The sequence below is a fragment of the Budorcas taxicolor genome, chromosome 24 (genome assembly GCF_023091745.1).
Source record: "Budorcas taxicolor isolate Tak-1 chromosome 24, Takin1.1, whole genome shotgun sequence".
NCBI lineage: Eukaryota > Metazoa > Chordata > Mammalia > Artiodactyla > Bovidae > Budorcas > Budorcas taxicolor.
In genome coordinates, this window is record NC_068933.1 from 19,834,965 (window position 1) to 19,979,143 (window position 144,179).

Here is a 144,179-nt window from a genome sequence, read left to right on the forward strand (position 1 = left end):
ACCAAGGGAACATTTCATGCAAAGATGGGCTCAATAAAGGACAGAAATGGTATGGACCTAACAGAAGCAGAAGATATTAAGAAGAGGTGGCAGGATACACAGAAGAGCTATACAAAAAGATCTTCATGACCCAGATAACCACGATAGTGTGATCATTCACCCAAGAGTCAGACATCCTAGAATGCAAAGTCAAGTGGGCCTTAGGAAGCATCACTATGAACGACTCTAGTGGAGGTGATGGAATACCAGCTGAGCTATTTCAAATCCTAAAAGATGATGCTGTGAAAGTGCTGCTCTCAATATGCCAGCAAATTTGGAAAACTCAGCAGTGGCCACAAGACTGGAAAAGGTCAGTTTTCATTCCAATCCCAAAGAAAGGGAATGTCAAAGAATGTTCACCATACATTTGCACTCATCTCACATGCAAGCAAAGTGATGCTCAAAATTCTCAATGTGAGGCTTCAACAGTATGTGAAATATCAACTTCCAGATATTCAAGCTGGATTTAGAGAAAGCAGAGGAACCAGAGATCAAATTGCCAGCATCCGTTGGATCATCGAAAAAGCAAGAGTTCCAGAAAAACATCTACTTCTGCTTTATTGACTACACCAAAGCCTTTGACCGTGTGGATCCAAACAAACTGTGGAAAATTCTGAAAGAGATGGGAATACCAGACCTCCTGAGAAATCTGTATGCATGTCAAGAAGCAGCAGTTAGAACTGGACATGGAACAATAGACTGGTTCCAAATTGGGAAAGGAGTATGTCAAGGCTGTATGTTGTCACTCTGCTTATTTAACTTCTGTGCAGAGTACATCATGCAAAATGCCAGTCTAGATAAAGCACAAGCTGGAATCCAGGTTGCCGGGAGAAATATCAATAACTTCAGATATGCAGATGACACCACCCTTGTGGCAGAAAACGAAGAACTAAAGAGCCTCTTAATGAAAGTGAAAGAGCAGAGTGCAAAAGTTGATTTAAAACTCAACATTCAAAAAATGAAGATCATGGTATCTTGTCCCATCACTTCATGGCAAATAGATGGAGAAACGGTAGAAACAGTGACTAAAATGAGAAAACGTTATTTTGGAGGGCTCCAAAATCACTGCAGATGGTGACTGCATCCATGAAATTAAAAGACGCTTGCTCCTTGGAAGAAAAGCTATGACCAACCTAGACAGCATATTAAAAAGCAGAGACATTACTTTGCTGACAAAGTTCTGTCTAGTCAAAGCTATGGCTTTCCAGTAGTCATATATGGATGTGAGAGTTGGACTATAAAGAAATCTGAGCACTGAAGGATTGGTGGTTTTGAACTGTGGTTTTGGAGAAGACTCTTGAGAGTCCCTTGGACTGCAAGATCAAAGCAGTCAATCCCAAAGGAAATCAGTCCTGAGTATTCTTTGGAAGGACTGATACTGAAGCTGAAACTCCAATACTTTGTCCACCTGTTGTGAAGAACTGACTCATTGGAAAAGACCCTGAGGCTGGGAAAGACTGAAGGCAGGAGAAGGGGACGGCAGATGATGAGATGTTTGGATGGCATCACCGACTTGATGGGCATGAGTTTGAGTAAGCTCCGGGAGCTGATGATGGACAGGGAAGCATGTTGTGCTGCAGTTCATGGGCTGCAAAGAGTTGAACATGACTGAGTGACTGAAGTGAACTGATCTTTCTTTTTTAATGATTTAAAACTTTATTCACAGTTAAAGTAAAAATGCCTATATGTCACCCAACTAAATTTTTTGGGCAAATGTGATAAACTTTGCAAGTCCCTGCCCTCAGGTCAAGTTTTGAAGGAGAGATAGTAGAGAGTGGAATAGTGGAAATCATCACTCTTAGGTTCTTCCATTGAAACTTTCTCCTCAGCTATACAAGCAGTATTCCCACCTGATTTACTCCCTTCCCATACCTCCTCTCCCATCCCTTCATCTTTTTTTGCTTTTTTTGAGTATATTCTTCTTGGACTGATTTTTAATTTATAAAGTCCAAGAAAATTTCCAGTATATGTCTCAGTTTTGATGCCTCTTTTTATTTTTTTTAAATTTCCCAAGTGTTATGCCCAAGTCACGAAATCTCCCAATGACCACTGGGAGCCGATATCCGATGCCAAAGCAAGAGAGTTTTTATTACCAAGCTCAAGCTGGGGCTCCCACCGTTACCGACGCAGCGGCTATAGGGAGGAGCCCCTGGTTTTGGATTACATTGCTTATATAGGGAGTGTTCATGAAAAAAAGAATTTCTAGGTAGGGGGACATCTGATTGGTCACTTTCTTTCGAAGGGTTGTGTGTTGATTTTTGATTGGTCCCTATTACCTAGGTAGACCACAAGTCCCTAAACGTTAAGTCAGGAGATTCTGGTCTGGGTTCCGACTGGCTCATGGGTGGTGGGGTGAGGTCAGGGGATTTCCAAAGGCTCTTTTCCCGGAACCTTACAAAATGGAGTTTTTCTGTAAACAAAATGGAGTAGCTTAGATTTTTCATTCCCCCCTTCTCTAGGATCCAGGACAGACCCAATCATGGGTCTGGGGTCAGCTCTATATTGTCTCCCGCTAAGGGGACCGTTTGCAGCACCGTATATTGGGATCTGAGTACTATGAGCTGCACCGTGTTGATGCGGCTTTTAATGAAGGCCACCAATTTGTTTAGTAAGCATGGCCCGAAGGTGAGTAGCAGTAACAAGATAATCAGGGGCCCCACCAAGGAAGATATGAGAGTTGCGAACCAGGGGGATGAGTTAAACCAGGATTCAAACCAATTTTGAATTGGTTTCTCTTTTTCTCTGACTCAGCCCTTCTCTTATCTTGGCCAGGGACTCCCTGACTACCCCCGAGTGATCCACATAAAAACAACATTCTTCCCCTAACGCAGCTCATAGGCCCCCCTGTTGGAGAAAAACCAAATCCAATCCCCTTTTATTCTGCAGTACCACTTCTGCCAGAGAACTCAGTGACTCTTGGAGGTGGCTAATTGAGCTTTCTAGTCTTTCAATATCAAGATCAATGGCTGCTCTTAGGCTAGAATAGTGTTGATTCTGCACTATTAAAGAGGATATCCCAGTTCCTGCCCCAGCTGCCCCCAACCCCAACAAAACTGTAAGGGTTAAGGCTGAGACTGGCTCTCTCTTGGACCAGGGCAAGGCTTTTTCTGGTTTTAGGAGGAGCTTATCATTGGAGTGATAGAACAGTCGGGGGACCGATAGCACCAATACACAAAAATCTTTGGAGTCATTTAGTACCTGCCCGTGAATACAAGGTACTAAGCCCGTGGAGCATGCCCACCAGTTTTCTTGGGGAGGCACCAGGTACTCGGTTGTTTTTATAGAGTCCGTGGAATTGCAGAGGTGCTGATAGGTTTGGGAAACATTTCCTATGCAAAGGCCCTGTCCGGTTACTCGCTGAAGAGTTAATCTGGCGTCTCTTTTTGCTGCCATTGGCAGGCTCTGTGGTCTCTTGTTTGAATGTAATTTCCTGGGACAGCTATGCCCTCATAATAGGGGGGTTTGATGTCATAACATAACCAGCAACTGCTAGTCAGGTCCGGGCGAGTGGAATTTAGGACCCGATAGGTGTTGATCATCATATCAAATAATGGGTCTTGATCATCTTTAATATTAGGTCTCTTAAGGCTAACCCAAGGGGAGTTGTTTGTATTAGTGATGTAGGGCCCGGGAGGCGTTTGGGTAAGCTCTTGAGCGGGGGTGTGGACAGGCTGAATGGGGGCGTGGGTAGGCTCTCGTGGCACTAAGACTGAATTGGGCCCTATGCCCTGATTTTGGCTGATCTGTATGGGTCCTAATTTCAACCTGACGGTAAACAGCAACCCATTATCATATCCTGACTAATATAGCCAGAGGCCCCAGGATTGTCCAGCTTCCCAACCAGGGAACTTTTTTCCGTCAGTTGAGAATTTAAGCCTCACCGGATTACAAAGAAAGTTCATACAAGGCCCAGTTATGAGGAACTCCCTTCCATGTCCCCCAGTTGACACAGTGGGCCCCGGAACGTGACCCAAGGTAATCAAGTCACCACAAATAGGGGGCTCCCAATTGACTGTCCCCATTGACTCGCATCCCCAAGCAGCGCAGTAAAACTTGTCAGCCCCCCTGCAGTTACTGATGGTCGCCTGGTTCCGTCTCCCTCAGGGCACACATAGAAGGGTATTTCCCATAAGCTTGCCCGTTGAATGTAGTGGCTGCATCCAGGTCCTGAGTTAGTGGGGGGCTGAGTATTGCACCTATTAGTGCCAGCCCCACATTCAGGTTTGCTGGGCATCTTTACCTCCCATTAGCCGATGTCCCAAGATCTGGCGGCCAGAAGACAGAGGTCGAATTCCAAGTCTGGCCACCAGGTGTTTTTGGGATGAATGGCCGAGGTGGAGTTAATTACTTCTCCCGTAGTTGCACTTAGAATCATCCAAGTCAGGTTCATTGGTTGATGAGGGTTAGCGGCAGCACTAAGCCGTAGGGATAACAGCATTAACAGTCTTTTATCGTCTTTGTAGCTTGAGTTTGAGTGGATTTGTTTTGTCCAGCTTGGTCTTCCATTGGGGAAGGAATTCTTCCCTTAGGGCGAACAGGTCTGCAGGCCATACGTGGGTGTAGTGAACCCAAGTGGATATGTCGTCAACTTTGAGAGCAGTGGGTGTCGTCAAGACAACTAGGAAGGGCCCTTTCCACCTGGGCTCTAGGGTCTCTTGACGATGGCGGCGCACGTACACCCAGTCTCCTGGTTGGTAGTGGTGGGGTTCAGGTGGTGGGGCTGATTCCTATAATGCCTTGAGCCTCTTCCACGTGTCCCTGTGGGAGTATTGTAAGGACTGGAGACAAAAGAGTAATCTTTGATCATCTATTTCTTTTAGCACCTCTGTTTTTAGGTTAGGAATTATTGGGGGAGGTATCCCATACATAATTTTGAAGGGGGTAAATCCCAGTTGGTAGGGGGAGTTTTGCACCCAGTATAGGGCAAAGGGGAGGAGAGCCACCCTGTCCCCGCCAGTCTCAGCAACTAGTTTTGTTAATGTTTCTTTGAGTGTCCTATTCATCCTTTCTACTTGTCCTGAGCTCTGGGGCCTATAAGCACAATGTAACTTCCACCTAGCCCCCAAAGCCCGGGCTACCCCTGGCTTTCCTGAGATACGAAGGCTGGCCCATTGTCCGACCCCACCTGTGCAGGAAACCCGAACCGTGGCAAGATGTCTTCAGTCAGCCTTTTGGCCACCACCTGTGCTGTTTCTCTCTTGGTGGGGAAAGCTTCTACCCACCCTGAGAAGGTATCTATGAATACCAGTAGATATTTGTATCCATATTTATCCGGTTTTACCTCAGTGAAGTCCACCTCCCAGTATGCTCCTGGCCGACTCCCGCGTTCTCTAGGCCTGTGGTTGGCTGGGTGATGGGCAGTGTTAGTGAGTTGGCAGGCCTTGAAGGTTGATAACGATATTTTCTATCATCGATCTGACGTCTCTCATGGTAATCTTGGCATGTCTAATCAGGTCCTGCATCTTGCGGGTTCCCAGGTGAGTGGCGTGATGCATCCTCAGTAACACCTGCTTTCCTAGTTCCTCCGGGAGGATCAGGGAGCTGTCCGCTGCCTTCCACCACCTAGCCAGTTGTTGGGTCATAGGCAAACTTTTTATCCAGTGTAAGTCTCTTGGTGAGTAGTTGGGTAAATCTGGCAGAACAGGGCTCCTGGGGTCGGGCAGTTGAAGGGTGGCTTCTATCACGGTGCCCTGGGCTGCATCTCGGGCTGCCCTGTCTGCCAAATTGTTTCACCTTTGAGGTCAGGGTGTCTGACTTTTGGTGTCCCGGGCAATGTATTATGGCTAGTTTTTTAGGAAGCCATAATGCTGAGAGGAGGGCTTTTGTTAGGGTGATTAGTTCAGCCCTTTGAGCCGAAGTGCCCGGAGGTAGTGCTTCTGCCCACACGATTTGGGTTTCCGTGATTACAGCTGCCCCTGCATACCTGAGCCCATCTCGGAGGAAACTGCTTCCATCCGTATACCAGGTAACTTCACCATCCGCTAGAGGGCGATCTTGCAAGTCCTCTCGCGTCCCATGTACCTGGGCTAGTATGTCGCTGCAGTCATGGATTGGGGCTTCCAAATCCAGGTTAGGAAGCAGTGTAGCCGGATTGAGAGCAGTAGGCTGCAGAAAGATGATTCTGGAGGGGTTTAGCAGTAATCCCTGGTAGTGGGTCAGCCGAGCGTTGCTGATCCACCTATCTGGGGGTTGTTTTAGTATGCCCTCAGTGGCATGGGGGGCGGTGATATGCAACTCTTGCCCCAGTGACAGTTTATCTGCATCCTTGACCATTAGGGCCACTGCTGCAATCATGTGGAGGCATGGGGGCCAGCCTGACACCACGGGGTCTAGGTGTTTAGACAAGTTAGCCACCGGCCACTTCCAAGGTCCCAGATGCTGCATCAGTACCCCTTTTGCCACTCCTTGTTTTTCATCTACGTACAGGAGAAAGGGTTTTGTAACGTCAGGCAACCCTAGGGTGGGGGCTGACAGCAGGGCCATTTTAATAGTCTTGAAGGCGGTCTCCATCTGCTCTGTCCAGCTGAAAGGGGTAGTACTTTTTGTGGCTTCATATAAGGGTTTAGCCAGTTCCACATAATTTGGGATCCAAAGACGGCAGAAACCAGCAGACCCCAAAAATTCTCTCACTCTTCGAGGTGAATCTGGGGTAGGGATTTTGAGTACCGTCTCCTTTCGTGCCTCTGACAGCCATCTCTGTCCTTCCTTTAATACATACCCTAAGTAGGTGACCTCTGGTTGGCATAGCTGAGCCTTTTTGGCTGAGGCTTGGTACCCTAATTTTCCAAGGGTCTGCAATAGTTCTTGGGTGCCCATAAGGCAAGTCTGTTGGTCCTTTGCTGAAATTAAGAGGTCATCTACATATTGTAACAAGGTTAGTTGGGGGTGTTGTTGTCGGCCCCTGGCTTGAGATCTATATATATAGGAGGGCAGTGTCCGGCCAAACCAGTTCCCCCTGTCTCAGCCCACACATCAGGGAATTTGTCTAGCCATTTCTGAATGTCCGCTTGGGGGAATGTCGGTTTTTGGTGCAACTGATATTCATCTTCTAATTGCATTGTCTTTACTTGAATCGGTCTGCCCAACTGGTCAAGTATTTTAGTTTCCCCCGGGAGGAAGTGAATCTGGGCCCCCATTTTGGTCAACAGGTCTCTTCCCAACAGTGGGAAGGGGCATTCCGGAATGACCATGAAAGAGTGGGATACCCGGCCCGCACCCAACTCCACTGATCTTCGGGTAGTCAATTGGTATTGTTTCATTCCAGTAGCCCCCTGCACTCAAGAGGTCTTTCCGGCCAGTTTTCCCTGGGGCTCTAGCAAAACCGAATATTGAACCCCCATATCGACAAGGAAGTCAATTGGGGTCCCCTCCACTCTTAGGGTTACCCTGGGTTTGGGGAGGGGCGCCAAACCAATCCTCCCTAATCGCTCAGTTCTTTGACGGCCAGGATGGGGGTCTTTCGTGGTCGCTTCTTTTTCTTAGGGCTCCTTGGCCCAATGTCCTTCCTATTTACAATAGGCACATTGGTTCTTTCCTAATGCTGGCCGTGTACGGGGACGGCTCTTACCTTCAGCAGCCAGTCAGCTCAATTGGCGCTCCCTCTCTCCCGAGTCAGGAACTGTTGCAGCCAGCAGGATGCGTGCCATGTTACGGGTTTGGCGATCTGCCGCTTTGGCTTGTTTTTTCTCTGGGGTTTCTCGGGTGTTGTAGACTCTTTCTGCTACTGTTATTAAATCCTGGATACTCTTTTCACCCAGGCGTTCTAGTTTTTGTAACTTCTTCCTAATGTTGGGGGCCGCCTGGTTGACAAAATGCATTATCAAAGCAGCCTGAGTGCCTTCTGCTTCTGGATCCTTGGGGGTGTATTGTCTAAAGGCCTCCATCAGCCTTTCCAGGAAGGCAGCTGGACTCTCGGTGGGGCCCTGCTGAACATCTCCCACTCTAGCTAGGTTAGTAGGTTTCCGTACAGCTGCCTTAATCCCCCCGAAAAGAGTCTGGCAGTAGACCTGGAGCCTCTCCTTACCTTGTGCCATATTGTAATCCCAGTCAGGTCGCGATAGAGGAAAAGAGGTGTTAATTTCATCTGTATTAGTGGTAGGTTCTCCATTTGCCACTGGGACCCTTTTATGGGCCTCATTCTGTATTCTCTCTCTCTCTCCTGTGGTGAAGAGAATCTGGAGCAGCTGCTGGCAGTCGTCCCAGGTGGGCTGGTGAGTAAAAAGCACAGTCTCTAGAAGGTTAGTTAGATCTCTAGGCTTGTCTGAGAACTTAGCATTCTGGGATCTCCAGTTATATAGGTCACTAGTAGAGAAGGGCCAGTGTTGATGAGGTTGGTTTCCTTTCTCATCGGGGGTAGGGCCAGCCACTTGTAAGGGAAGGGCAACGGTTGAGTCTGCCGGCCCCTCCGGGGACATGGCTTGCCTATGGTGAGTATTTTGTGTGGGCCCCACTTCCTGTGTTTCGGCCCTGGGTGGAGGGATGGTGGGGGCCTGCGGTGGTTTGGGGGGTTGGTAAGGATAAGGGAAGAGGAGTTCTTCCTCTGTTCCCCCCTGCAAGATGGGGTATAGCAGCGCCGTTGGTTCAGGCTCCTTGGGATTCTTCAGGTTCTTTCCTACATGTGTCACTAACACCTGAGCGATAGAAAATCCCTGTTGAGGCAAAAAAGATTTTACCCAAGGAGGGGGCCACAATATGATATTTTCCCATACTATGATATAGAGAACTTGGTCAGGGTGTCTGATTCGCGGTCGGAAGATGATATCCTGGACTCGGTGTGCAGTTCGCAAGTCAAAGGTGCCTTCTGAGGGCCAGCCTACATGGAAGGTCAGCCATTCTGTGCTGCAAAAAGTGATTAATTTATTCCTTTTAATTTCTACACTGAGGTCATGAGCGCGCATCTTGACCTCCTTAAAATGGTCAGTGATCAGAGATAGAGGAGTAGGGCTAGATTGACGTTGCCCCATCGTTCCTGGATCAGTCAGATGTTGGTAAATTAACACAGACAATACAACAATACGGACAGCCACACAGAGAGACAGGAGAAATAGACCTCCGGGAGTCCGGAGGCAAGACTGAAAGTAAGACAACGGCTTCCGGCTGTTCAGCGGGAGCAACACGCTATCATCTACAGAGAACAGGGGCACTCTGTCCCCTCCGAGGGGGTCAGGGACATCTCCCAACGACCCACACCAGTGACCCGTCGGCGCATCCGCCTGAGTCATATACTGGTCTCAGAAAATAGGCCCTGTCAGAAACGAAAAGAAAGAAAGAAAAAAAGCTAATTGGCTGTAGATGACTCTCCGGATCGGTCTTCCCATGGAGCTGGTGGGAGATCCCAGTCGAGCCCCCAAATGTTATGCCCAAGTCGCGAAATCTCCCAATACCACCAGGGAGCTGATATCTGATGCAAAAGCAAGAGAGTTTTTATTACCAAGCTCGAGCTGGGGCTCCCACCTTTACCGATGCAGCGGCTATAGGGAGGAGCCCCAGGTTTTGGGTTACATTGCTTACATAGGGAGTGTTCATGAAAAAAAGAATTTCTAGGTAGGGGGACATCTGATTGGTCACTTTCTTTCAAAGGGTTGTGTGTTGGTTTTTGATTGGTCCCTATTACCTAGGTAGACCACGAGTTCCTGAACGTTAAAGTCAGGAGATTCTGGTCTGGGTTCCGACTGGCTCATGGGTGGTGGGGTGAGGTCAGGGGATTTCCAAAGGCTCTTTTCCCGGAACCTTACAAAATGGAGTTTTTCTGTAAACAAAATGGAGGAGCTTAGATTCTTCACCAAGCACTGTATACTTCTTTAATCTACAAATTCATTTTTTTTCCTCTTGCATCTCATGGACATTTTCTTCAATATATAAATGAACCTTTTCTCTTTCTTCCATTTGTAGGACAGAATACAAGATTTCCATGAAATAAAGTACAGTTTATTTTCCTTTCCTGGATCAGTATTATTTGTCTGATATATCTATTAACTCTCTTCTAAGAGATTTGCAATCCCTTTGTCTTTGTTCTCTCTGCTCATTTTGCCTTTATTTCAGTATTTGGCCACATATATTCTGTTTGTGATGTTTCACATGTATTTATTATTTTTCTGATAGTGATGTTTTGATCCCCACTTTGTCTTTTTTGCTTTTCAGTTTCATCCTTCACTTTATTCTGTTGTTTTATCCTTTTGAAAGGTTGTTGTTGAACCACACAAAGACGCCAGGGTTCTTGGCCTCCAGAGGAGAAGAATTCAATCCCGGGCCAGAGATGAGGCTTGAATGCTCAGAGCTTTTGTGTAATAAAGTTTTATTAAAGTATAAAGGAGATAGAGAAAGCTTCTGACATAGACATCAGAAGGGGGTAGAAAGAGTACTCCCTTGCTAGTGTTGGCAGTGGAGTTACATACTCTCCAATGAATCCAAAGAATGTTTGGAGGTTTTAAAGACCTCACCAGACCTACTCCCATAATTTACATTTTAAAATAACAGGATTAGCCAGAGGTTTAATCCAGAGACTGTCCTCAGGCAGGATACATTATTGTTATATAATCCTAAGGAATGTAGAGAGAAAAAGTTTGTCCTTTCTTCCTCCTTGAGAATTCCAGACCCCTCTCTCCTTGGGGACCCCTAGACTTATCAACCTGCCTAGGAAATGACTCTCTGACTTTCATCTTGGATGTCTTGTTTTATTGATTTCATGTTGTCCGTGATTTCTTCTAAAGAGCAAATGATTCATTGTGGAGATTTCCCCCCCTGTTTTTGTGGTACTGTTTAAGTCCATAATTGATTCTTTTTTGTTCTTTGTTTCTGTGTTTTTTTTTTTTAATTTCATTGAACCTGTCGTCGTCCTTATTTTGTTTGAAGTTTAAATTAAGAAAATATTTACATGTTTCTTGTAATCAGAAAAAACTATAGAGGTATATAAAGACTTTTGCTACACTCCTCCCAACCCCACCCCCTTAGGTTATTATTGCTAATGATCTTGTGTGTATACGTTCCTATTTTTTCTGTTACTTATATATATGTACACACATATATGCCTCTACATTTGATTTTCTTTTTCTTTAAAAATAAGGTCTAATTTCACATATGTTTTTGAAATTTGTTTTTTAAAAATTTGCTTTTTCAAAATTTGATATCACTATTGAGGATTTTTTTTGGTTACTGTAAACAATACTGCAGTAGATACTTATATTAATGCTTTTATATTGAATTGATTTCATTCAATAAAATGCTTTTATTGAATTGAGTTCAAAAGGGGAATTACAGGTCAGAGGACATGTGCATTTCGTTATTGATAAGATACTGTTGGATTACTTTGCTGAATGCTCATAACAGTTCAGGCTTGGATCAGCATTGCATTGAATGAATATTTACCCATTTGCTAATAGGAAAATGATACTTCATTTGCACTTCTTAGGCTATAAATGAAAAGGAGCAACTTTTCAACTGTTTTTTGGCATTTCCTTTTCCATGAATTGCTTACTATATTTTGCTTTTTTTTTTGTATTGAATTACTTGTAATTTACATGTAAAATCATGTTTTGTGTATAAATTATTTGTCCCAATTGTTGCACATATTTTTTCCCTGGTCTCTTATATGTTTGGACTTTAAGTAGTGCTTCATCTTAATAAATTTTAAAAGCATAATAATTAGAAATTCTAGAGGAAAATTAACAAAATAAATTGCCGTATAGGAGACAACATACATTCATGGCACAGTATTTCGTTCTGCAGAGAACAAGACCCATGAAGTTATAATATTGCAAACAAATATGAAGTTAAATGACTCCCCTTCTAGAGTTTCCTCTTTTGTGTTTATCTTGGACTAATTTTCTTGAGTTGATTTATTTCACCCTGTGGAACCCTTGTCTTTTTATTTCTGATCCTACTGTTCCTGATGCTGTTTGGTTTTTGCTCCTCATTTTGCTGGACGTTATCTTTTCTTAACTTCATCAGAAAGGTATGTGGAATGTAAAGTTTAAATGTCCTTGTATGCTTGAAAGTGAAACTGCATTTTACCTACATTGTTAATAATTTAAGCTGGTGAGAGAATATTAGGTTGAAACTGATTTTGCATCTCCATTGTCTGATAACACCTAGTGATGCTTATTAAAAGTTTAGTGCAAGTATAATTCTGGTTTCTTTGTAGACACCTTTTCCCCCTCTGTTTAATGCCTTATGGATGCACATATACTGTTTACCCTGTTCTTAAATTTACCATGATGTGTGAAACTTAAAAAAATTTAACTTTCTAATATTCACTAAATTCTTAAAGTTTTAAGATTTATATCATCTTTTAGCTTTTGCAGTATTTCTTGCATGGATTAAACAATTATTTACTGCCTGTTATGGACTGAACTGTGTCTCCTACTTTCCCCTCACATTCATGTGTTGAAGCCCTAATCCCCGGTATGAGGATAGAGCCTTTAAGGAGATAATTTAGGTTAAGTGAGGTCATGAAGGTGGGATCCTAATCTGATAAGTCTGGTATTGTGATAAGAAGAGAGAGAAATACCAGAGATCTCTCTATTTGCCATTTGAGGGTTCAGCAAGAAGGCAGCTGTCTGTAAGCTAGGAAGAGACATATTGAGAGGAAGAAATTGAGGGCCTTCCTCAGATACTATGCTGTTTGTCAATAAAAATACAGCATTTGGATTTTGTGTTTATATAATTCTTTTTCAGCATATAATGTGTGTTTTGGGGGTTTGAAAATATCATAAAACTGATATTGCAATATATTAATAGGTTTGAGAGGTCTCAGCCTATCAGTGATGCTTGAAACAACAGGGTTAATTTTTGTCCACATCAAGGGATGACTTAATAGAAAGCCTAACATAGTTCTGGGTACATGAACAGGGCTCGTGTGATATAAGGCTTTTTTCTAAGGAGAGCAGAAGGGGAGCTCGTTTTAATTCTAGAACCCAAAAGCCAGAATGCTAAGGGCCTTACTCTGAGCTCAACACTTTTATTAGCTGGGCTAGTTCTTCGGCAGGTAGTTCATTCTAGTATAGTATTATTACTAGCAAAAACCTTTTACATTTTCTCTGGAGTGTACATGTTTGGCTGTTGGCACCCTGTGTGCAATAGCTAGAAGGGTGTATGGGTTAAAAATTTCATCTCCTCCTGCTCAGTTTCTTACTGTCAGGCTCTGTGAGACCATGCAATGGGCCGATCACTCTAAAATCCTGATGAGCAGGTGGCCGCTCTCCACAGCTGGGGGACACTTCTGCCTCCTTTACTATGTACTGTCATTATTTTGGAATGTTTTAGATAGACCCCGTTCACTGTTGGCTTCCACCATTTCTCTTTGTTGTTGATGGACTGTAACTTTGTTATGCTCTTATTGTTATTTTCACAAGACCTCAAAAGGAGAAATGCAGGTATGTCTGCCATTCTGAAATGGAAGATTCTAATTTTTATGTAGATAAATATGTTTGTCCTCTACAGAGCTGACCCTTCATCTTTTTTAAACACACTGTATTTATCTATCGTTATTACTCTTGAGAGTCCCTTGGACTGCAAGGAGATCCAACCAGTCCATTCTGAAGGAGATCAGCCCTGGGGATTTCTTTGGAAGGAATGATGCTAAGCTGAAGCTCCAGTACTTTGGCTACCTCATGCAAAGAGTTGACTCATTGGAAAAGACTCTGTCTGATACTGGGAGGGATTGGGGGCAGGAGGAGAAGGGGACGACAGGGGATGACAGGGGATGAGATGACTGGATGGCATCACTGACTCGATGGACTCGAGTCTGAGGGAACTCTGGGAGTTAGTGATGGACAGGGAGGCCTGGTGTGCTGTGATTCATGGGGTCGCAAAGAGTCGGACACGACTGAGCAACTGAACTGAACTGATTACTGGTAGTATTTTTGCATATTTTCCATTTCACTTTATATAACTGTATTAGCATTTAATTGGTATTTATAGGACTTCTATGTAATATGTTTCAATTCTTAGACTCTTTCCCCATCTTCCCTGAGACATGCTAGTCTTACTTTCTTAAATGATGGCTTTTGTTTTTTGTTCCTCTGTTTGTTTGTTTGTTTTTTGCAAAATAAAAATTTTGTGTCCCTGCAAAGTTTTACTTCATTTAGAGGTTAGGATCACCAAGTATAAAGTTCTGAAAGTAGAGTTCATTTTTTATCCATCCCTGCATTTCTGAAGGATCTGTGTAGAGATTCAAGAAGCCTTGATGAAATGAGTAGCTGCAAGGAAACATTTCTCTCACTCACTTCTATTAACTTGTTTACTCATTCATTCAGCAAACATTTATTGATGAGCCACTGTGTTCCAACCATTGAGCACTACTACACACTGGGGATCCAGAGCCAAACAAGGCTGCTGTGCCTTCTAGAAATTCAGAAATGTAGCATTTATCATTTATCTTGCTCTGTGCTCTGTGAAATCTGTGAAAGTCTTTTGTCTCTAATAGAAAGGTGGTTGAGGGTGAAAGCTATTTCATATATTTCTTTGGAGCTCATTTCCTTTCCACTCCAGAAGAATACCTGGGTGGGTCCACGGTCCCCTCGGGTCTGTGTTCTGGTGTCATCAAGAACTTTGAGATGCTCTCTGTGAGTGGGCATGTTCTTCCCATGGCTCTTTCTTAAAACCACATTTATTGCTCTTATTTATATGCTTCTTCAACACTTTAAATATAGTAAGTGTACAAAAACTTTAACCATGTAAATATCATGGTAGGGATGGTAGAAGTTGTATTAGGTACTGTCTGGAACAGGAAATTTGTTTTCACTTGAGCAGTGTCAAGACAGAGTAAGACTAGTACACATTTCAAGGAGATGGTATCCAGGGATGGCAGGAATGAAGATTTGGGTTTGGGGAGTGATGAGTCGGAATTTTTTAGTAGCTCTTTCCGTTTCCTTAAGTCAAAGCACAGAAGACTAAGACAAGAACACACAGAGGAGGTGGCAAAAAGTACCTAGCTTTATTACCAGTTGAGTTGTCTTTGTTGGAGTTTTGCTGCATGCTAGATTTTTTTTTTTCTTAGTAGGATTCATAGAAAATCTATTTATTAGCTCACTATTTTTTAATCTTTTTCTCCTGAGCATTTGAGTATGTCATTATATTTTTAATTTTTATATATATTTTTCTTAATTAAAAAAATACGTAGTAAGTGTGGGAACAGGACTTGAAATAATTGTTGTATGGATTACTTCACTGTAGTATATATGCCAGTTATATATAAATATATACAATAAGTTACAACATAGTATAGCATAGCACAGCAAAATGTACAAAATCCTTTCTACCTATTAGTTTAAGTGGAGCTCAAATTTAATTCTGCTACAAAGTCTTTCTTGAACAAGTATCTAGACGTCATCTTGCCCACTTATCTAGAATATGTATTTAGCACTTAGCTAGCATTACAAGGAAGTTTATTATATATGTTTAAATATTAGGAGTAATATAAGTAATATTAGGTAGCTTGTAGTATGTATTCATTATATGCTAGGCACAGTGGTAGCCAAACCCAGGAAAAAACTCCCAATAAGTAAGAATAATGTATGTGAGGTCATCATACCTCCATATCACGATGTCTACATAAAAATAACATTGAATAAAATAATCTAATTATTAATTGATTTTGTAGATAATTTTGTTTCCCGTCTTTAAATCAAGAACTTTAGAAATATTATCACATCATTGGTTTTCTATAGTATTTGAAATTGCCTATAACATTGGATTTCATTTATTAGATATTCAGAACTTAAGTATGATCAGGATTTATATACCTTTGTAATAGAATAATAGTGATAACATCTATTGATTGCTTATTATGTTTCAGACTCTATTGTAATCATTTTAAAAGACTAGGTCTATTGAGTCTTTGCAATAACTACCCTTATTATCCCCAATTACAGAGGAAGAAATTGAAGGCTTTCCCCAAATGCTATGCTGCCTGTCAATAAAAATATAGCATTTGGGTTTTGTGTTTATGTAATTGAATTCTTTTTCAGTATTTATTGTTTTTTTCAATCATATGACTTGAAGATGATTATATTATAAGAAACTATAGCACAAAATGGAGAAAGAGATGGCAACCCACTCCTGTATTCTTGCCTGGGAAATCCCATGGACAGAGAAGCCTGGTGGGCTACAGTCCTGTGGGGATCACAAAGAGTCGGACATGACTTAATGACTAAACAACAACAACTTAGGACAAATATGGTCAGTTCAGTTCAGTCGCTCAGTCGTGTCCCACTCTTTGCGACCCCATGAATCGCAGCACGCCAGGCCTCTCTGTCCATCACCAACTCCCAGAGTTCACTCAGACTCACGTCCATCGAGTCCGTGATGCCATCCAGCCATCTCATCCTCTGTCGTCCCCTTCTCCTCCTGCCCCCAATCCCTCCCAGCATCAGGGTCTTTTCCAATGACTCAACTCTTCGCATGAGGTGGCCAAAGTACTGGAGGTTCAGCTTTAACATCATTCCCTCCAAAGAAATCCCAGGGCTGATCTCCTTCAGAATGGACTGGTTGGATCTCCTTGCAGTCCAAGGGACTCTCAAGAATCTTCTCCAGCACCACAGTTCAAAAGCATCAATTCTTCGGCGCTCAGCCTTCTTCACAGTCCAACTCTCACATCCATACATGACTACTGGAAAAACCAAAGCCTTGACTAGACGGACCTTAGTCGGCAAAGTAATGTCTCTGCTTTTGAAGATGCTATCTGGGTTGATCATAACTTTTCTTCCAAGGAGTAAGCGTCTTTTAATTTCATGGCTGCAGTCACCATCTGCAGTGATTTTGGAGCCCCCCAAAATAAAGTCTAACACTGTTTCCATTGTTTCCCCATCTATTTCCCATGAAGTGATGGGACCAGATGCCATGATCTTCATTTTCTGAATGTTGAACTTTAAGCCAACTTTTTCACTCTCCTCTTTCACTTTCATCAAGAGGCTCTTTACTTCCTCCTCACTTTCTGGCATAAGAGTGGTGTCAGCTGCATATCTGAGGTTATTGATATTTCTCCTGGCAATATTGATTCCGGCTTGTGTTTCTTGCAGTCCAGCGTTTCTCATGATGCACTGTGCATAGAAGTTAAATAAGCAGGGTGACAATATACAGCCTTGACATACTCCTTTTCCTATTTGGAACCAGTCTGTTGTTCCATGTCCAGTTCTAACTGTTGCTTCCTGACCTGCATACAGATTTCTCAAGAGGCAGGTCAGGTGGTCTGGTATTCCCATCTCTTTCAGAATTTCCCACAGTTTATTGTGATCCACACAGTCAAAGGCTTTGGCATAGTCAATAAAGCAGAAATAGATGTTTTTTCTGGAACTCTCTTGCTTTTCCATGATCCAGTGGATGTTGGCAATTTGATCTCTGGTTCCTCTGCCTTTTCTAAAACCAGCTTGAACATCAGGGAGTTCACGGTTCACGTTTTGCTGAAGCCTGGCTTGGAGAATTTTGAGCATTACTAGCGTGTGAGATGAGTGCAATTGTGCGGTAGTTTGAGCATTCTTTGGCATTGCCTTTCTTTGGGATTGGAATGAAAACTGACCTTTTCCAGTCTTGTGGCCACTGCTGAGTTTTCTAAATTTGCTGGCATATTGAGTGGAGCACTTTCACAGCATCATCTTTCAGGATTTGAAATAGCTCAACTGGAATGCCATCACCTCCACTAGCTTTGTTCATAGTGATGCTTTCTAAGGCCCACTTGAAGGCACATTCCAGGATGTCTGGCTCTAGATGAGTGATCACACCATCATGATTATCCGGGTCGTGAAGATATTTTTTTGTACAGTTCTTCTGTGTATTCTTGCCACCTCTTCTTAATATCTTCTGCTTCTGTTGGGTCCATACCATTTCTGTCCTTTATCGAGCCCATCTTTGCATGAAATGTTCCCTTGGTATCTCTAATTTTCTTGAAGAGATCTCTAGTCTTTCCCATTCTGTTGTTTTCCTCTATTTCTTTGCACTGATCGCTGAAGAAGGCTTTCTTATCTCTCCTTGCTATTCTTTGGAACTCTGCATTCAGATGCTTATATCTTTCCTTTTATCCTTTGCTTTTCACTTGTCTTCTTTTCACAGCTATCTGTAAGGCCTCCCCAGACAGCCATTTTGCTTTTTTTGCATTTCTTTTCCATGGGAATGGTCTTGATCCCTGTCTTCTCTACAATGTCATGAACCTCATTCCATAGTTCATCAGACACTCTATCTATGAGATCTAGGCCCTTGAATCTAGTTCTCACTTCCACTGTATAATAATAAGGGATTTGATATAGGTCATACCTGAATGGTCTAGTGGTTTTCCCTACTTTCTTCAATTTAAGTCTGAATTTGGTAATAAGGAGTTCATGATCTGAGCCACAGTCAGCTCCTGGTCTTGTTCTTGTTGACTGTATAGAGCTTCTCCATCTTTGGCTGCAAAGAATATAATCAGTCTGATTTTGGTGTTGACCATCTGGTGATGTCCATGTGTAGAGTCTTCTCTTGTGTTGTTGGAAGAGGGTGTTTGTTATGACCAGTGCATTTTCCTGGCAAAACTCTATTAGTCTTTGCCTTGCCTCCTTCTGCATTCCAAGGCCAAATTTGCGTGTTACTCCAGGTGTTTCTTGACTTCCTACTTTTGCATTTCAGTCCCCTATAATGAAAAGGACATCTTTTTTAGGTGTTAGTTCTAAAAGGTCTTGTAGTTCTTCATAGAACCGTTCAACTTCAGCTTCTTCAGCGTTACTGGTTGGGGCATAGACTTGGATTACTGTGATATTGAATGGTTTGCCTTGGAGACAAACAGAGATCATTCTGTCGTTTTTGAGATTGCATCCAAGTACTGCATTTCGGACTCTTGTTGACCATGATGGCTACTCCATTTCTTCTGAGGGATTCCTGCCTGCAGTAGTAGATATAATTAAATTCACCCATTCCAGTCCATTTTAGTTTGCTGATTCCTAGAATGTTGACATTCACTGTTGCCATCTCTTGTTTGACCACTTCCAATTTGCCTTGATTCATGGACCTGACATTCCAGGATCCTATGCGATATTCTTTATAGCATTGGACCTTGCTTCTATTACCAGTCACATCCACATCTGGGTATTGTTTTTGCTTTGGCTCCATCCCTTCATTCTTTCTAGAGTTATTTCTCAGAAGATATATTCTCCATAGTATCTGACCTTTTTTTAGGTACCACCATTGGTTAAAAATCTGTATCAGTTATAACCACTAATGGGGTGGCTACTTTGGAAGAAAAGAAGGCTGTTGAGATAAGGTTACAGAGATAAATGCAGTTGATTTGCTGCTTCGTTCAAACTTAAGTGACAACAGCAAAAACAAGGAAACAAACAAAACTGATGATGGAAGAACCACAAAATAATGTAAATGTTAGTGTGGTAAATTTTATAAAAATAAAATAACCGTTAAATCTGTTAAAGCTTATTCACAGATGATATAATCTTTTCTGTGTTAAGTGCCAGTAAGGATTTGTTGATCTAGAAAATTAACATGTGGTTCTACTTATTGGAGCCCTCTTCCTCCTTAAATTATTTCCTCCTCAGTTTTGCAGGATAATTGGGCATAGGGATGTCATGATAGCTAGGAATTTAAAGAGTTCATTTGAATAAACTGAGATCTCTAAGCATAGCTATGTTTCTTCTCAGCTTCAAGATAATTTATTAGTTAACCATCACAGCATCCTAGAGAGTTGGTATCAAAATATGCTTTTCACTTTACAGGTTGCTTTAGGCAAAGACCAGATAAGTGCCTTATCTGAGCTTGCTGGCAAGCCAGGGGCAAAGCAGGAATTAGAATGTCACACTCTGGATGCTTTATCTTGGGTTTAGTTGAGGCATTCTCACTACTTCCCGTGCAGACACCATGGCAAGTTGGGAAGCGAAGGTGAGGTGGGGAAGCAGTGCTACCTGGGTCTGCCTGAGGCTGTCATTGTGCATTTCTGTGTTTCTACTGGGAGTTAAGAACTCAGGAGTCACTAAACTAACCTCCAGATAATAACATCAACAATCCATTTTTTCAAGTTCATATATTTCTTTGAACTGACAGCCTCATCTCCCTAGTTTACTGCCAAAGGCTAATACTATGCTGAGCTTTACCATGAAAATCTTTTTCACTCTAGAAAACAGCTGAGAGGAAATAACATGACATTTTTCTCTTCAATTAAACCTATAGCTCTGTTTACTCTAGAAAAGTGCAATGCTTACTAAATAAAGATTTGGGATGCTACATATGTTCTTTAAAAACCAACCTGTATTAAGTATATAAAAGTATCATCAGCTAAGTGAAATTTAGCAAAATTGAAAAGGCAGAGTGATAGGATAAATGGAAAAGCTGGAGACAAACTTATGGTTCCAAAATATTTATGGCTTCATACTGAAAACAAAAAGTACCCCAGAATAGGTCTGCATATTGAAAACATGCTTAGATTTTGGAGTTTCACAGTTTTTAAACAAAGTTATTAAAACATAACTTGCCCAGTATTTTCTTGTCCTAGGCAAAATCACAGATTTGATTTATGAAGATAGTTGTGATAAAACAGATCAGACCATAGTCATTTTACTTAATAAGTGATATGATTTTAATTCTTATCTAAACTCCAAACATTACTGACAGTGATAGAAAGAAGCCTCCAAAGCCACAAGGAAGACACTAGAACTAAACTGCTCCAAATTTACCCAAAAGTAAGATGGGGAGAGGTGATTAAAAATAGGATTTATTTTTCATTTATTAGAGAAAATGTAGAAAAAAATTGAAGAAAAAATCTGCAAATCTTAAACCAGAGTAACAATTTCATTCTGTTTTCAATATTTTTCTAACCAATTGCACATATTATTGAAATAATTACTATCATTCTGTACATGCACTTTGTAATTGTTACTTCATTTCTCAATATATTTCAGTGGTTGCTCAAATTTTTCACTGTTTTTGAATACGTGGTTTAAAAGTAAAATATATTTGTCATTTGTGGTACAAAAATTCTTTTAACCAGTTTTGCAAATCTAGTCGTTTGGATGTTTCTAATTTTAATGTATTATAAATAATAGCTACAAGCTTTCAAAGCCTTGCAGACTTAAGCCTTTCTTTTAAAGGAAGATATTGCACTATTATGTTAAATTATATAATTATGCTGTAATATATAGTCCTATTATAACTCAGCTTTATAAAGTTTTTCTTCAGATGATTTCTTCTTTAAGAACAGAAGTGATTGTAGCTGACACATCATTTTTCCATTAACTGCATCTGCCTTTTCTTCTCTCATGATTTTAATCTCTGATAGTTTCTTACATATTGGAGACAGCTGCTTTGTTCCACACACTAGTGTCCAGTTTTCACCAGGGTTGTCTTTGTTCTTCAGTGAATCCCATCTTGAGTGATCCTAATCTCATGAATATATTACTTTGGCCATTTTACTTTTAATTTATATCCTTTTTATTTTAACTCACCTCCTAGCCAAATTCCTTTTTCTTATCAGTACGTTATCTTACTCTCTCATCTCTCAGCTCTTATTTCAAAGGTCTATGCTTTGAATTCTACTATGAACAGAAGACAGTTTTCTAAAGTCACATTTTCTGAAGTATCCTTTAAAGGATTCCATTCTTAAAGCTATGATTTTTAAGTTCAAGAAAAATTTTCTGGTTCTGACACCTTTGCAATTATTATTCTTTCTTTGAAGAGGAAGTTAATTCAGCCTACTCATCACCTCTAAACTGGGATATTACTTTAGTTAAAATTGCTTTAGGCTAAGGTAAGAGAAAGCACCACAGTGTCTTAACCAGAGCAGTTCAGTTCAGTTCAGTCGCTCAGTCGTGTCCGACTCTTTGCGACCCCATGAATTGCAGCACGCCAGGCTTCCCTGTCCATCACCATCTCCTGGAGTTCACCCAGACTCATGTCCATCGAGTCCGTGATGCCATCCAGCCATCCCATCCTCGGTCGTCCCCTTCTCCTCCTGCCCCAATCCCTCTCAGCATCAGGGTCTTTTTTAATGAGTCAACTCTTTGCATGAGGTGGCCAAAGTGCTGGAGTTTCAGCTTCAGCATCATTCCCTCCAAAGAAATCCCAGGGCTGATCTCCTTCAGAATGGACTGGTTGGATCTCCTTGCAGTCCAAGGGGCTCTCAAGAGTCTTCTCCAACACCACAGTTCAAAAGCATCAATTCTTCGGCGCTCAGCCTTCTTCACAGTCCAACTCACATCCATACACGACCACAGGAAAAACCATAGCCTTGACTAGATGGACCTTAGTCGGCAAAGTAATGTCCCTGCTTTTGAATATGCTATCTAGGTTGGTCATAACTTTTCTTCCAAGGAGTAAGTGTCTTTTAATTTCATGGCTGCAGTCACCATCTGCGGTGATTTTGGAGCCCCCCAAAATTAAGTCTGACACTGTTTCCACTGTTTCCCCATCTATTTCCCATGAAGTGATGGGACTGGATGCCGTGATCTTCATTTTCTGAATGTTAAGCTTTAAGCCAACTTTTTCACTCTCCTCTTTCACTTTCATCAAGAGGCTTTTTAGCTCCTCTTCACTTTCTGCCATAAGGGTGGTGTCATCTGCATAGCTGAGGTTATTGATATTTCTCTTGGCAATCTTGATTCCAGCTTGTGTTTCTTCCAGTCCAGCATTTCTCATGATGTACTCTGTATATAAGTTAAATAAGCAGAGTGACAATATACAGCCTTGATGTACACCTTTTCCTATTTGAAACCAGTCTGTTGTTCCATGTCCAGTTCTAACTGTTGCTTCCTGATCTGCATACAGATTTCTCAAGAGGCAGGTCAGGTGGTCTGGTATTCCCATCTCTTGAAGAATTTTCCACAGTTTATTGTGATCCACACAGTCAAAGGCTTTGGCATAGTCAATAAAGCAGAAATAGATGTTTTTCTGGAACTCTCTTGCTTTTTCCATGTTCCAGCAGATGTTGGCAATTTGATCTCTGGTTCCTCTGCCTTTTCTAAAACCAGCTTGAACATCAGGAAGTTCACAGTTCACGTATTAACCAGATAGAGCCTTTTATTCTCAGGTGATCAGAAGTCTAGAGGTAAGCAGTCTAGAGCCAACAAAGCTGGTCAAAGAAGTAACTGACGACCTAGGCTGGTTCTGGTTTCTCAGCCTTCAACCTTAGGGTGACTTTTATTGTTATCACAAAGTGGCTATACCAATTCTAGACATGGTTTTTCTCTCTCTCTAATAGATAGATGTCTGTATGTACATGTATATAAATGTATGTATCTATATAATTCAGTTCAGTTCAGCCACTAAGTCATGTCTGACTCTTTGTGACCCTGTGGACTGCATCACCCTAGGCTTCCCTGTCCATCACCAACTCTTGGAGCTTGCTCAAACTCATGTCCATCAAGTTGGGGATGCCATCCAATCATCTCATCCTCTGTCATCCCCTTCTCCTCCTGCCTTCAGTCTTTCCCAGCATCAGGGTCTATACAAATGAGTCAGTTCTTCTCATCAGGTGGCCAAAGTACTGGAATTTCAGCTTCAGCATCAGTCCTTCCAATGAATATTCAGGATTGATTTCCTTTAGGATTTACTGGTTTGATCTCCTTACAGTCCAAGGGACTCTCAAGAGTCTTCTCCAACTCCACAATTCAAAAGCACCAATTCTTCGGGGCTCAGCTTTCTTTATGGTCTACCTCTCACATGACTTAGCAGCAGCAGCAGCGGTAGCACATCCATACATGACTACTGGAAAACCATAGCTTTGACTAGACGGACCTTTGTTGGCAACATAATTTCTCTGCTCTTTAATATTCTGTCTATGTTATTTATAGCTTTTCTTCCAAGGAGCAAGTGTCTTTTAATTTCATGGCTGCAGTCACCATCTGCTTTGATTTTGGAGCCCCGCAAATTAAAGTCTGTCACTGTTTCCATTGTTTCCCCAGCTATTTGCCATGAAGTGATGGGACTGGATGCCATGATCTTTGTTTTCTGAATGCTGAGTTTTAAGCCAACTTTTTCACTCTCCTCTTTCACTTTCATCAAGAGGCTCTGTAGTTCTTCTTCACTTTCTGCTGTGAGTGTAGTGTCATCTGTGTATCTGAGGTTATTGATATTTCTCCTAGCAATCTTGAATCCAGTCCTGTGCTTGATCTCAGTCATGTCCAACTCTTTATAGTCCATGGAAATCTCCAGGCCAGAATACTGGAGTGGGTAGCCTTTCCCTTCTCCAGGGGATCTTCTCAACCCAGGGATCAAACCCAGGTCTCCCACATTGCCGGCGGATTCTTTACCAGCTGAGCCACATGGAAAGCCCATTTATATAATAGATATGTATTTTTCTTTGTTCTTTAAATTTTTATTGAAGTATAATTGATTTACTGTAGATGTGTATCTTGAAGAGGGGAAGGACATAAGAAGGTATAAGTGTCCATTTTTTTTTAATGTCATTATTAGGAAAATAGTCTACTTGGGAAAGCTCTTCTCAGGACATTTCTATTTCTTTGCTAACAACCATGTCACATGATCACCTATAGCTGCAGTGGAGTTTGAGGACATGAGTATATTTAGCTGGTGCTGCCTTTTTTTTTTTCTTTTAAACGAAAAACTAGGGATGAAGACCAATATTACAAGTGCAAAACCCTTTTAATATTTGAATTTCTGTCATTACATGTAAAAAGAGAGCTACAAATGCAGGAATGTGTCTGGCTAGCTGGGAAAGCAGCTCTGAATGAAGAGGAGCACCTCTGCTCTTCTTCTCTGAAACAGGACAAGCATTGCCTAGTGTGGTGAGACATTCCTAAGTGCTAGGAAACAGTCAGAGGTGAGATCTATTGATACTGCCTCTTTTATTATGAGAAAGTGAAAGTCGCTTGATCGTGTCCAACTCTTTGGGACCCCACTGACTATACAGTCCATGGATTTCTCCAGGCCAGATTACTGGAGTGGGTAGCTGTTCCCTTCCCCAGGGTATCTTCCCAACCCAGGAATCGAACCCAGGTCTCCTGCATTGCAGGCAGATTCTTTACCATCTGAGCCACTGGGCATATAATTCTAGATTATAAATCCTTTGAGGATGTTGCATATGCTATGTTTATCTTTTCTCCAAACTTGTGTATTGCCTCAATAATAGAGGTAAATAGTCAACAACAATTTGCTAAGTTAGCATTATGTAATTAAATAGTGTAGATAAATTCAGGTATAGAGATACATATACTGTGCTCTGGGGCACAGAGTGTAGACAGATGTCAGACTGGATAATTTGTGGATGTGGTGGCCGTTGTGCCAGGCCTTATTATGGTAAGTAGGGCTTAGGAAGAAGGAGATGCTGAATGACAGGGAAGCATCCAAGACCAGGGACTAGCATGAACAGGAGGGAGTCAGTGAAGGAAGCAATGAGAGATGGAGAAGGAAAACCCTGTCTGCATCATAGGAGCTTTTGTGTGTGTGTTAGTCACTTAGTTGTGTCCGACCCTTTGCCACCCCATGGACTGTAGCCCGCAAGGCTCCTCTGTCCATGGAATTCTCTAGGCATGAATACTGGAGTGGGTTGCCACACTCTCCTCCAGAGGATCTTCCCAACCCAGGGATCAAACCCAGGTCTCCTGCATTGCAGGCAGATTCTTTACCATCTCAGCCACCTGGGAAGTGCTCAGAATTGGGAATATTGTAATCTTTATTGCATGACACAGTCATTTCATTTTCGAGGTGTGGCTTGATTTCACTCATTCCATATATTCATTTATTTTTGTGTAAAATAACTTAAGCACTATGACTTATAAAGTGACACTAAACAAATGGTACCCACAGCCATCTGGTACCGTTACTTCTTTCCTACTTCTTTGGTAGCCATTTCTTTCTTTCCTTTTTTATATGATTATGTTGCATTTATATTTATCCCTTCAAAAGTGTGTTTTTCTTTCCTTTTTTTTTTTAGTTGTATTTAAATTTCTGGAAAGGTATGCTACATGTAATATTTTGGGAGAATGTCCCGTAATGTAATATTATTTTCTAGGATCTATGCTATATTTCTTTTCTCACTTATAATTATTTTTTCTTCTAGTTGTGATGAATTTAATTAAATCAATTTATTTTCCTCATTTAATTTGTTGTCACTGGGACAAATTTATGAAGAGCCTAGGCCTAACCCTAGTTTTATTTGTCATGGCCATGAAATAGTGAAATTCAATCTTAAATTCGACTTTAACTTAATTGAAATATCTTTGCTACCATCAAGTAAATATCAATAGTAAAATATAATTGTAGTCTTTTTGGCTTTGCACTATAGGACCTTTTCTCAGATGGATCTTAGCGAGATGATTTTAGCCAAACAGCATAGATGCCACAATTTGTAGTTTACATCCTCCAGTCAGAATGTATGTGAAATATGTGTTAAAGTGGTAGATACTGGATATGTCAGTTACAGCTGCATGTGAAGATAACTGAGTGATGCTGTATCTCTCAGATCAAGCAAAGTTAAGTATAGGAAGTTTGTCATATTTGACCACTCAAACTTTTTTTAAGTTATTCTCAAGTTACAGGAAAAATTTGGCACCTGATTAAATGAATAATATTTGTTCCCAGTTTCACAGTTCCAGCATTTTTCTAGTCTTAAATCAAAGGCTTTCTCGAGCACCTAGAATTGTATATAGTTAGGACACATCATGTATCAATAATGTATGCTCTTCTGGTGATGAATTTGAGGTATATTAGATTCTCATTTACATTTTAAAATGACATTTGTACTATTTAAAATTTATATTTTATAGTATATATGAAAAAGCTAAAGTATGAATATTTTATATCCATGTTTTTATCGAATCTGAATTATATAATATTTATAAAGTCATTGTTTGTTTTAAGTATATATAGTAATTTGAATAGAAAGGCGATCTCATTATGCTTTAATGAAGAAATGAGAATGATTTGTGATTAATATTTCAGTTGTTTGTATGCCATGCATGAAAACAATTTATTCTAGCAATACTTAGATTTAAAGAGCTTCCTCTGTTAATTTTATTTCTCTAAAAGAGGGTTTAGCAAAACTTACTCTCTCGTAGAGAGGGAATAGAGTGTAGTAGTTTGAAGCATGTCTTTTGGAATCAAAACTCATGGATACAAAACAAAGCGTGCCTCCTTCATATACTAACTGTGTGATCTTGGGCAAGTTGCTTAACCACATGAAGACAGTTTCTTGGTCTATAAAATGGTATAAAAATTAGTTCCTTCCTAATAGGTAGTTATCGGAGAAGGCAATGGCACCCCACTCCAGTACTCTTGCCTGGAAAATCCCATGGACGGAGGAGCCTGGTAGGCTGCAGTCCATGGGGTCGTGAAGAGTCGGACACAACTGAGTGACTTCACTTTCACTTTTCACTTTCATGCATTGGAGAAGGAAATGGCAACCCACTCCAGTGTTCTTTCCTTGAGAATCCCAGGGACGGGGGAGCTTGGTGGGCTGCTGTCTATGGGGTCGCACAGAGTCGGACACGACTGAAGCGACTTAGCAGCAGCAGCAGCAGCAATAGGTGGTTATGGCTTCCCTCGTGGCTCAGCAGTAGAGAATCCACCTGCCAGTGCAGGAGCCCTGGGTTCCATCTGTGGATTGGGAAGATCCCCTGGTGAAGGAAGTGGCAACCACTTCAGTATTCTTGTCTGGAAAATCCCATGGGCAGCAAAGCCTGGCAGACTACACTGCACGGATTCAGAAAGAGTCGGTCATGACTTAGCGACTAGACAATAACTCTCAACCCAGGGATCAAACCCAGATCTCCTGCATTTCAGGCAGATTCTTTACCATCTGAGCCACCAGGAGAGCCCAGACAGTAATAACAATAGGTAATTATAAAGAGTCAATGAAATAATACAAGATAGTCAATGTGTTATGGTACCTAATATATAGGAGGTTTTCAATATTTGGGCTTCAGGTAGCTACAAGGTAGGCCAAACGCAGACTCATGCCAGAGCAGCATCAGCTTTACTTATTTTCTATAGTGGGAATCATGATTTAAAATTAGCCCGTGTGTGTGCGTTTGATATCTTTTTCGCTGGGGAATTCCAGTATGTATTTGAGAAAGGAATTCTAACGTCTCTGGCCAATTTCATGAGACCTCAGGTGGAAACAGACAACTAAACTGAGGTAAATTATTTCTTCTATTAATACATTGTATGATGTCAAATTTTCCTCAGGAGGTAGGGCCATAGATTGACTACATTTGCTCATTTCCCTCTTATTGTAGATATGTTTTAATTAGTTTCAGAATGATTTAATCAGACTGTTTATGTTCTAGTCATAAAAAACTGTGATAGGTTTGCCATCTGTTGGAGATAAAAATGAAATCTTGAAGAAGTGGGCAGCTGATAGAAAGATTTTAATGAATGTTTAATGTTTTTCATATTTATGTGAGGGGCTTACCCTGACAGTAACATGCATGGTGTAAAAGCCTAAGGCCTCAGTCTCAGTTTTTTAGTTCTTATTAAGTCTCTATGTAGGATGGTGTTTTGTATTCCTGAAGTTGTATACTGACATTACAAAGGGTGGCTTTAGTCCTACCTGGACATGTTTGCTCCAGTTGAATTCTGTTTTGAGTCTCTGCTCGGTCCCACTTGGTTCCTGCCATCCAGCACAATGAGTCTGTTGATTGCAAAGTGCTTTTCTTCTTCAGGAGCCAATCTTCCTTTCGATATTGTTTCTCTGAATTACACTTTATGGATTTTAGGCACCACTTTCATCTATTTGGAATCTGAAGTGTGTTATCCCAGTACTTTAATATACAGTAGTTTATTCACCGAAATATATTCTGACAATATGTATTTCATGTTTGAATAACCTTGCCTCTCCTTCCTGATGTTTGTTTCCAAAACGTGGAGACTTTATTGTAGCCTGCACGTCTTCTGTGACCATTGTTGTCTCTTCAAATTGAAGTACACAGTCCTAGCAAACTCAGTAAGAGGTCCAGCCAGGGAACAATTTTCTAATTTTAGACTGTCACTGCATATCGTTTAGTTTTCCCCTCAGATTTCTGATTGAGATTGTTACAAGGGTATTGTAAAATGAAAAGGAAGAGGGAAGCTTTTCTCTGAATATGATATCATGAAGTATATAAACTTGACTTACAGTGGGAAAATTTTGTATATTTTCTCCAATATGAAATGCTATTTGGCACAGTATATGTTTCCCAGTGTCATGTTGCTATAGAATAGTTGCCTATTTGTCAGAAGCTATTTGTCAGTTTTCTCAGTATCTGCAGGTGGTAAGTATGCTTCAGAATTCAGAGAAGGAAAATCGTGTGCTCCCAGGGATTCAAGCAAGTGCTTGACAAAAATATGACCTTATTTCTGAATATTTGCACAAATGAATGTGTGTAGTCAGAATATTGGCAAGTTTTTTTTTTTTGCTGACAGTTCAGTTCAGTTCAGTTGCTCAGTCGTGTCCGACTGTCTGTGACCGCATGAATCGGAGCACGCCAGTCCTCCCTGTCCATCACCAATTCCCGGAGTTCACTCAGACTCATGTCCATCGAGTCCGTGATGCCATCCAGCCATCTCATCCTCTGTCGTCCCCTTCTCCTCCTGCCCCCAATCCCTCCCAGCATCAGGGTCTTTTCCAATGACTCAACTCTTCGCATGAGGTGGCCAAAGTACTGGAGCTTCAGCTTTAGCATCATTCCTTCCAAAGAAATCCCAGGGCTGATCTCCTTCAGAATGGACTGGTTGGATCTCCTTGCAGTCCAAGGGACTCTCAAGAGTCTTCTCCAACACCACAGTTCAAAAGCATCAATTCTTCGGTGCTCAGCCTTCTTCACAATCCAACTCTCACATCCATACATGACTACTGGAAAAACCATAGCCTTGACTAGACAGACCTTAGTCGGCAAAGTAATGTCTCTGCTTTTGAAGATGCTATCTGGGTTGATCATAACTTTTCTTCCAAGGAGTAAGCGTCTTTTAATTTCATGGCTGCAATCACTATCTGCAGTGATTTTGGAGCACCCAAAAATAAAGTCTGACACTATTTCTACTGTTTCCCCATTTATTTCCCATGAAGTGATGGGACCGGATGCCATGATCTTCGTTTTCTGAGTGTTGAGCTTTAAGCCAACCTTTTCACTTTCCTCTTTCACTTTCATCAAGAGGCTTTTTAGTTCCTCTTCACTTTCTGCCATAAGGGTGGTGTCATCTTCATATCTGAGGTTATTGATATTTCTCCCAGCAATCTTGATTCCAGCTTGTACTTCTTCCAGCTCACCGTTTCTCATGATGTACTCTGCATAGGAGTTAAATAAGCAGGGTGATAATATACAGCCTTGGTGTACTCCTTTTCCTATTTGGAACTAGTCTGTTGTTCCATGTCCAGTTCTAACTGTTGCTTCCTGACCTGCATACAGATTTCTCAAGAGGCAGGTCAGGTGGTCTGATATTCCCATCTCTTTCAGAATTTTCCACAGTTTATTGTGATCCACACAGTCAAAGGCTTTGGCATAGTCAATAAAGCAGAATTAGATGTTTTTCTGGAACTCTCTTGCTTTTTCCATGATCCAGTGGATGTGGCAATTTGATCTCTGGTTCCTCTGCCTTTTCTAAAACCAGCTTGAACATCAGGAAGTTCACGGTTCATGTATTGTTGAAGCCTGGCTTGGAGAATTTTGAGCATTACTTTACTGGCATGTGAGATGAGTGCAATTGTGCGGTAGTTTGAGCATTCTTTGGCATTGCCTTTCTTTGGGATTGGAATGAAAACTGACCTTTTCCAGTCCTGTGGCCACTGCTGAGTTCTCCAAATTTGTTGGCACATTGAGTGCAGCACTTTCACAGCATTATCTTTCAGGATTTGAAATAGCTCAACTGGAATGCCATCGCCTCCACTAGCTTTGTTCGTAGTGATGCTTTCTAAGGCCCACTTGATGGCACATTCCAGGATGTCTGACTCTAGATGAGTGATCACACCATTGTGATTATCCAGGTCTTGAAGATCTTTTTTGTACAGTTCTTCTGTGTATTCTTGCCACCTCTTCTTAATATCTTCTGCTTCTGTTGGGTGCATACCATTTCTGTCCTTTATCGAGACCATCTTTGCATGAAATGTTCCCTTGGTATCTCTAATTTTCTTGAAGATATCTCTAGTCTTTCCCATTCTGTTGTTTTCCTGTTTCTTTGCATTGATCGCTGAAGAAGGCTTTCTTATCTCTTCTTGCTTTTCTTTGGAATTCTGCATTCAGATGCTTATATCTTTCCTTCTCTCCTTTGCTTTTCGCCTCCCTTCTTTTCACAGCTATTTGTAAGGCCTCCCCAAACAGCCATTTAGATATTTTGCATTTCTTTCCCATGGGGATGGTCTTGATCCCTGACTCCTGTACAGTGTCACGAACCTCATTCCATAGTTCATCAGACACTCTATCTATCAGATCTAGGCCCTTAAATCTATTTCTCACTTCTACTGTATAATCATAAGGGATTTGATATAGGTCATACCTCAGTGGTCTAGCAGTTTTCCCTACTTTCTTCAATTTAAGTCTGAATTTGGTAATAAGGAGTTCATGATCTGAGCCACAGTCAGCTCCTGGTCTTGTTTTTGTTGACTGTATAGAGCTTCTCCATCTTTGGCTGCAAAGAATATAATCAGTCTGATTTTGGTGTTGACCATCTGGTGGTGTCCATGTGTAGAGTCTTCTCTTGTGTTGTTGGAAGAGAGTGTTTGTTATGACCAGTGCATTTTCCTGGCAAAACTCTATTAGTCTTTGCCTTGCTTCCTTCTGCATTCCAAGGCCAAATTTGCGTGTTACTCCAGGTGTTTCTTGACTTCCTACTTTTGCATTTCAGTCCCCTATAATGAAAAGGACATCTTTTTTAGGTGTTAGTTCTAAGAGGTCTTGTAGGTCTTCATAGAACTGTTCAGCTTCTTCAGCATTACTGGTTGGGGCATAGACTTGGATTACTGTGATATTGAATGGTTTGCCCTGGAGACGAACAGAGATCATTCTGTCATTTTTGAGATTGCATCCAAGTACTGCATTTCGGACTCTTTTTTTGACCATGATAGCTACTCCATTTCTTCTGAGGGATTCCTGCCCTCAGTAGTAGATATAATGGTCATCTGAGTTAAATTCACCCATTCCAGTCCATTTTAGTTTGCTGATTCCTAGAATGTCGATGTTCACTCTTGCCATCTCTTGTTTGACCACTTCCAATTTGCCTTGATTCATGGACCTGACATTCCAGGTTCCGATGCAATATTGCTCTTTATAGCATCGGACCCTGCTTCTATCACCAGTTACATCCACTGCTGAGTATTGTTTTTGCTTTGGCTCCATCCCTTCATTCTTTCTAGAGTTATTTCTCCACTGATCTCCAGTAGCATATTGGGCCCCTACTGACCTGGGGAGTCCCCCTTTCAGTATCCTATCATTTTGCCTTTTCATACTGTTCATGGGGTTCTCAAGGCAAGAATACTGAAGTGGTTTGCCATTCCCTTCTCCAGTGGAGCACATTCTGTCAGACCTCTCCACCATGACTCACCCGTCTTAGGTTGCCCTGTGGGCATGGCTTAGCTTCATTGAGTTAGACAAGGCTGTGGTCCTAGTGTGATTGGATTGACTAATTTTCTGTGAGTATGGTTTCAGTGTGTCTGCCCTCTGGTACCCTCTTGCAACACCTACCATCTTACTTGGGTTTCTCTTACCTGCTGACAGGGACAGTTTAATCCATCTTAATGAGTTGTGGCAGTCATCATAACAATTTAGACATCAAAAATTTTCCAAATATATTTTATTTGTTAATTATTTTCATCAATATAATTTAGATAAGAAAGAAAGTGAAAAGACCCAAGTACCTGTGAGGAGAAGTTCTGTTAATGTATATATCCTTTTCTGGAGGTTTCCATGGACAGAGGAGCCTCGTGGGTTACATTCCATAGGATCGCAAAGAGTTGGACATAACTGAGTGACTAACACTTTTACTTTCTCAGGTACAGTAGCATGTACATACTTAGAACGATGGCCTTGAAGAATGGGGAGCAAATCAGCTAAGGGGTATAAATTAAGGTACTTTGGGCTGCAAGTGATAGTGTAGCATATTAAATGGCATTTTGGTAACAGAGCCTTGTAATGTCACATAAAAAGAAGTTCAGAGACAGGAAGTTCCAGGGCTGATTTACTGCTCAGTGGTGTCAGAGCTCTGTATCTTTCTTTTTTTCTATGGGAGAATATTTAAGTCAGAAGCTCCTAGCAGACTTCACCTCCCTGCTCAGAAGTGAATAACATGCCTATGTGCAAACCACTTTCTAACAGGGGTTTGGGGAGGGAAGGGTAGAACTGTGAGGGGCTGGGAAAAATCATGATTCATTTCCTGGGACTGCACCCTGCCCTGAGAATGTTGCCGTCTCAACAACATTGGAGTTGAGTTGACAAGGAAGAATGGGATGGGATGGCAAGGCCGCTGAGCATAACAAATACTTTTGCTGCATAAGCCGGTCCAGAGCATGGATGGGAACAATGTGGATGGGAACTCTGACCATGAACTAGATCTAGTTAATCACAAAGCATGGAGAAAAACAGCAAAATGGTCATCTCTGAGTATTTTGCATTTTTCTTTGCAAATCCAAAGTCACAATTAATAAACATCATACTAGTAAATTAGATAGAAGTGGCTTTAAATAATTATTTTCTGCTGTATTTGTGATGAAAGTATGGAGACTTTCCTAGTTTGAAGCACTAACGTCTCTTAGGGCATCTTTATCTGGTAACATCAGGTGAAGTGTATCTTCTTGGGTAAAATTGTTTTGTAGCTGCTTGGTATACATACCAGTTGTATGATATGAATACAAATAAGGCTCAGAGGAATTTTTGGTAGCACTTGTGTAATCATGTAAGCTGAAATTGGCTTATCTTTGATGCATTAATTATCTCATGTTATAGGAAATGAAGAGAATTCTTCAACTCTTTAAGAGGACCAGGCTGCCGAATAAGCTCTCAAAACGCTTTTCACTCATAGAACACTCCATAAAATTTTCTATTTGAGTCCTAAGACTTTCAAAAACTCATGGCATGTATAGTCAGAAACTTGCATTACTTATATTTTGCAATTGGGAGGCATTGCATATTTTATTTTAAAAATAAAATCTCAGAGTGGTAACATTGAATAGTCACTAAGAGCACAGACTTTGAAGTCAGACTATCTGGGTTTGAATCCTTGCTCAGCCACTTACCAGTTATGAGGCTTTGAGGACTTTGTGCCTCTGCTGTCTCATCCATAAAATGGACATGAAGTTATTATGAGGATTATGTCGTTATTTTTATGTTCTTCAAATAGCATCTGGTCAACACACAGTACTGTGTGCTTCCCTGGTGGCTCAGATGGTAAAGAATCTGCTTGCAGTGCAGGAGTCTTGAGTTTCATCCCTGGGTCAGGAAGATCCCTGGAGTAGGAAATAGCAAACCACTCCAATATTCTTGTCTGGAGAATTCCATGACCAGGGGAGCTGGAGAACTACAGTCCATGGGGTCACAAAGAGTTGAACATGACTGAGCAACTAACACTTTCACTTTCCACAGTGCCTAATGTTTAAGTGTCAAAAATGCACATAGACATTGTGTCACAGGTACTTGCTTTATAAAAATTAAATATTTAAATTAAATATAAATTAAAAGAATTTTTCAGTAAAAAGTCATTCATTCTCAAAACATAGTATTCCTGTGACCTGTAACATATTTTTTTGTTTTTTCTCACTCATGCAAGCATCCACAGGAGCAATTATTCAACACATTTTTAATAAGCATCTATATTGTAGTGTTCTTTCTGGATGTAAGCTTATTGAGAGCAACAGTAATTTAACAGTCTGGCAGATAATGTACCACTGTGTGAAGCTTTTGGTAGGCCATCAATAATGTGTTATCTGAATGGAGCAGTCTATATTGTCACATATATTGTCAACATCAACACGTGTTGACAAATGAAAACCAACTGTAGCTGGCAAATTTAGTGACTAAAGAAATAAACTTTCTAACATATATATATATATATATATATATATATTTCTATTGAAGTATGATTTATATACCCTGCATTGCAAGGAATTAAAAATGAGCTGCTTTTGATGATCATTCTTGTGTGGACCTGAAATAACACCAAGGAGAGGGGGAGAGACATATGAAAGTGAGAGCGATGTGTTATACGCACTGGCCCTAAATTGGGAGGCAGGACACACTATAAAAAAAACCATATGAGAGAATCGCCAAGGGGTAGGCTCAACCAAAAGCAAGTGGGGAGCTGAGGGAGAGGGAGGACCCATGGGAGGGTGCCTTTGTTGGGTGTCAGAGTGCAGTGTTATGAGTGTATTTGAATATCACTAGCTCACTGTGTAGGGGTTGGGGAGGGGAAGAAGAGGAACTTGTGTTAAGTGCCAACCTTATCACACTGAGGCACCCAGGCCCCAGAGAGGGGTGCTCACAGCCAGTTTGCAGGGGTGTTGAGGCATCAGGAAAAAAGTTTTAAGAATTATAATACATGCTCTAATACATGCACTAACTGCCCACTAGCACTTTGCTATAATAGACTAGCTTTTAAGAATTAGGGATGGTAGGCTTTGTCTTCCAAGGCCATAGGTCTTATGACAAAAGTAAACAAGTAAAAATGATCATAAAATAAATAAAACCTAAGGAAGTAAAAGTGAAAACTATGAAAACACCTATGTGACTGGTGAAGAATTGGGATCTGGAGGGTGAGAGAATTTTCCATGGAGTTGAGTCAAGTCCTAAAGGCCAGATTTGGCTGAGTGGAATGCAGTGGGTGCCAGGTGAGGAGGACATCCCCTGGAATGAGGGGAGCCTAGCCACAGTGCCGCAGAGGGCTTGTCATTGTCCTGATGATTGCTGACATGGGCACTGTTACTAAAGGAACAGGCCTGATTAAAGTTGGATTTTCCTGTCAATGCTCATGGTCCAGTGAGAAGTAAATTTGAATATGTTTGTTGAGGGTAAATCCTTGGAGGCTCTGAAAGTCAGGGAGAATGTTTTAGTAATCATAGGTGTTTCCAGGTAAAATGATGCCTGAGGAGGCTGTCTGAAAATTAATTAAAGAGGAGGGAACCCTGAAGTCTGCAAGGAGAGAGAGAGGAAGCTTTGTAGCAAGACTGTTTTATAAGGTGGTGGGAAATGCATGGAGCAGTGGCAGCCAAACAGAATGAAAAGAATGGTATGAAAGATACTGCAAAGGATGTCTTAAGACTGATCAGTGTGTGTCTGAATGGATTTATGTGCATGTGTTATTCACTGTCTCACATTTTAGTGTCCCCCTGCATTAACACAGACAATGAAAGCTTCTTGATTTGGGTCCTAGTTCGTGTTTCAATCTTGAGATGTTTAACTGCGTTAATCATATTTATTCATGATGGGAGACCTAGGTTTGATCCTTGGGTTGGAAAGATCCACTGGAGAAGGGCTACCCACTCAAGTATTCTGGCCTGGAGAATTCCATGGACTGTATAGTCCATGGGGTCACAAAGAGTCGGACACGACTGAGCAACTTTCACTTAAAACAGTAACTCAAAATTATGGCTTTTATTTTATGGAGAAAGTGAACTATTGGTGGAACACAGGGCACTTTCCCTTCCAATTTTAGAGACTGAGCATATAGTTCAACTTTTTACCCCATTATATATAATCACACTTTAATATAAGAAGAGTTTTCGGAGAGTTCCATAAACTAGCCTATGTCCTTTTGTTCTTGTTCCTTGAAGTAGTATGCTTAAAAACAAAAACAGTAGAAATTTGCCTGGGTTTGGATGGTCATGACATTCTTCTCAAAGTTGTAAATTGTGTGGGGTTAGATTGTTCTGTCTTCATTGCCTTTCACAGTGAGCTAATGGTGACAATTAGGTTTACTTATATGTTACTCATAAGGCAAAGTATATTCCACTGTTGATTAAAGATTAAAACAAAGAGTTATGTAGAACTAGCCCCTCACTTTCTGTAACATTCTCTTGGAAGATATTTTATGTGTTTGTTGCTTGATGAACTTTGTGTATAAAACTGCAAGGCATTCCATTGAAAGTAGGAATTGGAGAAGCTTCTATCTTTTAAAGAATTAAAATGAATTCCTTTAAAATATAAGAATCCCAATGTACTATTTATTTCTGTTGCACTTTGTTCCATACTTTTTTTAAAGAGAGAATTTGGGTCTACTTTCAGACATATGTGAGGCATGAGGAAAGAAGTAATAAGATAATGATGTAAAACTAAATGGACAATTAGGGGATGAAAGCATACAGAAAGTCATTTTTATGTATGAGAGGGGGTTAAAACTTTGGCTGGAACTTTCCAGTAACTAGAACAAACAGAGAAACATAAGGGTTGGAAGGATCACTGTGTCTGTAAAGTAAAAGTAAAACTTTGCTCTGGTACTGAAATCATAGAGGAATTTTTCTCATGGGTACTCATAGAGGGGCTCTGTATGTTTTCATGGATGATGTAATCAGTAACATGCTGATAATGTTTGTCGTATCATATTCTCATATTCATTGCCCCATTTCTCATTATTCTCCTTTTGAGATCATAATATTATAGAGAAATGTGTTCAAATCGTTTTGTAAGAGGAAAAAAATCAGTCTAGATTGACCCAAGAATAACAAACTAATCTCTGAATTATAGCCTCAGTCTCTCCTATTTCTTCCCCATTGATTCAACTTATGTGTCTAAAACTTGCATACATTTAGTTGCATATTTATAGTAATTGGGGATGATGTGAATTTAATAAAGATAGCGCTTTGGATTTTGATTTATCTTTCCTTTGAGGGGAAAACAAGAGATGGCAATGTCAAAGCAAAACATTCCTGGGAAGGGAAATGATGGTTTTATGTGCTTGTAATACATCTATTTCTGTCCCAAAGCCTTTGACTGTGTGGATCACAACAAACTGTGGAAAATTCTGAGAGAGATGGGAATACCAGACCACCTGAACTGCCTCGTGAGAAATCTGTATGCAAGTCAGGAAGCAACAGTTAGAACTGGACATGGAACAACAGACTGATTCCAAATACGAAAAGGAGTATGTCAAGGCTGTATATTGTCATCCTGCTTATTTAACTTATATGCAGAGTACATCATGAGAAAGGCTGGACTGGAAGAAGCACAAGCTGGAATCAAGATTGCCGGGAGAAATATCAATAACCTCAGATATGCAGATGACACCACCCTTATGGCAGAAAGTGAAGAGGAACTAAAAAGCTTCTTGATGAAAGTGAAAGAGGAGAGTGAAGAAGTTTGCTTAAAGCTCAACATTCAGAAAACTAAGATCATGGCATCTGGTCCCATAACTTCATGGCAAATAGATGGGAGACAGTGGAAAGTGTTAGACTTTATTTTTTGGGGGGCTCCAAAATCACTGCAGATAGTGATTGGAGCCATGAAATTAAAAGATGCTTACTCCTTGGAAGAAAAGTTATGACCAACCTAGATAGTATATTCAAAAGCAGAGACATTACTTTGCCGACTAAGGTCCGTCTAGTCAAGGCTATGGTTTTTCCAGTAGTCATGGATGGATGTGCAAGTTGGACTGTGAAGAAAGCTGAGTGCTGAAGAATTGATGCTTTTGAACTGTGGTGTTGGAGAAGACTCTTGAGAGTTCCTTGGACTGCAAAGAGATCCAACTAGTCCATTCTAAAGGAGATCAGTCCTGGGTGTTCATTGGAAGGACTGATGCTAAAGCTGAAACTCCAGTACTTTGGCCACCTCATGTAAAGAGTTGGAAAAGACTCTGATGCTGGGAGGGATTGGGGGCAGAAGGAGAAGGGGACGACAGAGGATGACATGGCTGGATGGCATCACCAACTCAATGGACATGAGTTTGAATGAACTCCGGGAGTTGGTGATGGACAGGGAAGCCTGGCGTGCTACAATTCATGGGATCGCAAAGAGTTGGACATGACTGAGCGACTGAACTGAACTGAATATATTTAAAACAGCTGCTTCCTTCTAGACTTGGTGAAACCTGGTATACTCCTCAAGCTACATTTTTCCTCCAACTGCTGGACCTGATGCTGGGAGTAGCAGCAATTCTTGTGCCATGTGGAAGGAAGGAAATAAAATTATTTTAGCCATTCAGGCATCAAGTTATAGCCTAATGTTCAGTAATGTTTTAAGAGTGAGCCTTATTATTATAGTATTAGTGCATTTGAATTTGATATTGTACCATGTTTCTGAACTTCTCCTACTACTAGAATAAAGAAAGTAAGAGTCTTTGAAGATTTTTTTTCTTTTTTAGAAAGATGATGTTATTGAGTGTTCACAAGCAACTTGCCAAAATACCTGCTACTTTATTTGTCTCTCCTTAATTAGAGAGTTGCTTGACCTGAGACGTCTTGGAGAAGCAGCAGGAGTATAAGAAGAGAATTGAAACATGTATACTATCATGTAAGAAACGAAGTGCCAGTCTATGTTGGATACAGGATACAGGATGCTTGGGGCTGGTGCATGGGGATGATCCAGAGAGATGATATGGGGTGGGAGGTGGGAGGGGGGTTCAGGATTGGGAGCTTGTATACACCCGTGGTGGATTCATGTCAATGTATGGCAAAACCAATATAGTATTGTAAAGTAAAATAAAGTAAAAAAAAAAAAAAGAAAAAAAAAAAGAAAAGAATTGTTCAAATATTACAACTGTGTGAGGTTCGTTGCATTTAGTAGAAAACAAAATGCTAAATTACTGATCACAGGAAACTATGATTCGTTTTTTTAACTGCTGGGTGGATGTTAATGGAGTCATGATGTAATTATTGCAAAATACGCATTTTAATAATAATATTTTAAGTCAATACACAGATAAAATGTAAAAAAATTACACACTTTTATCTCTCAAATACACACCAAACACAGAATATACCTTCAAATATATTCTTCAGAGGGTGGGAGAATCATTTTTTGAGGAAATAGCATATGACTCTAGAGGCGGAGAAAGAGTTATATGCAATTTAAAAAATGCCATTAACAACACCTTTGTTGAAATTTATATTATAGGAGTCAAATTTTCTGAAAAGAAATAATTTTGATATCAATCAGCAGTCATTGATATATCATTGAAATGTGTCTTTAGGACCTACTTGTATGTTAACCACATAGCATTTCATGTTATCAGGGGCAGTTTTACAAGCAATAACAATGTGTATACTTGCAATGATAAATCTAATCCAGGCAGTGAGAGGGAAGATAAATGCAGATGCCTATTTAGTTATTTGTGAATTATGGATACATGTACTTAGTTCATTGACTTGATAGTGTCATTCAGTTGCTGGCATATGATATTCTCTTGGAAAATGGAGAGTATTTCATCTGTATTTGATTGAAGAGTATTTTATTGTATCTTCTTTTTCACCTCATTGACTTCACATTTTCTACTCACTCTTTCATTCTCTCTCCTCTTTGGATATCCCTGGTGTAGCACTTTGTTTCACTCTTAAGTAGCTCCAATTGTTCCAGTACATCCTTCAGTGAGTCAAGCTGATCAGGCATTAACATTGCTGGTGATTTTTTAAAAAAGTGGTATTTAGATAAGAGATATTCCTGAAGAGACATGAAAAAGTATTATAGTAGAACTGGACTTCATGTGATGCTATCAGCATAGCTTAAACTGGATTTAGTTTTTAAGCTGCCCCATCTCAATATTGATCCCATTGAGTTTACAGTTAAATCTCCCACTTATTATTTTTTCAAGTAAATTTTAGCTATGTTTCATATTGCCCCTTCTATACTTATGAAATTAATTGTTTGCATATAAATACAGGGCTTTGAATTTATGTTTTGAGTTTGAGACCCAACCTCTCCTAGTGAATGACATTTAATACTGCTTTTATTATAGCACTCTGCTTTTTCCAGCTCTGTGAAATCTTCATATTTGATGAGAATAAATTTTATAATTATAGCAAAGAGCCAGATATGACTGATCAACTAAGCAAAACACAAAATAGTTGTATTAATTGATAAGCATAAGTGTATTAAGTATGAAAATTACGTTACTTAATTTTCCTTGTATGGGTAATGGGCAAAGTCAAAACAACTACTACAAGAAAAGAGATAACTTCAAAACTTAAACATTGTTTAAGACAATTAAATGTCTACAAAGTTTGAAAGGTCAGGGAAAACAGATTGGACTGAAAAAAATTTGAGCAATAACTTGCAAAGGGCTTAAAAGCAAACTCGAAGTGATCCATAAATAGTCAAGAAAGGAGGCTAGCTAGAGAATCAATGGGACCTCTTGTTCATTTGGGGGTTCAGCAATGAAAAAGAGTAGATAAGAGATTAACTGATTTTTTTGTTGTTCTCTGAGGAAATGATTGTCTAAAATTGTGTGTGTTAGTTGCTCAGTCATCTCCGACTCTTTGTGACACTATGGCCTGTAGCTGGTCAGGCTCCTCTGTTCATGGGATTCTCCAGGCAAGAATAATGGAGTGGTTAGCCATTCCCTTTTCCAGGGGATCTTCCCAACCTAGGGATTGAACTCAGGTCTCCTGCATTGCAGGTGAATTCTTTACCATCTGAGCCACCAGGGAAGCCCTAAGATTACATGATGTATTTCCTCAAAGACAGTGAGGAGCAAAAAAGAGCATAAAATGCTAGCTTTCACTATATGAGTCTATTAGGTATTTATTTATTCTTTCATTAATGTTATTAATTTAGAATCTTCTCTTTGAAGATGCGTGGTACCGTCCTCAAGCATTTCAGTGTTTGGTAGTGTTCATGTCTCTCTTGCAGCTAGAGTTCTGTGTGATTCCCTGTTTTGACCTAGCCTAATCTCCCCATCAAATGTGTCTGTTACTCCAGTGGTCTAATTGGAAGCACAATCTTGATGTATATTGTGAAAAAAGGCTGTATTGCAGACTCTGATATTCCCAAAGCACCATCAGTATGCAAATAATTGGGCAGTGCCGTTATTGGATAAACCTACCATGTACTTTCAAAGGTCATTCAACTTACCACCAGTGAAGAGTTACATCATAGGAATTACACCGTTTTGGTCAATCTATATTTCATTAAAACGTTTCAATGGCTATTAAGCTCCTTGGCCTAGAATGCAATGTATGGACAGAAAGATGGTTTGTTTAACGAGTCATTGTTAAAATTGAGAGAAAAAGTTGAATATATTATTTGGGGAAATTTCTTATTTATTAGAAAGTATCATTTTAATTAATTAATTTATTTTTATTTTTGGTATCCCACAATTAGAATTTAAGCATCATAAAAATAAGATTTTGTTCATTGTGTTCATTGCTCTATCCCCAGGGCCTGGGTACAGAGCAGATGCCCTCAAAATTTTTTTTTTTCCCCACTGATTGAAATAGAAATTAAAATTCTCTTTAGCTGGAATTAAAGCAAATCAAAACAAACTTCTCATACATACGTTAAATGGTTGATTTAGAAATCACATAAAGATAAGGAAAGGCAAGGAACTACACAAACACTTGGGCATTCTGCAATTCTATTTTGTGAAGAAGAGAGATCTTTGGAGGGCAGAGAGGGTATTCTTTCTTGTTGGATACACAAATGAGGCCCAAGTAGATGAGTTGAATCTTGTTGTCATTATATCATCCCCCAAGTTAAGGTCAGGCTTTCAGTAAACTTAAGCATTGTCACGTATGCCTGAGAAGCCAGTGTTTGTTTGTTAGACTGTTTGCCTCTTAACGGCAAGCCTGAAACAGGAGTTTGTGTGCCTGTGATTTATTCAGAAATGCATTTTGGAGAAAACCTTGAAGTTACAAGGTGAAGCAGGAAAAGGCAGGAAGGAAGGGAGAAAGAACCCAGAAGGATGACATCTGGTCTTGGTCCAATCCATGGAGATGGGATGTGTAGGTTGGGGCTCAGGGAGTGGGGACTCTGGAGTATTAACTGCATCAAAGGTGAGGTAGTTGCCCTTTTGAACCTCAGAATCACTTAGTCATTAGCTGGGGGCAGTGACTGAGGAGGAGGGGAAGGACAAGGCAGTTCCTACCTCCTGAGAGCAGTTTCTGGAAAAGGGGGCAACCGTGAGCTCTTCACTGCCAGCACAATGGGATTCTACCTTCAGAACCAGGGTAGGGTCAAGATGAGGTACTTTGAATTAGTAATGGTCTTTTCAAATCTCAGGACCAAAAGAGTTTGCTAGAACACTGTTAAAAATATAGGTATTACAGGAATTCTAGCTGCAGTTTCTGACTTTGCTTTTCGTTTGACACAGGTTGTATTTTCTATAAGACAATGAAGTTATAAATGATTTAACTGGATATAGAGATGGGATTTCTCCACTGATTTATATCAAAACTCCTGGCACCTCATACTTTATCATCAGTTGCCTTACCTCTGATTATAGCTCTGTCAGGTCACAGCTCATCACGTGCCCGAGGTTGGAATGCCGGGAAGTGACAGCTCTATCATAAGAACTTGCTCTAAATCAAAAGCAGGATCAAGTTCAGTTTCTCTGACAATGGGCTCTTGAAATACTCTGGAGTACAGTAGTTGCAGGGGATAAGGTTCTCTGGCCTTGTGGATATTCCTCCCAGCAAGGAACACCAAATTTTCGTAAAAGGTTTTACCACATCCAGAACAGTGTGTTTTAGCTTGATTGCTTTAGTTGGAATATAACTAGTCTCTGGGTGACTGTGTCATTTTAGTTTAGCAGTAAGATTTGGTTCATTTGAATGAATATTTGTCACATGTAAAATTCTGATAATGCCAACAGTCAATCAATCAGTGGTTAACTACTCCACTTTTTTAAAGGATAAAACCAGAAGAGATGCTCGCTTGGAAATTGCCTCCATTTTAAGTCTCCAGTTTAAAAAATTATTTTTCAATGTGCCAAATTAAGAAAAAATAATTGTAATATGCATTTAATAAGACTCATTGGTCATCAGGTAATCTGCTTAAAGGCTGGAAAGTATGACATTATTTGACACATAAATCACAAAGGTCATTCATTTATATTTTTTGCATAATGATTCAGTTCAGTTCAGTTCAGTTCAGTCACTCAGTCGTGTTCGACTCTTTGCGACCCCATGAATCGCAGCATGCCAGGCCTCCCTGTCCATCACCATCTCTGGGAGTTCACTCAGACTCATGTCCATCGAGTCCGTGATGCCATCCAGCCATCTCATCCTCAGTCGTCCCCTTCTCCTACTGCCCCCAATCCCTCCCAGCATCAGAGTCTTTTCCAATGAGTCAACTCTTCGCATGAGGTGGCCCAGAGTACTGGAGTTTCAGCTTTAGCATCATTCCTTCCAAAGAAATCCCGGGGCTGATCTCCTTCAGAATGGACTGGTTGGATCTCCTTGCAGTCCAAGGGACTCTCAAGAGTCTTCTCCAACACCACAGTTCAAAAGCATCAATTCTTTGGCACTCAGCCTTCTTCACAGTCCAACTCTCACATCCATACATGACCACAGGAAAAACCATAGCCTTGACTAGACGGACCTTAGTAGGCAAAGTAATGTCTCTGCTTTTGAATATACTATCTAGGTTGGTCAAAACTTTTCTTGCAAGGAGTAAGCATCTTTTAATTTCATGGCTGCAGTCACCATCTGCAGTGATTTTGGAGCCCCAAAAAATAAAGTCTGACACTGTTTCCACTGTTTCCCCATCTATTTGCCATGAAGTGATGGGACCAGATGCCATGATCTTCATTTTCTGAATGTTGAGCTTTAAGCCAACTTTTTCACTCTCCTCTTTCACTTTCATCCAGAGGCTTTTTAGGTCCTCTTCACTTTCTGCCATAAGGGTGGTGTCATCTGCATATCTGAGGTTATTGATATTTCTCCCGGCAGTCTTGATTCCAGCTTGTGTTCCTTCCAGTCCAGCGTTTCTCATGATGTTCTCTGCATATAAGTTAAATAAGCAGGGTGACACAAATTATTTAAAGTACTTTTTAAAAATAGAACTATTACAAAATGTTTAAACTTTAGGGAAAAAAATCATTTATAATCTTACTGTCCATATCATTTTGTTGCTTTATTTCCTTCCAAACTTATGTGTTCCTCATAGTTGTGTAGAATTTATACCACTTAATTTTCACACTTAGATCGTAAACATGGCCCATGTTATATATTATCTACAACCACCACCTAAAAATATCTTTTTTTTTTTTTTTTCCTTAATAGAGACATCTCTTGTGCTTTTTGGAGAAACTGAGAAAAAATGAAAGGTTAATCCTAGTCCCACTCAGTCCCCCATTCTCCCTGCCCTGGCCCACCAGTTCATGGTCTGGCCCTTCCCTTTGAGTGTGGCTGCCAAACATTATTGTCCTGCTGACTGTCTTTGACTCTGGTTAGGCTGAAGTCAGGTCTTAGACACCTCTCTGGTGAAACCATTGGGTTCGGTCTTCTAATAGCGTCTGAAGACATATACTTCAGCAGCTCTACCTCCAGATTCCTTATGGTGGAGACTTTGAAAGTGAAGGTGAAATTTGGTCCTTGTCAGAACAAGCTGATTTTTTTGGGGGGGGGCAGGAGGGGGCTTGGTCTATTTTTGTCCTGTCTATGACATGACACTGAGTTTCTCATTGGAGTATTTCCTTAGAATTGTCAAGCAAAGAAATGGACAGTCTAATTGGCTCAATTGTTTTTACTAAATCAAATATTCTTCTGCCCCAATCTTCTTGATAAGTACACAGTGATCACTAATTCATTATATATTTGAAAATAAATATACTCAGTTTGTAACCTAACCATAGTCATTTCAACTATTATCTCTCTTTCTATAAAAGAAGAAAATACTTACAAATATATAGGTAATACTTGGTTCTCATTTTCTTATATTCCAAGTTGAGATGATGATGAAAGAGTTGTCATCTCTTTTCAGTCTCTTAAACAAATGGTAATGTGGTTCTTTGAAGATTTGCTTTGCATTTTTAACTGTGTGGTCCGGTAGCTGAAATCGGGCCTTCCAAACAAATGGACTTTATTTCAGTATAGCTTGTTCTTTGTATCCAGGGATGCTTCTTTGGCAGAGGTCAGCTTTTCATATCTAATTCTTCACTTAAATTTCACTCTAGCTGTGTGTACCTTGCAGGAAGTGGGCATAACACCTGTTTCCTTGTGGTACAACTGATCACTGTGTCAGGGAAACTCTCCTCCATGGGTCCTCTTTTTCCTCATGTGTCTGTATGTGCCCCTGAGTGTTGTGGCTGTCAGAAATGTTTGTCAGGTATTTCCTATCTGTTCTATATATGTCCCATGCTCCTGGCATTCATACTTTAAATATGAGGTGTTCCAAGAATTTACTGGATCTTTTGGACTTGAGATGACACTTTCTCAAAGCTTACAGCATGGGAATGTCATCTTGCCTTGGTCTTCAGTGTTGCTGCAGTTCCTTCTCCAATTGTATTTGTTTTTAATTATTGCAATAGAAACTTGAAGAAATGGTTAGATTTTGGTGCTAATATCATAGCCTAGAAGTACCTAACTACCATTTTTAATAGCTACATACTGTTATCAATTGATGGCCTTAGCATTTCAATGTTTTTATACATTTAGATTGAGTTTACTCTTGCACAAATCATTTTTTTCTAATGTGTGAGATTTTAACATTTTTTTTCTTTGTTAAAGTTTTTTCTTGTGGGTACCTGGTAATTGGGCTTCCTTTGTGGGTTAGATGGTAAAGAATCTGCCTGCAGTGCAAGAGACCTGGGTTCGATCCCTGGGTTGGGAAGATCCCCTGGAGAAAAGAATGGCAACCCACTCCTGTATTCTTGTCTGGAGAATCCCATGAACAGAGAAGCCTGGTGGGCTACAGTCCTTAGGGTCACAAAGAGTTGGACATGACTGAGTGACTAAGTACAAACGCACCTGGTAACTGCTTGTTTCCTGTTATCTCCTTAGATGAGAAACTTTTTGAGAAATGAGAGTTCATGATTTCTTAGTACAATATCATGCATTCCAAGACAAACTATGAACATATGTATAAAGACAATGGCTCAGTTGTCTTGTCTCTCCTTACTCTAGAGCTCTGAAAAGAGTTCCTATTTGTCACATGGTGACTTTTAAGTGCAGGGTATGAGCTCATCTGTCTCTCCCTTGGCCACCCCAACTGGGGGACCTTTCTCATTTTCAAGTCATTATTTTTGAGGAAGAAAAGGACTTGGCATTATTTCTAAAAACTTGGCCTTGTAGGCCACTGGCCAGAACATGAATCACTGACCTTTTATCTGCAATGCTTGTTATCAAACATGTGACATAGAAATTTCTGTTCTCCTCCCGGCATTCAAGTCTGCATAATTTCAATAGTTCCACATAAGTGAATTGCTGAAAAGAAAATACTCTGACCTCTTGTGTTAACCAGCCTTATAGAAGTAGCATATAAAATTTGCATTCCTAAATCCCTTAGTGTTGGAAGCGGTAGAAAGTAATAAATTGCCTTTCTAGTTACTCTTAAGTCCCCAAAGATTTGAGCACTTCAGAATAGCCCCATTTTTAAACTTTTCAGGGACTTCCGCTATTGTTTCAGGCATCTCTGAAGGCTTGTGGCATTGTGTGATGTGTACTGTTCTTTCAGTTGATGCATTACGCTCTGCGTACAGTGGTACGTGTTTTCTGTGCCAGTTGTATCAAAATGAGAAGATGAGAGAAGATGAAGATTTCCCTAATGATTTGCTTATGTTCACACATTGTATGTGGTATGTATCCAACAGTAACAATGCCTATTTTTTTCCCTGGAGTTGCTTTAGTAGGTTTTTGGGTTTTAGTTACTGAATTGTTTGTGTCAAAGTATGTGAGAAACCTCAAATATGGAAATAGTGAAATCAGGAAATATTTGGAAGGCAATAGAAAGATTGGAACTGTTGGCCAGATTCATAGAGTGATTAGGAATAGGGTTTATGGTATAAGTCTTTTATTTAACTGACACCTTGATCTTCTTTCTTGGTTGCGGTAATGGGGTTGACAGAGTTACTGGGAAAAAAAAAAAACAAACAAACCAGTGTTTTGCCTTGCAGATTCTAAGAGTGTACTTTTGTCCTCAAGATACAGAAAACATTTTGTGAGCAGCACATATAAGCCCTAGCTTATAGAACTATGTCTTCCCAAGTTCAAATAGCACAAATCTCTCTTCATTATAGGATCATCTGTTCCCCTGCCTCCCCCCTACCCCCCGCCCACCTAGCCTTTGGTTTTTCTCTCCTGCACCAGTATCAGAACTATTTATCATAAAGCATAATACTCAGTAAAACCATTATTTAAGGGATGTTTGACATTTGCTATCTTTTTAAAGGATGTCTCTTCTTTTGCATCATCTCTCTCCCTTTAGATTGCTGCTTTTCTTCAGGGCTGCTTGCAGCTGATATGGTAAAATCAGGCTGGAGCTATCTATAGTTGGGGATGAGTTTCCTTCCACTGTAGAAGTCAAAATTGATCAAAAGTAGAGCTAGAAGAAATCAAAGAATGAGAGGCCTTAGTGAGAAAGCTAGTTTTATTGATTTATCTTTTTATGCCTCTTAGCACCATGAGAATATTGAGAGCTATGAGATGGAATCAGGGAGTTAGCCTGTGGAATATTTCAAGTGATTGCTGCTATTTATTATGTACTCATATCACCCATAATTTTTAAAGCCCTTCTTACTTAGCAAAATATTCAGCCCTCATAAGATTTGGCCTATTCTCTTTATAAGTTCAAAGCCCAAAAGGATTCCTTTACCCACCTGGTCCAGCTCTCTCAACAGTAGGAGAGAAAAGATTTTGCAGTTAATAATTATTAGTCATTGGAAATGTTCCTTTATCAGCTACTCTCCTCCATGTATTTATCTATCAGGGAGATAACATCAGAGTAAGGAACTGAGGATTCAAAATTTTGGCCAACATTTTCTCTATCTCACAGATGTCCCTTCTATGAGGATCAAAAATACCTGCAGTTCTGAGCACCTATTCATTAAGTTCTCTATACAAAGATCTTTTTCACATGTATTGTAAAAGAAAGTTCTTAACTTTGACTGCAATCTTTAGCCCCTGGTAAACACAGGTAAAAAACCTTGTAATCAGTTTTCTTATAATTCAGAAGAAGTTGGGGCCCTCATAGTTATTTCCTTGAGTCAAGGTAGAGGAAATTATTGAAAATAATCTTTTCTTTTTCTTTTTAAAAAGCTTTCTGAATCTACTTGGCAGTTGAAGTCACTTAATGGCAATTTCAACATCTCAGAATCTATAATTCATTTCTCCCTTAAAATTTATCTTAAAATACTACTATAAATAATAGATGCTGCAAATGAGTATGCATATTTGACCATTTTCTCACAGGCTCTTGCCCAGACTTCAGTGAATATACTTGATGTGAAAATTTCCGAATGATGTTCACAGATAAATTTGGGATTTAGAAGGATCTTTTTCTGTGCCTTTGGGACAGTTGGCTTATGTAGTAATTTACAAGATTCTGCTTCAGACGTGAGGATTTGCACAAATACACACATAAACAAACATAGCACCCCACCTACGCATCCCTGGGAGAACATGGAAATCTTCCTTTTCTTGTAAATGGTCTTTATACCAGTGAAATGGGCCTAATTATTAGTCCAAGGATATTTTGTGGTGGTAGCTTGGTAAAATGTCAAAGAACAGGAATTAATTTTTGGTCAAGACTTTTTTTGTTTACTTGGATTATCCTTTAGTGTTAAATGCTTGCTTATTAAACCAAGCAATGCTGTTTTAGCATCAGCTAATCTCAGTCTTCCCTGCTGCTTATAGTCTAGTCTGGTACTGTTTTCAGTACCACCATTCTTCATCTTTGCTTGCCTGCCTTTAGAGGAACAATTTCATCACTGACTGGAGAGACTGAGAAAAAAAGCTTTTTGAATGACATTGCAGGTCTGTAGAAATGTTAAAATGATTTAACACAAACATGGATTTTTGTGTTCAGGTAGTGTTTAGTTGGTTTCTCTCCTGGAGATGCTAGGCCATGAAGGGACAATAAGGTCAAGACGAGGGTAGTGGATGATTTTAAATCATCTGTATAAGTGACACTAATCAGAATAGCTCTAAACTGGAAAAAACACAGATGCTCAATAGAATGGATAACTGAAGTGTTACGTAGTCCTACTATGGAATCTAGTTTAAGATTGAAACTGAAAGTCTCTCAGTCATGTCTGACTCATTGTGACCCCATGGACTGTATAGTCCATGAAATTCTCTTGGCCAGAATACTGGAGTGGGTAGCCTTTCCCTTCTCCAGGGGATCTTCCCAACCCAAGGATCGAACCCAGGTCTCCCACATCGCAGGCAGGGCAGATTCTTTACCAGCTGAGCCACAAGGGAAGCCCCTATTTAATAACAATAATAAAAAATGCAATATCATGGATAAAGCAGAAAAACAGTGTTGGATAAAAGGACTCATAGACAGAAGAATATATGCAAGTATACCCTATTGGTTCCATTTGTATATAGTTCAAAAGCCAGGTAAAACTAATAGATTCTGTTAGAACTTGAAGCCAGTGGTTACCACTGGGGACTTCTGTCTGGAAGGAGGTTCCAAGGCTTCTGGGTTCTGGATGCTTATTTCATGATGTGTTCAATTCTGTCTCTCCACAGCAAAGATCTGAAACAGCGGGCCAGTTTTATTTGGCAAGCAAAGGAAAATACATCCTTGAGGCGTGAGGGAGGGCCAACCCAAAAGAAGAGAGGGGCTCAATTTTGGCTCCTCTTTTATATGTTTTTTCTCCTCCCCCTGAGCCTACCCTATGTAAACTGGGCTAGCCAGGAGGGCTGTTTGTTTCATCTGAGGTTCTCACTCTGGTCCTTGGATTTTCTTTTGTTTCATTTTTGTGGGCTTTTCCTTTCTTTGTCTTTTAGCCACCACCATTTTGGACTCCTTTTTCCTATTCTAACTACCTAACATTCCCCCCTCAAGAGATGGGAGGCCTAGTTCTTTGGGAGAAGGGGCGTCAAGGTCTCTCTGGCTACTTCCTGCTGAGCTGGGGTGGTGAGGGGCATTAGGCCTCCCCCTCTTGCTAGTCTCAAACCTCAGAGTCCTTATAGTGGTGTCCATCTAGAGTGAGTGATATTTTCTGTGGTCGGGTGTATTTTTATATATCCTTGTTGAACTGGCACTGCATGTTGTAGCTTGTTGACCTGGGAAGAGGCAAAATGGGTTAGACAATTGATAATACATGGAGCAATCATAAGCAACGTCAATATGGTGATAACAGGGATTAGTAGGGGCATTAGCCAACTCCAAATTTCCCTTCGCCAGGAGAAGGATTCCCCCAAAGAGAGATTGTAGCCACCCAGAGAACTCTCCAGCTCATTCTTTGAGATTCTGTAGGATCTGAATGTTTTTCTTTAGGATTTTGAGACTTTCTTTAAGTTAGCTGGAGGTACTTACCCAGAAACAACACGTCTCATTCAAGATGGCTCAAACGTCTCCTTGTTTAGGGATCAGGAGATCTATCTCCTGTCTCTTTTGGAGGACAATCCCTGCCAAGCTGTGTTGGCTCTTTAGAGCTATCCTGAGAAATCTTATCCCCAGAAACTTGATTTTGGGGGTGTTTGTTAGAATGGCACTCATTTGTAGTCCTTATCTCCCAGGGCTCACAGGTGTATTGAGTGTCCTCTTCTGTTTTCTTCCACGGCTTGACTCGTGAGCAGTGAATCCAGGAGTCATGTCCTGGTACCTTGACTACTGTGGCGGTAGAAAGTATTACAGGGTAGGGGCCCCTCCATGTGGGCTGGAGTTGAGCATTCAGGCACCCATCTTTCCAGGCTTTAGGACTTCAGTCCCTGGAGCATATAGTGGTGGCTCTTTAGAATCTTTTGGGTCCTTGTTGATACCCCACAAACTTAGAATTGTCCAGTGGCCATGGTATAAGACTGGAGGGTCTGAGCCTCTGGATCTAGGAAGAGGTCATTGACATAAACAGAAGGTCTCCCATATAGCATCTCATAAGGTCAAGGCTATGGTTTTTCCAGTAGTCATGTATGGATGTGAGAGTTGGACTGTGAAGAAGGCTGAGCACCGAAGAATTGATGCTTTTGAACTGTGGTGTTGGAGAAGACTCTTGAGAGTCCCTTGGACTGCAAGGAGATTCAACCAGTCCATTCTGAAGGAGATCAGCCCTGGGATTTCTTTGGAAGGAATGATGTTAAAGCTGAAACTCCAGTACTTTGGCCACTTCATGCGAAGAGTTGACTCATTGTAAAAAACTTTGATGCTGGGAGGGATTGGGGGAAGAAGAAGAAGGGGACGACTGAGGATGAGATGGCTGGATGGCATCACTGACTCGATGGACGTGAATCTGAGTGCACTCTGGGAGTTGGTGATGGACAGGGAGGCCTGGCGTGCTGCGATTCATGGGGTCGCAAAGAGTCAGACATGACTGAGCGACTGAACTGAACTGAAGGACTAAGACCAACCTGTTCCTTAGGGGCAATCTGGGTGTGGAGGAGAGCTATTGGTAAAGCCTCCTTCCATCCCAGGGAGGTCTCCTGGGTTATCTTTTTATCACTGATTTTAAGGATCATTTGACTCTTTCTGCTCTTCCTGAAGACTGAGGCCTCCAGGCATAATGGAGATAATAAGTAGTGCCCAATGCTTTAGAGACCCCTTGGGTGACCTTAGAAGTAAATGATGTCCCATTGTCACTTTGTAATGACCTGGGCAGGCCAAATCTCAGAATGATTTCATGGAGCAATTTTTTTTACCACCTCCTCAGCCTTCTCAGTCTGGGTAGGAAAGCCTTCAATCCATCCTGCGAATGTATCTATCATGACTAGTAGGTATTTATACCCTTGAGAAACTGGCATCTGGGTGAAGTCCTTCTGCCAGTCCTCTCCTGGGTAGGTCCCACACAGTTGGACAGGCTAGGCCAGCTGGGGTCTTCAAGCTCCTTGGGGGTTGTTTAACTGGCAAGTGGGAGAAGAGGAGACCTGTTGTTTGGAGACCTGTTCCTCTGAAGGACCTTTCTAGTACTCTTTGGAGGGCCTTCTCCCCTGAATGAGCAGTGGCATGTAAGGAATTAACCAACTTCCCCTGGAGGTTCCCAGGCAGAAAAAGGACTCCTTCCTTTTGGAACCACCCCATATAATCTTCTTGAAAACCCTCACTCTTAGCTTTAAGAGTCTCACCTTTAGTATCTCACCTTTAGTATGAAGGAGTTTCTGGCAAATTAGTCTGTGGAACTAAGGTGGCAACCTTAGTTGTTCTGTAATGCTGCTCTCTTAGCTGCCTGATCGGCTGCTAGGTTCCCTCGTGCCACTTCTGTTCTCCTTTTTTGGTGTCCTTTACAGTGGAAGACTGAAACCTCAGCGGGCAGATGGACTGCCTCCAAGAGCCTAAGGATTTGATCACCATATTTGATTGGGGACCCTCAGGTGGCCTAGTGGCCTCTTTCTTTTCAAATAGCAGCATGTGCATGTAGCACCAGAAAGACATACTTGGGATCAGTGTAAATGGTTACTCTTTTTCCTTTTCCCAGCTCTAAAACTTGAGTCAGGGCTATGAGCTCAGCTAATTGGGCTGAAGTACCTAGTGGCAAAGGTTTAGCCTCTATAGTCTCAAAACTGGAGACTACTGCATATCCGGCTCTTCTTTTTCCATCCAAGACAAAGCTGCTTCCATCAGTGTACCAGATTTCCTCAGGATTGGTCAGAGGATCTTCTGACAATCCCTCTTGGGGTTTTGTCTAGTGGTCCAAAATTTCTAGGCAAGAGTGAAAGGGGAGAGAGCCCTCAGGCATAGGCAGGAGGGTGGCTGGGTTAAGAACCTGACAAGAGGGTATAGTCAGGCCTAGATTTTCCATGAGCACTACTTGATAACTGAGGATCCTTTGATCAGACATCCATAAATGGCCTCCAGGAGTTGTTTAACTTGGTGGCTGGTAAAAATAGTTAATTTGCCCCCAAAAGAGAGTTTTAAAGCATCTTATATCAGGAGTGCAATAGCTGCAAGATTTTGAAGGCAGGGAGGCCGGCTGGCCTAGGGCAGTTGGGTCAAACCTCTTGGGTAAGTAAGCTACAGGCTGGGGCTCAAGTCCCAACCTTTGAGTTAACACTCCCAAGTCTATTCCTTCCTTTTCATGGACATAAACTTGGAATGCTTTTCTGGGTCTGGCAACCTCAAGGCAGGTGCTTGAGTTAAGGCTTGTTTTAGTGTAGCCTCTGCCTTCTTTTGAGGAGTTCCCCACATCAGTGGGATTGAATTATCCCATCCCTTCAAGCTTTCATATAAGGGCTGGCAATTAGATCATAGTTGGGTATCCAGATTCTACAATACCAGTTAGCCCCAGGAGAGCTAACAATTGTTTTAGAGTTGTGGGGGAGGGCAACTGGAGAATTCCTTGTACTCAATCAGAGGACAGCCTCCTGGGCCCATGTGTAATCTGAATTCCTAGGTAAGTGACATTTGTCTCAACCATTTGTGCCTTAGCATGGGAGCCTTTATATCCTCTCTCTGCCAAAAAGTTTAGAACCTGAATTTCATCTTGTTGGGTGTTTTTCTCATCTGTAGAGCAAATTAGTAGGTCATCTACATACTGTAATATTTTCCCATTAGGTTCCAGATCCAGATCTAGGAGACCCTGGCTAACAGCCTGCCCAAACAGGTGAGGGCTATCTCTGAACCCCTGAGATAATACTGTCCAAGTCATCTGTTGATGTTTTTCTCTTGGAGCCTCCCACTTGAAGTCAAAAAGATATTGCTTTAGCCAATGGTATGCAAAAGAATGCATCCTTGAAATCCAGGACTATAAACTATTGACTATGCCAAAGCCTTTGTGTGGATCACAATAAACTGTGGGAAATTCTGAGAGAGATGGGAATACCAGACCACCTGACCTGCCTCTTGAGAAATCTGTATGCAGGTCAGGAAGCAACAGTTAGAACTGGACATGGAACAACAGACTAGTTCCAAATAGGGAAAGGAGTACGTCAAGGCTGTATATTGTCACCCTGCTTATTTAACTTCTATGCAGAGTACATCATGTCACCCCACTCCAGTACTCTTGCCTGGAAAATCCCATGGACGGAGGAGCCTGGTAGGCTGCAGTCCATGGGGTTGCGAAGAGTCGGACACGACTGAGCGACTTCACTTTGACTTTTTACTTTCATGCATTGGAGAAGGAAATGGCAACCTACTCCAGTATTCTTGCCTAGAGAATCCCAGGGATAGGGGAGCCTGGTGAGCTGCCGTCTATGGGGTCGCACAGAGTCAGCCATGACTGAAGCGACTTAGCAGCAGCAGCAGAGTACATCATGAGAAATGCTGGACTGGAAGAAACACAAGCTGGAATCAAGATTGCCAGGAGAAATATCAATAACCTCAGATATGCAGATGACACCACCCTTATGGCAGAAAGGGAAGAGGAACTAAAAAGCCTCTTGATGAAAGTGAAAGTAGAGAGTGAAAAAGTTGGCTTAAAGCTCAACATTTAGAAAACAAAGATCATGGCACCTGGTCCCATCACTTCATGGGAAATAGATGAGGAAACAGTGGAAACAGTGTCAGACTTTATTTTTTGGGGCTCCAAAATCACTGCAGATGGTGACTGCAGCCATGAAATTAAAAGGCGCTTACTCCTTGGAAGAAAAGTTATGACCAACCTAGATAGCATATTCAAAAGCAGAGACATTACTTTGCCGACTAAGTGAAGTGACGTCGCTCAGTTGTGCCCCACTCTTTGCGACCCCGTGGACTGTAGTTTACAAGGCTCCTCTGTCCATGGAATTTTCCAGGCAAGAGTACTGGAGTGGGTTGCCATTTCCTTCTCCAGGGGATCTTCCCCACCCAGGGGTCGAACCCAACTAAGGTCCGTCTAGTCAAGGCTATGGTTTTTCCTGTAGTCGTGTATGGATGTGAGAGTTGGACTGTGAAGAAGGCTGAGTGCCGAAGAATTGATGCTTTTGAACTGTGGTGTTAGAGAAGACTCTTGACAGTCCCTTGGACTGCAAGGAGATCCAACCAGTCCATTCTGAAGGAGATCAGCCCTGGGATTTATTTGGAAGGAATGATGCTAAAGCTGAAACTCCAGTACTTTGGCCACCTCATGAGAAGAGATGACTCATTGGAAAAGACTTTGATGCTGGGAGGGATTGAGGGCAGGAGAAGAAGGGGACGACAGAGGATGAGATGGCTGGATGGCATCACTGACTCGATGGACATGAATCTGAGTGAACTCTGGGAGTTGGTGATGGACAGGGAGGCCTGGTGTGCTGCGATTCATGGGGTCGCAAAGAGTCAGACACGACTGAGTGACTGAACTGAACTGAAACCACTTGGCACTGGGAGGGATTTCTGGTCTTACACGGTGAATTGGAGGGAACCAATAGCTCACAGGAAAGGAATTTACTTATTAGAGGCTGTAGTCTTTCCCAAGCTTCTCTTCTGAGGGGGTATTATTTCTGGTTTGGAAATCGAATGGGATCTCAGAGGACAATGATGACCAGTTCAGCTTAGTGGGCTTGTCCAGGAATTCCCTGGTCCCACACCTAGGAGTTAATTTTGTCCTCCCATAATTTTTGGTCCCTCCCTATTGGAGAGGGTGTAATGGATTCCTCAGTAGTAACCAGAAGTTGTAGGGCTCTAGGGGCTGAAAAGCTTCCCATCACAAGAGTGGTCCCCAGTTTAGTGAGTATATCTCTTCCCAATAAGGGAGTAGGACACTCAGGGGCCACCAAAAACTGGTGGGAAAATATTTGTCTGTCCCAACAACAAAGAAGTGCTTGGGTAAATCTTTTTGTAATTTTTTCCTATAGCACCCAAAATAGTACAGGTTTGGGAGGAGAAGGCTCTGGATTAGGAGGTCAGGAGAGAGTAAGTAGCCCCTGTGTTAACCAAGAAATTCTCAGACCTACCTGCCACATCTCGTTGCACCCTTGGCTCCAGCCCTGTGATGGTTAGTTGTGACAGGCGGGCTGGCTGGAGTGGGCCGCTTCAGTCCTGTTGAACCATTGTGAGGGAAGTCGGTGCTTGACCTTGAGGCTCTTGAGTCCCGAGGGGAGACAGCTGCTTAATGTCCCAATTGATGGCATTTGTAGCAAGCCCTTTTAGGAGACTTGTCAGGGTTTGGACACTCTTTGGCTGGATGCCCCACCTGTCTACAGATTAGGCATTTGCCTCGTGCTTTGTCCTTTCAGGATTTGGGGTTTGCCGTAGGGCTTCCCTGGAGGGCAGCCAGCATCTGGGCATGCCTTGTCTCTTTCCTTTTTTCTATTTCCTGGGTCTTGGCCTCCCTTTCCTCTTCTCTGTTATAAAAGGTATTGGTGTCTGTTTGGACCATCTCATCTACAGAGGCAGCAGTGTCCTGCTGCTGTAGCTGTTGTAACTTATTCCTGATGTCTGATGCACACTGGGGCAGGAATTTGTCCTTTAAAATCGATGTCCCTTGTAACAGTCTAAGTCCAGATTGGTACACTTTTGGAGGGTCTCTTTTAGCCTTTTCAGAAAGACAGTGGGGTTCTCATTGGGCTCCTGAGTTATTGCTGAAATCCAGGCATAGCTGATTACTTTTTGCTGGGCTGATTTTATTCCTGCCCTTACACAGATCAGAAAATGATCCCTTTCCCAGATGTGCTCAGGGTCATTATAATTCCAATTAGGATCTGAGGAGGCGACCGCAGTTTCCCCCACTGGGTATTTATCACTTCGACATGTGAAGCCCCGTAGCATACCTTTGGGCTTCCTTTAAGATCCTAGCATACTCAGGGTCAGATAAAGTTTGACTAACTATGACCATGATGTCCTTCCCCGTCAAGTCAGAGACCAAGGTAATATGTTGGAATGTATCTATATATTTGCCTGGGTCATCTGTATAGCTTCCCAGGTCTTGTCTGATCTGTATTAGTTCTAAGAGCTAGAAGGGCTTATGGACATGAGTTGGTCTGAATTCTCCTCCAGTTTCTACTAAAGGACATACTTGAGTTAGCTTTTGTGGAGGGGGTGCTCCCAGATATGGGGGCACGTTTAGATATGAGGAAGGAGCAGCAGGCAACTTGGGAGCCATGGCAGGTGAGCCTTCACAGGGGGCTTCCTTCTCTTGGTTGTCTGTGCCTAACACCATTTGCCTAGTAGGCTCACTTTTAGGGCATACAACGATCCCATACTTAAGACAGAGTTCCTTCATATCTATTAGTCATAAGATAATTTGGACATAAAGGATCTCTGTCCATTTCCCTTTTCTTTTGCAGAATAAGTCTAGCTGTAGTATGGTATTGTAATTTAAACTCCCATCCTCAGGCCAGTGTTCGTTATCCCCCCAGAGAATACCGTGGTCATGCAGTGGCACAAAAGAATTTTAAGTGACTTCTCCTTAGAGTTAGAGGATCAAACAGCTTCCAGTTATCAAGGATGCATCTCAAGGGCTTCTGTTGGGAAGTGGATTGGTTATTTCCCATCTGAAAGACAGTGATGACAGGGAGGAAAACAAAAAAGAAAAAAGCTAATAGGCCTCCTTCTATTTTTATTGTTGGACTTCCTTAGGGGTGAGTCTGAAGCTTATCCTACCCAGTCCTATTGCAACCTGAGAGCTGGGCATTCCCCCGGTCAGGGTGCAGATCCCCAGGCAGGTTGAGGTGTGACAGCCTCTTGGAGATAGAATCCCTGGGCAGGTTGCATGTCAGCCTCCTGAGAATTATGTCTCTGGGCAGGTTGAGGCATATTGACCTCCTGGGACCCCTGGACTGGTGGATCCCTGAGCAGGTTGAAGTGTGACAACCTCCTGAGGACCAGATACCTAGGCAGGTCGAACTGCTGGGACTCCAGGCTGGGGTTGGGCACCCCAAGATCTCCAGTGTGACCAGAGCGGGGTAGGATTAAGTGGTTATAGTCTTAACTCATTGCTGGTTTGTCCACCGCTGATGGGAATAGATACCCATGATGTAAAGCAATCCAAGCCTGTGCCCTGAAACTGGGAACCTGGTGAAACAGCCATAAGCCTTATCCTCTTACTGCTCTGAGGGAATGTAAGTCACTCATTTCTTCCCCTAGTCCCCCATAAGAGCAGTTTAGGGTGCTTCCAGTGGTAAACATTTCATTGTCGTAGACCCACTTTACAGAAGTAGTGACAAAGGGAGTGGGTTATCTGGTCCCATTAGGGGCATTAAGAGTATTTTAATAATAATGAGTAGAGTGGAGCGATGTTGCCTACAAGGGGGCAGGGTCCTGGTTGGAAGAGTTAGTAAGTGGCTTAAGAGCAAATTGATAAGAGGCTACAGGCCAGAAAAAGTGGAGTGGAGATATGTTTGTACCTTTAGGAGAAGGGTGGTAAGGGTATAGGTCCAAAGAGCCTGCAGGGCTAACTCCTGAAGTGACAAACATTATCCCTGGAAACCCAATTGCCGTTGAAGAGATGCCACCAACAGATGGACTTCTAGCAGACACTGTGTGCCTGTCACCCAGCTTAGTACGTGCGCTGAGAGAGGCTGTTGTTGCACATGTTGTAGGACACATGGAAGACGAAGGCCTGAATATCTAGAGGGGTTGGATATCATACAGTATTTCCCTCCCAAGGGCCAGCTATTTTCTGGTTGTCCCTCCAGAAGATTGTAGAGGCAACATTGTAGGCCTGGACGGGGCTCAGGAAAAAGAGCATGAATCAGGAGGGAAGGGGGAAGGGTACAAGCTTTGACATAACTTTTGTTATGCCCAAGGGCATAACATAAGCCCATTAAAATCAAATGGGCCCAAGGTGACAGACTAGTCAGTTCAGTTCAGTTCAGTTCAGTGCAACCCCATGAATCGCAGCACGCCAGGCCACCCTGTCCATCACCAACTCCTGGAGTTTACCTGAACTCATGTCCATCAAGTCGGTGATGCTATCCAGCCGTCTCATCCTCTGTCATCCCCTTCTCTTCCTGCCCCCAATCCCTCCCCAAGTAGGGTCTTTTCCAATGAGTCAACTCTTCGCACGAGGTGGCCAAAGTATTGGAGTTTCAGCTTTAGCATCAGTCCTTCCAAAGATCACCCAAGACTGATCTCCTTTAGGATGGACTGTTTGGATCTCCTTGCTGACCAAGGGACTCTCAAGAGTCTTCTCCAACACCACAGTTCAAAAGTATCAATTTTTCGGTGCTCAGCTTTCTTCACAGTCCAACTCTCACATCCATACATGACCACTGGAAAAACCATAGCCTTGACTAGACGGACTATTGTTGGCAAAGTAATGTCTCTGCTTTTGAATATGCTCTCTAGGTTGGTCAAAACTTTCCTTCCAAGGAGTAAATGTCTTTTAATTTCATGGCTGCAGTCACCATCTGCAGTGATTTTGGAGCCCCCAAAAATAAAGTCTGACACTGTTTCCACTGTTTCCTCATCTATTTCCCATGAAGTGATGGGACCAGATGCCATGATCTTTGTTTTCTGAATGTTGAGCTTTAAGCCAACTTCTTCACTCTCTACTTTCACTTTCATCAAGAGGCTTTTTAGTTCCTCTTCACTTTCTGCCATAAGGGTGGTGTCATCTGCATATCTGAGGTTATTGATATTTCTCCTGGCAATCTTGATTCCAGCTTGTGTTTCTTCCAGTCCAGAGTTTCTCGTGACGTACTCTCCATATAAATTAAATAAGCAGGGTGACAATATATAGCCTTGACGTACTCCTTTTTGTATTTGGAAGCAGTCCGTTGTTCCATGTCCATGTTCTAACTGTTGCTTCCTGACCTGCATACAGATTTCTCAAGAGGCAGGTCAGGTGGTCTGGTATTCCCATCTCTTTCAGAATTGTCCACAGTTTATTGTGATCCACACAGTCAAAGGCTTTGGCATAGTCAATAAAGCAGAAATAGATGGTTTTCTGGAACTCTTTTGCTTTTTCCATGATCCAGTGGATGTTGGCAGTTTGATCTCTGGTTCCTCTGCCTTTTCTAAAACCAGCTTGAATATCAGGAAGTTCACGGTTCATGTATTGCTGAAGCCTGGCTTGGAGAATTTTGAGCATTACTTTACCAGCATGTGAGATGAGTGCAATTGTGTGGTAGTTTGAGCATTCTTTGGCATTGGTTTTCTTTGGGATTGGAATGAGAACTGACCTTTTCCAGTCCTGCGGTCACTGCTGAGTTTTCCAGATTTGCTGACATATTGAGTGCAGCACTTTCATAGCATCATCTTTCAGGATTTGGAATAGCTCAACTGGAATTCCATCACCTCCACTACCAAGGAGTGGGTGGTTCCCCAATTGTTTAATGATCTTCTCACTTACTAGCATATGAAATAACCCAACTCACAAAAACTAACCACACCACATTTCATGGCCGCTGCATATACCTCCTGGGATTGCACACATTCTGTGTACTGTGCTTCTTTTTGAATCTGAACAAATCTACCTCTTACCTGTTGCTGTGTCTCTCACTGAATTTTTTTGCAATGAGACATCAAGAACCTAAGCTTTAATAAATCCTAAAACCAGGCACCGTGGGTTTTGGCCGGGCTCAAGTCCCAGTCAGACATGACTGAATGACTAAGCGTAGCACAGAGTCCCTGCCACGTGGGTTTGAGTCCCTATCGTAGGTAAACAGTTTCAAAGAAAACTTTCAGGAATGGAAAGATGATGACCTGCCTAATCAAACAGTGGGATAGATGGAGAGAGGAGCTGAAGGATGGGAGGAAAAAGCCTAGGGAAAACGTGCCAAGGAATCCCCTTCATAACCTGCCAGAAAACCTGCTAAATACCTGACCTGTGCTTACAGTTTCTACTGGCCTGATTCTTGGCACAAAGAGATTAACGACACAGGAACCCTCACCTGCTTGGGTAGGTGCAGCAGATAGTAGAGCCTTTGGGACACAGTGGGGAGTAGCCCCTGCCAGAGTCCCTAAGTTGCACCCACTGCCGATCACCTGTTCACAGGGGTTCGTGGAAACAAGAAACGAGAGATTGTAAAGGAAGTAAGATTTTGTTAGCCATATGTCCTTATAGCTATAGGGGTGAACCTCCTAACTTAATTGGAGACTTGAGACTGAGCCGCTTGAGTTTTCCGCCAAGTTTGTTTTGGTTGTCCTGGTTTCCAGCACACTAGGCTTCTTGTCACTTCCACTGCACTGGGTTTCCTTTGTGTTCAGCTTCCACAGCATGAGCTTTCAATGAATTGGGCTTCTGCTGTGCTGGACCTCTACCTCGAGGGGGCCAAGTCAAGGTTATTTTAGCCAAGTTAAATCCAAGTTACAGCACCAGATATATTGGTTCAGTTCAGTTTAGTCACTCAGTCGTGTCCAACTCTTTTGTGACCTCATGGACCTCCCTATCCATCACCAACTCCGAGTTTACTCAAACTCATGTCCATTAAGTCGGTGATGCCATCCAACCATCTCATCTTCTGTCATCCCCTTCTCCTCCTGCCTTCAATCTTTCCCAGCATCAGGGTCTTTTCCAGTGAGTCAGTTCTTCATATCAGGTGGCGAAAGTTTTGGAGTTTTAGCTTCAGCATCAGCCCTTCCAGTGAATATTCGACTGATTTCCTTTGGGATGGACTGGTTGGATCTCCTTGTAGTCCAAGGGACTCTCAGGAGTCTTTTCCAACACCACAGTTCAAAAGCATCCATTCTTCAGCGCTCAGCTTTGTTTATAGTCCAACTCTCACATCCATATATGACTACTGGAAAAACCATAGCTTTGACTAGACAGACCTTTGTTGGCAAAGTAACGTCTCTGCTTTTAAAATGCTGTCTAGATCGGTCATAGCTTTTCTTCCAAGGAGTAAGCGTCTTTTAATTTCATGGCTGCAGTCACCATCTGCAGTGATTTTGGAGCCCCCAAAATTAAAGTCTGTCACCGTTTCCACTGTTTATCCATCTATTTGCCATGAAATGATGGGGCCAGATGCCATGATCTTAGTTTTCTGAATGTTGAATTTTAAGCCAACTTTTTCATTCTCCTCTTTGACTTTCATCAGGAGGCTCTTTAGTTCCTCTTCACTTTCTGCCATTAGGGTGGTGTCATATGGGTTTCTAAGATTATTGATATTTCTCCTACCAGTCTTAATTCCTGCTTGTGCTTCATCCAGCCCGGCATTTCGCATAATGTACTCTGCATAAAAATTAAATAAGCAGGGTGACAATATACAGCCTTGATATACTCCTTTCCCAATTTGATACCGTCTATTGTTCCATGTCCAGTTCTAACTGTTGCTTCTTGACTTGCACACAGATTTCTCAGGAGGCAGGTCAGGTGGTCTGGTATTCCCATCTCTTTAAGAATTTCCCACAATTTGTTGTGATCCACACAGTTAAAGGCTTTGGCATAGTCAATAAAGCAGAAATAGATGTTTTTCTGGAACTCTCTTGCTTTTTCAATGATCCAACGGATGTTGGCAATTTGATCTCTGTTTCTTCTGCCTTTTCTAAATCCAGGTTGAACATCTGGAAGTTCACAGTTCATGTACTGTTGTAGCCTGGCTTGGAGAATTTGGAACATTACTTTGCTAGCCTGTGAGATGAGTGCATTTGTGTACCAGTTTGAGCATTCTTTAGCATTGCCTTTTTTTTGGGGATTGGAATGAAAACTGACCTTTTCCAGTCCTGTGGCCACCGCTGAATTTTCCAGATTTGCTGGCATATTGAATGCAGCACTTTCACAGCATCATCTTTTAGGATTTGAAAGAGCTCAACTGGAATTCCAACACCTCCACTGGCTTTGTTCACAGTGATGCTTCCTAAGACCACTTGACTTCACATGCCAGGATGTCTGGCTCTAGTTGGGTGATCACACCATTGTGGTTATCTGGGTCATGAATATCTTTTTTGTATAGTTCTATGTATTCTTGCCACCTCTTCTTAATATCTTCTGCTTCTGTTAGGTCCATACCATTTCTGTCCTTTATTGTGCCCATGTTTGCATGAAATGTTCCCTATGTATCTGTAATTTTCTTGAAGAGATCTCTAGTCTTTCCCATTCTGTTTTCCTCTATTTCTTTGCATTGATTGCTGAAGAAGGCTTTCTTATCTCTCCTTGCTATTCTGTGGAACTCTGCATTCAGATGGGTATATCTTTCCTTTTCTCCTTTGCCATTAGCTTCTCTTCTTTTCTCACCTATCTGTAAGACCTCCTCAGACAATCACTTTGCCTTTTTTGCATTTCTTTTTCTTGGAGATGGTCTTGATCCCTGCCTGTACAATGTCATGAACCTCTGTCTGTAGTTCTTCAGGCACTCTATCAGATCTAGTCCCTTCAATCTGTCACTTCTACTGTATAATCATAAGGGATTTGATTTAGGTCATGCCTGAAGGTTTAGTGGTTTTCCCTAAAAAACAATTTAAGTCTGAATTTTGCTATAAGGAGTTCATAATCTGAGCTACAGTCAGCTCCTGGTCTTGTTTTTGCTGACTGTATAGAGCTTTTCCATGTTTGGCTGCAAAGAATATAATCAATCTGATTTTTGTGTTGACCATCTGGTGGTGTCCATGTGTAGAGTCTTCTCTTGTGTTGTTGGAAGAGGGTGTTTGCTATGACCAGTGCGTTCTCTTTGCAAAACTCTATTAGCCTTTTCCCTGCTTCTTTCTGTACTCCAAGGCCAAATTTCCCTTTACTCCAGGTATCTCTTGACTTGCTACTTTTGCATTCCAGTTCCGTATAATGAGGAGGACATCATTTTGGGTGTTAATTTTAGAAGATCTTGTAGGTCTTTATAGAACCATTCAACATCAGCTTCTTCAGTATTACTGTGCAATGAAAGAGAAAAATATTTAAGAAATACTGAATTGATTAACTAATATGGTTAAAATCAAATGATTTCCATTTCATGTTAATGATATATAGTAAAATAACATCATTTCTGATAATGTTCATTCTAGCTAAGTTGACACTTTTAGAGTTAAATGTGTTACATTTATATCTGACTCAGTTGAGTTGCCTAGTTTAAATTTTCACCAATGGGTTTAAAGACTTTTTCAAAGTTAGTGAACTTAATTGCATAAGTGAAGATGGCACAGTTGTATGTGTCCTACTTGCAGTTACCAGATTTAGAAGCCTTCTGGGTGATAGAGTGTTGGGTCATGAGCTGCTTTCAAATCTTCTATTTTGGCTGCCTCCATTAAAGTTGACTGAACTGGCAGGCCAGTGATGCTTCAGGCTTCCTTGAAGCTGAAGAAAATTTAAATTTTGGAAGAAAGCATTCAGAAATAAGGATACTAGAGTATAAGTAGAAGAGAAAAACATTGAATTATCATTGTTATTGACTTGATAACAATAGACAAATTAAACACATATATCTATATCTATCTATCTATCTATACACATGCAGTGGAATAAAGGACTGATATAATAGAATGGAAGACTAAGGATTCTAAGTAAGGGCACCTATACAATATCTATTTGCTTTTTGCTTTCCAAAGCAAATTTTAAAGTACATCATTCCCTTGATGGAGATTCATTAACATTTATAACACTGAGAACTGAAAGGGAAGAAAAAAATCAGTATTTTACAGTCCTGAAAGCACAAAATGATGCAGTGAAAAATATTATAGATTTAAAAGACCTGGTGCTTATTTTAGATTTTTTTTACCCCTAGATCTTGTGCCATGAGTAAATAATCAAAATCTTTAGTGTATTAATTAGTTTCTTTAAAAGAAATGAGTTTTGGAACAGATAATAAGTCTTCTGTAAGTGCTTGGTATTATTATGTGTTCACATTCATTAGAAAAGAAATAATGTATGTTGCCACAGTCCAGTCTCATAAGAATTCTGTAAGATGATCTTCTATGTTGGGGGGCAGACTGGGCAGTCCCAAAATATGTCTCAGTATGTCTTATTTTTGATTTAAAATTACTTAAGCAATGACAGGAGGGATACTCAGACTCTCCTCTCTGTCTCCCTGAAAGTGGGAAATAATCTCTGATGCTGCTCTCCCTGCACCTGGAGGCAGGAGGACACCCTTATAAACAAAGACAGAGAATTCAGGCTGAGAAGCCTGTATATAAAAACTTTGTGATTTCTTAAACCTCAACTTCTGTTTAGATTCTTCACTAACTGTGTACCCTGAACCTAAGTTTCTTTGTCCAGTCAGTTTCTCATAAATTTATTGTTTTTCTAAAAAGTATAAAAGCTGCCTGATTTGGCCACTTTTTAGGTCTCATTTCTATGAGACCTTCATGTGCGTGAATTAAAATTTGTTTCCTTTACTCCCATTAGCCTTGTGTCAATTTTATTGTTTGTCTAGCCACAAGAACTCAAGTAGGGTGGGGGAAATTCCCCCCTCCCTGCCATGCACAAATGGGTAAACTGAGGCCACACAAGCCTAAGTAGTTTGCTCAAGGTCACTTGGCTCCTTGATGTGGCCAAATGCAGGTGAGAGTACACGTCTGTCTTCCTCCAGGGCTGTGTTCTGTAAAGTAACACTAGCCTTCTATCTCGGAGAAGGCAATGGCACCCCACTCCAGTACTCTTGCCTAGAAAATCCCATGGATGGAGGAGCCTGGCAGGCTGCAGTCCATGGGGTCGCGAAGAGTCGAACATGACTGAGCGACATCACTTTCACTTTTCACTTTCATGCATTGGAGAAGGAAATGCAACCCACTCCAGTGTTCTTGCCTGGAGAATCCCAGGGATGGGGGAGCCTGGTGGGCTGCCATCTATGGGGTCTCACGGAGTCGGACACGACTGGAGCGACTTAGCAGCAGCAGCAGCAGCCTTCTATCTCAGAGGAGGCAATGGCACCCCACTCTAGTACTCTTGCCTGGAAAATCCCATGGACGGAGGAGCCTGAAAGGCTGCAGTCCGTGGGGTCGCTGAGGGTCGGACACAACTGAGCGACTTCACTTTCACTTTTTACTTTCATGCGTTGGAGAAGGAAATGGCAACCCACTCCAGTGTTCTTGCCTGGAGAATCCCAGGGACGGCAGAGCCTGGTGGGCTGCCATCTATGGGGTCACACAGAGTCGGACATGACTGAAGTGACTTAGCAGCAGCCTTCTATCTGCCCCGTACTTTTTGGTGCCTGAGGATACAGAATTAGGCAAAAGAGGCCAATCTCATCTTCTCGGGAGGCATCAGCATGTGGGGGCTTCTCCCACCTGCTGAGGAAGGCACTCCAGAGAAGACTAACTCCACGGCCCATCAGAAAGTTGAACTTATGGAGGGAAACCAGCAACATCTATGGGATCCCCTGGGAACTACTATTTGAATGTGACCTGCTACATCCAGCTCAGGTGTTTATTTTGGTGTGAGGGTACTATGGCTGGAAGAGTTTGAGAACATCTGCTGTAGTAGGTTTTAGTAAGGGCGTGTGGACGAGAGGTCTAAAATCTTACGAAATACGTATCAAAGAAAAGATGCTTTCAAGCTGTGGTACTCTATACTAAATTTACATGGTGATGTGGTTGAGAGCTTGAGGGATGCTGGAGGGAGAGTCGTGGGTGAAGTCTTCTCTGAGATGTGGCACATTAATCTGAGGGCTGGAAGGAGGCACCACGCAAAAGCCAGAGAGGATGCCTCCAGGCTGAGAGGCCCGCAGGGGACACAGCCTGGTTGAGAAAGAAGGATCTGGCTCAGTGTGAGGAGGAGGAACCTAGGGAGTGAGAGAGAGAAAAAAAAAAAAAGAGAGAGAGAGAGCATGAGAAAGCTGGGCCCTGCTGGTCTTGAAGGACGTCGTGGAGAGTTTCACCTCAAGTGCCATGGGAAACTGAACTTCCTTCCAACTCCACAGTCCAGTGAGTCTTCATTTATTTGCCTGCACATCAATCTGTTATTTTCTGTAATCCGTGGATGTGAACACAGAAAAACTGGCAATAATACACTTTGAAGATATTCATAAACACATAAATCTAGACTTTTTGATTCATATTTTATGTATTAATTAGAATTATTTGCCAGGTATATGTATGGTTGAGTCCCTTTTCTGGTCACTTGAAACTATATCACAACATGGTTAATTGGCTATGCTCCAATATAAAATAAAATGTTAAAGCAATATGAAGACAAACACACAAAGAAAAGGCCACGTGAAGATGGAGGCAAAGTTTGCAGCGGTGCATGTCCAAATCAAGGAACACCAAGAACTTCCAGGAACCGCCAGAAGCCAGGGGAACTGTGGGAGATTACATTTTTGTTGTTTGAAACCACCCAGTTGCTGGTAGTTTCTGATCATAGCCATAGGACACTAAAGCAGAAGGTTTAATTTTTTTAACTTTCTGTTTTGAAAAGGCCTGATTCTTATTTGTGGGAAGACAAAATGTACTCAGATTATTATTTTCTTTCCTTCCAACAAGTCATTACTTTGATGGTACAATTTGGGAAAAGTTCATTTTTGAATGTTGGTAAGCATTCCTACAGAATATGAAGATTAAGGAAAAACCAAATCTTCCTTAAGATTGTAGGGTATAAGAGAATAGATGCCAGTTGTTCTGTTCAAAGTGCTGTGTATCCATTTTAACAGCTAAGATTTTAATTCTATCATCTCAAAGATTTCTTATTAAGTGTGCCTTTGCTTTAGAAATTAGATGAGTTAATTTGGTTTCTGTTTGTTTGGTTTTGATAGTAAAGTATGGAGACAGTACATTTGTCTCAACTATCTGAAACTATCAGGGAAGATAAATGGTGTTTCTCTAGATGCCTTGTCAGCATTAAAGAAAATAAAATAGTGGCTTTTCAGTCTGTTGGGTGGTATAGTCTGTGAGGGAAATTGATATTTTTCATGTACTCACAGAAAGCATTGTTTTCAGCTAAAGTCTGGGAAAACAGTTCTTTTAAAACCAGGCAGCAACAGCACCAGAAATGGCCGTTTAAAACATGGCCAAATTTGACACATTGCATGGTTAACAACACTGTCAGCAACAACAAAGTTCATTTTGATGATAAGTGAAATGTGACAGTTTTAACTTTTTTGACTATTTGTTTTCTTCAGTGGTAGCACATCAGAATCACCTGTGAATTTTTTACAATACAGATAATTGCCTGCTGCTGCTGCTAAGTCATTTCAGTTGTGTCCAACTCTGTGCGACCCCATAGATGGCAGCCCACCAAGCTCTCCTGTCCCTGGGATTCCCAAGGCTAGAACACTGGAGTAGGTTGCCGTTTCCTTCTCCAGTGCATGAAAGTGAAAAGTGAAAGTGAAGTCGCTCAGTCCTGTCCGACTCTGTGTGACCCCATGGACTGCAGCCTGCCAGGCTCCTCCATCCATGGGATTTTCTAGGCAAGAGTACTGGAGTGGGGTGCCATTGCCTTCTCTGGATAATTGCCTGATCCCACCTCAGATCCTGATTCAAAAGTGTTGGGAGAGGCCTAAGTATGAGAGATTTTTAAAAGTCCTATATGTAATTCTGAGGTGTGGAATCTCAGGGTTGAGAACCACAGATCCCATGGAGGTGAGTTCTATTAATTAAAAAAAAAGAGGTATTTTGGGGTAGCTAAGAATATAGCAGGAACTTCTCTGGTGGCTCAGTGGTAAAGAATTCACCTGTCAATGCAGGAGACACAGGTTTGATCCCTAGGTTGGGAAGATCCTCTGGAGTAGGAAATGGCAACCTGTTCCAATATTCTTGCCTGGGAAATCTCATGGACAGAGGAGCCTGGAGAACTACAGTCTGTAGGGTTGCAAAGAGATAGACGTGACTTAACCACTGAGCACACATGCAGGAATATAGCATCAGGTTCAGAAACCAAAAACTATTTTAGTTTTATAGTAGTATTTTCATAACCATTCTAAGTGTCCTTGTTTATTTAACTGGAGGCACAGACCAGGTTTTGAAGTTACTTTTTTAACTCAAGCTAGTCATCTTTTCACCAGGCCATGAGGATTTATGTCTTTTAGGTTAAATGATCAACTTGTAAACTTTAACATCTGGAGAACCACAGGAAAGAATTGTGACAAACCTACCGTTAATACAGGCTTCCCTGTGGCTCAGACACTAAACAATCTGCCTGCAATGCAAGAGACCTGGGTTTGATCCTTGTTGGGAAGATCTGAAGAAGGGAATGGCTCTTCTCTAGTCTTCCTGCCTGGAGAATCCCATGGACAGAGGAGCCTGGAGGGCTGTAGTCTATGGGATTGTAGAGAGTTAGACATGACTGAGTGACTAATGCTTTCACTTCACTTACCATTAATGCAAGCAGAGCTTAGGCACCCAGGCTCCTTCAGTCTCTGAGAACAACTGTATATTATCTCACTCATTAAAATATATACAATGTCACAAATTCAGTATAATTCATATATAATGAAACATTGACTTGCAGCTCAAAGGATGATTAAGGCTATGTCTGCAGAAATTATATAATTTAAAATTTTTAGTTTAAAATATTTTCATATTTCAGTTTTTTCCCCCAGATTCTAACTTTTTTCAAACAACTATTGAACTAGTAGTTGGTAGACATTGGGCCAGTAGGGCCTAATGATAAAATGATCTTGGGCATGTTAAAACCATCTCTGGAATAGTCTAAGATATTTGCTATCTTTCAAAACCACTTTAGAACTCCTCACTCGGTCTGATGTGAAATATGGTTAGATTTCAGTCAAACTCTAAATAGAATATAAAGGACATATAAAGACTCCTGAGAACCTGGAGCCATGGCACTGGAAGAAATGGCCTTGAGACACCAAAAGCTTGAGAAATAACTTTTATTTTCAACTCTGCAGTTGAAGGGACATCTTCAGGCACATGCACAAGACCACTAGTCAGAGTTACCGGAAATGGCTGCACACAGTGACAAGAGCTGAGCATCACGGGCCACAATAACTGGGTTCTAATTATTAGACCAGCAGCAGGTGTGTTAGTGCACACATGTGCACACATACATACACAGCTTTATGCCAACCTACGATTTTGTGTATGTTGCTTCCTGAGTTGGAAGAAGCATTTATCTCACCTCAACAAATGTCAGTTATGTAAGTGTAATTGTCTTATTGCTCCAGTGAATTTGATGTTGTTTTTTGAAAATCATAAAAGCTGCTTGTGGTGCAGCTGAGTGATTTTATGGACATTTCACTGAATATTGTATCTTGTTTTTGTACTGTGCTCTTAATTCTGAAATACTGGGCCATGCACGGAAAAGGTGCTATTACTACAATAACAAACAGATCAATTGAAAGGACACCCTTTGCCTAGAGCATTTTTGCAGGTGTGAATGTGAAGTTGGATGATGAATTGAAGAAGATACTTCAAAAGACAGATACACAGCATCTCAACACACATACATATGAGTTATGAATGCATATCTTGATGATATATAGTATTTATGACTCAAAGTGATAAAATGCTTTATTATTGTTCTTGCCACTGACCACTAGGTCACTTCTGAATCTGATAATTCCTTCTGTCATTCCCTGTATTGAATTCAGGTAAAGTTATCTAATATAACAGAGCAGATCCACTAAAAGTGAAAACTAGAAGCTCTCCCAGATTAACAATATATAAGCTATTTATTTTCTTTAGCTATAATAAAAGAGGATGCACTTTCTTTTGTTACAGAAGGCTGAGTTGTTGAAAACTTATGAGTGATTCTATTGTTCTTGGTGTGATGAGACTGCATAGGGTTGTAAATGAGTGTGCAGATGTCACAGCCGAGTTGTCTAGAATTAAGTCTTCATACCACTCCATACTCCTGAGCAAACTTGGGCAAGTATGTCAAGTCTCCATACTTCAGACTCCTTCCTATGCAGTGATGCTAACAGTAGTACCTGTTTCCCAGGGTTGAATGAGGACTCAATATACTAATGACTGCCAAACTCTTAGAGCAGCAATTGGCACAAGTAGGAATGTTAACCTTTGCTATCCTTTGATTACTTATAATATACTTTCCATACCCATTAAAACACTCACTCCAGTATTCTTGCCTGAATAATCCCATGGACAGAGGAGCCTGGTGGGCTGCAGTCCATGGGATGGTGAAGAGTTGGACACAACTTAGCGACTGAGCACATATTCACTGATTAAAATAATCTTTTGCGTTTAACTTTCTTCCTCACCATTTCAGTTGGTAAAAACAGAATTCAAAGCCACTGACTCACTTCATTTATTATAAAAAATTAACCATAAAAGTAAAAAAATTAGCTTCTGGTTGTTTGAACTCAAAGAGAAGACACTGAGTAGGCTGCTATGCATGTGGGCAGCATTTGGACTGATTAAAAAAAAATAATATCAACTGAAGGAAGCTGAATAAAGGCATTTTCTTTAATATGAAATTCATTTTTGAAATATTTATAGTGGTATTGGATTAAAATGCTGTTCAGTACAAAGAGAGATATGACAAAATATTCACAAATAGTAGAGATCAGTTATGAACTGAGAAAATGAAGATGCTAATTATTTCCTGACCATCTGCTGAGTTTTAAAGTTTTGCATTATGGGGAAAATAGTAATCTTAATAATTTTGAATATATCATTAATTTTCTAAATTATTAAAGTAAAAAATATACATTGTAGAAAACATGAAAATGCAAAAGCTTTTATGAAGGAGAAACACAATTTGCCTTATAATTTTTTCACCCCAGGATAAATATTGTTAACACTTTGAAATATCGTCATGTGAAATTTAATATCCTCTCACAATTTGGATCCCACTGTGAAGACAGAATGTTGTAGTTTTGTTTTATTTTAAGTAGTGTCTATAGAGAAGTTTGTCAAATATTCTACATAGAAATTACTTTTAACAACTGATTACTATTCTGGTATTTGTCTGTATCATAATTATTTTCATCATTTCTCTTTTGATACACATTTAGACTTTTAAAATTTTTGCTATTTTAATTTTGCTACATATAATTACAGTGAACATGCCCATAAAAATCCTTATCCCATTTATTATTGTTGCCTTATGATAGGTTGCTAGAAATTGCTACAAAAAAAGGGCTGCATATGTTAACACTAGAGAAAGATGACCAACTTTGCTTTTCTAGTTTGTTCCAGTTTATCAACAGTTTGTGGGAAAGTACATCTTGCTAAAATCCTGATGCCAGCAAGTATAATTTCTTAGAGTATTTTAAATTTGATAGAAATATATACATATAAAATTATGTGCTGAATGTTTTATCCCCCTCCACTCTCATTCACTTGTTGAAGTCTAATCCCCATCATGATGGTATTTGAAAGTGAGGCCTTTGAAAGATATTGAGGGTGAAGCCATGGTGAATGGAATTAGTGCCCTTATGAAAGGAAGCCAGAGAGCTACTTCATTCTTTATCCCACAAGAGGATTTGAAGTTGGCTGTCTTCAGTCTTGGAGACCCCCATCCCTACTCCCACCCCATGCTGGCACTCTGATCTCAAAATTCCAGCCTCCAGAATGTGAGAAATAATTTCTATTGTTTACGAAATCACCTAGTATATGGTATGTTGCTGTAGCAGCCTGAACTAAGACACCTGTGGTTATTGTTTTAATTTGCATTTCTTGTTTTGCTAAGTAGTTTTAATTTTCGAATGCTTTTTCATGACTTTTCTTTCTTAGAAATTTTTGCTTCTGTCTGGCAAATTTTCTTTTGGTTCATTCATCATTCTATGTATGTATCATATAAGATGACACTACTGGTGAAGAATCAGCCTGCCAGTGCTAAAATTTATCTAAGGATTATTATCTTAATATAATCACAGGCATAAGAGATGCAAGTTCGATCCCTGAGTCAGGAAGATCCCCTGGAGGAGGAAACAGCAACCTACTCCAGTATTCTTGTCTGGAAAATTCCATGGACAGAGGAGTCTGATGGGCTGTAGACCATGTGGGTGGACATGACTAAGCATCTGAGCACTCACACATACCTTATAAGTAATACAAACTGCTAGTTTTCTTTCAATATTCCTTCACCCCTTTTCCCAAATAATAGGCTTTTTTGACTTGGCATTGCTAAATATTGTTTCCTAGTCAGCTGCATAGGTAAGGATGGGCATATTACTCAATTTTGTCTAATGTAACCAGAATGAAATTGAGATATGAAATTTGGGGTTGTGCTTTAAAAGGGAATAATATGGCCTTTTCTTCCTTTCCCAGAGTGGGAACTCTTATTTGAGTTACTTTTATTTTCAGTTGATTCTCTTAGTTTTTAGTTTAAAAATACATATGTAAATAAGGGCAGTATTCTCTTTTGCCTTCAAAATTAATGGAACTTAAGACAATGGCTACCTTGCTTGCCTTAGCAGGGATGATGTACCTATAGTCCCATCAGTTACCTGCATAAGAAAAGACACACAGTGTTAAAGCAGTAATTGCATTTTCAAATAAAGTGGTTGATTTAAAACACGCAAATGAAAAATTAATTTTTGTGTGTGTCCATCTTGTCTTATTGAATTATCTGGAAAAGTCAGGCAATGTTAAAGATTTTGACAGTTTTCTCCTGTCACTGAAAATGTATTGCTTCTTCAGTATACTTTTGCTAATGGTTTGTGTAAAAAGTACTTTGTGTCATGTAACAGATATGTCTTTGTGTTGTATTTCAGTTTTGTTGTATATCACTTAAATAATCACTTAAATAAGGCATGCTTATTGAGTTATAACAGATGTCTCTTCAGCATCCATTAAGATGATTTTGTGATCAAAAAATAATATTTTTATTAAGGAACTGCTTTTGCAGTGCTAAAATTTATCTAAGGATTATTATTTTAATATAATCACAGTATTTGGTTGAATATTTTACATACTTTTTTGTATCTATGTTCTTAAGTAAAATCAATAAGCATTTCTTCTACTTTGTGCCCATTTTGATGGATTTTCATTTTAAGAATATGCTTGATGCAAAAATTGAGATTTTTTTCCTTATATTTATAAGCTCTGGGAAAACTCCATGTACCTAAAACTGTCCAGACCTGATATATTTCTTGGAATTAATTTTTTTTTTCACTTATGTGACAAATTCTTTTTCACACTTACTGGTTCTTTGTTGAAACATTTTTCTTAAAATCTCAATGATCCTATGTATATTTCTTAATGCTTTAGCTTAGAGTATTGCAGAATATTCTTTTAAATCTTCTAATTCCCTCTATATCTTAGTTCTTGCTTTTCTTATTTATGTGTCTTCCCTCTTGCTTTACTTGATAGGAAGTTCTTTGATAACCTTTATACAGCCACTCAGGAAAAGAGGAAGCCCTAAATAGTATATTATGAGAAATGCCGGGCTGGATGAAGCACAAGCTGGAATCAAGATTGCCAGGAGAAATATCAATAACCTTAGATATGCAGATGACACCACCCTTATGGCAGAAAGTGAAGAACTAAAGAGCCTCTTGATAAAAGTGAAAGAAGAGAGTGAAAAAGTTCACTTAAAGCTCAACATTCAGAAAACGAAGATCATGGCATCTGGTCCCATCACTTCATGGCAAATAGATGGGGAAACAGTGGAAACAGTGTCAGACTTTATTATTTTGGGCTCCAAAATCACTGCAGATGGTGACTGCAGCCATGAAAGTAAAAGACGCTTGCTCCTTGGAAGAAAAGCTATGACCAACCCAGACAGCATATTAAAAAGCAGAGACATTACTTTGCCAGCAAAGGTCTGTCTAGTCAAAGCTATGGTTTTTCCAGTGGTCATGTATGGATGTGAGAGTTGGACTGTAAAGAAAGCTGAACACCAAAGAATTGATGCTTTTGAACTGTGGTGTTGGAGAAGACTCTTGAGAGTCCCTTGGACTGCAAGGAGATCTAACCAGTCCATCCTAGAGGAAATCAATCCTGAATATTCATTGAAACGACTGATGCTGAAGCTGAAACTCCAATACTTTGGCCACCTGATGTGAAGAACTGACTCACTGGAAAAGCCCTTATGCTGGGAAAGATTGAAGGTGGGAGGAGAAGGGGACGTCAGAGGATGAGATGGTTGGATGGCATCACTGACTCAATGCACATGAGTTTGAGTAGCCTCCAGGAATTTGTGATGGACAGGGAAGCCTGGCATGCTGCAATCCATGGGATTGCAAAGAGTTAGCCACGACTTGAGCGACTGAACTGACTGACTGAAATAGCATCATGGTAGTCTTCACTTTGCTGATTGTTAATCCTTTTCCTTGGATGCTCCCAACTTTCTGAAATAAAGGGTCTTGGAGTCTTCTGTTAGGGTTTTCTGGTGGATTGGGTGGGAGACTTTGATGGTTAGCTGTCTTAGATTATTGTCTCTTTCACTCCCACCCTGTTTGTGTTCTCTGTAGCTGTACTTCTTCAAAATTTGTCACTATATAAGAAGTCACAGTTGCTGGCTTTCAATGTTGATATAGCTTTACTTATTTTTTTAATATTTAGTTGTGACTTTTATCAAACACCTATGGTGGTGGTAAGATGTTCATGTTGTTATAGAGGTTTGGTGAAGAATGGCAGATGCTTTGCCTACTAACCATTTTATTAGAATTTCTACATTTAACTTTTCAAAACAATTCAAATCAATTTTGAGGTATACAGTCAAATTCATTGATTCTCAAGGACCATTTTTTTCTAGCACAACTTCTCAGTAATCTTATCCATTTTGGATTAGATGGTGATACTTCTTACATCATGTAATAATTTGATATATCACAGGTTCCACTCAGAATGTTTTCTTATATGCATTATTTTTGTGCTAAGCATTTGATAGCTTTATAACACGTATTACATTTTAATCTGATTTTGAATGATGGACCTTTCTGTATTTTTATAGCACATTTTATTCTGTCCTGTTCTAAATGTAGTTCTCTCTGTTAGACTGTGAAACCCTGAATGGCTAACTCAGTCTAGACTTGCCTGTGCTAGACTTGCTTGTGCTTTCAGGTCATTGTGTTGTGATGGTCAGTTTTAAGTGTCAACTTGGCTAGACTACAGTGCCAAACTCTTCTGTCAAACACTTGTTGCTGTGAAGATGTTTTAAGGTGTGGTTAGCATATACCATCAGTAGACTTTTAGTGAAGAAGATGATCCTTGGCTTTCTGGCTGAGTCTTATCTAATCAGTTGAAAGGCTGTAAGAGCAAAACTGAGGTTCCCTCAAGGAAGAAGATATCCCCAGTGTTGTGGGCTGCAGGATCATATGTAGCCAGAGAGAAATGTGCTTTACAGATTTCAGATTTGCCAGCCCCACAATCAAGGAAACCTTGATTCACCCTGCTGCTTAGTAGAACTCTGACTCATACAGCTGCCTGTAATGTTTTTTCAGTGACAGAGCATTTTTAATCTCTAATTATTTTAAATTTCAGTGTTGTAATCTACTGCATGAAAATCCAAATACTATTCTTATATCATCTTATGTATTATGAAAATTTATGGTACTAGTCTTAGGATTTAAGAGGAAAAAAAGGTATTTTTTTCCCTGTTCACCATGACACTAACTTAACACATGTCAGTGCTTTCTCTCTATGAGCCAACAGCAAGACAAAAAGTATATTATGTTCTTCCAAGGAGAGATGACAATCATCCAAAAAGTAAATGAAAGGAAAGAGCTTATTTTATATAACCTCTATTTAAATGTACTTATTCTGCCACTAGCACAGACTCCCTCTTACATTGGTGGGTTGCTGAATAAGAGAATGGGGAGATACACTTTAACATAAATTCCTCTCCAATGATGTCTTCTCTCAATATCCTGCAAACTCACAGAAGAGTGTTGTTTACATCTTTTATGATGAGAAGATAAAGTATGTACTTTACTGATTCACAGGAATAGATTCCCAAAAATTACTTTCATTATTTTCTAGGGAACACAATTTTATGTGAGAAACAGTTCTCAGAACTGAGATACCATTTGCTTCTCTTGTTAGATTAAACACCAGCCTCCTGTGGATGTGCCGTGTTTGCTCTTCCAGGGTAGATTCACATTAACACATATCCTTTCTGAAATGCATCGGTACTGCCTTCTTGTAAACTAAAAAATTACTCCAGCCATGCTGAAAACTCAAATGACTGCTCTCTAAATGTAGGCACATTATCAGAAATTGTTACCACTAGTGCCACACAAATGGGTACACAGAGCATTAAACTTGTTCTCGCTCTCTTTTCCTGGGGTTGTAATGACATTCTGAAATACTGCTTACAGGGTGATTATTAGAGGATAAAATCAGTATTGCCAAACTTTTATCAGTCTTCAAAAGAAATGAGCAAAGGAGTGGTGAGTTACTAGCTTTACTCTGTGTTTTTCTCCAAGCTTGACAGTAAAGTATTTTTGCTTCAGAAAAACACACATTAGCATTAGCCCAGTTAGTGACTCCACAGTGACATTTCTTTAATTACATGGGTGCAGTTTATTGTTTGTCTTTGTAGTGAATCTGTTTTACCTTCTGCTTGCATTTGTGTGTGTGTGTGTGTGTGTATGTGTGAAACTTGCTGTATGCTAAATGTCCTGTTAATTGAATATAGCATGTAAAGATAATATAATACTCCTTAATTTGAACAGATAGGTTTCTTTTTTCTTCCTCAGCAAGATATTTTCTGTATTTTAAATCTCTAGACCTCATAACTCCTGTGCAGAGTAATTAGACTTGATAAAGAAAGAATTTAAAAGTGTGTGTGTGTGCGTGCATGTGTGTGTATGTTTTGGAGAGAGTTTGTAAAGCACACAAAATATTAACTATATGGAAAATTTTATTTGTGTATATTTTATTGGTCAGATGCTCCATTGTTTTTAATGTAATTTTGGACATGCTGCAAGAGCAAGAGTGCCCTTTTAATTATTTATTTTAGATAATAATCGAAGATGACATCATCCTTTGAAGACAAAAAACAACCCAAAGCACCAAATTTACCTTTAGTCAGAAATGTCCACACTCCAGAAACATGTACCATGCTACTTAGTCAAAAAACATACACCACGCTACTCAGTCAAGATGAGAAAATTTCATTTTATTCATTTATTAAGTTTAATTTTATTCATTTGAAAACTTTCATTTATTAATCCTTCACACTTTTGTCTCCCATGAGCTTCACTTCTATGCTTCAATCACAAACTTTTCTTGAATTATATAAAAATTCTAGAAATTCCTCTTTAATAAACCTACTAATCAATATTCAGGTGTCATTGCATTGCATTTGTGAGTAGCATTTGATATAGCCAGTTAGTCATCCTTCTTTAATCATCTGGCCTCCACAACAACTTGCTTATAATTTTCCAGTAGTCACTGAACAAATTATCACACACTTAGTGCCTTAAAATAACGCCCCTTTATTATCTTACAGTTGCTTTTGATTAGAAGTCTAGCTCAGGGTCTCTTAAGACTGAAACCAGTGTTGGCTGACTAGGCTGCATTCTCATCTGGAGGTTTGACTTGGGAAGAATCCACTTCCATGTTTATTTATGTTGTCAGAGCTCATTCCTGGTGGCATGTGAACAGGTCCCTTTTAACTGGATGTCAGCTTGGGATTACTATTTCGCCTAGGGTTTGTTGAGGTCCTTGCCACATGCCTCTATCACACACCCACTCTGAACATGTCTGTGGATTTCTTCTCTTCTAACCAGAGATTCTCACACTTTGAGTCTGTCCTTGAAGAGTTTCCATCAAAGTTGGCCTGGACTCCCAATCAAAGTGGTTGACTCATTAGGTTAGGCCACAGGGAGTCATTTCCCTTTTGATTACCTTTCAGTTTCCTAATTAAGAACCTTGCCTATACCTGTAAAATCCCTTTGCCTTTGACTTATGATGTAATCTAATCATGGGAGTAAGATTTTATAACATTGAGAAGTCTCACCCACAACCAAAGGGGGTGGATTATGCAAATTGTGTACATCAGGGAGCAGGGATTTGGGGGTCCTCATAGAATTCCATCTACCACACACCTGCTAAATCCCCTTCTCTGAACCTTTCTCATCTTTCCAAACTCTCAGTGCTCCAGGACCCCACGGCTCAGTCTTTGGCTATATTTGTTCACTCCCTAAATAATCACATCATGCTGATATATTTTATAATATTTAATTCTGATGAACCCAAATCTGGACTCCAGTTCCTACTTCTTCCTTGAAGCCAGACTTCAGTTCAGTTCAGTTCAGTTCAGTTCAGATGCTCAGTCGTGTCTGACTCTTTGCGACCCCATGAATTGCAGCACGCCAGGCCTCCGTGTCCATCACCAACTCCTGGAGTTCACTCAGACTCACGTCCATCGAGTCAGTGATACCATCCAGCCATCTCATCCTCTGTCGTCCCTTTCTCCTCCTACCCCCAATCCCTCCCAGCATCAAAGTCTTTTCCAATGAGTCAACTCTTCTCATGAGGTGGCCAAAGTACTGGAGTTTCAGCTTTAGCATCATTCCCTCCAAAGAAATCCCAGGGCTGATCTCCTTCAGAATGGACTGGTTGGATCTCCTTGCAGTCCAAGGGACTCTCAAGAGTTTTCTCCAACACCACAGTTCAAAAGCATCAATTCTTCGGTGCTCAGCTTTCTTTATAGTCCAACTCTCACATCCATACATGATCACTGGAAAAACCATAGCCTTGACTAGACGGACCTTTGTTGGCAAAGTAATGTCTCTGCTTTTGAATATGCTATCTAGGTTGGTCATAACTTTTCTTCCAAGGAGTAAGCATCTTTTAATTTCATGGCTGCAGTCACCATCTGCAGTGATTTTGGAGCCCCCCAAAATAAAGTCTGACACTGTTTCCACTGTTTCCCCATCTATTTGCCATGAAGTGATGGGACCAGATGCCATGATTTTTGTTTTCTGAATATTGAGCTTTAAGCCAACTTTTTCACTCTCCAGTTTCACTTTCATCAAGAGACTTTTTAGTTCCTCATCACTTTCTGCCCTAAGGGTGGTGTCTTCTGCATATCTGAGGTTATTGATATTTCTCCCAGCAATCTTGATTCCAGCTTGTGCTTCTTCCAGTCCAGCGTTTCTCATGATGTATTGTGCATATAAGTTAAATAAGCAGGGTGACAATATACAGCCTTGACATACTCCTTTTCCTATTTGGAACCAGTCTGTTGTTCCATGTCCATTTCTAACTGCTGCTTCCTGATCTGCATACAGATTTCTCAAGAGGCAGGTCAGGTGGTCTGGTATTCCCATCTCTTTCAGAATTGTCCACAGTTTATTGTGATCCATACAGTCAAAGGCTTTGGCATAGTCAATAAAGCAGAAATAGATGTTTTTCTGGAACTCTCTTGCTTTTTCCATGATCCAGCGGACGTTGGCAATTTGATCTCTGGTTCCTCTGTCTTTTCTAAAACCAGCTTGAACATGTGGAAGTTCACAGTTCACGTATTGCTGAAGCCTGGCTTGGAGAATTTTGAGCATTACTTTACTAGCGTGTGAGATGAGTGCAATTGTGTGGTAGTTTGAGCATTGTTTGGCATTGCTTATGTACTTATGTAGCCCAAATGTATTTGACATGGATATATACTGGGCATCTCTTTTCAGCAAATCCCAAACTGGCCTTTATCCTCTCTCTCAGATCTGCTTTTTTCATAGTTTTTCCCATTGTGTCTTCATTTTGGGTAAATCCCATCACATTGCATGACTAGTTATCCTTCTGTCTTTATAAAAATAGCATCCTTTACTTCTCCTTTCTCACATCACTCTTCTACATCTTCCTTCCTGACTTTTTCAGCCCCAGACTCATCTTTTTGTCTCTTTATACTATCTTCTACCTAGAGAACTGAACAGTGAGAGAGACTGTCCATAGATAAGCATTGTTTTTGTCATTTTGCCATTGTTTGTAAGTGGTCTCCCAAGATCAAGGGAGTCTCCACACTTTTGAAGAATACATTTACTTGACTATGATAAATCCTCTCTTTCTGACATAAATTCCTTTAAACCTTTATCATTAAAAAAATCTCTGTGCGTCATTGAAAGTCCCTCAGAAGGAGATGCCTGTGCCTCCCCGATGATACCTAATGCTCCCTTTGTGTTTGCATTTATCCATGCATATTCATTCAGTTTTTTTTCAAGGTCTCAGATAAGGAATCCTTTGAATATCCCCTATTTCCTTTATTTATTTTATTTTATTTTTTTAATTTTAAAATCTTTAATTCTTACATGTGTTCCCAAACATGAACCCCCCCTCCCACCTCCCTCCCCATAACATTTTCAATGTTTTCTTCACCAGTGGCTCTTTCCCTTAGCTGATAAACATGTAGAAATCTATTGCATCTAAATAAAAAGAACACACCTTCTTGGCCTTGAGTTCCTTCCTGCTTTGATTTTCTTATTCACTACACAATCAGTCATCTTGAAAGAGTGGTTTTATTTATCCTTTTTTTTGCTGACCTTCCCTTTATTGCACAGCTCTCTAAAATCAGGATTCTACTCCCACAATGCCATTAAACTACTCACTCTCTGAAGCCATAAGGACTGCTAAACTGTAAAGTCCAATGATCATTTTTCAGATCTCTCCTGCTCTTATCTGACTACACCAGTTGCTTCTTTTTGAAACAATATAATTCCTTGGCTGTGGTTCTACTTCTACTTCTCTGATCACTTTTCATATTCTCAGAAATTTATTTCATTTTGGTTTTCCTTGTTTTTTGTTTCTGTATTATTACATCTTGCTTTCTCATCTATTCCCACAGTTTTAACCCTGTCAAAAAGGTGATGATTCCAATATTGAATTTACTTTTTAGGACAGTCTCAATTCTAGATCCTTCTTCCATAGCTAGATGTTAGATGGACCGCTCAGATTTAATTAGATCTCCTTGCATTGATTCCTTGTCTTTTTGATTTTTTATCACAACATATTGTCCTTCTGTTATAAGATCATGGCTTATCTACTCAGTCAGAAAGCCAAAAGTTTACTGGAGGTCTTTACATTTTTTAATTTATTGATTCATCAAATGAATGTTTTTGAGTATCTATATCTATATGTGCTGTGTGGAGAAGGCAATGGCAGTCCACTCCAGTACTCTTGCCTGGAAAATCCCATGGACAGAGGAGCCTGGTGGGCTGCAGTCTATGGGGTCCCTAAGGGTCGGACACAACGGAGCGACTTCACTTTCACTTTTCACTTTCATGCCTTGGAGAAGGAAATGGCAACCCACTCCAGTGTTCTTGCCTGGAGAATCTCAGAGACCGGGGAGCCTGGTGGGCTGCCGTCTATGGGGTCGCACAGAGTTGGACATGACTGAAGTGACTTAGCAGCAGCAGCAGCAGCAGCATGTGCTATGTATGGACTGTGCTGTGTGCTGGCAGTACATTAATGAGCCACAGAGATGGAGTTCTTTTGCCATCCTGGAGGTTATATTCTAGTGGAGAGACAAAAACAGGCAAACATGCCAGAAAAGACTGGCTTAAAACTCAACATTAAAGAAACTAAGATCTTGGCAGCTTGTCCCATCACTTCATGGTAAATAGAAGGGAAAAGGTGGAAGCAGTGGCGGGTTTTTTTTTTTTTTTGGGTGGGGAGGTCCAAAATCGCTACAGATGGTGACTGCAACTATGAAATTAAATGACGCTCCTTGGAAGAAAAGATATGATAAACCTAGTCAGCGTATTAAAAAGCAGAGACATCACTTTGCTGACAAAAGTCCTAGAGTCAAAGCTGTGGTTTTTCCTTTAGTCATGTACAGATAAGAGAATTTCGTCATAAGGAAGGGATGAGTGCTGAAGAATTGATGCTTTTGAATTGTGCCAGAAAAGACCGTTCAGAGTCCCTTGGACTGCAAGGAGATCAAACCAGTCCATCCTAAAGGAAATCAGTCCTGAATATTCATTGGAAGGACTGATGCTGAAGCTGAAGTGCCAATACTTTGGCCACCTGATGTGAAGAGCTGACTCATTGGAAAAGACCCTGATGCTGGGAAAGACTGAAAGAAAAAGAAGAAGGTGGCAGAGGATGAGATTGTTAGGTAGCATCACCAACTCAATGGACATGAATCTGAACAAACTCCATGCAGTAGTGAAAGACAGGGAAGCCTGGCGTGCTGCAGTCCATGAGGTCACAAAGAGACGGACGTGACTTTGTGACTGAACAACAACACAATGCTGGAAGTCCATGTTTAATATGAATTTTTTTCAAAGTCATTACTCCTGTAAATCATTTCTTTACATCTGTCTTCCAGCTCATTAAATTATATATGTTGCTATTTTTATATTATCTGTGTTTTAAGTATTAAATTTCAAGTTTTCTGTATAAAAACTCAGTTATTCTTTCCCCAATTTAGTTATTTTCTATAGGCTCCTGTTCTGTTTGCTTTCTTTAGATGTGTGAAAAAGTCTGATAATTATGATATTAACATTCTTCATATATTTCCTGTCATATCTTTTTTTTTCTCATTCTTATTGTAATGCATTGTTTCTTTTGAAACTTTGACCATAAACTGCTCATTTCCCCTGGAACTTTATAGCTAGGGAATTTTTTTATTTCTGAGCTGATGGTGTACTTCTCTTGAGATGATTATATTTTCTTCTGTCAGTCATCAAGGAGCACGGCAAACCAAAGCATACTTGATAAATTAAATTTTCTACTTGATGTGTTACTTTTGAATACATGAGGAGCATAAATTCAAGCAAAAATCCATGTGATATCCAGTTTATGATTAAAAATTCTCCCAGGAGAATTCTTTTTCTATCTAGTTCTAAGTATAAAGTGGATATGTATTTTTTTTATGGTCTCTTCCATGTAAAGAGTTTGCCTTTCATTCATTTTATTTTTATAAAACTCAAAAGTATAGCTCTTTTATTCACATCTTCTTCAGCATTTGTTCTTTATAGACTTTTTGATGATTGTTCTGATTGTTGTGAGGTGATATTTCACTGTAGTTTTGATCTGCATTTCTCTAAAAGTTAGCATTGTTGAGCATCTTTCATGTGCCTGTTGACCATCTGTATATCTTTGGGTGACTGTCTATTTATGTCTTCTGCCTTTTTTTTTTTTTTTTTTTTTTGGATTGGGTTGTTTGTGGTTTTGATACTGAGCTGCATGAGCTATTTGTATAGTTTGGAAATTAATTCCTTATCAGTGCATCATTTGCAATTATTTTCTCCCAGAACATAGATTGTCTTTTCATTTTGTTTATGTTTTCCTTTGCTATGCAAAACTAATAAGTTTGATTATGTTCCATTTGTTTATTTTCACTTTTGCTTTTATTTCTTTTGTCTTGTGAGACTGATCTAAGAAAAGTATTGCTATGATTTAGGTCAGAATGTTTTGTCTATGTTTTCTTCTAGGAGTTTTAAGTAATATAAGTAATGTCTTATATTTAAGTCTTTAAGCCATTTGGAGTTGATTTTTTGTGTAGGATGTGAGGGAGTATTCTAATTTCTTTGATTTACATGTGGCTATTGTCACTTCATGGGAAATAGATGGAAAAACAGTGGAAACAGTGTCAGACTTTATTTTTGGGGGCTCCAAAATCACTGTAGATGGTGATTGCAGCCATGACATTAAAAGACACTTATGCCTTGGAAGGAAAGTTATGACCAACCTAGATAGCATATTCAAAAGCAGAGACATTACTTTGCCAACAAAGGTCCATCTAGTCAAGGCTATGGTGTTTCCAGTGATCATGTATGGATGTGAGAGTTGGACTGTGAAGAAAGCTGAGTGCCGAAGAATTGATGCTTTTGAACTATGGTATTGGAGAAAACTCTTTGAGAGTCCCTTGGACTGCAAGGAGATCCAACCAGTCCATTCTAAAAGAGATCAGTCCTGGGTGTTCATTGGAAGGACTGATGCTAAAGCTGAAACTCCAGTACTTTGGCCACCTCATGTGAAGAGCTGACTCACTGGGAAAGACTCTGATGCTGGGAGGGATTGGGGGCAGAAGGAGAAGGGGACGACAGAGGATGAGATGGCTGGATGGCATGACCGACTCGATGGATGTGAATCTGAGTGAACTCCAGGAGTTGGTGATGGACAGGGAGGCCTGGTGTGCTGTAATTCATGGGGTTGCAAAGAGTCGAACACGGCTGAGCGACTGAACTGAACTGAACCGATTGACCTTTCCTAGCACTACTTGCTGAAGAACGTTTCTACACTATTGGTGGGAATGTAAATTGGTATAACCACTATGGAGAACAGTATGAGGTTCCTTAAAAAGCTAAAAGTAGAGTTACCATAATGATCCAGCAGTCACACTCCTGGGCATGTATCTGATAAAGATAAAAACGAATTCAAAAAGATACATGCACCTCAGTGTTCATAGCAGTACACAGTACTATTTACAGCAGCCAAGGCATGGAAGCAATCTTGTCTATCAGCACATGAATGGATAAAGAAGATGTGATGTATACATGCACAGGTGCACACACACACGCACACACACACACACACATATATATGCAATGGAATATTACACAGGTATAGAAAAGAATAAAATATTGTTATTTTCATCAACATGCATGCACCTAGAAATTATCATACTTAATGAAGTCAGATGGAGAAAGAAAAATATATAATATTAGTTATAAGCGAAGTCTAAGAAAAGTTATACAAATAAACCTATTTACAAAACAGAAATAGACTCACAAACTAAAGGTTACCAAATATAGCTAACAAAGAGGGAAGGTTGGGTGAGGTATAAATTAGGAGTTTGGGATTAATAAATATACACAACTATATATAAAACAGATAAACCAAAAAGGACCTATTATATAGCACAGGGAACTACATTTAGAATGTGAAAAAAATAATATATATACCTGAATCACTTTGCTGTACACCTGAAACAAATACAATGCAAATTCACTATACTTCAATAAAAAAAAAAGAATAAAAAAGTTGTCTTGAAAGAAAATTATGTGTTTTTAAATTAAAAAAAATACAGCCCTTTGAGGTTCCAGATTCATCAGGCATGTCATATTAAACTCCTTATGACACATTAAAATCTTTTATCTTTTTTTCTAACCCATGCAGTCTAAAGGGAAGGAGAAACTTCAAAGTCTCTCAAAATTTGGCAGAAGTCTTCAGAATGAAAGCTGGATTTGATACAATCACTTTGCTTCCTAGTTCCTATTTTCATTTTATTTTAGTCCACTGCAGTTTCCTCACAGTCTCTAGCTTAGTGATGCATTTAAATTTTTTCCAGCCTATATATATTTTTTACCTTCAAGTGGAGTTACTCTACAAGAATTATTTTGTCCTTTGTTTTCACTGATAAAATCTGTATTAGATACTTATTTTTCCTTCTTACTGTTAGTTACAGATGATTAAATTACACTTGAATATCATTCCATTGAATCCATGCATTCAATCATGTAAATCAGTATAAGAACTTAAATAAAATTATTCTGCCATTAAATTTCATTAATGATTTAATTCATCATCCATTAATCAGCTTAATTACATTGATTATGACCTACTTATTCTATAAATGTGTTTTAATTAAAATATTTACATCCATGTTAGAACAGAATTAGATTGTTCCTCAAAAAGCAACTTTGCTAAGAACAGCCATAGCTTTTCACCATAGCAAGACGGTTTTATGCTCACAGAAGAAACTTTTGCTGGAAGCCCCTATCAGGAATCTACAAAGTCATTTTTATACATTGCTGTAAAAATGTCACTTAATGTGCTGTGTTGTGATGATGTTTATTTGGTTTGCCCTGTTATTCTCTTCTTTTCCACCACTAAATAGGGTTTATTGCTGGAGTTATTTCTTTATGGTAAATTATGGTGTGCTTCCCAGTGTTTTGTTCTGTCAGGACACGGGAGTGCAATTCAGTAAGTAATAGAACTACAAGTACTCTCAAGGTCTCATCAGAGCAATGCTCTATTTGAAGGGATCTGATTTATAATCAACAAGGCGGCCAGGCAGAACTTGGCTGGATGAAAAATTCAAAACTCTAAATAATATATAAAAAGAAAAATAAAATAGAATAGATCTCATTGCATCCAGTTATTAGTTGCGAATTTTTTTGAGTTAAATCTACAAGAGTAAGGATACTTGAATTCTTTAGAGAAAAGACACTAAATAAATCTAACTGGTTGTGAAAACATTGAAAGATACAGCATTTTTCTGAGAAAAAAATGGAATAAATGTACTTAGGAAGATAGATGAAAAATAATGTTTCATAGGAATTTGAAGTAGATATATGGAGAAATGTTTTAAAGATCCTGTATTTTAATATTGCTTTCCAGCACTAAATATATATTTAAATGGGAAACAATAATACAATTAAGGAATAATATTAAAGAAAATAATCTTTTGACTTTCTATTTATGTGAAAGAAACTTTAAAATGCTCAGATATCTATGGAAGATGAGTTCATTTTATCTTTGTTTAGCTTATATTGTAGAAAATAACCTTTTCTACTAGTGCATTAAAAGGGCATTTCCTTTTAACATGGCAATAATAATTCTCAAAAATATCAAACTATTCTGGATTATATTGCATGTTTGTTTAGAAATAAATGTATTTTTGGTTATTGAACTTCTGTTCAAATTAGAAAAATTTAAAATTAGAATCAAAGCAATATTTCACACATGTAGCCAGAGTTGGTTATTGTTCTGTGGGCAATAAGGATTTTATACAATGAGAGTAGTAGGAATGGATATATTTTTGTCATTAACAGTCAGTTTGTCAGATTTCAATTTATGGCATGATGATGTGTTCAGTTCAGTTCAGTTCAGTTGCTCAGTGGTGTCTGACTCTTTGCGACCGCATGAATCGCAGCACGCCAGGCTTCCCTGATAATCACCAACTACCGGAGTTCACTCAGATTCATGTCCATCGAGTCAGTGATGCCATCCAGCCATCTCATCCTCTGTTGTCCCCTTCTCCTCCTGCCCCCAATCCCTCCCAGCATCAAAGTCTTTTCCAATGAGTCAACTCTTCGCATGAGGTGGCCAAAGTATTGGAGTTTCAGCTTTAGCAAAATTCCTTCCAAAGAAATCCCAGGGTTGATCTCCTTCAGAATGGACTGGTTGGATCTCCTTGCAGTCCAAGGGACTCTCAAGAGTCTTCTCCAACACCATAGTTGAAAAGCATCAATTCTTCGGCGCTCAGCCTTCTTCACAGTCCAACTCTCACATCCATACATGACCACAGGAAAAACCATAGCCTTGACTAGACAGACCTTAGTTGGCAAAGTAATGTCTCTGCTTTTGAATATGCTATCTAGGTTGATCATAACTTTTCTTCGAAGGAGTAAGCGTCTTTTAATTTCATGGCTGCAGTCACCATCTGCAGTGATTTTGGAGCCCCAAAAAATAAACTCTGACACTGTTTCCACTGTTTCCCCATCTATTTCCCATGAAGTGATGGGACCGGATGCCATGATCTTCGTTTTCTGAATGTTGAGCTTTAAGCCAACTTCTTCGCTCTCCTCTTTCACTTTTATCAAGAGGCTTTTTAGGTCCTCTTCACTTTCTGCCATAAGGGTGGTGTCATCTGCATGTCTGAGTTTATTGATACTTCTCCTGGCAATCTTGATTCCAGCTTGTGTTTCTTCCAGTCCAGCGTTTCTCATGATGTTCTCTGCATAGGAGTTAAATAAGCAGGGTGACAGTATACAGCCTTAACGTACTCCTTTTTGTATTTGGAAGCAGTCTGTTGTTCCATGTCCAGTTGTAACTGTGGCTTCCTGACCTGCATACAGATTTCTCAAGAGGCAGGTCAGGTTGTCTGGTATTCCCATCTCTCTCAGAATTTTCCACAGTTTATTGTGATCCACACAGTCAAAGGCTTTGGCATAGTCAATAAAGCAGAAATAGATGTTTTTCTGGAATTCTCTTGCTTTTTCCATGATCCAGTAGGTGGTAATATCTTCCTTCCCTGAAGCCAACCTTGTATGTATCCCAAAGTGAGTTTTGTCAATTATGAATAAAGCTGCTGTAAACATCTATAGGCTGGTTTTTGCCTGAAAAGAATTTTTCAGCTCTTTTTTGGGTAAGTAATGAGCACAGTTGCTAGATTGTATGTTACCTTATATTTAGTTTTGTAAAATCTTGCAAACTATTTTCCAAACTGGCTGTACCATTTTGCACTCCCATCAACAATTAATGAAACTTACTCCATATCTCTGCCAGCTTTTGGTGATTTTAGTGCTTCAGATTTTGGACACTCTAATAGTTTTAGTGGTGTCCCATTGTTTTGCAATACATTTTAAGTATTTTTCATCTATTCTCAACAGTCTGCAGTGTTTTGTAGATCTTTTCATTCTATATTTTATATTTCTAAATAGTAGTTCAAATGTTTTTTAAAACTACATTTATATGGCCCCTCATTCCCATCACCTTCTCCCAAGATCCTGTTAACCTTTTCTCAGGTGTATGTCTGCCTCCCCTTTAGTCCACATTAGTAGAAACAAGCACTGAGAAAAAGTGCTAAAAGAAATACAAATTCTATAGTTCAATTAGATATTCTATCACTAGCATAAATATTCAGATTTTCTCAATACTGGTTTCTTGTTTGACAACCTATTGGCTTTTTCCTGGCACTTTTCATAGCTTTATCTGTCTACCAGCCTATTCCCAGACACTTGTTCTGAGCACTAAATACTCTACATAGCTCTTAATTGATCTCTGCTTAAACCATTTATCTTACTGATAGGATTTCTAAGCCTCTACTTACTTTCATTTCTGTCCTAATTGTATCAAGTAGATCTGAATTATCTTCTAAAAGGGATAAATGTAATGCCATTGCATTTCCTGAGAGTTAGTCCCATTGCACTCATTGTACATCACTGCTGCTGGATGAATGAGCTCTATTTCAACATATGAATTGTAAAGGAGCCTATTTCTTCTTCCTTTTGCAATGAACCAAGTAGCAAGATACAGACCAGAAAAGTTAAAGATATAACAAAACAATGAAACGAATTTTTATCTTCCTTTTTTGGAGTCCAAATGTGTTTTGCAATGTTGAGGATCCGGTTCTTGTGCCCTCAGTTTTTTCCAATAATATTTTCTCTAAGTCTGATATAAGATTGTAAACCCAGACTCCTTTATATAGAGTAACCTCAGAATATGTTTTGATAGGTATATTTTCATTTCATTTTCCCCTAAGAATATGTGACTGCAAAAATACCCTTTGCAGTACATGGTCTACAAGTATTGAAGGTTTACATGAATCTACTCTGCTCTCTTCTTCCACACAGCAAGGATTGATAAACATCTTAACGGTACTGAGTTGAACAAAAGGCATAGCAGTAGATTATGTGCAAAAAGCAATGGGGTTTTACGTGACAAAAGCAAAGATGATCAGGAATTCAGCTTCTATAAAGAAAATTGGTATTTGGAGAACAAGATGACAGAGGAGTGGGCGGACGTGGAATACATCTGTCTCCACGGATACATCAGGAATACACTTTCAGACACAGAAGTGCATACAGAACACCAGCTGAGAGCAGACAGGAATACCTGACCAGCAGAAAAGAATATATAGAACCACGCAAAACTCGGTGGGACGAAGGAACTAGGGGGAAAAACAGGAGTGTTAGGACTGGACCTACACTCACGGGGTGGGGGAACTGAAGCAGGAGTTCAATCCCCACAGTGGGGCAGTTGTCTGAGTCAGAGGAGAAACATTTAAGGCTGAGAGTGAAACAGCTGATCTGTGGCAGCCAAAATGGAATGAGAAGCATACAGTCCTTGCCATGGCCATACATATCCCAGACAGGGACACAGGTACCCTGGAAGGTGCAGTGGCTGGGAGTTGTAGTTTAGGGATTGTGGAGCAATCCCAGGGCCAGGGCTGCTGTAGGACCCCAGCCAGGGGGCCCCTCTATATGTCTGGTGTGTGAACAACAGAGAAGGACCCCAGGCAAGGGAGCCCTCTAAGTGCCTGAACGGGTGGAGCTATAGAGAAAGACCGGCCAAAGAGGCCTTCTGATTGCCAGCTACAAGAGGCTCAAAAAAAGACTCTGATAGGGCCATAACTGTGGTGGAGGCAGTCCATGTCCCTGCACACGTGGCGCTGCCAGGGTCCCAGCAAGCCAAGCAGCTGCGCCATCTTCACGCTCAACTCTCTCTTTGCCTGGGGCAGAGCTGCCACAGGCAAAAAAAAGGTCATGTGTCTGTGCACACAGGGTCACTTCAGTCATGTCTGACTCTTTGCAACCCTGTAGACTGTGGCCTCTCAGGCTTCTCTGTCAGGGGGTTCTCTAGGCAAGAATACTGGAACATATTGGCCAATACTGGTTGCCATACCCTTCTAAAGCACTATATTTCCTGCTGCCCTAGCTGCCAACTCCCATGAGTACCTGGTTCTGCCAGAATCCCTGTGACCCAAGCAGCTGCACCACCTCCACACCTGGCCCTCACATGGGCAAACCCAAGTCCTCCAGGACAGCCTCAGGAGCAAACCCCAGTGCACGACCCACATGCAGAGGTGGAAATAAAACCACAACTGAAACCCGGGGGCAATGTGGCTAAGGAAGAAGACCCAAAGCCTTCCCACCAGCTGTACAAGCTGCCAATTAAATCCACATGATCAACTAGGCAGACTCTGTGTCTATGGAATATATATGTCATTGAGATCTCCCACAAAAGAAAATGGACTAGTTCTGATAGCTGTGGACATTGGAGGTAAGAACACAGAGGAGTAGGAACAGATTAGAATATGAGCTGCCCCCACAGCAGGTCCAGAGGTCAGCACAATGTTGGAGGGTGTCCTAGGGAAGTGAGGCGGGATTGTGACTGCCAGCGAGGGAAAGGACTCTGACAGCTTTAACTAAAAAAAACATTTATTGTTCTTATGTTTTTACTTTTTCTGTAGATTCTTTTGTATTTTTTCCATTTCTTTTTTCCCTTCCCACCCATCCCCGCCCACTGCAGTTGTCAATTTTATTGCCACTATGAAATCTAATTAAGCTTTTGAGCTTTTTTTCTTTTCTCAGTCACATTTTTTATTGCTGTTATAAACCTCTGCCTCTATGTTGGGCTTTTGCAGTTCTGTGGTTTTCCTTCTTTTTTATTTCTTTTTTCTTTTTTTTAATTTTAATTTTTTAGACCTATTATTATTTTTCTACATTTATCGCTTTGTTTGATTTTCCCACTGTTCTTTTCCCTTTGCAGTGAATCTTTAATGTATATAAATCTTCTTTATCTACCTCTACTTAACTTTGCATAGCTAATCTTTCTTTCCTTTCCTCTCAACATATTTGTTAGTTTTGTGTTCATTGATTTATTCCCCAGTTTCCACCTTACTTTAGTTTTGTTTTCCAGTTTGTGCTTTAGTTAGTCTTGTTCTTAACTGGTAGATATAATTTTTGGTTTCCTTTGTTTGCCGGGTCAGTCTGTTGTACTGAATTTTTGTTGAACTGTTTTGATTTTGCTTATGGGTGTATATGTATATGTGTATATTCAGTCACACATTTTATTGTTGTTATAAACCTCTGCCTCTGTGTTGGTCTTTTGCAGTTCTGTGGAGTTTTCCTTTTTTCTTTTCTTCTTCCTTTTTTCTTTTTTAAACTTTTTTTTAACTTATTATACTTTTCTACATTTATTCCTTTGTTTGCCTTTCCTATTGTTCTTTTCCATTGAAGTTAATCTTTAATGTATATAAATCTTCATCATCTACCTCTATTTAAATGTGCACATCTATTCTTTCTTTCCTCTCAACATATTTGTTAGTTTTGTTTTCATTGCTTTATCTCCCACTTGGCATCATGCTTTAGTTTTGTTTTCCAGTTTGTCCTTTAGATAGTTTTGTTCTTAATGTAAATATAATTTTTTATTTCCTTTGTTCATCAGGTCAATCTACTGTAGTTGATTTTTGTTGGACTACTTTGACTTTGCTCATGGGTTTGTATGTATATGTGTATATTGCAATATTTTAATTGTTATTTGCCTGATTTTGTAACTGCCATTTCTCTGGGGTTTGTCTTTGGTTTCTCATTTTCAGATATTTGTTTTAATCTCAGTGCCATATCAATCGACTTGTGGAGTTTTCATTCCTGAATAGAGATCAAGCCCTGAACCTTTGGAGTAGGAACACTGGCTCCAAGACCTTAGATTACCAGAGAACTAACCCTTCAGTTCAGTTCAGATCAGTCACTCAGTCGTGTCAGACTCTTTGTGACCCCATGCATTGCAGCATGCCAGGCCTCCCTGTCCATCACCAACTCCTGGAGTTCACACAAACTCATGTCCATCAAGACGGTGATGCCATCCAGCCATCTCATCCTCTGTTGTCCCCTTCTCCTCCTGCCCCCAATCCCTCCCAGCATCAGGGTCTTTTCCAATGAGTCAACTCTTCGCATGAGGTGGCCAAAGTATTGGAGTTTCAGCTTTAGCATCAGTCCTTCCAAGAAATCCTGGGGCTGATCTCCTTCAGAATGGACTGGTTGGATCTCCTTGCAGTCCAAGGGACTCTCAAGAGTCTTCTCCAACACCACAGTTCAAAAGCATCAATTCTTCAGTGCTCAGCTTTCTTCGCAGTCCAACTCTCACATCCATACATGATCACTGGAAAAACCATAGCCTTGACTAGATGGACCTTAGTTGACAAAGTAATGTCTCTGCTTTTCAATATGCTATCTAGGTTGGTCAAAACTTTCCTTCCAAGGAGTAAACGTCTTAATTTCATGGCTGCAATCACCATCTGTACTGAATTTGGAGCCCCAAAAAATAAAGTCTGACACTGTTTCCCCATCTATTTCCCATGAAGTGATGGGACCGGATGCCATGATCTTCGTTTTCTGAATGTTGAGCTTTAAGCCAACTTCTTCACTCTCCACTTTCACTTTCATCAGGAGGCTTTTTAGTTCCTCTTCACTTTATGCCATAAGGGTAGTGTCATCTGCATATCTGAGGTTATTGATATTTCTCCCGGCAATCTTGATTCCAGCTTGTGTTTCTTCCAGTCCAGAGTCTTTACAACACATGTTAAAGAGATGCATATTGTCCCTTTAACAAGTAAGTCAAGAAATACAACAGAAGAAAAAAGATCTACAAAATCAACACCAAACAATTAAGAAAATGGCAATAGGCACATATATATCAATAATTACTTTAAATGTGAATGGATTAAATGCTCCAGCCAAAATACACAGACTGTGGCTGAATGGATAAAAAAACAAGACCCATATATATGCTGTCTACAAGAAACCGACTTCAGACCTAAAGACACATATAGACTGAAAGTGAGAGGATAGAAAAATATATTCCATGCAAATGGGAAGCAAAAGAAAGCTAGAGTATCCTTCCACATATTAGACAACATAGACCTTAAATAATAATTACAAGAGATAAGAAAGGACACTACATAATGATCAAGGGATCAATGCAAGAGGAAAACAATTGTAAATATCTATGCACCCAACATTGGACCACCTCAATACATGAGACAAACACTAACAGACATAAAAGGAGAAATTGACACTACCACAATAATAATAGGGGATTTTAACACCCCACTCACCTCAATAGACAGATCATCAAAACATAAAATTAATAAAGAAACACAAGTCTTAAATGATACATTAGATGAGATAGATCTCATTGATATTTTCAGGACATTTCATCCAAATGGAGAAGAATACACCTTCTTCTCAAGTGCACATGGGACATTCTCCAGGATATACCACATCTTGGGTCACAAATCAAACCTCAGTAAATTTAAGAAAATTGAAATCATATCAAGCATCTTCTCTGACCACAATGCTATGTGACTAAATATCAATTACAAGAAAAAACTGTAAAAAACACAAACACATGGAGACTAAACAACATGTTTCTAAATAACAAACAGGTTACTAAAGAAATCAAAAGGGAAATCAAAAAATTTCTGGAAACGAATGACAATGAAAACACAACTCAAAACCTATGGGATGCAGCAAAAGCAGTTCTAAGAGGGACATTTATAGCAATACAATCCTATCTCAAGGAACAAGAAAAACATGGAATAGACAACCTGACTTTGCACCTAAAACAACTGGAAAAAGAAGAACAAAAAAACCCCAAATTAGTAGAAGGAAAGAAATAAAGATTCAAGCAGAGAGAAATGAAAAAGAAATGAAAGAAACAGTAGTAAAGATTAATAAAACTAAAAGCTGGTTCTTTGAGAAGATAAACAAAATTGACACGCCTTTAGACAGACTCATCAATAACAAAAGAGAGAAGACCAAATCAACAAACTTAGAAATGAAAAAGAAGTTACAACAGACAATGCAGAAATACAAAACAAAGGTCCATTTAATCAAAGCTATGGTTTTTCCAGTGGTCATGTACGGATGTGAGAATTGAACTGTAAAGAAAGCTGAGCACTGAAGAATTGATGCTTTTGAACTGTGGTGTTGGAGAAGACTCTTGAGAGTCCCTTGGACTGTAAGGAAATCCAAGCAGTCCATCCTAAAGAAAATCAGTCCTGAAAATTCATTGGAAAGACTGATGTTGAAGCTGATGCTCCAATCCTTTGGCCACCTGATGCAAAGAACTGATTTATTTGAAAAGATCTTGATTCTGGGAAAGACTGAAGGCAGGAAGAGAAGGGGATGACAGAGGATGAGATGGTTGGATGCCATCACCGATTCGATGGACATGAGTTTGCATAAGCTCCGGGACTTGATGATAGACAGGGAGGCTTGGTGTGCTGCAGTCCATGGGGTCGCAAAGAGTTGGACACGACTGAGCGACTGAACTGAACTGAACTGATAAGAGACTATTATGAATGACTATGTGGCAATAAAATTGATAACCTGGAAGAAATGGACAGATTCTTAGAAAAGTTTAATCTTCCAAGGCTGAACCAGGAAGAAATATAAATGATGAACAACCCAATTACAAGCACTGAAATTGAAACTGTGATTAAAAAATCTCCCCCAAAACAAAAACTCAGGACCAGATGTCTTCACAGGAGAATTCTGTCAAACATTTAGAGAAGAGCTAATGCCTATCTTTCTAATACTGTTTCAAAAATTTGCAAAGGAAGGAACACTTCCAAACTCATTCTATGAGGCCACCAATACCCTGATAACCAAAAATATCATAAAGAAGAAAACTACAGGCCAATATCACTGCAAAAATGCAAAAATCCTCAACAAAATTTTAGCAAACAGAATTCAGCAACATATCAAAAAGCTCACATACCACGATGAAGTTGGATTTATTCCAGGGATGCAAGACTGTCTTTAATATATACAAATCAATCAATGTGATATGCCATATTAAGACACTGAAAGATAAAAACCATATGATAATCTCAATAGATGCATAAAACGCCTTTGACAAAATTCAGCACATTTATGATTAAAATGCTTCAGAAAATGGACATAGAAGGAACAAACCTCAACATAATAAGGGCCATATATGATATACCTACAGCAGCCATTATTCTCAATGATAAAAAACTGAAAGCATTCCCCCTAAGATCAGGAAAAAGACAAGGGTGTCCACATTTCACCACTATTATTCAGCATATTTTTGCAAATGCTAGCTACAGCAATCAGAGAAGAACAAGAAATAAAAGGAATGCAGATCAGAAAAGATATAAAGCTCTCACTGTTTGTAGATGACATGATACTGTACATAGAAAACCCTAAAGATAGTATCAGAAAATTACTAGAGCTAATCAGTGAATTTAGCAATGTTGCAGGATACAAAATCAATATACAGATATCAGTTGCATTTCTATATACTAACAATGAAAAATCAGAAATAAATTAAGGAATCAATCCCACTCACCACTGCAACAAAAAGAATTAAATATCTAGGAATAAACTTACCTAAGGAGACAAAAGTACTGTACACAGAAAATTATAAGACACTAATGAAAGAAATCAAACATGATATAAACAGATGGGAGATATTCCATGTTCCTGGGTAGGAAGAATCAATATTGTGAGATTGACTATATTACCAAACACAGTCTACACATTCAATGCAATCCCTATTACATTACCATTGGCATTTTTCACAGAACTAGAACAAACAATTTCACAATTCATGTGGAAACACAAAAGATCCCAAATAGCCAAAGCAGTCTTGAGAAAGAGGAATGCAGCTGGAGGAATCAACCTTCTTGACTTCAGATTATACTACAAAGCTATAGTCATCAAGGCAGTATGATACTGGCATAAAAACAGAAATATAGACCAATAGAACAAGATAGAAAGCCCAGAAATAAACCCATGCACCTATGGGTACCTAATTTTTGACAAAGGAGGCAAGAATATACAATGGGGCAGAGACAGCCTCTTCAATAAATGGCACTGGGAAAACTGGATCGCTGCATGTAAAAGAATGAAATTAGAACATTTCCTAACACCATACACAAAGATAAACTCAAAATGGGTTAAAGACCTAAATGTAAGACCAGGAACTATTAAACTCTTACAGGAAAACATAGGTAGAACACTTGATGACATAAAGCAAGATCTTCTATGACCCACCTTCTAGAGTAATGGAAATAAAAACAAAAGTAAACAAGTGGGAGCTGATTAAACTTAAGAGCTTTTGCACATCAAAGGAAACTATAAGCAAGGTGAAAAGACAACCTTCAGAACAGGAGAAAATAATAGCAAATGAAACAACTAACAAAGCAGGTCAGGTGGTCTGGTATTCCCATCTCTTTCAGAATTTTCCACAGTTTGTTGTGATCCACACAGTCAAAGACTTTGGCATAGTCAATAAAGCAGAAATAGATGTTTCTCTGGAACTTTCTTGTTTTTCGATGATCCAGCGGATGTTGGCACTTTGATCCCTTGTTCCTCTGCCTTTTCTAAAACCAGCTTGAACATACACCAATTTGAATGCAGAGTTCCAAAAAATAGCAAGGAGAGATAAGAAAGCCTTCCTCAGCGATCAATGCAAAGAAATAGAGGAAAACAATAGAATGGGAAAGATTAGACATCTCTTCAAGAAAATTAGAGATACCAAGGGAACATTTCATGCAAAATGGGCTCAATTAAGGACAGAAATGGTACGGACCTGACAGAAATGGTATGGACCTAACAGAAGCAGGAGATATTAAGAAGAGGTGGCAAGAATACACAGAAGAACTCTACAAAACAGATCTTCATGATCCAGATAATCACGATGGTGTGACCACTGAGCTAGAGCCAGACATCCTGGAATGTGAAGTCAAGTGGGCCTTAGGAAGCATCACTATGAACAAAGCTAGTGGAGGTGATGGAATTCCAGTTGAGCTCTTTCAAATCCTGAAAGATGATGCTGTGAAAGTGCTGCACTCAATATGCCAGCAAATTTGGAAAACTCAGCAGTGGCCAGAAGACTGGAAAAGGTCAGTTTTCATTCCAGTCCCAAAAGAAGATGTATATGTCAGACATAATTTGTGATTAACTTACAAATACTATATAAAAAGAACTCACAAATACTATCTACAAATCAATAAGAAAACTACCGTACACCTAAAAAGAAAATGGTAACACTGTAAACAGGTATTTTACCAAAATGACATTCCAGTAGGCAATAAGCATATGAAAAAGCATTTATCATTAGTCTACATGAAAAACAATATGAAGTACCACTATATAATCACAACAATTACTAAAATGAAGTAGTCAAGACCAATTATCATCAAGAATGTGGACCAAATGGAACTTTCATATACTGCTGATAGGATATGTAGTCACAGAAGAGAAAAACTGCTGAAATCTCAAATTAAAATCTTGAAAGGAATTGGGGGAGGGATAGTTACAACACATGCAGAGGAAGAAAGATTAGAATTATAGCAGTCTTGTTAGAAGGCAATGAAATGGAAGGAAGGAAAAAAAAGAAGGAAGGAATAATCTGTCAGTCCAGCATTCTAGGCAAATAAAAACTTTTCCAGGCAAATAAAAAAGCTGAGATAATTTACTGAAAGCCATATATCATCTCCCAAGTTTATTCAAATGGAAGGTTTGGGTTTCCCCTGTGGCTCAGCTGGTAAAGAATCCGCCTGCAATGTGGGAGACCTGGGTTCGATCCCTTGGTTGAGATCCCCTGAGGAAGGGAATGGCTACCCACTCTAGTTTCTGGCCTAGAGAATTCCATGGACTGTATAGTCCATGGGGTCACAAAGAGTCGGACACAACCAAGCGACTTTCACTTTCCGACATTCTGTATCCAGGAAAAGGATCTTTTAAAAAATGGAGGTAAAATAATAACTTTTCCAGGCAAAAAAAAAAAGCTGAGATAATTTAATGCAAACTGTGTATCATCTTCCAGATTTACTGAAATGGAAGGTTTGTGGTCACCATGATATATTTCAGGCACTGATATAATTCAAGTGATTTGGGTAATGCCATCTCCAGTGTATGAAACTGCATAGAGATAAAGCACATGAGTCATATTTTGAACAAATTTGCGTCGACATAGCTGCATTTATGAGTCTGCTGCTGCTGCTGCTAAGTCGCTTCAGTCGTGTCTGACTCTGTGCAACCCCATAGACGGCAGCCCACCAGGCTCTGCCGCCCCTGGGATTCTCCAGACAAGAACACTGGAGTGGGTTGTCATTTCCTTCTCCAATGTATGAAAATGAAAAGTGAGTGAAGTTGCTCAGTTATGAGTCTACTCATCCCCAAAATGGTGGACAATAAGACTATGGTCTACAAAATATTCATGGTTGTAGATTCATTATAGTCAATTAAAGAGCAATCTAAGCTCTAATTGACAAGGAATACTGCACATACATGCCTGGTTGTTCAGATATTCCTGGTGTTTTATCAAGTCTCATCTGAATTGAAGCCAGTAAGATACTCCTTTCTAAGAGCTGGGATATATTGTCATGTTCTGGTAATCTTTGAGGAAATGCATACGTTTTTACAGTGATATTAGAAATGATAGTTTGGGTATATTTGGCAGTAAAATTTATAAAATAAAATGTAAGTAGTAGTTTTAAAATAAAGTAGTATTTAGAACTATCTCCAAAAATGCAGTATATTTCATACACACTATGTATTTAGAAACAGAAGAAGAATAAGAAATCTTAGAGGCTAAAAAGGAGATAGTTTGATGCAGATCTAGTTTATGGTATGGTGATGCCAAAAAAGAGACCAAAGAGAAGACTGTGGAACTACAGAGGCAAAAAATAATTATTCAATCATAAGCCTGCATTTTCTTAGTGCAGAAATGTAATCTTTACACACACACACACACACACACACACACACACACACACACCTTTTTGAATAATTATTAACAAAGTTTTGCCTAGACCCAGAATCTGTGGGATTTTAATTAGCAGATCTAGCAAGAAAAGTTTCCAAGGTAAGATTTTGTTAATCAGGTATTGTGAAAAGTTGGATTCTAAGTCACGTTGTAATTTGGAAACGTTTATGATATAACTGGAGGCTGCAAATGCATTTAAAGTCTTTGAATGAAGAAACAAAGAACATAAATCCTGATTCATGTTAAAAAATAAAAATTCAGTTGTCAGATTTGTATCTGCAATAAGTTTTGAAGGGTTATTTGATAAAAATTCCTTGTAGATGTCCAGACTTCACAAGTTGTATGTTATTGCCTGTGAAATGCAACCATCAGTCATGTTACTAATTGATAGTCAGCTGGAAACGACATCCAGTATAAGATTAATAGGTGTCAGTTTGAAAGAATTTCAATCTTGAATAGAATGAGAGGATGTAAGATGGAGAATCTCAGATATGTGCCCTTAGGAAGACAGAACTTAGGGACTCAGACTGATTTCTTGTAAATTCCTGATTTACAGGAAATTGTTGATGTCACAGTTTTCTTGGATAGTAGGAGGTTTTCTCTTATCAACCTTGGGAAGTTTTATGAGAGGCATGAACAGAAGATGACCCAGGTTAAGTTGTCTCAGAAAGTGGACTGCGTTGAACTTTGTCTGTGTGACTGGGCTAATTTTCTCTGCCTGGGAAATTTTCAAGGCTGGTCTCCTTTTGTTAGGGATTTTACTGACTCTAACTGAACCCTTGCCGCCTCTTTACATTCCTTGCACATAAATGCTAATTCAGTGGACTTGCCTGTAGCTTACTATTGTTTGCTTGTCCTGAGTTGCAATTCCTCTGCTATTCCTGACTAAACTCCCTTTTTTCTTTTTGCTTGTCTGTTTACCTCTTTATTTCAATCAACACCAGCTAGATGGCCTTCTGAGCTTAGGAGGCAGAGTTTCAGCTCAGTGCATCTAATTCCTCTCTTAGCTTCTGGATAATTAGTATACAGATTTAAGCAATTCTTTGTCTTTTCAAATGCAGAAGAGATGCATTACTTTCCTAATATGCAAAATAACAACAAAATATATTTAAAACAGACATATGAAAGTAAAAAGAAAATCAAACAGAAAGCAGAATGACACCAGAATTATAGGTTAAAATCAAAAAGAATTATTCATGATAATAAGTGAGGATTTTAACCAAAATATCAGTCCTGAATCTTAGTAAATAAAGGAAAATCAGAGTATTAAATGAAATTAGATAAACTATAATGCAATATTTTTTATTTTTGTAGGATCAAGGAGAAGAGTAGATTGAGAACTGTGATATTAAACCATATATTTGACTTTAAACTATATACCAAACTAAGTTATTTGCAAGAATTAGCCTTTTGGTGTAGAAGGGAACCCTCATACACTATTTATGGAAATGTAAATTTGTACAGCCACTGTGGAGAACAGTATGGAAGTTCCTTAAAAAACTAAAAATAGAACTACCATATGATCCTATAATCCCATTGTTGGGCATATATCTGGAGAAACAAAGGTTTGAAAGGATACATGGAGCCCAATGTTCATTGTAGCACTGTTTACAATAGACAAGACATGAAGGCATGCTAAGTGTCCATTGACAGAAGAATGGATAAATATGTGGTACATGTATATACAAGGGAATATTACACAGCCATTAAAAAGAATAATGCCATTTGCAGCAACATGCATGGACCTAGAGAGTGTCATACTGAATGAGTTAAGTCAGATAGAGGAGAGATGCCCTATGACATATATTATATCCAGAATCTAAAAAGAAATGATACAAATGAGCTTACTTAAAGAGAAAGAGATTCATAGACTTAGAAAACAACTTATGGTTGCTGGGGTGGGTGAAGGGATAACTAGGGAGTTTGGGAAGGTCACATACACACTGCAATATTCAAAATGGATAACCACCAAGCACCTATTGTATAGCATGAGTATCTCTACTCTGTGTTATGAGCCAGCCTACGAGAGAGGGGGGTTTGGGGAAGAATGGGTAAATGTATATGTACTGCTGAGTCCCTTCGCTATTCACCTGAAACTACCACAACATTGTTAATTAGCTATACCTCAATATTGGAGAAGGTAATGGCACCCCACTCCAGTACTCTTGCCTGGAAAATCTCATGGATGGAGGAGCCTGGTGGGCTGTAGTCCATGGGGTCGCTAAGAGTCGGACATGACTGAGCGACTTCCCTTTCACTTTTCACTTTCATCATTGGAGAAGGAAATGGCAACCCACTCCAGTGTTCTTGCCTGGAGAATCCTGGGGACGGGGGAGCCTGGTGGGCTGCCGTCTGTGGGGTCGCACAGAGTCGGACACGACTGAAACGACTTAGCAGCAGCATACCTCAGTGTAAAATAAAAAGTTTAAAGTTGAAAACAAAGAATGTAAACTTCAGGAAAAAAAAAAAAAGAATTAGCCCTTTTAAACTGTCCATAAAATATTTTTAAAAAGTAATCATGTACCATATTTAAAAAGTTAATAAGTCTAAAGAGGTAAACTTTTTGTATATTATATATATATATACCAAAGTTTCTCCTCCCACCACAGAACCAAAGGAACGGGACATAAGCTAGAACCTGAATGCCAGAACCCTTTCAGAAGCAAAGAGCCTGTTGTCCAGGAATATCTGGTGCTGGAGCCCCTTTACTATACCATAAATGGCCCAAGCTCCAAAGCCCTTCCATCGAAACCCTCCCCACCCAGAATGTCCATGTATTACCCTCCTTCCCTAGGTCATAAAAGTTTGACCAGACTGGGGATACAGGTTTGGGCCTTCTGTCTCCTTGTCAGCTGAGCAGTAGAGCTTTTTTTCTCTTCTTGAAAGCCAATTCCATGGGACTGGCTTCTCTGCATGTCAGGGAGCAAACCCTTGGCTCATTAACAATAGCTCTGTTCCTGGAACAGATGCTCTAAATTTTTATCATCAGTTAGGGGGAAGGTCAGAGTTTCTCCCTGAAACTTTTGGGCCTTGTTTTTAGCTCAAAATAATCTGCATACCAAAGGATGTTTTGGGATGGCAACTTTTGCTCTCCTACAATACTATCAAAGAAGAAATTAGTCTTGCATTTTTTCAGGATGGTAAGGCAGACTTTATTCAGGGGTCTACTACAGTTGGGTTTTGCAGTAGGGGAGGCAGTTTCAACTTGTCAAGCTTAGAAAACAAAAGAGCCAATTATTTTATAAGCAAAATAAGTTTATTCAGGTATAGCAGAAAAATTACAACTCTGGACATGCAAACTGTGCTGAATATCAGATGAAGAAGATAAAGGGGAAGTTAACTTTCATTAGGGTTCATTGGAGGGACTGATGTTGAAGCTGAAACTCCAATACTTTGGCCACCTGATGCAAAGAGCTGACTCATTTGAAAGGCACTGATGCTGGGAAAGATTGAGGGCAGGAGAAGAAGGAGACGACAGAGGATGAGATGGTTGGATGGCATCACTGACTCAATGGGCATGAGTCTGGGTGTACTCCGGGAGTTGGTGATGGGCAGGGAGGCCTGGCGTGCTGTGGTTCATGGGGTTGCAAAGAGTCAGACATGACTGAGCAACTGAACTGAATTGAACTGGGGAGGCTGTGGTAGTTCTTCATTTATTCCAGGATGTAAGCAGCTTGTTGATGGGTCATAAGGAAATTTTCTTTCTTCCTGAGGAAGTCTTGTGAATTGTGGTAAATAGTAGTAATATGTGAAAGCAAATCTATTTTAAATTAGGTATCCTTCATTTTTACGGGCTCTACTCTGAACACAAGGAAAGTGGGAATTTATGACAAGAAACAGATTGGGGGTTTGGTGGGTGGAAAATTACTTACAGTGTAGAGTAATTTGCTAAACAGATGTAGCAGTGAACAGATGTAACAGAATTCTTACTGAAGGCAGGTCAGGGGGATCAGATATCACCTAGGGGCATGACAGAGGATAAGGAATTTGGTCATACATCAAGGGTGGGAGATTGAGTCTAAAGTGACTTGACTGAATTCTTGCTAAAAAGGAGTCTACAGGAACAGAAACTGAAGCCCAAAGTTGGGACTTGGGGAGCAGAGGGTCAGAGCAACCTGAGGAGAGTTTGGTCAAGGAGAGAATCTTTGTCGTTACTGTAAGCCTTGCCAGCTGGGCTCTATTCGCAGCAGTATTGCATGAAGGCTTCTCTCTCACACGTCTCTGCCCATATTTATTATTAGTCAATTTTATGATGTTTGGCAATCATTCGGATATAAGGTGCTATCATTCTTTAGAGGAAGAGAAATTTTTTCTCTGCCTTCACAAATTTAGTAGATGAGACCTGTGGAATGAAACTGACAAGGATTGACCACAGAAGATTTATTCATATGCACAAGGAAGCCAGCAAAAGAAGTAGCTGGCTCTTTAAATGGTTAAAGGCTTTAAACCTAATCTAGTGAGGGAGAAATAACTTTTATAGGATGAAACATAGCTTTCTTTAGGAGAGCAAGTGTTAGAAAAGAATGTTTGTGGTAATGTGTGTCTATACAGGTGTGTATGGTCTTTCTATCTGCTTCAGGGTCATAAAACCCTCTGAAGATGGGATTTATGGTAAATTTATTCTTGGCCTCTCTCCTGGAGTAGAAACTGTCCCATAAGGGAATCTATGCTGTCCTCATTTTTCAGAAAGTCATGCTTTTAGTCAGGTAAGGAAAGCTGTGAGGCTTTTTTTTTTTTTTTTTTTTAACACTTGTTGAATCTTAAATGTTTTCATCTTAAAACAATAATAAATACTCTCTGGGTCTCTGAGTAAGTTCCCTACAATATGTTTTGTTGCATCTTGCAGTGCTCCAATTTCCAGTGAGGCTGAGCATACTTTGCTTGACAGGTTTTTGGGTTTCTTAAAGGATCTGTTCATCCCTCCTTGAAGGGGCTTGTCTTTCTGGTATTTAAGTTACTTGATTACCTGGAGACCTCAGGTCCCTAATGTGTTCAAGAAAACTATGGTTTGTAGTTTTCCCACCAGAAGATAGGGGAGTTTCCTAAGGGGGGAGCGTGAGATGTGAGAGAGATAGGTTATGAAAATGAAATAAATGAAAGCCAGAAAGGTGAATGTCATAATCCTGGAGATGAAATGGCTGTAGTTCAAAGGATAAGACAGAAGTCATACTTAAAATACCAACACCTGTGTTTTTAGTTTTTTCCCTAAGAAACTTCCTCTATCTATAACCAAGTCCAAGTTCATACTGCTGGCTGCACTAAGTAAATAAAGTAAAGTCACTCAGTCGTGTCTGACTCTTTGCGACCCTGTGGACTGTAGCCCACCAGGCTCCTCTGTCCATGAGATTCTCCAGGCAAGAATACTGGAGTGGGTTGCCATTTACTTCTCCAGGGGATCTTCCCAACCCAGAGATTGAACCCAGGTCTCCTGCATTGCAGGCAGATGCTTTAACCTCTGAGCCACCAGGCTGGAAATTGCGAGATAATTGTTGGGGCAAAGAATAGAGACTATTCAGAAAGCTAGAAGACTGAGAAGAAAGGTGGACTTGTGTCCCAAAGAACCATCTTACCCAGGTTTGGATGCTGCTGCTGCTGCTGCTAAGTTGCTTCAGTTGTGTCCGACTCTGTGCTAGTTTCTTTTATATAGAAAAGGGGACGGTTAGGAGGTAAAAACAGCAATAAGTTGTTGCAAATGTTTCCTGATTCCAGCCAAACTACGGAGATGTGTCAATTTCTTTGCTGCAGCCACTCCAAGGTGGGTGTGGTCAGTATGTTTCTTGTGAGCTTAAACAAAGATACTTTAGCCTAACACTCAGGCATGGGAAGCAGTGTTCCTATGGGGACCCTATGTATACAACTTTCACTATGTATACTGTAAGCTGTAGGTAACTCTGTAGTGATTCAGTTCAGTTTAGTTCAGTCGCTCAGTCATGTCCGACTCTTTGCGACCCCATGAATCGCAGCACACCAGGGCTCCCTGTCCATCACCAACTCCCGGAGTTCACTCAAACTCACGTCCATCGAGTCAGTGATGCCATCCAGCCATCTCACCCTCTGTCATCCCCTTCTCCTCCTGTCATCCCCAATCCCTCCCAGCATCAGAGTCTTTTCCAATGAGTCAACTCTTCGCATGAGGTGGCCAAAGTACTTAACTTGCAGCAAAAGCAATAGAATACAAAGGTTAAAGTAAAAGGAACAGATCCAATATGGAGTTGGATTTGTTCTTCCCTATTACAAGTCTATGGGCTGTAGCATCTGAGTGGTTAAGAACCTGGATTTGAAACCAGTCAATCTGGTTTTGAATCGTGACTCTCCTTCCTATCAATTATGGTATCCTGGGAAAGGTTTCCTCTCTATACAATAGTTTCTCATCTTAAAATGGGGAAGTTAATACTACTTACCTCACAAATCGAAATTAAATGGGTTCACCAATGAGATACGTCACTACATTTAGATAGTTTAAAAAAGTTCTCTGCCACTCATTTTATCTTGCTAATCACTTAATCGTGTGTACATTAAAAAAAAAAAAAAAAAAAAAACTAATGTAAAAGCTTAAAGTATGCCTTCCCCAGGGTAGGCCAACATTAAGTGATGGAAACTGGATGGAAATTCAATGTTCTTAATCTTCAGAAGATATTCCTGATTCTTCTCTATGCAGTTTTTTGCTGGTCATTTTTTTTTCTATTTCCTATCTTTAAAAAAAAATTAATGATTGCAATCTACAGTCACTTCTAGCAATTAAATTATGTGCTCTAAATACAACATGAATTTACAAAATGCATCAGCTCATGTTAGATTAAATTTTCTGTGGTAATTCACATTTATATTTCATAGGCCTAACCATATGCTTGCATAAAATAAATCCTTATCCTTCACTCCAAATCAGAGGAAATATAGTTTAATGCTCTAGTCATGACCCAACAGCTCCTATTTGAACCTAAAATCATCTTTTTATACCTTGCTTGTATCCTACCTTCCCTAAGAGAAAATTCAATTGATGTAACCTGTCACACAAAGAAAATAAACTCTATGGATCGTTACCAGCATCCAACAGCTAATATCTTAAAAAAAAAAAAAAAAAAAGATAAAACACGCATAAACCTTTTTTTAATGTTTATGCTTAAGGCAAACTTATTGGCTGTTTTTCCGTAAGACATACTTTCTTTTACTCTATACTGAAAACCTTAAAAATAACAGTCTACTTGTAAAAGTAGCTGCCAGTAGACAGTTTATGTTCTGCATCATATCACCATAAAACAGGTATATTTTGATTAAAGAAAAAAGATTAAAACTCAGCATAAAGCTAAGTTAATTACTATTGTGGCAGCATAGGTGCATGATTTATAACAGATATTCAAGTGAAGATGTTTTAAATGGATGGATTTCGAGGTTTTCATTCCATCTGTATGACATTCAGCTCTAGAACTCTCCTGAGGCAGTACAGCAGAGCAGGAGGGAATAGATCCTGAAGTAAGAAGTCAACATCAGTCCTGTAAATAATGGGTCATCAACAGCCATTGAATCCCTTCTTGATATAAAGACTTCAATTATTCCTCTCTTTAAGTACAAATTTAGCACTTGACCTTTCACACCTATAAGCTGAAAACCTACAGTTAAATAATTAAATGTAGTAAAATGAATTCAACCCCATTAAGTCAATTTGAAAGGAGAAGCAGTAAGTGCAAGCCTGATTAGAGCTGTTAGCCCACTTGGGTACTATTATTTGAGTAGTTGTTCACCAAAGAAAGATGAAGAAGTATTAAAAAAAAAACTTGAGTCAAAACACAGCAACAGTTTAACAGTTTTCTAGGGCACTATTTTAAACTTCACTACATAGTTTATACCTTTTTTTTCATAATAAATGGCCAGCTGAATTAGTTAAGGTCCAGGGTGATGCTAAGAACATATATTGTATTGGGCTATTAAAAAATGATGCTTCAGATAGTAATGGAGAGCAGAAAATGCCACCCCCAAAGGTGCCACTCTGGCATAGGATTATTTTGAGCTTAAGACAATTGAGAAACAGATATTAGAAAAAGTCTCTGGCCCCCATCTGCCTTAAAGTAGGATACACATTTGTAGAGATATCTCCTTCCCCTCTCTATTAGGGATCCCATGCACCTCTCCTACCAGAGAAACCTCCAAACTGTCCTGAGCCTTATGACCACCATCAGAGGACTCTATGTAACAAACCTTGCTAAAACTAGCCTCTAACTACTGTTGATTTCCACATATGTTTCAGTTCAGTTCAGTTCAGTTCAGTCGCTCAGTTGTATCTGACTCTTTGCGACCCCATGAATCGCAGCACACCAAGCCTCCCTGTCCATCGCCAACTTCCGGAGTTCACTCAAACTCACGTCCATCGAGTCAGTGATGCCATCCAGCCATCTCATCCTCTGTCGTCCCCTTCTCCTCCTGCCCCCAATCCCTCCCAGCATCAGAGTCTTTTCCAAGGAGTCAACTCTTCGCGTGAGGTGGCCGAAGTACTGGAGTTTCAGCTTTAGCATCATTCCTTCCAAATAAATCCCAGGGCTGATCTCCTTCAGAATGGACTGGTTGGATCTCCTTGCAGTCCAAGGGACTCTCAAGAGTCTTCTCTAACACCACAGTTCAAAAGCATCAATTCTTCGGCGCTCAGCCTTCTTCACAGTCCACCTCTCACATCCATACATGACCAGAGGAAAAACCATAGCCTTGACTAGATGGACCTTAGTCGGCAAAGTAATGTCTCTGCTTTTGAATATACTATCTAGGTTGGTCATAACTTTTCTTGCAAGGAGTAAGCGTCTTTTAATTTCATGGCTGCAGTCACATTTGCAGTGATTTTGGAGCCCCCAAAAATAAAGTCTGACACTGTTTCCACTGTTTCCCCATCTATTTGCCATGAAGTGATGGGACCAGATGCCATGATCTTAGTTTTCTGAATGTTGAGCTTTCCTACAATTTGTTGCCCCAGTAGATCAAAGTCCTTTTCCTTTGTCTTGCTATATCTCTAAAATTTTATTGTTCTTTTGTTAAGATGCTTACATAAGCACAAGTTTTTGCCACCTGTTTGAGATACACATCACTGAGTGGTCCATGGGTATGTGTACACATGTTAATAAACTTGTTTTTCACTTGTTTAACTTTCTTTTGTGTCTAATACTCAGGACCCTAGTAAGAGAATCTATGATAATAGAAAAAATTTTATTCTCTCCTCTATAACAGAATGGCAGTGGAAACAAAGAGGCTGGAAATAGTAACTCTAGATATTTAACTTAGATTTGTGTGAAAGGAGGGAGAGACAGAACCCTCTCCCTACTAAGCTGCTGCTGCTGCTGCTGCTAAGTTGCTTCAGTCATGTCTGACTCTGTGCAACCCCATAGATGGCAGCCCACCAGGCTGCTCCATCCCTGGGATTCTCCAGGCAAGAATACTGGAGTGGGTTGCCATTTCCTTCTCGAATGCATGCATGCATGCTAAGTCGCTTCAGTCATGTCTGACTCTGTGCTACACCATGGAGAGCAGCCCACCAGGCTCCTTTGTCCACGGATTTCTCTAGGCAAGAATACTGGGGTGGGTTGCCATTTCCTTCTCTGCCCTACCAAGCAGGCAGAGATAAAGGGCAGAAATCAGCACATTTGGATAAGAACAATTTTTAAAAGTGAGTGAAAAATCCTAAAATGCTGCTTCCTTTAAAGATTCATAAATAGGACACACGTATGGATTGACTAGTGAGGAAAATAGAGAGAAGATGCAAATAAACAAAATGAAAGATTTACTCCTGAAGGCACTCACTGAAACAGTTCTTTATTGAGCCTTTATATGGCTCCAGGTGCTCTTCTTTCTATGCGTTAGGTAAGTAGCTGTAGGAAAAAACCAACAGACCAAGCTCCATTCCTTTAAGGAACTTCAATTTGAGTGGGCAGAAACAAAGCATAAATAAATAAAAAACTATGCAGTGTATTACAGGATGATGAGTACAAGGATGCAGAGTAAGCTGGGAAGGGGAGGGAGTGCTGGCTGACAGTTGCAGTTCTAAGCAGGATGGTCTAGGAGGGCCATGATGACAGAGCGCACTTTATCAACAGTAAACACTTGACATATTGCCAAATTCAGACTTAAATTGAAGAAAGTAGGGAAAACCACTGGACCATTCAGGTATGACCTAAATCAAATCCCTTATGATTATACAGCAAAAGTGAGAAATAGATTTAAGGGACTAGATCTGATAGATAGAGTGCCTGATGAACTATGGACAGACGTTTGTGACATTGTACAAGAGACAGGGATCAAGATCATCCCCATGGAAAAGAAATGCAGAAAAGCAAAATGGCTGTCTGAGGAGGCCTTACAAATAGCTGTGAAAAGAGAAGTGAAAAGCAAAGGAGAAAAGGAAAGATATAAGCATCTGAATGCAGAATTCCAAAGAATAGCAAGGAGAGATAAGAAAGCCTTCCTCAGTGATCAGTGCAACGAAATAGAGGAAAAGAACAGAATGGGAAAGACTAGAGATCTCTTCAAGAAAATTAGAGATACCAAGGGAACATTTCATGCAAAGATGGGCTGATAAAGGACAGAAATGGTATGGACCTAACAGAAGCAGAAGCTGTTAAGAAGAGGTGGAAAGAATACACAGAAGAACTGTACAAAAAAGATGTTCATGACCCAGATAATCACAATGGTGTGATCACTCACCTAGAGCCAGACATCCTGGCATGTGAAGTCAAGTGGGCCTTAGAAAGCATCACTATGAACAAAGCTAGTGGAGGTGATGGCATTCCAGTTGAGCTATTTCAAATCCTGAAAGATGATGCTGTGAAAGTGCTGCACTCAATATGCCAGCAAATTTAGAAAACTCAGCAGTGGCCACAGACTGGAAAAGGTCAGTTTTCATTCCAATCCCAAAGAAAGGCGATGTCAAAGAATGCCCAAACTACCGCACAATTGCACTCATCTCACACACTAGTAAAGTAATGCTCAAAATTCTCCAAGCCAAGCTTCAGCAATACATGAACCATGAACTTCCATATGTTCAAGCTGGTTTTAGAAAAGGCAGAGGAACCAGAGATCAAATTGGCAACATCCGGTCAATCATCAAAAAAGCAAGAGAGTTCCAGAAAAACATCTATTTCTGCTTTCCTGACTATGCCAAAGCCTTTAACTGTGTGGATCACAATAAATTGTGGAAAATTCTGAAAGAGATGGGAATACCAGACCACCTGACCTGTTTCTTGAGAAACCTATATGCAGGTCAGGAAGCAACAGTTGGAACTGGACATGGAACAACAGACTGGTTTCAAATAGGAAAAGGAGTACATCAAGGCTGTATATTGTCACCCTGCTTATTTAACTTCTATGCAGAGTACATCATGAGAAACGCTGGGCTGGAGGAAGCACAGCTGGAATCAAGATTGCTGGGAGAAATATCAATAACCTCAGACATGCAGATGACACCACTCTTATGGCAGAAAGTGAAGAAGAACTAAAAAGCCTCTTGATGAAAGTGAAAGAAGAGAGTGAAAAAGTTGGCTTCAAGCTCAACATTCAGAAGATCACGGCATCTGTTCCATCACTTCATGGAAATTAGATGGGGAAACAGTGGAAACAGTGTCAGATTTTATTTTTGGTGCTCCAAAATCACTGCAGATGGTGATTTCAGCCATGAAATTAGAAGACGCTTACTCCTTGGAAGGAAATTTATGACCAACCTAGATAGCATATTGAAAAGCAGAGACATTACTTTGCCATCAAAGGTCTGTCTAGTCGAGGCTATGTTTTTTCCAGTGGTCATGTATGAATGTGAGAGTTGGACTGTGAAGAAAGCTGAGCACCGAAGAATTGATGCTTTTGAACTGTGGTGTTGGAGAAGACTCTTGAGAGTCCCTTGGACTGCAAGGAGATCCAAACAGTCCATTCTAAAGGAGATCAGTCCTGGGTGTTCTATGGAAGGAATGATGCTAAAGCTGAAACTCCAGTACTTTGGCCACCTCATGCGAAGAGTTGACTCCTTGGAAAAGACCCTGATGCTGGGAAGGATTGGGGGCAGGAGCAGAAGGGGACGACAGAGGATGAGATAGTTGGATGGCATCACCGAATCGATGGACATGAGTTTGGGTTAACTCCAGGAATTGGTTATGGACAGGAACGTCTGGCGTACTGCCCTTCATGGGGTGGCAAAGAGTCGGACACGCCAGAGCGACTGAGCTGAACTGAACTGAAACACTTGATTGAAGTAAGGAAGTGAGTCAAGTGGACATCTGAGGGAAGAGTGTTTCAGGAAGAGGATAGAGCAGTGCAGAATTAGGGGAAATTACCAGAGATAGAATTAGAGATAATAATAATTGAAAAGTGTTTTGAACAAAGAGATAACTAGTGAAATGCTAGTGTGATACATGCATTTCTGGAAACGAGACTCCAGTCAGAAATGGTGGATTTCTAGACAAATAAAAAATACCCAAAATAAAATTCCTGCCAAATATTTAGGTAATGCCTGTATTAGTCTGCTCAGGTTGCCATAACACAATTTCACAGACTACAGAAATATATGTAATCTTGCAATGAATGGAAGGTAAACACTTGGAATGAATAAATGTTACCAGCGCATTTTTCTGTGAATGAAAATAGTGAAGATGGTCTATAAAAATAGGACAGTGACTACCATGTAATATGGGGTCAGGTCTTTCTTTCTGGGATCATATTTGTATTAATATTTAAAAATGTACTCTAGCTGAAATGTGGGTAATAGTTTCTAGGGAGGAATTGCCAAGAAATATTTTGAAAAAAATATAAAAAATATGGAGAGACTATTTGGAGACCATAGTATCATTTTGTTATAAACAGATGGTGACATTCACTAAAGTGGAGGTGGCATTGAAGTTGGAGAGAAAAAGACTAGTAACTAATGAGATTTTGGGAGTGAGGAAATTGTGGTGACTCTGTTTCTAGCTTGGGCAGTTGGGTACATGGTGCCATTTATTTAGAAAAAGAACCAGTGAGTAGAATAGGATACATTCATTTTGGGGCAAAGGAAAGATAAGATATTATTCATTCAGGATAAAAGTTATTTTCTCAGTCACTTATTATGTATCTTTTCAGTTATTAATGTTGATGACTTGAATCCTACATTAAGCTTGCTGCTGCTGCTGCTGCTAAGTCGCTTCAGTCGTGTCTGACTCTGTGCGACCCCATAGACGGCAGCCCACCAGGCTCTCCCATCCCTGGGATTCTCCAGGCAAGAATGCTGGAGTGGGTTGCCATTTCCTTCTCCAATGCATGAAAGTTAAAAGTGAAAGTGAAGTCGCTCAGTCATGTCCGACTCTTCGCAACCCCATGGACTGCAGCCTGCCAGGCCACTCCGTCCATGGGAGTGTCCAGGCAAGAGTACTTAGTGGTTGCCCAAGTCTAAGGCTGCCAGTCTTTGCAGTTGGGTATATAAAAAGTCTGAATACAAACAAATGAAAAGCAACAACAAAAGAATGGCAATAAAAATAATTACATGTATTATAGAAAAATTAAAGGAAAAATTTTAAAATGTACAGAATTTAATACTGTGTCATCAAGGAGCAATAGCTATGGCAAAGAAGACAATCATTAATTAATGGTACTCTAAATTCTCTTTATTCTTTTTTTTTTGACTGTGCCATGAGGCATGTGGGATCTTAATTCCCTGACCAGGGATTGAATCCGTGGCCCCTGCAGCAGAAGTGTAGAATCCTAACCACTGGACCACCTGGGAATTTATCTTGATACTCCTTATTCTTAAAATATTAAGTTTTAAATCTACCTTAGTTAGATGTAATTTATAATGTCAACAGCTCTATATGTTGATTCCTATTTATTTCATGCAAGACTTCCATGGTGTTCTATAAAACTTGGGATAGAACCTGTGAACTAAAGTTAAGAGCCTAATAAATATGCTTTTAATGACTCCTTATAACTCACATTTCACTTTCATTTTTATCTCACACATGAATACTTGTACCTGGCTATTTAAAGGTAAATTCTAGTATCAAATTTAACCCTTCCTTATAACTGTTGGGCAGGAAGCATAGTGATGTGCACAATAAAAATGTGATTTCTTTTATAAGGAAAATGGTTAAGTTAGAAGTCAGGAGGCCAACACTGTTTCCCATCTGTGAGTTATTTCCAGTTTTGCTCTAGGCAAGTGACTTCATCTCTATGACACACAGTCTGAGCACTGTGAATGAGAATATATGCTCCTTTGCCTTCTTTAATGCTGAGATTTGGCAGTGTTGCCAGGAAAGAGCTTTAGGGTTTTTATTTCAACCACCTAACAGAGAATGGTAGCCAAGCTCATTTGTCAAAATAGTTGAAATTGACTGAATTGAATTTGCCTTTGGAAAACTGGAATTTGTATACATTGTAGATATTCTTTTAATATATATTTTCTATAATTATGCAAGTGATGTCTGTTGAATATTTTGAAAATACTAAAAAAAAAGTCTATGTACAGGCCAAAAAAAAAAAAAAAAAATAGAACTATGTACATAGAAGTATGGACTAGAACTATAAATTAGGTACTAGAACTCTTAATTCTACCAAACTGGAATGCTGATTAGTTTCTTCCCCCTTTTTCTTTTTAAAATAATTATATTTGTCATATATATATATATATATATATATATATATCTGTGCTGTTAAAATTATTTATTTTCTAGTTAACATTATATCATGAGCATTATTTTCTTAAAACTTCTTTTAAGAACACAATTTTTAGTTATTGCAACATTTTTACTTTGGAAATGACAATAGTTTTTTTTTCATTTTACTCTTAATTATTAACTTTAGCAAATAATATTTTAGTAAACAACCATATTAAATTTCTTTTCTTAAGTCAGTTTTTCTTGAGAAGAATATCTGAGTATTGATAGATTTCTTAAAGAATAGTGTCATAATTGATGACCTCATCTAAACAGATAAATCAGCAAAATGGAAAATTTTAACTATTTAAAAACTTAGATATATATCACTCATTTGAGACATAGTATTCTTTAGTCCTTATAAAATTCATTAAATGCTTTTGTCCTTTGTTTGTTTGGTTTTTTTTTTAGTTTCTAAACTTTACTAGTAAAAACAAATTAATGCAATACAAAAAAAAAATATATGTAAAACTTAAGAGTAAAAAGAAACAAAGCCAGTAGGCAGTTCTGTGTTGTGATCTTGGAAAACTGGTCTGGACCTGTGAGAAGCAGGGTAGTAGTAGTAGGAGCTGAAGCAGGAAGCAGTTTAGGGAGTGAAGGGCAGTGGAGGACGAGAGGAGACTGAGTGGAGCTTGGTCCCTGGCTGCAGCTGCTATGGGGCTCATCCTGTTAGTTGAGATGGTGCTCTGGGGTAAGACATACCCTTAGAATAAGCTAGTAAAGTTTCAGCGCCAGAAAATAATTTATTTCACAGAAGCAAGTACTAGCAAAACATCTATTACAAGCTATCAACCATCTTGATTCAGACTATGAAAATATTTGTGGCACACAGAGTTGGAAATAAGGGCTTCAGAGTTTGTGGCACTGTAATGCCAAAAGACAGGTCTATACTTCCAGAGTTTGAGGGTTGAAAAATCTGTCCATCTAGGAAGAGTAGATGTGTAATTGCTCACAATAGAGTTCTAGTTGCCCACAATGGGCTGAATTTAGAACATTAAGAGGTATGAATGTGTTCAAGTTATTTGACTTCATAGTATTTCTAAAGTACCATTTTGATTTCAATCAAAATTTAAATAGATATTTTTGGTTAAGTGCAGAAAAACAAAAAGTGAAAAGATTCCTTGTAACCCTACCTCTTCAAAATATCAAACATAGTTACTGCCAAGATTTTGATTTTCTTTTTTTTCCTCTAGACTTTTAAGTGGTGACTCAGCTGGTAAAGAATCTACCCGGAATGTGGGAGACCTGGGTTCAAACTCTGGGTTGGGAAGATTCCCTGGAAAAGGGAACGGCTATCCACTCCAGTATTCTGGGTGGGAGAATTCCATGGATGGTCGCAGCAACTGAGTGACTTTCACTTTAAGTGTATATTTGATTATTCACCTAAGGCTTAGTTATGCTGCAGCAACTGAAATGAAATACATCAATGAAGTTTTCTTGCTTATATTAAGTATCTATTTAAGATTAGCCAGAACTCAATATCTTTAGTATTTTGAGTCCAGAATCCAGGCTGATGAGCAGCTTCTTATGGGTTGGTGCTGCTCTTGTGGCAGAGAAGCCAGAGAGGAAGAAGAAACATGAGTAGCTTCTTGACATTTTGCATGGAAGTGACTCCTGTCACTTCTGCTATCATTCATTGGCTAAGTCAAGTCAATTGGCCGAAGAGGCAACCTAGAAGGTGGTCAGGCTATAGTATAGATAAAATGATTCATAATTAAAGGCAGTTCAGTGGTTGTAGAGCAGCTCTGTTGTGATTGATTGTTCAAGGCTAGTAGCAGCAGAGATGTTCTTGTTTAATAATGAATCACTAGAGCCAGTCATTCATAAGATTTCTTTACGTTTACATTCACAGTGCATCTTTACATTCTCTGCAAATAGCACTGTAATAGGATATTAGGGTCCATTAGAATAAATACAGCAAATTTGAATGTATAATACATTATTAATTTCTAGAAATAATTTTACCACGTGAAGTAATACCAGTGTTTTTTTTTTATTCTTTTCGTTACTGCATGTTTAATCAAAACCTAAATTTTGCAGGCTAAACAGTAAAGAAAATGGCACATGGCTTGAATTTGGCAAATAAACCTGTAGCTAATGCAAGAAAGTGAAATACTGTAACACAGCAATTTGACATAATCTATTCCCAGCAGTTCTTCTTATTGTCAAATATTATTCCATTCACTTCATGATAAATTATATCTCTCTGGATTGGAAAAGAAAGGTTTAAACATATAATTTCAGCAATTTTATGATGTCACTCTCTGTTTTTTCTACTATAATTTGAATTATTCTATTGTAACACATACCACTATGAACTCAAGCCCTATCACCAAATCGGGTCACTAACAAATTAGAGTTTCATAGTATGCTGCCATCATCATTCCCCTGGATGTTATATCTTTAAGGCAGTTTCTATTTGGCTAATGGCATTCTTTATCTCCTCTACTTTAGGTTTCCTCTGAGTGAACAGATATTGAATATATTATCCTATTTTCATGGTTTCTAATAAAGGTATATACTCAGTCATAAATATACTAGGCCCCTTTACCAGCACTAATACAAGTATGAATGAATAGATAGAATAGAAAGGGAAAAATTACTTGAAAAACAACTATGTGATTTTTGTACTATTTACATGAACCAGCAACTGATTCATAATTATTTTGAATCTCATAAAGGAATTTGAAGTTGAATTCCAACACTAGATGACATTGACCCAAAGGAGTTCAACAAAGAAGTATTTGAAAAAATAAAAAGAGATGATTGAAGCAGTGTCTTTCTCTCTTTTGAAATGTCGTGTTATTAGTATTTCCTGTATAGTTTCAATTCCTGCTATTACTGCTATCACTGTATTTTAGAGAAGAGCAGTCTGTTGAGAATGATCCAGTCTGGATGTTACATATGCACGGTTACGCCACTGGCTCTGTGCCTTAAATATTTGGGGATTTAAGGTAGGAATTGAATGGTTATAATTGAGAATAGCAGGCCTTACTGGGGAATTCCTTTGACCTTTCTAACTCAGGCAGCTCAGCACTGTGTGAATTCGAGTGTCCTTGTGCCTCTGCCCACTTGCCTGCCTTCTTGTTGCAGAATTTGGCAGTAGTTTTTGAAACCTCTGAGAGCCACAACCTCAAAGGGCCCACACCCCTTCTGGAAGTGTCCTCAGGGATAAAATCAAGGCAGGGAAAAACCTGACAGGGAGAAGCACTGGGGAAAACTACAAGAATGACCAGCTTTGAATTTCTCTCTTTTAGCCATTTCTCTCCAAACTTCCAGGCCGGATGGATGATAATCTACCTTTCCTTGATGTTTGAAAGAAGAGCATTGACCTGAAAAGTTACTTAGGGTGATGAAACCAAATAAGAGTGACTAATTCTGGCTTGTGAGAATGACCCATCTCTTCATCTATGCTAGAACTCAGAGTACTGATCAAGGCTCCCTTATGAACAGGTAACGTTCAGAGATAATCCAAATTTAATAAAAATAAAAATAAATTCAGAATAATAACATATCTCTTCAAATAAAAAACTATAGTAATATATCATTATAAAGTTAAAAACTAAAAATTGGTCAACATGCTAGCAGAAGTATTAAAATTCATGAATCATAATTTGACATATACATAACAAATCTGCAAAGAGGAACGGGGGAATATACTTCATTATGGAAAAATAACAAGATGTGATGAACAAAGTAATCAAGTAGAAATACTAGGCAAGAAAAAGTTAATAGTTGAAATAAGAGAATGATACATGGTTTGAATAAAAATATATACAGCTGAAGAATGAATTCAGTTGTAAGATAGTAGAGAAATATTTTTCTAGAGGGAAACACATTTGATAGAACAGCTGGGAAGTATAGAAAATAGATTAAGTTCAGACATCCAGATAACAGAACTTTTTGAGAGAGAGAACAAAAAAAGTCAAGGTAAATTTTCTAAGAATTAAATGAAAAAAATTCTTAAAACTGAAACATCCCACATAGTGTGTGACATCAAACAGTCTTGGGCATTTTGCAGTGGTTTGGATGAAGTGGCCTAGTGGTAGTGTGCAAACTTTTTAGGGTTGATAGATATGGGAGATGAATGTCTAGTAATCCCCATTTGAGGATAGAGATGCGGCTCTAAAAGGCATAAAAAATCAGGTTAGGAGTAAGTTTCAACTTAGAAAATGTGGTTGGAGACCTCTTTGGTAGTTTACAATATATACAGAATCCCATGAAGGCAACAAGAGATTGTTGTTCTGATTAAGGAAATGGTCAAAATGGGAATTTTGAGTCCCCCTAACTCCCTTTTAAAAAGTCTTATCTGTCAGTGCCTAAAACAAATGTTTCCTGGAGGTTTACAGTATCAAGGGTTAAATGAGGTTGTATGTTTGATAGCTTCAGTTGTAACTGATAGTCTAAAGACTGTAAGGGAAGTGCAGATCAACGGTGATGCTATGCCATTATGGCCATTCCAATTTGGGGATGTGGCAGTCACAATATGTACTCTTGTGGAATGTGAACCAGTATTCATGCATTGCTTTGAGACAGACATTTTAAAAATTTGCCAGCATTTTTCCATGTTCTTCTGAGGGGCTTAGAGTTAAAAATCAGTCCTTGTGCCACAGTGATGATCTCATAATAATCACCTCTTTAGAGAAAGAGAATCAGAATGAATTAAGGATCAGAGTCACCTAGATGAAAAACAGAGGTTGGCTGATAAACCAGCTAAAACGTAAGGTCCAACCCAACCTGTGAAATTCCTAAGAATTACATGAACTGGAGCAACCAGAGGTAGTCCTACTACTGTGAGTAATAAATTATTAGCATTCCCATTCACTGACAATAGACAAGAAACTTGGAAACCAGCAGGGCTATTTAGGTTTCAGTGGAATCATATTTATCCATCAATCCTATTGACCCAATCCACAAATTCACCAGAAAGAAGTTTGAATTTGACTGTGGCTTTAGCAGAAACAAATGTTGAAGATCCATCAGGGGTGTTGGACCAGACATTTTTACTAAATGCTTATAATCCACCTTCTCAGACAGTACTTGGAGTGGCCATAACCAGTGCATATGCAGATGGCAACGATTTTCAGAAACTGAATAGTGTTGTCCAGTGAAGTTCTCTTATGGTTTGGCTCAAAAATTGCCTGAGTTGTTATTTGCCATTTAAGAGAGGAAAGTGAGATTGCTGTCCAGTATTGGTTTGAAACCATTCATCCTACTGAGAAGCATCAGAAAATTCCGAGAACACAAATACAGATAATTCCTTGAGTGATAGCAAAGAGACATGCAAACAGGGAGAGTTCAGCACAGCAAAGCTCACTTAGAAGGTAGAAACGGTAGATTAGGAGAATGCTAAGGGGCAGGGGTTCAGAAAGATTATAAGCTTATGTTAGCAGTTGCTTCACTGAATGTAGGACCAAATATAGAGCCCTACAAGCAAACTCTGTGGTCTGAATCTTACGATGCTCTCTTCCAGCCAGGGAAAAGGTATTTCTCTGGTCATTGAAAGGATTTTCTAGACTTAGGATTCAGGCTGAAGGGCATATTGCTGTTTTGTAAAACCTCGATGAAGGAGGTAAGTGCAAATTTGCACAAGGGTAGCTGTGCATTTTTTTTTTTTTTTTTAAAGCAGAGAAAGGGAGTGCCTTTAGGGGAGTGTTGGGATTCTCAAAGACTGTTGGGATTTGATCAAAGGCTTTGCTGTATGGTCAGGCATGGGCCCTAAATAACTGAACAATAAGGAACACACCTTATGGTTTCTTGTAAGGACATATCAGAAAATTTAAATACAGAATTAAAGAGGATGATGCACCCCTAAAGAAAATTTTAATTAGTGCAATAGTTACAAAAGGTATGTGGTATTTTTGAGGTAGCCATGCCTTATGAATCCATGGATTTCATGTTCATAAACAATTTTAAATAGGAACCTCTCACTCAAAGCATTCCTGAGAGAAGGATTCTCCTGATGAGAACTGTTAGCTTGTTTACCAGGAAGAGTCCTATTCACAAGTCTACACTGCGATTGGACCAGATCACCTACCTTCATTCACTGTCAAGAGTGTCCTCCAGATTTGATAATCAAGTGGATTGCAGACTAGTTGCTTTCCCAAGTCTGTTGTTATATATCTTGAACTAACTATTTCAAATGGAGTTCATGGGAGGTAAAATTTGAATTATTTTTTGTCTGGAAGTTTCTTTATTGTGCCTCATCATTGGTTTATATTGGAGAAGGAAATGGCAACCCACTCCAGTGTTCTTGCCTGGAGAATCCCAGGGACGGGGGAGCCTGGGGGGCTGCGTCTCTGGGGTCACAGAGTCGAACACGACTGAGGCGACTTAGCAGCAGCAGCAGCAGCAGCAGCAGCAGCAGCAGCAGCATTGATTTGTAATGTGTCTGGGTATATAGAATTTGGAACCCAAAGTCAGTTTTTTACTTAGCTCTTTATTTTTCCTCCGTTGTTTTTTATTCATTGATGCTTTATAGTCTGAAAGCAAGTGTTAGAGCAGAGAAACGTGGTACAGGTCTTGTTTTCATTCCGTTGTGGTTACTCTGATTTCTCTTCTTGGTAGTTTCAGGCACTTTTTCTTCAGTGTTAGTGGTCTGGAAATTAAAAAGAAGGATATGAACCCTTTTTATTCACCATTTTATTAAACAGTTGGATCCTTTTTGTCGGATGACCAGTGTCTTTTTGTCTATTCTGATTAATTGTATGCTTTGTTTTCTTTTAGTCATTTCTTCCCTTTTACTTTATCTAACTCCAATTAGATAAACACTGAAAGTACAGACTACATCCTTCATGAGTCTAGTTTTTCTTACATATTTTATATTTTTATCTTTTCTCTGTGTATTCTAGGTATCCTCAGATTTATCTCCTATTCCTGTACTGTTCAATACAGTAGCTACTAGTCACGTGTGGCTATTGAAATTTAAATTAATTAAAATAACTTTTCACATTTCAAGTGTTCTAACCACCTTTCTGACTTCTACTGTTAGAGACTAGTTTCATCTCTTCTTGAACTTTGTATAAATGGAATCATGGATTGCATAATTTTTTCTAACTGGCTTCTTTCACTCCAAACAATGCTTGTAAGAGTCACCCTTGTTGTTGTATATATCAATAGTTTTTTTTAAAATTTCTGTGTAGTATTCCATTGTATGAATATACCACTATTTTTATTTAAAGTAAAAATGGAGAAGAATGGGAGCTTGTATTTGCCCAGACTGCTATCTTATATCCAAAGTTTATATGGTTTTTATAATATAGTACATCAAATCTGTCTTATGCTGTATGTGGTTATACTGTCACCCTCAAAAGATTGTGAGTTACTTGAGAAGGGAATATATATTTTCTATCATTTAAAAGTGCCTAACATAGTACATACTGTGTGGCTAGAATTCAATTATGTGTCCCAAAGCAGAAACTTTAAGTAAATATCTGAGCAAAGCAACACATGAATTAAAAATAATAGTAAATTTGTTCCTTAAAAGCTAAATTTGATTTCTCTAATGTTAAATGGTATAACAAATTAAATATGTTATTTATGTGTGCTGATTTATATCTGTGTCTTAATTTTGGGAATTCACTTAAAGTCTAGCTTTGTAATGAAAAGAAAACTTTTAAAATTTGACACTTTTTAAACCTATATTATAGGAACTTTCAAACAGTAAAAAATTTGTACAAAATTGATATAGTGAATTAATGGGTAGAGAAAAAGTCTTAGCATCATTTCTAGGAAGAGTTATTATTACTAACCATTCATAATCATTGTTACTGAAATTTCAGATTATGAGTTGATTCAAAGAAACTTTCCTGGGTGATCTATTTCTATAAATGGATTAAAACATTAATCTTATAGCATTTGGATAAAGGATTAACTGGCAAAGATGAATTCAGAAATATTATATTTTGTTTGAACAGACCTCTGTAGAATTTGATCTGTAGAGGCAAACAAAGACAAAAAACAATAAATGCTCAGAAATATCCATGAGATGTTATTTGCCGTAAAAGAGACACAGCCTTCTGCTTTCGCAGCTTGTGCTATGATAGTGTGTTTGTTTATTATTTTAGTTTTTTTCTCCTTATATATAAACATATCAAGTACCTAGTGTTTTTGTGGTAGATTTTTTAGATACAAGAGGAGATTTTAGTTAAGACAACATATGCTTGTTTCTAGTGCATTAAATTCAGACACGTTAAAATCTGGGGATGTGCTGAGAAAAACAAAATGCTATTAAAGCTTCTGTGTCTCTGTGATATCCCCAGGGAGATTTCTCTCAGCTGAAAAGTTAGCTTTCACAAAGCTACTTCCAAAGCCATTCAGCAGCTTGCCTCCTGTTAATGGAACTTCAGTGGAAATGAAACCCAGCGCATGAGGCAAACAACGAAAAAAATTTCTCTTCAAGATTTTCAAAGGGCTAAAGAACAAATTGAATGTCAAAAAGAATGTAAAGAATGTACACCATTTATTAATAATTGGAAATTTACATAATGTTTGAGGGAGGATTTGACCCAGGAAAGGGAATACTCCCTTCAGTTGTGGGCTCTGCTGTTGTTCTTATAGCCATCAAAGGAGGTAATTTCATGTTTCCACGTGACCACAATACTCCTCAGTAGCACACAATAGGATGTGGGTAGGAGGAATTCCGCATGTGAATAATCAGCTACTCAGAAGCTACAGGGTTATTTCAGAATATTATAATTGAAATTGAAAGTAAATTGAAAGTTAATTGAAAGTAAAATCTTGTCCCTTTCCTAAAAAGGGGATACAATTCTTAACAAAATATTAAATTAATTAAGAATAAAACAGAGATGATTTCTATGGTCAAAAGCATCTTTGCTTCCCAGAGACCTATACAATATTTGAGATTCATTCAGATATTCTGTCTGCCAGCAATAGAGCTAAAAAGGAACCAATCCGGACATTCTGAGTCAAACTACATTGTTTTCATTTAGTTCTGCTTTCCACAGATCTTTGTTTTGTTTTTGAATGGTGCTTTTTATTCATAAGCAGACATTTAATGAATGCTCATTACTTAGCTCTATTTTGATAAAAATGTAAATCATTTTCTGGAACAATAAACCATGTGAGATTAAAAACAAATTCTTTAGGAAACTATCTTTGGATAAGAACAGTTGGGCTTCTTGTTCTCAAAAATGGCTTTGCCTGGAAAACACTAGAATCTATTCTTGAATCCATCTGTCTGGGGGTGATTATCCCATGATAACTGTCAGCAGTTTTTCATATCGGAACAATCTTTATCTAAGGGAATCGCCATCTAAAGTTACCTACTTTTCTACATATTGGGAATTTGTTGGAATTTCTCAATAATCACAGTCTCAAAATAAAAAAGAAAATAATGAAATATCACCTCCCAACCCCCAAATAAGCTGAGCATATCCTTGTGGATCTGAAAGTGATTTGGATAGAAAATACCTTTAGCAATATACTCACTAAAATGTCTATTGACAAATGGATCCTAAATCACAAGAAGTTTGGTCATCGATTACTTAATCATTAATTTATTTTGCTAAAATGTAGGTAAAAATTCTGAGAAATGTCAGAAAACAATGTTTCTAATATCAAAAACAATGAGTGATTATCTCTATTGTGGTTAGACTGAATTCAGTAAGAGGGAAGATTAGAGTTACAACCATGAACTTCCCCTCCACTTGGAAAAACATGTAGAATTGTTTTATTTTAAAGAATATTTAATTTATAAATATATTCTTCTGTTCTGTAAATATGTGTTTTTCTTAAGACTGTGATTCCTAATAATAGATCAAAAGGATGTAAAAATAAACTAAAAAAGTAAGATTATAATTGAAATTTAAAACAATACTTCAAGAAAATTAAGTAAATCCAATTTATAATAATGAAATTAGAAGAATTCTTGTCTTCCAAATTCTGGAAATTCAGTATTTACGTTTTACTTATATTATAATACATGGTGAGTATATACTTAGGCCTGGGATATAGACCATCTTTGATTCAAATCGTCCCATTTACCAGCTGTGTAGTCTTTGGCAATTTACTCCCTTCTGTGTTACTTTGATTCCTTAACTGTGAAATAAGGATAGCAGTAATACACACCTTGTAGTACTGTTGTGATGGAAGAGGCAATGGCACCCCACTCCAGTACTCTTGCCTGGAGAATCCCATGGACAGAGGAGCCTAGTGGGCTGCAGTCCATGGGGTCGAGAAGAGTTGGATACGACTAAATGACTTCCCTTTCACTTTTCACTTTCATGCATTGGAGAAGGAAATGGCAACCCACTCCAGTGTTCTTTCCTGGAGAATCCCAGGGATGGGGGAGCCTGGTGGGCTGCCGTCTATGGGGTCAAACAGAGTCAGACATGACTGAAGTGACTTAGCAGCAGCAGCAGCAGCAGTACTGTTGTGAAGATTGCATGCATTAATAAATGAAAGCATATAGAATGATGTTTGGCATTTAGTAAACACTGAACAGAAGTCAGAGAGTATTATTTTTTACTTTTATGTAGATTCAGTTCTAATCTTATGAGGCTTTCAGTTTTGCTGTGGACATCTTAGTTTCGGGGGAATCTGTTTTCATGTGCCTCAACTCTAAAATCATATCAATCCGGATTTACATTTCTCTGATGGAAAAAGTGATCTAATGTTGAAGTGTTTGCCTTTTAGAGCCAGAATCTCTGGGTTCAAATGCTAGTTCTGTCAACTCTTGTACAATCTTAGACAAGTTACCTAAATTGTCTGTTCTTCACTTTCTACATCTGCAAAGCTAGGAGGAGGAGTGTCAATTTCATGCAGCTGTTGAGAGAATTGAGTTTATAAATTCACTATAAAAGTACCTTATTTCTTAGAATATAAGTTTACTTGCTATTTGCACTCTTTTAAATAAATGCTCCATTTTTCTGTTCCTGTCTCATGGACAACATGTCTTTTGTATCTTACTGAAGGAGAGCAAGTTGACAATTCTTTCATTTTTTAAATTTTATATGAGAGTACCTTCATAGATCTGCTCTATGCCTCCTTTTCACAGTTTATTTTGAATATAAATACTTAACTTCTCTTTTAAAGGGGAAAGATTTTTATTGGGCTCAGAGTTTTTTACTGAGGCATCAAAAAGAGAATTGTAGATCACACTTGACCTACTTGCTCTGCTCCTGAATTGGTGGAATCCTCTTTTAGATTTGTGGCTTAAGGGAGCTTTGGTTTTGTGCTTCTTAACCCAGCAAACATCCTACAGCATTACAAGGCTTTAATAGAACCTTTATTAGCCCTAATGAGTACTTCTTTGAATTGTGGAGGAGCTGAAAAATGCTAGTGCTTGAAATGAGATATTGTCAAGACTCTTCCTTGTAGTTAATGGCATTCATCTTCTTATATTCCATAAGCTTCTGTTACTCTAAAATAGGAACTTTTACTGTTTGTAGGTTTTGGGAAGTAGGGTCCACACTTTACCGAACAATTAGAAATTAGAAAAGGGGTTTGGTCTGTACATTTATGGCACAGACTCTTTTTTCACTTTGGAGCAGCCTGACCACAGTATCTAGTATTCTTCACGACTTATTACTATAAGCTTGTTGAGGCAGCTCTTTGTCTTAGAGGAGACAGCACGTCATTGCCCATGTGCTCTGAGAGGACACATCATTTAGAAGCTTGATTTTGACCATAGGTCAAGCTATGTTCTACACTAGTTTTGTCAAAGATAAATTTAATATATATTTTTAAAATGATATGACTTCCCTGCCCTTTTTCTTTTCATTCCTTTTCTTTCTTTCTCCCTCCCTTTCTCCCTTCATCCCTTCTCTCCTCTTGCTCTTCCTTTCTTTTTTCTTCCTCTTCCTTTTCTTTTGTTAATGTTTTGTGTACACTTGTTTGCTTGAAAAAATGTTGGGTGTAGTGTTCTGAACATGTATTAGACAGTGTTGGTGATAGTTTTATTGGTTTTTCAATTTTTAGTTGGTTCTATTACTTACTGACAGCGGTGTATTGAAACCTCCAATTCTAACTAAGAATTTGTCAATTTCTCCTCTTGTGTCTCCCAACTTTTGATACCAAGTATTTTGGCGTGCTCAGTCGCTTCAGTCGTGTCGCACTCTGTGTGACCCCATGGACTGTAGCCTGCCAGGCTCCTCTGTCCACGGGTTTCTCCAAGGCAAGAATACTGGAGTGCATTGTCATGTCCTCCTCCAGGGGATCTTCCTGACCCAGGGATCAGCCGTGGTATTCTCTGCATCTTCTACCTCACAGTCAGATTCTTTATTGCTGAGCCACTCAGGAAGCCCACCAAGTATACTGAAGCCATGTTATTAGGTAACTACAAATTCAGGATTGTTGTTTCTTTCTATTGAGTTGACTCTTTAACCATTATCAACTTTCATTTTCTTTAATACTTTTATTATCTATTTTGACAAAATCTATTTTGTCTGATATTACTATAGCCACATCAGTGTTTGGTTAATGTTTTCATGGTTCTTCCTTTCCATATTTTCTTTGAAGCCATCTATGTTCTTTCATTTATGGTGTATCTCTTGTAAACAGCTCAGATTGGGTCTTATTAAGAGCCATTCTGAAAATCTTTGTCTTTTAATTGGGATGTGCAATGTAGGAGAGGAAAGACCTTCCCTTTCCTTTCCCCTTATTAAATGTGATAGCTGGGTCTATAAAATAAATTGATAACAGGCAAAGTAACAGAAAAGATATAAAATTTATTATTTTGAAATATTACATGAAGAGGGACACACAGGAAAAAAGTGAAAATACAAATAAAATTTGAGAGCTTATGTAACATCTTAATCTGGAGAAGGAAATGACAACCCACTCCAGTATTCTTGCCTGGAAAATCCCATGGACAGAGGAACCTGGCAGGCTACAGTCCATGGGGTGGCAAGAGTCAGAAACGACTTAGTGACCATGCCACCACTGCCCATACCATCTTAATAGGGAAGTAGTGGAGGGCTGTAGTCCACCTAGGGGGGAACAGGACTTTTAGGAAGGATGAACGGGCCCTTAGAAGACTAGATGGGAGGTATGATAGTTTATGACAAATTTGTCCGGATGTGGTGTCAACTTTTAGCCTCCTCTGCTGTGATAAGAGGGCTTTCCAGGTGGCTCAGTGGTAAAGAATTTACCTGCCAATGCAGGAGACACAAGAGGTGTGGGTTTGACCCCTGGGTTGGGATGATGACCAGGAGAAGGAAGTGGCAACCCACTCCAGTATTCTTGCTGGGATAATCCCATAGACAGAGGAGCCTGGTGGGCGATGGTCCATGGTGTTGCAAAAGTGTAGGACACACCTGAACACACACACGTCTGTGAGAAGAGTCAAACTTTTCTGGTTGATGAAATTCCCAGGAAATTGTCAATGAGGATTGAGTTCTTTTTGGAGGATGCATCTTTAGGCAGATAAAGGGAGTTCTTCCTGCAGAAATCATTCTGTGATTTTTCTAATGGTGGGTGTTCTATTCACTAAATTCCTTCTGTATTTATTAACTGAAATTATTCCATAAGAAGAAGTTGTCTCTTTCCACTTAATATTTATTTATTTATTTATACTTTTATCTTCTTACTAGAGGCTCATGAATACTTATTCTTTGTGTTATAATCTGATATCATTGTTATTTCTTTCACTGCTCAAATTGTTCCAGCTTTGGCCATCGGGTGATTGGCAGCTGTGTTAGTTTGACATGAGCAATCCTTCTTTTATATTATTAATTAAGTAAGCATGTATTTCTTTCTGTTTAAGTAGTACAAGGTAGTCCAGGCTCATTTTGTACTTTTGTATATTCTCTCTTCTTGTCTCCAAATCAGCCATTTCTCCAAGGAACTCTCTTTCCTTATTTAGAAAATAATTCATTAGCATGTCATTAGCTCCTAACCTCAATCTTATATATAGGTTTGCTATAATTATATTCTGCTCACACTAGCTTTTTTTAAATTAATAACAACAAACCGCTCATGTAGAACTTTTCAACATACTACATAGTGCTTTCAGTCGCTGTAACTTTAGAATATGTACTGCTACCAAGGATACATTTTAGTTGAATAATGATCTAGATGACATGCAGTAGGCTAATGATTTAGTTGAACCAGATTGGTCTTCAAAGTGTATAAAAAAGAGCCAATCCATTGTCATGGAGATAGTTTACTTGACATTTAGCTACATGACTGAGAAAGCAATGAGTTAGTGAACCATGAGGATATCTCTGTGCTTGAAGTCATTCATATACAGTAACAATTAAATATTAATGAAATAGTCTTAGATATTATTTTGACACAGGTTGATATTTAAGTTAGCAAGAATGAGGTGAAAGGAACTGATCTGTGGTCCATCTCTGATGCAGTTTCTTTCTGGTACTGTGTCTGGTGAGAATTCACAAGGAGTATGCAATATGCAAGATTGACTGGTTGTGCTCAATCATGGCCAAGAGAAAAGAAGACATTTCAGAGGAAAAGTCACTTGAAATAGAGATAATAACTGTTCAAACATAGATTTCTAACAAAAGCAGAAGCATAGAAGAATTTGAAAACAAATTGAAAGAACAGACAAATAGGATCTTAAGAACAGTTTAACTGTTTACCAACATGCACCTTCAATCCAAAGAGAAAGGTTCCTTAGAATATTTAAATTCAACAATCATTTTTCTGAGCAGTGATGAGCCAGGCCGTACATGTCAGGTGATGAGCCAGGCATGGAGATGCGGTGAGCTTTAGTGGAAATGCCTGCCATCGCACCTTCCTCCCAGTCTCAGCCATTGGTAAGAATGTGGTCTCCAGACTTCCTCTGGGAATATGAATGCTGAACAGAGGTTAAGACAAATCTGTTGGTGCTAAACCATTTTGACAATAGAGTTCATGAGTTCTACTAGTTAGAGAAAAGCTGTCCTGTTTCCAGTGGAGAGCAACACCTCTCTTGAGGCTGGACACCCCCAGGCACGGCCTTGGCCTGGTGCTCTAAACACAGGTACAGAGATCAAAAGCCCTCTCTGCTTCCTATTTGGCAGGAACTTGCATCTCTGCTCTGAAGACCCTCTGCTCTGTCCCCTACTGTCCCAGGTCTCCTATCATAATCCATTTTTATTTTGCTTAGGCTTTTGTTTAAGACAGGTTTCTTTGAGCTGTTCTTGCTTTTATAGCTGCCAAAATCTTTGACTAAAGAAATTAAAAAGTCTGGCTACAAAACTGAAATGAGAGTCTGCAAGTATGAGGGGAATTTATTTATTCATATTTATTTATTTTTACTTGATTCTTTTAAAAAATATATTGGAGTATAGTTGCTTTATAATGAGGGGAATTTAGAAAGCAAAATAAAATTTACTATCTCAAAAAAACTAATGTATTAGAAATTAAGTACTAGACAGAACTTCAGTACAAGAGGCTCAAGGTGTATTTTGTAGTCAGTTGGTAAAGATGATTAAAAGATGAGGGTGTTGATTGATTTTCTGACAATCCACATTCCTCTAAATGTCAAATTAGCTTCTACCTGAAAACAGAGGCCAAATCTTCAGTCTGGAACGATGCTCTGCTCTTGTTTCCCAGTCTCCACTCTGGTTACCCAGTTCCCAGTGCTGAATGAAACCCTCATGTGCTCAGAGGCTCAGTTGTGTCTGACCCTTTTGCAACCCCATGGCCTGTAGCCTGACAGGCTCCTCTGTCCATAGGATTTTCCAGGCAAGAATACTGGAGTGGGTTGCCATTTCCTCCTTCAGAAAAGCCCTCATCCCTGTTGTTAAAAAACCTGCCTCTCTGAATTCTGCAACTGTCAGTTGTTAGGGCACTTTTGCTTGATATCTGGCTAGTTTTAAAATTCCCTGATCAGGAATCCTGTTCACAGAAGTCATCCATAAATAAGCATTACCTTATCCATATCCTACAATATCCTTCATCATTTAAGGTATTTGTACTCAACTTAGAAGACCATTACAGTCAATTCCGCAGGCTTTGAGTCCGAAAAATGGAAGAATTGCAGTTTAAACATAATTAATAGAAGTTTCACATCTACTGGCATTTAAACAACTCTTCTTTGATGTCCTTGCTTCTGCCCTTATTCTGGATATTTTTGTTGTTGTTGTTTAGATGCTAAGTTGTGTCTGGCTCTTTGCAGCCCCATAGACTATATCACTCCAGGCTCCTCTGTCCACAGGATGTTCCAGGCAAGAATACTGGAGTGGGTTGCCATTTTCTTCTCCAGGGGATCTTCCCAGACCAGAGATTGAACTCTTGTCTGCTGCATTGGCAGGTGGATTCTTTACCGCAGAGCCACCAGGGAAGCCCTCTGGATATTTAGATAAGGTATTAATCAAAATGAAAAAAAGAATCTTGAAGGAGACAAAAGATTCCTTTCACACTGGAAGTATACCAATTTCAACAACACTGCTCTAAATGAACCTGATTTGTGTTTTACCATCGAGAGCTGGTTGTAGTGCTGAGTTTCATTATTATAAGATGATTTCAAAAGGACAGCACAAATTTGTCTTGTAATAAGATAAGCAGACTTAAGGTCAAGAAGCCACTGCCAAAGGGGTTCTTTGCTGAGAACTGAAGACAAGCTTCCTGTTTCAAATGGTATCTAGGGAAATTTCCATTAACTCCAATGCCAGTAGAATGGAACTGAAATGAAACTGGTAGGTCAGCAACGCTATGCCAGCTTCAGGTAGCCAGAAATATATTTTGTCTCTCCTTTTCTGTCTGCACTTTATCCAAAAATTCAAAGTCTATAGAAAATAAAAAAGCAAAGTAGCCATTTTTTCTTCAGCAAAACGTATTACTAATTGGGCTCCAAACCCCACACATCACATTCTGGATTCATTATGGGGGCATAGCTCTCAAAACTGATGGGTATGGAAGTGACAAATTATAACCAGGCAGGCGTACTTTGTCCATATAATTAATCCCATAAAACTGAGAGGATATAGGAAGAATCCTCATAGCAGACAGAGAGAGTATTTTAATTGTTCAAAAGGTTCAGAGTATTTAATAAACACTAAGACATTTGTTGCCAGTAGACCTGCCTTGCACTAAATATTAAATATCAGAGAGAAGAAAATAATATAGATCAGAAGCTCAGATCTACATAAAGATCAATGAGAAAATTCAATGAAACTAAAATAAAAACTTTTACTTACTTATTTTTAATTGATCTAATAGATAGAGAGGTACTTGAAGTAAGCACCATCATTTTTACCTCCAGCCAGATACAGCTGGGCAACATCAAGAGCTTTGTACCACATTTAATACATGCAGGATTTCTTCCTAACCATCTCCCATATGCAGCGTGTCTAATTTTTACCTCTGCAGGGCCTATACATGGAAGCAACAATAGAGTCATGATCTGCGATGCTGTTTCCGCTATATATAGAAATGGAAAACCAGCATGATGTAAACCTGATCATCATTAATATCAACTAGTAATAACATCTGTGTTTGTCTACTTATGTGTGCTGTTGTTCTGTCACTAAGTCATGTCTGACTCTGCGATCCCATGGATTGCAGCACACCAGGCGCCAAGGAGTTCTCAGGCAAGAATATTGAGGTGAGTTGCCATTTACTTGTCCAGGGTAGCTTCCCTGCCCAGAGATCGAACCCATGTCTCCTGCATTGGCAGGTGGATTCTTTACCACTGAGCTACCAGGGGAGCCCATCAGTACTGTTATTCATGCTTAAATTCCTTTTATGTTGCCATACAGACATGTATGACTGATTAATATTAAATTGAAAGTAAAGAAAGAAAATATAGATCTTTGGGTACTTCAAAGGCACTTTAAAATAGAAATAAGAATAACTAAAGTTTTAGAAACAAATCCTCGTATTTAATAATTTTGATTTTAATTTATTAGAGAACATTTTTTTTTAAAGCCTCACCCCCATGGGAATTACTTTACTACCTTTTATCTGAATTCATTGGTTATATATTTCTTCATAGGAGCACATGGGTTCCATGTAAATGAACTACATTTTGATAAGTCTGTGATGATGGTTTGAGGATGTGTTTTTGAACGATTTTCAGTCTAGAGATCAGTGTGCACCAAGATGCTCTTTGGGTGGTTCTCTATACAAAAAAGATCTTCTTGACCCAGATAACCACAATAGTGTGATCACTCACCTAGAGCCAGACATCCTGGAATGTGAGGTCAAGTGGGCCTTAGGAGGCATTGCTAAGAACAAAGCTACTGGAGGAGATGGAATTCCAGTCAAGCTATTTAAAATCCTAAAAGGTGATGCTGTGAAAGTGCTGCACTCAGTATGCCAGCAAATTTGGAAAACTCAGCAGTGGCCACAGACTGGAAAAGGTCAGTTTTCATTCCAATCCCAAAGAAAGGCAATGCCAAAGAATACTCAAACTACCACACAATTGGACTCATCTCATATGCTAGCAAAGGAATGCTCAAAATTCTCTGAGCCAGGCTTCAACAGTACATGAACCATGAACTTCCAGATGTTCAAGCTGGAAAATGCAGAGGAACCAGAGATCAAATTACCAACATCCACTGGATCACCAGAAAAGCAAGAGAGATCCAGAAAAACATTTACTTCTGCCTTATTGACTATGCCAAGCCTTTGACTGTGTGGATCACAACAAACTGGAAAATTCTGAAAGAGATGGGAATACCAGACCACCTGACCTGTCTCCTCAGAAATCTGTATGCAGGTCAAGAAGCAACAGTTAGAACTGGACATGGAACAACAGACTGATTCCAAATAGGAAAAGGAGTACGTCAAGGCTGTGTATTGTCACCCTGCTTATTTGACTTATATGCAGAGTACATCATGAGAAAGGCTGGGCTGGATGAAGCACAAGCTGGAATCAAGATTTCTGGGAGAAATATCAATAATCTCAGATACACAGATGACACTACCCTTATGGCAGAAAATGAAGAAGAACTAAAGAGCCTATTGATGAAAGTGAAAGAAGAGAGTGAAAAAGTTGACTTAAAACTCGACATTCAGAAAACAAAAATCATGGCATGTGGTCCCATCACTTCATGACAAATAGAAGAGGAAAAAATGGAAACAGTGGGAGACTTCAGTTTTTTGGGGCTCCAAAATCACTGCAGATGGTGTCTTCAGCCATGAAATTAAAAGACGCTTGCTCCTTGGATAAAAAGCTATGACCAGCCTGCTGCTGCTGCTGCTAAATTGCTTCAGTTGTGTCCGACTCTGTGCGACCCCATAGATGGGGGCCCACTGTCTCTGGGATTCTCCAGGCAAGAACCCTGGAGTGGGTTGCCATTTCCTTCTCCAATGCATGCATGAAAGTGAAAAGCGAAAGTGAAGTCGCTCAGTCGTCCCCGACTCTTAGCGACCCCATGGACTGCAGCCTATCAGGCTCCTCCGTCCATGGGATTTTCCAGGCAAGAGTATTGGAGTGGGGTGCCATTGCCTTCTCTGATGACCAGCCTAGACAACATATTAAAAAGCAGAGACGTTACTTTGCCTACAAAAGTCTGTCTAGTCAAAGCTATGGTTTTTCCTGTAATCATGTATGGATGTGAGAGTTGGACTATAAAGAAAGCTGAGCACTGAAAAATTGATGCTTTTGAACTGTGATGTTGGAGAAGACTCTTGAGAGTCCTTTGGACTGCAAGAAGATCACACCAAACCATCCTAAAAGAAATCAGTCCTGAACATTCATTGGAAGGACTGATGCTGAAGCTGAAACTCCAACACATGGCTACCTGATGGAAAAAGCTAACTCATTTGAAAAGACCCTTTTGCTGGGAAAGATTGAGGGCAGGAGGAGAAGGGGATGACAGAGGATGAGATGGTTGGATGGCATCACCGACTCAATGGAGAGGAATTTGAGTAAACTCGGAGTTGGTGATGGACAGGGAGGCCTGGCGTACTGCAGTCCATGGGGTCGCAGAGTTGGACAGACTGAGCGAGTGAACTGGACTGAACTTCCCTATTATCTCCATCAGGTACACCACTCACTACTCACTTCCACTTGCTTGATATAAAACGAACAGTTTTTTAGTCTGATCATCGAAAAAGCAAGAGAGTCCCAGAAAACCATCTATTTCTGCTTTATTGACTATGCCAAAGCCTTTGACTATGTGGATCACATTAAACTGTGGGAAATTCTGAAAGAGATGGGAATACCAGACCACCTGACCTGCCTCTTGAGAAACCTATATGCAGGTCAGGAAGCAACAGTTAGAACTGGACATGGAACAACAGACTGGTTCCAAATATGAAAAGGAGTATGTCAAGGCTATATATTGTCACCCTGCCTATTTAACTTCTATGCAGAGTACATCATGAGAAATGCTGGGCTGGAAGAAGCACAAACTGGTACAAGATTGCCAGGAGAAATATCAATAACCTCAGATGACACCACCCTTATGGCAGAAATTGAAAAGGAACTAAAAAGCCTCTTGATGAAAGTGAAAGAGGAGAGTGAAAAAGTTGGCCTCAAGCTCATCATTCAGAAAACGAAGATCATGGCATCCGGTCCCATCACTTCATGGGAAATAGATAGGGAAACAGTGGAAACAGTGGCTGACTTTATTTTTGGAAGCTCCATAATCACTGCAGATGGTGATTTCAGCCATGAAATTAAAAGATGCTTACTCTTTGGTAGGAAAGTTATGACCAACCTAGATAGCATATTCAAAAGCAGAGATATTACTTTGCCAACAAAGTCCGTCTAGTCAAGGCTATGGTTTTCCCAGTGGTCATGTATGGATGTGAGAGTTGGACTGTGAAGAAAGCTGAGCACTGAAGAATTGATGCTTTTGAACTGTGGTGTTGGATAAGACTCTTGAGAGTCCCTTGGACTGCAAGGAGATCCAACCAGTCCATTCTACAGGAGATCAGTCCTGGGTGTTCATTGGAAGGACTGATGCTAAAGCTGAAACTCCAATACTTTGGCCACCTCATATGAAGAGTTGACTCATTGGAAAAGACTCTGATGCTGGGAGGGATTGGGGGCAGGAGGAGAAGGAGATGACAAAGGATGAGATGGCTGGATGGCATCTCCGACTTGATGGACATGAGTTTGAGTGAACTCCAGGAGTGCTGCAATTCATGGGGTCGCAAAGAGTCGGACACGACTGAATGACTGAACTGAACTGAAGGACTCTGGAAATGGAGATTCAGAAAAGTCATCACACTCTGCCCAACACACCAACCAGTCATTGCAAGACTTTCTTATTAATTCTACAGAAAATGACTGTCTGAAGTTATTTTAAGAAAGAAGTACATAATCCATCCTTCCGAAATGCTTGCAATGAGACAATTGCTATAGTCAAGTAGAGAGCAGTGTCCTTGTAGCTTTTAATAGGATATTTTGTCTTGCTTAATAGTACCAAAGATGTGGATGAATCTGCAAATCATGGCTGTTTAATAGAATATTTTTGCTAGAGTGCAGGTTTGATGATTGCAATCAATGGAGTAATGGCTTCTAATTCTTGCCATGAGTTTTCCCTAGAACTTACTGAAATAGACAATATCATTCCTTTGTTCTGATTTCTACAAGAGAATATGTGACTGGGAGCTTTCTAATCTGTTTCATAAATTTCCTTTTTCTCAGATAGTTGATAGTTCAGTCCTTTTGGATTTTTGATAAGAAAATACGATCGGTGAATTGTGAAGAAGACAGAAGGAAAGATTACAGAAAAATGGACCCAATAGAGCTAAGTAATCAGTACAGTTTACAAGAGCTAAATTTGTCATAGGAATGCAAATAAGAGGTTAGTTAACTGTCAGAATTAAATAGGGTATGGAGAACCAATACAGTAAACACACACACCCAAAAATTAGCCCTCAAAAACAAAGACTGTTTTTCTTTTCTGTTGCATTAACTCCTTGTCTGCAGTGTCTATAACTCTGATATCAAATCAAGTCACTCTTTGGGCTTCGATGGCTACATTTATAAAGTCATTTGCTGCTTAAGTGAATTTTGAAAATAGAAATTCTAGGATTGAGACTGAGACTTCCCTTTGAAAAGGCAAAGGCTAATGTAAAAATAAAGATGATCACATTTTAACTTTAGGAGATACAACTTCTTTTCACATTTAACATCTCTTCTATCAGAATGCATCTTGGAATCAAAACATGTCATACTTGAATTGACAGTTAAAAAAAATTGTTGGTGGAATATCAAATAAGAGTGCATCTTATAATTGGCAAGGTCTTAGAAGTGGGGAAATAGGGTCTTTTTTGTAGTGTGTGATATTTCTTTGCAGAGAAACTTACTAATTTTTACTTTTTTCCTGCGGCTGCTGAGATAGCTACCTGATAATTTATTTCAATATGAGTTTTCTGAGTTTGAAGGTGGACTCATTAGCCAATTAAGTGCACATCTGTCTCACTCACTGTGTGGTACCACGCATCAGCTGACTAAAGCCTCTGTCTAGGCTCTCTAACAGATTCTAACTAGTTGTTTTCTCGGAAAATTATGTCCAGGATGTTTAGATTGTGTTGCCAGATGTAAAAATCATTAACTGCTTCATCTACTACAATATGGTGAAATGAGATTTATTTAAAGATCACCTGTATATCTTTGTGTGCCCGTTGTTGATTATTCTCTTATTTTAAGCTTATTGAAATGCCCAAATATGTCTTGATTAGAATCAAGGGTAAAAGACAGGTGTGGAAGGGAACAAGTTAAAGGGTGAGGAAGGGTGACTGATTTGAAGGATCAGATGAAACAGAGGCACTGAGAGTCTGAAAGCCAAAGAAAGGGTTTAGGATGGCGTTAATCATGTAGACGCTTTAGGAAGGTATGGATTTGATGAAAATTTTCCAAGAGATGACATTATTTCAGACATAGTTTTTAATATCTCCTCCTTTGGGTGTAAATATGTTCACATTTTATAGAAAATTTATACATTTGTAATACAATTTAATTAAATAACAATTTGCAGTCAGCCAGTAGTCTCCATCGTTCTGTTTTCAGCAGAGTTACCCTTTCTGCTAGCTTGGAAATCACATTTTATTTTTCTCTAAGTTAATAGAAAATTATCTGATCTTGCAGGGCAATTTTACCTTTTTATAAAGCAGTTACAGTTCACTTAAACAATTAATTTGAATCTTAATTTTGATGTACTTTGCATCCTATGCTTTATTTTTCCTCTTTTGTTAAAATGCATTGTGTGTCTTCCATGATAGATGGGTAGGAAGCCTATGAACAGTTTGAGGCAGAAAAGAGAGTTTTGACTCTCCAACTAATTTAAGAAATGAGAAAAAATCATTTATTTCTATTTTTTTCTGACTTTTTTTCCAGGTTAGAGAAAAGCCAGAAGAAAATTATTCCATTATTAGGTGTAATAATGTATTAAAAAATAAAAGAGAGATTTTGGGAAATTTGTATATTTAGAGATACTTTAGATATAAGAGAATTCCTCAGATCTGCTGAACTCTTGCAACATGATACTAAGTGCTATGTATCTTGTTAATACTCTCTATACTAATCTTCTTATTTAATCTTCAGATAACTTTATACTCAATGTTAATATCATGCTAACTTTAGACAAATAGAGATGAGAATTTAAGTAACTTTGCCAATTTGTGTAACTATTGCTAGAGTAAGGATTTGAGATGAGGTTTATTTTACTCCTAAGTTCCTCCTTGTATTATACTGCACAATGTTATCTATCAGCACGAAAGTTACTAAAGAATTTAAACATGGAAATGGCATCATTGAATTTCCATGTTGAAATATTGCCCTGGTAGCAGTTTAGAGATAGATTTGATGTAAGGCAATAACAGAGGAAATAAATCTTAAAAGCCAGTAAGAATATAAATTGGGAAAGATGAAGATGCATGCATTAGAGGAGTAGTAATAATTGTTGTTGTTCAGTTGCTAGGTAGTGTCCAACTCTTTGTGACCCCATGGACTGCAGCACACCAGGCTTCCTTGCTTTTCACTATTTCCCGAAGTTTGCTCAAACTCATGTCCACTCTCAGTGATGCCATTCAATCATCTCATCCTCTGTTGTTCCTTTCTCCTCCTGCCCTCAGTCTTTCTCAGCATCAGGGTCTTTTCTGATAAGTCGGTCTTCACATCAGGTGGACAAAGTATTGGAGCTTTAGCTTCCCCATCAGTCTTTCCAGTGAATAGTCAGGGTTGAGTTCCTTTAGGATTGACTGGTTTGATCTTGCTGTCCAAAGAACTCTTAAGTGTCTTCTCCAATTTGAAAGCATCAATTCTTCAGCACTCAGCCTTCTTTATAGTTGAACTCTCACATTCATACATGACTACTGGAAAAATTACAGCTTTGACTATACAGACCTTTGTTGGCAAAGTGATATCTCTGTTTTTTAATACACTGTCTAGGTTTGTTATAGCTTTTCTTCCAAGGAGCAAGCATCTTTTAATTTCATGGCTGCAGTCACCATCCATAATGATTTTGGAGCCCAAGAAAATAAAATCTGTCACTATTTCCATTGTTTCCCCATCTTTATGCCATGAAGTGATGGGACTGGTTGCCATGATCTTAGTTTTTTGAATGTTGAGTTTTAAGCCATCTTATTCACTCTCCTCTTTCTCTTTCATCAAGAGGCTCTTTAGTTCCTCTTTGCTTTCTGCCATAAAGATAGTATCATCTGCATATCTGAGGTTGTTGATATTTCTCCTGGAAATCTTGATTCCAGCTTGTGCTTCATCCAGCCTGGCATTTTATACAATGTACTCTGCATATAAGTTAAATAAGCAGGGTAGCAATATATAGCCTTGACATACTCTTTTCCCAATTTTGAACCAGTCCATTTTTCCATGTTCAGTTCTAACTGTTGCTTATTGACCTGCAGACAGGTTTCTCAGGAGGCAGGGAAGGTGGTCTGTTATTCCTGTTTCTTTTAAGAATTTTCACAGTGTGTTGTGATCCACCCTGTCAAAAGCTTTAGCATAGTCAATGAAGCAGAAGTCTATGTTTTTCTGGAACTCTCTTGCTTTTTCGATGATCCAGTGGATTTTGACAGTTTGACCTCTGGTTCCTCTGCCTTTTCTAAATCCAGCTTTTATATCTGAACTTTTTTGGTTTACAAACTGTTGGAGACTAGCTTGGAGGATTTTGAGCATTACCTTAGTAGCAGGTGAAATGAGTGCAATTGTGCAGTAGTTTGAACATTCTTTGGCACTGCCCTTCTTTGGGATTGAAATGAAAACTAACCTTTTCCAGTAGTAATAATAATGATATTAATAATACTTGTCAGTAATAATAATGTTACCTGTACTATGTTAAATAATAGTATTTGTAAATAACAAAAGACTAGGTGATTTAGACAATCCTCTACTGAGGGTAATTGAAATCTGGATTAAACAATAAAAAATTCTACTTAAACTGCCTTCAGAGAACCAAAGAAGAAACACCAGCTCAGAATTCCAGGTAAAAAGGAAACTAAGTCTGGAATATCCTGGGTCCACATCCTCTTGAGGTGTTGATAATTCTGTGGTAGTGATGAAAGGCTGAGTTTTGCTTTTGAAAGTCCCACAGAGCTAGTGTAATAGGGTTTGGAGTCCAAGTCTGCCAAATCAATGGCCCTGTGAATTTCCATTACTTTTAATTGGAACCTGAAAAACTACACATTTGAAGAAAATGTCAATCAGAAGTAGTTGGACTGGGGGCTTATCTGGTGGCTCAGTGGTGAAGAGTCCGCCTGCCAACACAGGAGACATTACATGCCCTGGAGCAACTGAGTCCCTGTGCCAGAAGTGTGGGGCCTGTGCTCTAGAGCCTGGGGGCTGCAACTACTGAGCCCTTTGCTGCACCTACTGTAGCCTGCGTGCCTAGAGCCTGTGGTCTGCGACAAGAGAAGCCGCTGAGATGAGAAGCCGCTGAGATAAGAAGCCTACCCAGCACAACTAGAGAGTAGTCCCCACCCTCCCAACCCCTCCCCACCCCCCACCTCCCCATGCCCCCCACCCCCACTTGAGAAAAGCATGCACAGCAATGAAGACCCAGCACAGCCAAAAATAAGATAAATTAATTTTTAAAAATTTAAAAAGAAGTAGATGAACCTTTGCAGGGACTGCAGCTCAACTTGGAATTGTTTTGATCTTCAGAATTGAATCGAGGTGAGCTCAGATTGCCATTCCATTCTGGTATCTAACAAAAACAGCATGATTCCTCTCTGGAGAATGGTGAGATTCTAGGCTTTGAGTAATTTCTACAGCAAATTTACAAATATAATGCCTGACGTAAAAAAGGAGACAAGACATCATGAATGATGCAGCAGAGGCAGGCAATAGGATCAGATTTACCAAGTGCCCTAGATCGTAGAGGTGAAGGGCGTTAAAATAACTCATCTTCTTTTCAAGAGTAAAAAAGAAATGCTTGAAAATTTTGGAGAGAACTATAAACTACTTCTAAAGCTCAAAAATTTATAATTGAAAACTATAGTGTTGTTAATTGAGATATTAAAGGATGGTTTCTAAGAGAAGATGCAATGCAACTGAAGAAGGAATTCAGAATTAGGAATGTAAATGAGAAGGAAAAAGAGGAAAATATGAAAGAGATCACATAATGATGTAGTGAGAAAAGCCTCAACTTTGCTTTGGAATTGCAGAAGGAAAGGAGAGAAAAATCAGATACATGTACTATTTGAAGAAATGATTGCTGATATGAGTCAAATTATTAGAAGACATCATGCAGTAGATCTAAGAACTCTCATTAACTCCAAATATATTAAATGGCAAAAAACAAATTAATAGTATCCATCTTTTAGCTTTGGTGTGTATTTCACAAAGAGCTTGGAGAGAACATCAGAAAGTAGTACTTTTCAAAGGTCATACTCTGTAGTTGCCTTACTGAGTTTTCACTTTGGCCATGATAGGTGTTTACCTCAAATGAATCTCATATTTTTAAACCTGTAGTCACTTTAGCTAAGGTAAGCTGAAGAAACTTGGGGATATTATAGAGACCCAGGATTGTATTCTGAGAAAAAGCCCATTACAGTCAGCAGATAGTCCCTCAAACTGACTTTTTAATCCAAGATTGTGGCTAATTTATCATCTTGCTCTCTTAGAGATTCATAATATTTCTTTTGACTTTTCTTTTCTTTTTTTTCCTGAAGGGAAATAGAATTTGGCAGGGTTTTCTATGTTGATTAGAGTGTTGAAGAAGAGACAAAAAGTGTTATGGGAGACCCAAGGAGCCAATAACCAAATAAAAATATAATCAAAGTTATCGTAGGCTTCCTCATGTAAAGAGCTTGTTCTAGTAACTGAAATACAAACAAAAAATTTCAAGAATTATGGTCTAAGATGGGAAGAGACCTTCCACCCAGCAGGAGATGTTCGGGGTAAATGTGTGAATGGTGTGTCAAGCAATGAAGTCTATACTCTCAACAGTCAAGATTCTATAATAAATTGATGAGGCTTGTACAGGGAAACTAGGAAGTGATTCATGTGAATTACATAAATATAAACCATTTAATGTTTTTCCTTATTTTTGTGAATATAAAAATCAACACATACACATCTTGTATTTCCTAAAAAATATTTGATTTCTCCTTCTAACATTTACTGTGGTTGGAAGAACAGCATTTTTCAAAAATGAAAATGCACACTTAATGAAGGGAACAATAGCTCAATTAAGTGCAACACAGAGAAATGACTGCTTAATAGAAATAAATGAAGCCAGATTCCACTTGCACTTCAGATGTTGGTAGGAAGCATTATTTTCTGAATTGACTTTATTGAAAACTGCCAGAAGCAATTTTTCAATGAAGTATTTTTTCCTGATGGCATTTACTCCTTACTGTACCTTCCCCAAACCTTAATAGTATTGGACATGTATCCTCTGACCTAAGGTTATTTTTCTTAGGTATTTGAATATCAATGTCTCTAAGTTAACTGTATTTAATAATATTTAGTTACCTGAAAGTAAAATAAGGTTGAGGTATAGTTAAACTTCATAAACAATCTATAGCAGCTTTATTAGGAAAAAATAAACTATTGCTGTCATAGGTTTTAGAAAAATTGTGTGAAATTGCAGGAGTCAGTAAACAATGTATTCTTATTCTTGAAAACAAATTATTTCAGTATTCTTTGAATAGTTAAAAAGCCCTTTTCAAGAGTAATCTTCCAAAAGAAGACCCCCCTTTCCTTTTATTACTTAAGGTGAGTTACCTTAGAGTTTCTCCAGGTAGTCATGTTCCTATTGGTGTGCGTAGAAGACACCAGAATATCTTGGGGAATAAAGTAAAAAGCACAATTAAGTTGTGAGACAAAGGCTCATTAAAGAGCTCAGTTGAAGAAATGGCATCTCTATTACACACAAATTGCTTCTAGGCCCTAAATAAGCTCCCTCTGTGTTAAAAAAGCAAGTCAGTCATGTTGATTTCATGAACATTTATCTTTAGTTCTTTAGTGCAATTAGAGAAAGTAGGAAGGCTGCTCTACTTAAGATGAAAGACATGAAAAATCTCCACTCTTGTGTTTTCATAAATTAGAATGTATTTAAGTGACAGAGGACAAACAGAATCTCTTACCAAGTTCAATATTATTTATCATCAGCTTTGCTTCTCAAAGGAAAATTTGAGTGATGTAAAATTTTGATGCCACATGTGAATTTTGAGAATGTTAGACCTGTCAGCCTTTATATCAATATCACCTTTAAAATTGTCATTTTAAAGATTTTGTCTATTTATCAAATTAATCATACCTTAGAGCTATGAAAAGGTTTTTAAACATGTTAAAAAACATGTAGGGCCTTGATGAATAAAGAAAATAATTACTGAGGAATTTACATATTATGAAGGGCTGGTCATGTAAACAAAGGGACTTTTTTATTGGCAAATGACCATATTTTCTTTGGTGGTATTTAATTATGGATGATGAATTTTTAAGAGTTATTACACTCCTTTTAAATGGGAAATGAAGGAATGTAGTCATTGTTCTGTGATGAGATGACAAAACAAATTAGAAGTTCTATAATAATAACATAATTTTGCAAGAAAAACCCACTGTACTTTA